Below are 128,942 nucleotides of genomic sequence, written 5' to 3'. Positions count from 1 at the left end.
CAACACATTGTAAGAATTTCACTTCCCGGTTTACGAAAGCATCTATTTTGTTATTTATGATATTATTGCATGTAGGTTTTATCACGAAACAAAGGAAGACATTTAAACATAATATTCCTACGAATATCTTTATTTAATTTGTGATTTTATGGTCACCATGGTTTTTGGTAGATCTACATGAAAACACAAAAATGATTCAAAACCATGCTCGCAGCGCTGAAAGTGGTAAGCTGTTAAAAGTAACCATACATTCATATATATCCATTTTCAGAACTTGCATGAAGAAGAAATGTTCTTTGTTGACTAACTTTTTTTTTTTTTTTTTTAAATATACTTAATGTTGTTATTTCATTAATTGTTTTTAAGAATATTGTTTTGAGCATAGCCAGCTTAGTTTCCTGAAACATCTTGATATGTAGGAAATATACCCGCTTGTTAATATGTGCCTTGAAATGTAGGAAAGGCAGGTTGCATTCAGTACAGTAGGGTTTACATCTTTCACTGTATATTGAACAACTTATGCAAATATACTAGTAAACTGCTGGCAGCTATTAATAAATTACAAATGTATATTTTCACTATTATAAATGTGTTTTCATTTCTTTCTGATGGTGAATGCAGATGACAGAACGGTTGTTTTGCCAACATCTGAAATTATGTGAACTCTCAAATTATGTACAGTCAAAGAGACCGTTCCTGTGTTTTCCACTTGGTGGCACTAAAGCAACTTTTATACTGGCATCCTGCATAAATAGAGAAGGAAAGAGAAATGCAGGCGTGTAGTATATACTGCCCTCCAGTGGATATATTGAGAAGTGACTGTTCTTTTTGAATATTTTTTCATGATGTTACGGTGAGTCATTAAGCAGACGTTTTTATCCAAAGCGACTTAGAGACTAGGGGGTGAACTATGTATCATCAATAAGTGCTGCTGCAGAGTCACTTACAAACAATAGTTGGTTGTAGATGAAAATATGAAATAAAAGGCAGCACATGAATGACTTAATGAATATTTCTATAACAAATACAATTGTAGACAACGTAAATAGATATTAATAGTTATTTTGAATGTTGGCATCAAAATAATTCTGCTTCTGTAGAAAGAGATTGACAAAGACTTCTTGTCAATAAGATATTGTAATGTTCTAAATATTATATTTCATCCAAAATTACATTTTGTACTTCAATACAAAAATCCTAGAGATGTATAATTATTTACATTTCGTTTATCTTAAAAAAAAAATGTAAATTTGACTTCTTGAGGGGTCTAAAAAACTGAAACTTTATCATTAAGAATAGTACAGCTAAGCTTTTCAGAAAACCTTTCAAAAGCCTTGAGAATTAAAACTGGGGAGGATTTGTTCCAGTGAAGATAATGACTAAATATCTTCTTTTAACTAAAGTCCTGTTTACAAGATGAACGAGGCTTCAGATCTAACTTGGGCGGTTCGTCAGACTACACAGCAGACTCGCTTTGCAGAAACCATTTTGCTGTGTTCAACACAATCAAGTCTGCAGAATCATTTTTAAACAATGACTAATATCTTTGTGTAACTAATTCCACCCATAAAAACAAATAGAGACCTGAGGTTTTAAAAGGACATTTCAACATGCTTTAAAACTGAATTGGCATCTCATTACAATGTGAATGTTTCTTGCTCCCACGTAGTCATTATAGGGCTGGTAAACATGTCATTATCATTTATCCAGTGTGCTAAACACAAGCCTGCTGTTTTGCACTCTAGGGGTCTGATGTAAGGATAGGCGTAGTACAAACAATTGCGGCTGCAAAATCTAAATTGCATAACGGACAATTATTTCGCACTGTTATGTAAGCTTAAGAGCAATGCAAATTACTCACAACATGCACAAATAATGAGCTGCAATCGTGATCCTGAGGGTCTCACTGGGCGCTGCCTGTGCATCGGGATATTTAGCGGCTGCACTTAGAGCCCAGAGGTAATGTGAGTTAGAAGTACAGAGAGCAGTAGGCGCTTTTTTCAGCTATTTTCATGCATGAAAAGGTTCAAATCTTTGCATTAGTTGCCAGTTGGTTTTAGAATTGCTATAGTTTCACGTAGACAAAGAGCACACATTTTAAAACAACAATGTAATCTATGCATATTAAAACAATAGTGTAACAATTAAACTAAGCAATTCTCAAGGATATGAAGAGTTGCAGATTTATTTCCCCCTCCTCTTCAGGGATCATCTCAGCCAATGAGGTTTGCAGCACAGCGCTGGTTATCCAATGGTCGATGCGTTCTGATCTTTAGGATTTCAAAGCTCTCTCTCAGTGTGATAACTTGCTGCTCACACGCATGGCATTACACAAAGTGGGATAACTTGCTCTCTGGCACTCAAAGACTTTTCGTTTATTGTTTTTAGAGCACATGGTGCCAAACAAATACCTTATGATTCAGATAAATCATTGGGTCCGTAATGGTTTCCATGCCTTTTATCAGCAGCTCAGATCTTCAGCACACATATTTTTATTTATTAAAACAGGTCGGCCTCACGTAAAGTCTACACATACAATGTGCTCTTGTGAAGTCTCAATAGAAGGTTATCTTTGTTGGGTAAATCTTGAGCAGCAGGATGTATTTTTATTTATTTTTTTGCTGTTAATCTTCAGAGCAGGGGTATCACTAGCAAAGACAATGCGAGCTTCCCCTCATTGCCTCACATGACTCCAGTCTTCCCTGGACTGGAGGGACCATCCTTGCTATGGAGAAGGAAGCATTTTAGTTAGATAGACTTGAAAAAGGTGTTTGTATCTCAAAGACTCTAATATGTTCATATGTAACGGGCAGTGCTGTGTGATGCACTGCCATAGATTCTGTCCCTGTTGGTGAGATGAGATGAGGTTAAAAGCTTTAAAACCACAAATGCAGACGAGCCCGGCTCTTTTGCATTGTGGTTAAGATACACCTCTAGTGGCCATATTTATTTTCAGGCTTTCTCAGAGTCCCAAAGCAAAAATATGCTGGTGACTTCTCAAATATCTCTGAGTGCAGAAACAGTAATAAATGATGATAAGGAATACAAATCACAGGAACCGCACGTCAATTGAGGATGCAAACTCAAGACCTCCAAACTCAATCCACTTCTGATTTGAATCGAGACTCCAGGAGGTGTAAGGGTAGTGCGTGAACCAACTGCATCACCAAACCAAGTGATGGGACTGTTTGCTGATGTAATTATCTAGTAGTGTGTGTTTTAATCAGAGAACCCTGATGTTGACTTAAATATCCTACATGTTATTTGTGCAGCTCCACAGGGCAGAGGGGCAAGACAGGTGTCAGCATTGGGTAAGAAACAGTGGGCCAAGCGGTTTTATTATTTTAGAAATGAAACACTTTATATGGGCCACTTCTCTAATGAAAATATGAGACGCTATTGTAAAGCACGGTTTTCAAACCGCTGCTGTGCCCTGTCATTTTCCTGAATGCTGTAAAAGCACTATTGTTGTCTACCTTGTACATTTTAGGAAGTGGAATGATTTCTACAATGGGTTCTTTCACCTGATGAGACATTTACGGTCCTGAAAGTAACTATAAAGTTTTAGTGAGTCTAATAACTCAATGCTTCATTTTGTGATGTTGTTGACTTGTAACAGTAAGGAGGCTAGACATACGCAATAGAGAACCAGACAGACATGTTGAAACATAGGAATTGAGAGAGTAGCAGACATTTTAGCCTAGGGCTTGGCTCAAAAAGCACAAAAACAATTAAATCCCTTTAAAATGATTAATGTTAATAGTATTTTAAAGATGTAGTTGCCTATAAGTTTTAATTACAGCTATTCTATACAGTAAGTGTTACCAAGGTCTGTAAAAAAAAAAAGAAACAATAGACACTCTTTTAAATTTCCATGTTGCTTCCCAAGCTATGAAAGTTTGAGATTATCAATTATAACTCCCTACAGTGGCAAACAGGTGTGATGAGGTGTGTCTATAGAGCTAAAACTACCTCTGTGATAAAAAAAGGGCTGTCAACAAGCTCTTGGCTCAGTTATATAGTACTGTGGGACATGTACTGCTCGCTTAAAAAAGTGCCTTGGTGTCATCTGTTATCTGCTTTTTGTAATTTTGTAATCATGCAAAGTGTGCGTTATTTTTCTCAGTAATGTCAAATCAGTACCCCTCCATCTCTAAAACGTGCTGCACAAATGTTACACTGGTCTCTGTCAAGTGTGAGTGTGCGGTTGTGTAGGGTGGCCTGTGTACCATAGCAGGGCTGAATGAAGCCAGTCTGGATTTCCATTCAGCCCAGAGATGCAGGGAGCACTCCAGCTGTGAGGGGCTCACAGCAGGGGGTTACTTCCCTTGGTGACGGGGGTTAGAGAAGGCCTCAAAGGAGGAGGGAAGGGTAAAAAATAACCGCAGCTCCACTGCCAGTAACCACGCAGCTGGCAGCGCACCAGAGTGGGTATTGGCAGCCTCTAAAAACAAGAACCCTGGCTTCATCTCCCCCAGCAGGCTCGCCTCGAGAGGAAAACCAGCACCTCTCATTTTAAAGAGCTTCATTTACTGACTTGTTTATTTTAGTGAATGAATTGTTCACTTCATAAAAATGTGATTTCGAATCTGGATTCCAGGTGTACTTGCAATGCATGAGAGGCTATCCTGTGAAATAAAAAAAATAAAAAAATCAAGAGGGTTCCACACGGAGAGAAGTCAGAATGACGAGGTTTGACCCCTGCGGGCATCCATACATTTCCTACAGGCAATGACTGTTAACCCTGAAACCAAACTTTAAAAAACACAAGCGTTGAAATGAGGGGAGGAGAGGGGGGGGGGGGGGGGGGGGGGGGGGGGAATGTCCCATCTTATAGGCACTATCTGACAAGAATAAAACAATTGCAACGCAATACAGCTAGCAAGAAACAAGCTGTCCAAAAACATTATATTTTCATCTATATTGGACCCTTGTAGTGCTGTCTGTGGCAGGTATGTTAGAAATGATATGTGTTTTGTAAATTGTTATGTTAGCTGAATTAGCCCAGAGTTAAGAAACAGGTTGAAGTTGCCACCTTTTATTGTGTAGGGACCAGTTTAACTTTGGTAGGCTGGCTAGGGGGCGCTCCTAGTCAGGGAGCAGGCAGTAACTTTATCCTTGGCTGTGTTTTAGAGAGCTCAAGGGCAGTGGTTTGGGAGTAATAGACATGCCACAGAGCTGTGATGGTCTCCATGGGTGTTTAAAGGGTTAATTTGGGAGGTATGGTGAAACTAGGGAATAGGGACAGTGGAGTAGATTATAGGGGCTTCCCTTTGGATCTGAGGTGTGGGTAAAACAGGACGTTGTTGGTTCTTGGTATGTGTGCGCTGGGGCCAGTTGTAGGGAACACGAATATAATTGCAATTTCCAAATAACAAATTACAACCTTCATTTCCTGACACCACCTTATAGTATATATGTTAAAATGAAACAATCCTTCACATCAGAATTACACTGTGTGAGTTTTATCACCATGGAAACCGAGGCCTGCTTCCTCTAAAGCAGAGCACAGGCCAGTTTTAAGAAGTGTAACACACCACGCCCACAGTATCAGGCTCTTTGAAGTTTTAGCTTGTCATCCATCTAATGTTTGCTGGCTTTCATGCCATGCCAGCTTCGGCAGAGCCAGAGCTAATAAATAGAAATTGTCTGCCATATAGTCTTTTACTGTTACACCTCCTGCAGAGAGTTTCTAATGATCTTCAGTCCATGCAAATATAACTGATGGGCTGAACATCCATCTCAAGTGCAGCAAGTTTATTTGAGATATGGGATTCATACTTTACCCCCTGCGGCTGCTAGTTTTAGCTGCGGTGAAACATCACGATAGAATTAAACAGCTATACACAACCACGGAATGTCTTTTAGGGCATATTTTATTCTTTTGTTTGTTACAAATTCAGCAGAAGCTAAAGACTTTATTAGCAATGCTTCATTCAGAAGCATTGCTAATAAATGAAATACAGCTTTGCAAACAACTTCAGTAGTATTTGTAGCCAAAATGTCAGTTTTATAAAACACTGCTATTACAGCACTCATACAGAGCTGCCCCACAGTGACACCTGCTGGTAGACTGTAGGGGTTGCAGTCAAACAAATAAGAACATAAGAACATAAGAAAGTTTACAAACGAGAGGAGGCCATTCAGCCCATCTTGCTCGTTTGGTTGTTAGTAGCTTATTGATCCCAGAATCTCATCAAGCAGCTTCTTGAAGGATCCCAGGGTGTCATCTTCAACAACACATCAGCTATAGAAGTTTAAAGATATGAGTATAGCCCAGCATGGGATAAGGCTATATTCTGTTTCCAATTAGTTTTCTGCGTGACACTTGGGTGAACTTGGAGGAACATTTACCAGTCTTGAATGAAGAGACATCCTTTAATACATTCTGCAATTAAGTAGTTAATTGGACTCCATCAAGGACAGATTCATTATGAATAATATTGAGGTTGCATGCTCCAAATTTCCACGACATTTACTGATTTGACTTTCTTTTTTTCCATTCCAGCAAATCTTTTATACTAATAGCATCTGCCGACTCTTCCTTTAATTGCATGTGTCCTAAATATAGGCATGTGACATTTTCTTTCCAAGAGCTGATCTGTTTCCTGTGGCACGGAATTGCTCATTTAAGAGTGGAGTGTCAAGTACAGCTTATGTGTTGCACATCTTTAATCCCTACTTTATAAGCCCCTGTGGAAAATATCGTCTTCGTCACGTGTCTTTAAAAATGTCACCAGTGTACCAAAACACTTCACGGGGATAAATGCTCACCTTTTAATTCCTGAGCTATAACAAAAGCTTGAAAATATCATCAAGATCCTTCAACTGCCTGTTATATTATATTACTAGTCGCGTGGGTCTATGGCAAGAAATGTAGTAAAATAAAACACACTTTGGCATTATACTGAACATTACAATGAGGCAGTGCAGCTTTCACAATACAATCTGAATATTGTGGCAAACCAAGATTTGAAAAGTCTATTTTCTTATAATACCTCTTATTGGCAGTGCAAATATTATCACTTTAATTCTGTTTGCTTGTATTCTATACTTCCTGTGTTGTAATTGAAATACCCTACAATGATCTGCAGCAAAGGTATCAGGATGCAACAGTTTATCTGTAGAGTTGCAATAGAAAAAAGAAAACAAGCAAGTGGAGTAAAAAAGAGGACAGTCACTATAGAGGTAAGAAGGCTTGTTTAACATTAGTTGAATAGGTAGAACCACTGGCTTACAGTATGAATTCTCACGGTATTACAGAACCTTGGCTTCAAAGATGAGCACCTCCTATACAGACCCTGGCATGGGGCATTGTTCTGGCTCAGAAGGAAGACTGCCCCCTACTGATCCCCATCCAACACTACACCCCTTCTGAAGAGATCACAAGCTGAGTAAAGCTGCGCACCATGAAAGAAAAAAAATAATAATGAAGAGAACGTTCCTCAAATCCCTCAATCCTATTGTGCTTGTTCAAAGGACAGTGTCAAAAAGCACTGTCAGACGCCGTGCATGTACAGTGTGAAAAAGTTAGGAATTGAATTAAAAGTAACCCAATCCTTCATCTTACATACCTCTGGCAGCGAGCTTCCTGTAATTTACATACCAATGTATTTATACAGGTTCTCGAAAAAAAATACATCGTTTCACCAACTTACTGTACCTGAAGGCAGTTGCTCAGAGGGCCTGTATTTACCTAGGTGCACTTGATATATTTCACGACTCTATTTCGGGAGACTGACAGGTCTGTTAATTTAAGCAGAAAGACTTTGAAGGTAAACGACCTAAATATTTTAAGCCCCATTGCCACCCAATTGCAGAATGGTTGCACCTGGTGAGATGGATGAAAGCTAATACCAGTAACCACTAACCACAACTGTCGCTGTAGCCACCATGTTTGTTAAATTCAAAGAAGCCCCCAAATACCTGCTGTATAACTAACTAACTGTCAAGAGGGAGAGGAATGGCTTTTCACTGTATTTTCTTAAACAAATATTTCAGTGAGGAAAATAAACTTAAATCTACAATTTAAGTTTAAATCTAAGTTTTTGCAGGGCAACTTCTCGAACTCCATAGAGTTCACACACTGTTTTAAAATTTCTAAAAATGTAATTAAAAATCATGACCAAAGACGATATACTGTCAAAGATGAAGACACCTACTTCTGGTTTAATAAGGAGTGTTAGAAATGTAAATTAAACAATTGGACTCAATGTTGAATGCATATTGAGGTCTATTTTCATGACTAAAGACAGTGAGTAAAACATTATTATTCCCATAGCTAAAATCATAGGTGTGCGAGTATAATAAATTATTTTGTGAACGGAAACTGTAAACGTCACAAAAGTAGCAGTTTGTTTGGCCATTACTGTACATAACTAATCAGTCCAGGTATAATATGCAAGTTGTGTGTCACAGAGCCAAAGTCTCTGCCCATTCAGTCGTCCAAACCTATTGTTCGAGAATTATAAAGCATCCTGTATATACACCAGAGACACCTGCTGGTCATTCCATATATTAAAGCTCTCTCGATAATATGAACTCACTGGGTGAGAGAATGACTTGAAAGCTTCAAGGATGTTTGAGACTTGTGATCAGACAGCTGAAACTAACAAACTGAACATCCAAGGGCCTAGTATTTGATGCAGTGGAGAGCACAGAGAAGTGAACTTGAGAAGCACATAATAAACACACACAGAGGAATCATATTTTAGTGTAAGGATTTTGGGGGTCCCCACCTGCCTCAAAAACTCTTTATAGTGTGGAAAATCTATAAATGTTTTTTTAAAAAAACAAAACTGCTTCAAAGCAATCATTATAAAGGTTTTTTTTTGTAATACTAATCCACTGAAGAGTGATCTTTTGTCGCCTGGGCAAACATGAAAAACACCCCTAGGCGCTGTCTGGGTTTTTTTTTTTTCAGTGGGTGTTTTTTTTTTTTTGTTATGTTTTGTTTTTACTTTAAGTAATATGATATTTCATTAAGCCGGTAAACAAGACACTACAGAAAGACTCTGCTAATTGCCTTTAGGATATGCAAAACCCAATGGAACCCTGGGAGCTGGTTATTCAGTCAGACATTGCGTATGTAAATCAGCAAGAGCTGTCTGGATCGCAAGGAGATAAGAAAACCACAGACACATTTCAGATGTTAAGGTATGACTGAAATGTTCAGCTGTCTAAATAGGGATAAAAAGTTGGCTTAAGTGAGGTGTGGGCTATTTACAAACAGTCTTCAGCTCACACCTCCTTGTTACTGCAGTACTGTACTGTACACAAGCATATGACCTGCCAGTAGATAATTAACTCTTTTTCTACAGCTGGGTTGAATAATCCTTTGTTTAACATTGTATAGCATTTTAGCAGACACAGAAACTGTTAACAGTCGTGTGCATGAGAGAGATATTGGAAAGAGATTAATCAAGACATTCTGGAAGCAGCAGGAATCGACCACACCTGAACAGCTGATAAAGAGCTGTCTGAGTGGCGAGTCTGAGTCATTATTTATTTATTTATTTATTTATTTATTTAACCAGGAGATATACCCATTGAGACCGAGCCCTCTCGTTTACAAGGGGGTCCTGGAAACCAATACAAAAAAGACAACTGCAATGTATAAAAAAAACAATTACAATACACAAATAAAAACATGTGGTTCAAACTTAATCGGCAGCAAACAGAGATCAAGGAATAGAATAAATAAGACATGTATGTATTTGTTCATGTGGACTGAAGGAGAACCATTGGCAGAAGGTTCTAAGCAATTCTCAAATACGATCTTTAAAACCAGAGAAGGAACGATTATCAAATTCCATCTTCATACTATGATGGAAACAGTTCCACATCTTCGGGAGTTGATATGCAGAAGGTAATTCTCCCAATGCGTGTTCAAGCCCTTGGAACAGTCAAATAAACAGAATCCTGAGAGGGAGCACTCATTTTGGTGACCTTAAAGAGCAACTTGGTATGGGCGTGAAATAGGACAGTTAGCTTAACTAATGTGTTCTTCTTGTTGTTTAGGATCCCATCCCAAGAAACTCATTTTTATACAAGCAATACTTACTCATAGAGCCAACTGCTAGGTGCTATAGTTGTACAGATACAGCTACACAGTAGTTTTAGGCTGATATAAACCAATTAATTCTTACATGCATTACTTGCTCTTTTATTGTAATCACAAAAAACATCTTTTCCATTCATAGAAATCGAGGTACCTGTCAAAGTATTTGAATCGTCAGCTTGCTTCCCTGACTCACAGCGGTTTAATGTTCTTTCACAGCAAAGCCTGCCAAAGAGATTTTTGATTTGTGGACTCTCACAGCACCCACGCCAACATCATCAGAGTTCACTCAGCAGCTTCGGTGAAAAAAAAAAAAAATCAGGAGTGTGTTGAATTTCACAATCTGAAGCGTAGAAAAAACATCACGATTCCACCCTGTCTTAGCCAGGTCTTAACTAGTCGATTCGAATGGTCTTCTGCTTTATTGATCCAGCACCATGACCCAAAGAAGCTTTTGCTAGTCGTACACAACCCACAACACAAACTGAGGTGGGTTAGCCACTTGTTTATGAAAATTTGCGCAGGGTTTGACAATTAAAAAAAGGACCAGAACTGCAGCCTTCTCCAACTAAAAGTCCTGACTTTAATTTGTCGTAGGGTACAGTTTACTTGCTTGTATTTTTTTCACATTAACTATATCAGGTCTCACATCTGCAGCTATTTGAACGTGATGCTCATTTGCTGGTTGTAAAAAAGAGCTCCAGGTTTTGAACGGCTAAAGACAAACACAAGTTTAAATATTCAGAAATGGCTCATATATTACTCTACAGGACTGTTTCACAAAAATAGAAAACAGGTGTTATTTAGTTACCATGGTAATTAGACAGAATCGGGATGATAAGGAGTCCTCTGATGGCTGATAAAACACCTGGGTGAAAGATTAAAGACCGCACAGCTTCTAATTACATTCTACTCTCAAAACCGTTTCATCATTTCAACATTTTTTAAGGTGCTTTGAGCTGGCTTCAGGGAAGGTGTTCAGCTGTAACTATCTTTATTTTTCATTCCTTAATTTTTCAATCACATGCACAGGGCCTGTGCCATCTAGTGCATTAGTTTTCTGTTGCTGGCAATATAAATTCTACTTTCCGTGAACCACTGAGTTCACCCTCAGGGGTCAGCAATATTCGTGCGGTCAGTGTATCCATCACATAAGACTGCCTGTTAAACACTACACTTTGGTGACCAATTACAGCTAATCTACAAGAATCTGAGTCACAGTGGCAATCTAACAGCAATCTGGGCACAATCCAACAAACCTACAGAACCCACAGCTTTGGCCTTAAGTTTCTACTTATTTTCTACTGTATTATTTACTGCTACTGTCTTTTAATTAAGTGGTAGTGTTCCATTTATTCTTTTTAACTATATAAATCCCAGGCATATCTATTATGCTCTACCCTGCCTTCCATACTTTGTCAAGCATGGTGAGGCAGGGTAGAGCACAATGAAAATAACTAGTAACATTTTCCCACCGTTTCTAATTGTGGTAAACAGTCAGAAGTTTGCCATTGGTGTACAAACTCTCAATGACAAGTAGTTTTTTTTTTCCATTGGCACCCCATTTCATCCCGTAGCGTCTTTACAAAACATGCGGAAATCAGCAGCAGAACTAAAAAACTACTAAAAGGCTATGTTTATTATTGCCATCATTCACATTAATCACTGCCACCGGTGATCTTACTAATACGAAACAGGCCTTATCTTCTATTTTGGATATTAGTATCCACTGATTGTAAAATATGTATATATTTTTATGTATATGTGAACCAATATAATTGAGCGTTCACTGCTGACACAGGAAAAGACATGGTCTGGAGGGAATGTTCATCTACTTCATTCCCAGCCTGTCTCTACTGAAGAACATGTGGGTGTAGATCTGGAAGGGGTTCACTGCTTCAGAGGGAACCAACTAGAATAGGAAATGGCCTGGATCATTCTCATAGCTCAACAAGAGCTCAGTTTACTGACCAGCGGGGAAGGAAACAGTGAGTGGGACTGTGTTTCTTTTTTAAAATGTACCTTGCTAATACTGACTGGACAGAACATTGAAAAAAAAATGGAAGAAAAATGAAAAACATCACAGAGCATGTTGTGTTTGTATGTGGTCACGTGACGTGTCACGTGATCCACTATTCACTTGTGGGTCGTTTAATTCCAATCAGATCCTAAATTCCTTTAAAAAAAACACCTAGAACAAGGTTCTGCGTGGCTACCTTCAATAAGGACGTGTTTGGAATACGGTTCTAGACTGGATTGGATGCAAGAGGCATTAGTGGCTGCCACAGCACTTGAACTGTACAAGCAGTGAGTTGTGTACAACACAGAACTCTTCAGTGAAACTTGCTGCGTGAAAACAATCAGGGACAGCAGAAGGATCTCTGAGACTTCAGAAGGGGAGTGGTAGTGGTTACCCGTGCAACCAGTTCAACTCTAAACGCAATGGATGCAATTACCAACACATCTATCAAGACCGTTCCCTGAGTATTCTTGGGATGAGCAGCACTTGCAAAAACCCAACAAGATGAATATTGCTCTACCGTTCAACTGTTATAGATAAAATATAAGGTCAGATCAGCATATGTAGACATGCTGCTAAAAAAATAAAACACAGCAAATATACTTTCCAGGTCAGGAGCCACATCCTCTAAATGTTTATGTTCTGTCTGATCTGTCTTTGTCCAATTTAATTCTGTCCATGGTTTATTCTTGGTCACAGGACATGACAGGGACTATCAAATCCATGCATAATCACATTTCCAGGTTCGTATCCATGGTCTGCCAATGGACCACCATTGTTAGAAACAATGATCCCCATAGAGGAATGCTGTAGTGATCTTGGTTTGTCTATGCACTAACCTTCAGTACTTTTGCACTGGCGCCCAACATAAAATGTGAATTACAGTGCTTGCAGCATATCAAATGGATTGTTAATGCCTGCTTATGTGCAGTATCTCTGCTGAGTTGTACCCCCTAAGGGGGACTTTAAGTTATGGAGCCAAACAGCATAAGATAAGACAGGACAAGATCACTTTCCATTTTCAGCTTATTCTAACAGACCATTCACATTTCAGCTTTAAAATTGTGGGTTCACAATCACTCCTCATGTTTCCAGAGGTGACAGGCTGATTATTTAATAAAATGCTGCACCATCCAGCCTTCCTCATTTGTTACAGTGCTATCATTGAAAAACGATGTTCCTGTATCTTTCATTCCTTAATTTCACAAGTAAAAACATCTAGTGTCTTTTTTTTGCAGCCACACAGATAAAGTATAACTACAGTGTAATCAATGGCTTTAAATATCACTGTTATGACAAAAAATTGTGTTGATCGCTTCCATACTCCCTTTGAAATGGGATCATCTTTTTTTTCCTGGTAAATTGTAGGTAGACATCCCAGAACTGGGGACGAGGCATTGCCATGAAAACGTGGAGTTCAGCTGTGCTTTAGTGGAAAAGCATTCTCAAAGCCAAGTGAGTAAAGTTAGCAATGTTATCACCAAGAAAACCAAGAGTGTTAATCTGACACACCATCGAAAAACACTTCTTATCACACTAAGATGTTAAAAATATATCTGTCGCTCCACCTAAGGCGATAGGGGAACTGCACATGACACGCCTGTTGCTACAAAAAAACATTTTAAAAAACGGAACATTTTAAGAAGTTGAAATACAGCTTTTAAATGGGAAACAACTTAAAGATCTCTGTCACCAGCTCTCTGTTTCCTTTCTTTGGTGGGCCGAAGAGATGTCATAAACAGTATTTTACTTTTCATTCAAAAACCTAATCATAAGACACAAAAAGAGAAATCACACTTTCCAAATTTGGGAAATAAGTTTTCAAATCAAAGCCTTTTACAATGTCTAAAAAGACACTGGGACTTTTTCGCTCTCAAGTCCAGGTCGGGTCAAGTAGAATTGTCCTTGTCGCTCAGCAGCCAGAGGATGTTACCCGACTCAGTCCTTTGAGTACAGGGATCTGTCCAGCCTGTTCTATGTCTAACACCATTGTCACACAAGCGCTCACATGCTCCCAAGCTTGCTGCCCCTCACGCCCTCTTTTACTCTCAAGCCTGCATAGGCACCCAGTGAATTGATTATGTTAACACATATATTGGAAGTTACCTATAAAGTTTGGGAATAGCATTGATATCTTGGGATTTTCATATGGATATTTCCCTATTGACTGCATATTAACATGGAACTGAAGTTCCATAAATGGTTAATTGCATGTTAATTAAATACTTATTTATGCAAAATAAAGCCGTGCACAGTTTGTTTTTAGTATTTCTCAGGACTGAAGAACATCACGTGGGATTCAAACATCCTCACTGTGAACTCTTATTTTTTACTAGGTGAGACAAACTGGGGAACCCCACCCCAAAAAAACGACATACATACATTGTGCTTTTCGTGTGATTCCTGTGCCACTTGTTTCCACACACCTCATAAACAGGATTTGCAACCCAGAGTTTTAAAGTGTTTCAGTTATTATATTCAAACCCACAGAATAAAAACACTTTATAAACTGCGTTCAAGTGGAACACACTATGGCACTGTTCCGTGTATTTTAATACACCTCACCCAGAAGGCAAGACTATGCAGCAAGTATTAAAAAGAAAGCTGGGTTTCAATATGCTCCAAAAACATTCAGAGGAATCAATGGCCCTTTGACAGCAACAGAAAAACTCACATTCATTCTTTTTTTTATATATGAAAACCAAATTTCTCATTGGCATGTTTTCTTTGCTAGTTTTTCCAAGGGAATACTGCTAAAATATACTAGTTTAAAGAACTTGGAGGCTTAGCAGCAAGACTATACTGCAAGCTAGTATTAATGTGTCTAACATCACCACCAGCACCACAAAACATGTACTGTAGGTCCTATTTGTCATTGAGCTTGTTATTAACGTGAGGTTAAATGTAATAATCACTAATTGTCATTCTATTACTCGGGTATCCATTACTACTGGTATATATCATACCCAATACAGCAAATCTATATTTTATGTGGCATGAATAAGTGCTTAGTTCATATGCAACCACCCATTTATTGAAGTTCAGTTCCATGTTAATAAACAGCTAATCGATACAGGATGCAATAGTGGTTCTTGTGTGTACCCGCCATCAGACCTACGCTATATGTAAAGCGGTAGATGATTATGAGCATTTCGGTATGGGTGTGAAATATCATCTTGAGGAATGTATGCTATTTTTGAATCACTTTGCATACCGAAACATTCTTTTAATAAGTTAATGCATGGTCTGTAAGGTGTCTTTTTGGGTTATAAGAAATGCTAATAGATGTATTAAAAAATGCAGATTACACTCAGGAACTACATGTACTATTAAACATAAAAAGTGTTAACTGCACGGGATGACACCTGCACTGGGATTTTGACAAACCCTCGACAGTGATTGATGGGTTTCTGATACGTGGATTTATAATTAAAGGGAGTTTTTCTAGGGAATTCATGCAGCATGCTCTGAGATACTCATCTTAAAAGGGAGTGTGCATGTCAAGGCTTTTGCATGATAGTAACTGTCAGGAGCTTGTTTAAGGTCTGCACAATCAGAAGTGGCAGACTCTTATGTTTCAGCTGGATTTCGGCTCTGTTTATAGAACTTTGTCATTTGGATATTTTTAACAAGATTTAGAATAAAAAACAAAAACTGGCCAGCAGAGGTTTGATACTCATGCCCTACAGGCCCTTTGATGTGACTTTCATCTAAGATCACTCCCCTCTTTTTTAACAATGTATATTTACAGTGGTAAACCGAGCTTCGTGCCAGAAACACGTCACTCCAATCGTTTTTATGTGTGCAGATCTAGCCAGGAACTGTAAGATCTGTGGATCAGCAGCAAGTTTTAATTTGAGCTGTCTTTTCTGTGTTCTGGGAATTGGCAACCAGGCAAAATGAAAGCAAGTCTCCAAAGATTTACACTGTATGAGAAATCACCTCGATAGTCGGCTCCCGGCTAGCGTCTCAGAGCGACACAGTTATAGTTAGCCCTGCAGTTATTGTGAGAATCACAGTTACTCACGGATGAAGACCCTTTTTTTTCACTCTGTGGGAATCTTTCTTTTGTACAACAAACTTTTCCCACCAAGATTTTAGTTAAAAAATAGATATTTTACTAAATAAATAAAGAAAACACGGCATCTCAGGACTGAAGAGATGTTTGAGTACAGCAGTTCATTTCAGGGTCAAAAAAATATGCTAAAATATATCCTGGTTTTGTTACGCAGGTAAAATATGGAAGTGAAGTCGATTCTGTTTGTGAGAAAAGACCAGAATGCTAGAATGTGTTGCAGTTTCCCTTCAACCCACACATCCAAGAAACAGAGGCGTTCTTGTGACCAGCTTGTCATTTCAATTTTCTTTAGATAAACTTTAGAAAGAATAATATTTCCCAGTATAAGGTCACAGGCAAGAAATTCAAACAGCCCTGCCAGTGGTTTTTAGAAAAATGAAATGAACAGGAACACAAAGCTGCAAAAATGGTTCCCCTCCCATTACTGGGGTATTGTTGCTTCCTTTGAGTAAGCACACTATTTTCATGGCCAGAAAATCCCTGTAAAAGCACATACAGATATGGTTGTGTACAGGGAGATGAAGTGTATACTAACTAATACTTTAAAAAAAACATTTCCCTTTCCTTAAGCAGCTTCAGTACTCTTTTTGTTTTTAGAGTAAGGTACAACACAATAGAGCTGCCCTCTTTGCCATGCTGGTCCACAGGTATTAGGAGTTCCCCAGTTCTCCCTGAGCTGCACATAGTGTAATTTTCAGAGGATATCAGTAACTCTAAGAAAGAAGGCATGACATGTGTTGAGCAGATTTCTAACTCTGTCCAGCATGGCGAGCAAGCGGGACTTACAGAGTTGCACCATCAAGGGACGAGGTGAAATAATGGATGTCTCAGTCTTTCACAAACAATAGAGCACATTTAAAGGTAGTATTTCTGTATCTGCAAACAACTGGAGGTAGAGTTTCCTGCCTCCCCTGTAGGCAAAGCGCGTGAAAACAGTATCAGTGAACCAGGTTCAGGCAGTGAAATCACTTTATCACGTTGCCAATGCCTTGAGCCCTGCCAGCCTCATTACCTCACCCTCACTGTTCACACAGCGCTCGGAGCGCTGGGATAGTGACAGCGGCTCAAGGGAGAGCTGGATCATCAATTTCAGAGGACGTCAGAAATAAGGGTGTGTAACCACTAGATACACTTGTGTTGCGGAATACAGCTGTCAAGTCAAGGTTTGGGGATGTTTTTAAAAGTAGGAGATGGTAACACATTTTGTTTACAGGTGATTCGACTGGGCTTTAATTGGCTAATTTTAAAGCCACAAAATGCATCGACGCAATGCTGTCCATTAGATGGTGCTGCGCTCCCAAGTATAAAGAACGTTTGGCTGATCTAGCCTACATTACTTACGTCTATGGCAGGTAACTACAGAAGCCTGAAGAGCAGCTCCTTAAATTCTAATCCAAACACTTTAACACACATGCACACACGCACACACACGCGTTTGCATTCCTATATTTGTGGGGACTTCTCATTGACTCTCACTATATTTTTATTTATTATTTCTAACTCCAGTCAGACAAAACTCCTCACAGAGTGAAAGTTGACAACAAAACTAAATATTTCAGCACTTTTATTATTTTTTTGGAAGGCATATTTAGTTCTTTAAAAAGGTGTTTTACAAAGTGGGGACGTCCCAACAACGTCGTTTTTTTCAGGAGTTATTATCTTTGTGGGGACATTTTCTCACATTTTGTCCGCACATTGATAGTAATACATGCCTCGACCCCTCCCCCACCCCCGCACAGTAAGGTTTTTTGACAGGTAACTGTAATCTGAAACAGCCTGTCAACAGTACAAGCGCAAAAAAAGCATATGCGAGGAGATAAGAAAGTGGCGGCTTGGAATCAGGAAACGAGAGGTATATGCAAGCGAGTCTAGTTTAAATAGAGAGGTGGACTGTAAAAGGGACTTTGTTCTTTGGGCTGGTCAGCCCACCCACCCTTGGTGTTATTAAGAGTCTCATTCCAGCTCATTACCAGAATCTTGGTGTGATTCCATTCTCAGTTTCAGGAAAACACAAAGAAAGTTCCGGTTGTGCTCCCCTGTAAACCCCCGAGCCCCTGGGATTCTAGTTCAGGTTCATTATTACCGGCCTCACATAAAAACAACAGCTCAGCTGGTCCATGGCAGTGCAGCAGCTCCATCTAAAAAGAAGTGGGGAAGGTTTTTATTTGAATAGTTTGGAGTACAAAGCCTGGGTGGGCTCAAGAGAAACAAGCGAAGCCCCAGCAAGGGAGCACTGTAACGGATTAGCACTTCAAAGAAGCAGGCAGCTTTTTATTATTGTTATTATTTATTTATTTTTCAGTTAAAAACAGAGCCACAAGACAAAATGTGCTGCCCGTGTATGTTTTCGACAGGAAATAGCATGAATGCAAAAGAATACATGCCAGAAGAACTGGTTTTGGAGGTGACTAATAGAATTAAATTATTTCAATGGTTAAAAGCAGGACAGGGAAATACAATCTTTTATTTTTTTTTTAACAAACTATTGGTAAATTAATATATTTTTACTCACCTTATTTTCACTGGGTCAACTCTCCCCTGCTATCGAGGAAACCACTGCCTGTACTTGTTTGAATTTCCAATGCTCTCCTTGCAGGACAGAAAGAGTCTCAGCTCCCTTTGAACTCCATTCAATACATCCTGCTTTACTAAAACTGCACGGCCATGACAGTGAGTTACATATCAGCTTTGAAAAAGATTCTAATCCACGATACAGAGGTGCACACCTCCAGTCCCAGAGGGCCAATATTGTCAATGAAATAATTAACAGATTTATACCTGAATAGAGGTGTAGCTGGTTCGATCAAGTAGTTAAGGGTATGCTTATAATAAATATGTGGACTAGAATGGCTCTTGATATGCACCTCTGCTCTAGAACCTGCAGACCAGTGTAGAAGAGCAGATTTAGAAACAGGAAGTTGAACTGAACAATGGCGACCAGTAAACAGGATAGGGGAAATGGGTTTCAAAACCCTTGTAAGAGCACCTTGTAAACCGTGTCTATCATCCCAATATTTAAGCCCACATGTCTATGAATAGCATTCCGGGCCTAGGCGGCCTTGGTATATAAATATCAGTCAGCAAAATCTAGTTTCATTTTTTTAAGAAGAAATAAGCTGGAAGTGGTTTGTCACTGTATACAACAGAGACGGGTTTAACAGGTGCAGCAAGGTTACAATTTTCCAAAGCTGATAAATGCGTTCACTAATGAAGAAAGTCAGTTTTGAGTTCATAGTAATTTGAAATAGGCTGTTGGCATCTACTTTAAAATCTTTTTTTTTTTTTTGGCTGTTTTTTTTTTTTCTCACATTGATTAAGTACATTTCCACAAAACATGCAGTCATTTGCTTAATTATTCCCAGAAGTGATTCCCAATGTGTGTAAGCATGCCAGCTTTGAAACCCAGACCAGTGCAGTGTGCCGGAGCCAGATTGCAGACAACTTTGTAAAACAAAAGACACTTTTGATTATTACAACCTAGAAACAAGCCACATGTATAAAATCCACATCCAACATTTCTGTCTCAATATTGTAACTGCTATTTTAAAAATCCATCTGTGTCGTTCACATTTCCCATGGCTACAGTTTCTGTCCAGCTAGTGTAAAGAGCAGCGTTGTGCTTCAACTGTTTGGTCTATTACACATTAAGCCCATTCTCTAGCCAAACTTGCCTATGTTTAAAACGTCTGATTATTCGTTTTTCTCATTTAGCTTTACTGTACATAACACACAATGTGAAGCATATTTTCATGGTTCTTTTTCAGCCAATCATTTCAATTGTAGAGATTTCAGCGTGCATGCAATACTGCAAACTCTTTATTCTTCTAAAACCACGAATGCAGTTGAGTCTGGCTCTTTTGCATTGTGGTTGAGGCGTTTGCTTGTCGCGGGTTCGCGTCCAGCCTCTGCCCTGTTACACAGGAAAGGCAATGGGATACTCTAATACATGCAGAGCAGCATGAAGACTACTCTGTCATGTGCTGAGTGCTTGTTATTGCAGTTACTCAAGTAAATGTGTTAAAGTGCTTTAACCTGAGTCACTCTTCTGTTTTTGCCGTCAACCATAGACATTTGTAACAGATAGCTAGATCCTCCAGAAGAGCGTCTTTTTTGTTAGTAAGCTCCAGCGTCTGGAGATCTTGGTGGTACGTCTGGAGATCTTGGTGGTGATTCCCAAAGCCTGGTGAGGAAACTCTAGATGGCTAGATGGTGCTGCTGCTTAGAGACATTCAGGGTGACATAGCCTAAGGTATGCCTGGCAACTGGAACTGAAGAGCAGCTTCTGAACTCAGTCCAAACCTCCTTAATATAAAAAAAAAATGAAAACAGGATTTTTTTAATTGAAACAAGAACCGCTCCGAATGATCTTAAAAAAGTTAAAGGGACAGTAAAAACTATGAACTTGGCATTCGCTACTTACTCTTTGAAATGATAGTCCCACAGTGCATCGCTCCCCCAAGTAACACAACTTTAGCTTTTCTTCAGAGCAAACAGTTTCACAAAGTAACGTCTGTTTTCACTAGATTTAATTCACATGCACTGCCCCGTAGCTTAAGACTGGCATGGTGCCCTGAGTACTGAATAAAACACAGTTTTTTTTTTCAAAGTCTGTGGTGATCGGCGGTCCCTAAAGAATGCCAATTCAACTTCCAGACTCAACCAGTCTCTCCTGCAATTATATAGTATGTATGTCTATTATACTGTGTGTGTGTGTATATATATATATATATAGAGAGAGAGAGAGAGAGAGAGAGAGAGAGAGAGAGAGAGAGAGAGAGAGAGAGAGAGAGAGAGAGAGAGAGAGAGAGAGAGAGAGAGAGAGAGAGAGAGAGAGAGAGAGAGAGATTGATTATTATTTTAACAATAAACTGTTTATCTCATAGCATGCATGGAGGACAGACTCTTCAGCTACTAAATTAGACAGACCTCAAGATGATCTGTTTTATAGGAAAATCCATAGGAAGCTGTTTTATATCCTTACAAAAAAGGGTTTATAAATAATTTCTTATCAACAGCTTGTTTTTGTGTCTCAATTAGTTTTTATTGCATACGGATATATTCAATGAAAGCTCGCTGACTTGCTTTAACGTTTAAAGCAACGAAAATAGGCTTTAAAAAAAGTTTTAAAATCTATATGCATTTATAGGCTGGGATGTCAGTACCGTGGAAAGCTAGGAAATGCATTGTTTGAATATTATTAACGTTCATAACATATCAAAAACAACACCATGAAACAGAATACGCTATCCCCATTCTCTAGCCTAAATTACCTAGGTTTAAAAAGCATGGATGATCGTTGCATTCTCTTTTAAATGTTTAAAACGAGTACAATTCCTAAAACCAAGCACCGCTGAACTTAGCGACATTTGTTTTTGTGCTACAACTGTTTGGTCTATCACACATTAAGCCCATTCTCTAGCCAAACTTGCCTAGGTTTAAAACGTCTGATTATTCGTTTTTCTCATTTAGCTTTACTGTACATAACGCACAGTGTGAAGCATATTTTCATGGTTCTTTTTCAGCCAATCATTTCAATTGTAGAGATTTCAGCGTGCATGCAATACTGCAAACTCTTTATTCTTCACAAAATCGTCATCGTTAGACAAGTGAGACAGTAAAGATCTTTGTTAGAGAATGCAACGATCCATGCTTTTCTTTTTTAACCTGGCTTGCTTTAGGCATCCTTTATTTCGCCCGGCTCCTGTATAGCTGAGCTGAGTGCTCAGATTTTTTGTAGATGGTTTCTTTCAGAAGTTAAGCCAACATCCATGAGTTTTATAACTTTAATCCCTACAGACTAAATAGCTTCTGGGAGCTATAAAGTGTTCCACTGTTTCTATGGGATTTTAAAATTTGAACCAGAAAGTAAGCAAGTACATAGTGACTCTCTTTGAATCATAACATGATCCTTTATTATTAGAGAAGGTTGGGAAAGGAAATGTTTTGTATTATAGAAAAATGAGGAGAGATGCAAACATGCTTAACAATTTTCAATGACGTTTATTACTTCTGAGACAAAACATGACATTTTGAAGCCATTAAAATGATCAAACATAAACAAGCAGTGTCTTACAGCGCGAGCTCGAAATCTTTTTGAATGCAATACGCTTTAACATCATTCACTCAATACTTTATGTTTGACAAGCACTTAATATCGCGATCTATGGTATTCCACCAAGGAAATAGTAAATATACACAGTTCATTGAACACATTTAAGTTAACATACATGATTTTTATGCTTTTAGCTGAAGGAACAAAAAAGAAGCAAAATATAACAAAAAAATGTCTACAAACAAATAAAATTGGGGTATTTTTCTTAACAAATTCATTGTGCTTTTAACCATGTCTGACTGTATAGAAGGCATTAATACATTTCACATTGTGCATTATTATGCTGCCTGTTACTTTTGCAGTGGGTTTTTTTTTTTAAAAGGATACTGATTTTTACTCTCAAATCAACGTTTTCAGTTCAGCCCCTTGTAAACAGTGATCGTACAGATTTCCCTTTGTAAAACTTTACCACGGTAAATGAGTATAGTCATTTTGCAGTTCCCATGGTTGCCGCACATTATGCATTTAGTTTACCATGGTTCTGAAACACATTTATGAACGAGAGGTCATTCAGCCCCTCCATTTTTTAATTCGCTTTACAAACCCTCTCTGTGCTGTACCATGCTTTACTGTATTTTGCTTTACCATGGTAAATGTTTTTAAGGGTTAACAGTTACAGCCAACAATTAAAATACACGCAAACTGAACAGCAAAGAGGGAATATTGCTACAAGCCACAGCGATAGTTTTTGTCGTTGGTGCTTAAGGATGGGGTTTTGTGTAGTCCACAGCGAAACTGATGATGTCCAGCTTTTGATGCTGGCACAGCTGATGGGAAGCCCTAGATTGCATATCCCAATCACAGTAAAAGTTTTGCATAGTCCATCGTCAATTTCTGAGTCTGGTATCCAATGATTGCTCAGGCAGTTTAAATACTGTGATGCAAGAAGGAGGGGGCATACAGTGGCTGCCACAGCCTTTGTTAGAGTTCCGGTATTCCTGAGCTAAGAGGAAGGCACTGGTTTTCCATGCCATCCTGCACACTGGGTTGCTGTATCTGATGTATTGCCAAAAAGTGAGTTTTCCTGCCTACAGCCAGCCATAACAGAGAAACAGAAGTCACTACTCCCCCCCACCTATCCCGCATACCCAAAATAAAAACGAGAACGATTCCTAAGCTACCACTGCTTGGTCTATTATCAATTCTCAATGGCATTTTCAATCTGTTTAACAAATTTGTAAAAAAAACAAAACAAAAAACTTTACAAGTGTGTAACCCGACACCCTTAGTTAAGTGCTACTGCATCGTCCATATATAATCTGTGCAGATATATTAATGTCTGTGGATAGCCTCCAGCAACCACTGGTAATAAATAAATTAAGAATAAAAAAAGGCTTAGGCTCAAACAAGATTAAAGCAGAGTCTGACACTGGTGGCACATCTCGTAAACTTAGTAGACGTTTGTGTAACACAACACATTAAAATTCACCTACTTTATTAATGGCAGAAAGCAATGCCTTTGAAAATGTTACCTTTTACACAACTGTAAATTCCACCTATATTCTGGAACCTTCAATGTAATCTAGGGTCATACAACACAGAAATACAGAAGCAACCAAATGCAGTTAATGCTATAAATAGCATTAGAGGTTACTATAATGATGTAATAGCCTTAGCGGTCCGTGTGTAAACAAGGCTAGTGCAGCTCCCAGTAAGTCAATGGTTTCTGGGCCCTAGAAATGTCTTACTGGTGCCAAAAAAGTCCAAAAATGGGAATTGTACTTCTTATCAGGTAACATACATTGTGCGACGTGTTATAGAACGTGGCGCACTATTATCTTGAAGTAAAGCTTAGAAAGTAAACATTGATGTTGATTTGTTCTTCCCACTTTTCAATAATAGGATCGTTTCTGCGTTGCTGTCTGCGTACTAAAAATCTGGCTGAATTCCGACAGCTCAAAAATCGAGCTGGAGTATAATTGTTTACTGTTCTATCATTAATGAGTTTCTGATTTAAACACCACCTGTGTCAGACAATGCCTTTAGGATCATGTGCTAAGAAGAGACGTTTAGCAAATGATAGTGCAAAGCGAGAATTATTTTTTTGGCAAAATTTGGGGCCATTTTAATAAAATACAGCGTGATAAATTACACTTTGGATTGGTACGAAATCATACTCCTCAAAATTATATACAAGAAAACTAAAAATATACAGAAATAAACTGTTCTAAACTATTCTTGAATCGTTTGTAATATTTAGCGACTCAATAGTTCTTTCAAAATACTGTACACTTACTGTACCATGGAATAGCATGTGTGATGGCTGTGAGTAGATTTTTCTTCTTTTAGTGTGTGTGAATTCAAACAGAAAATTGGAATTTCAGGAAGACTGCACATAGCTGCTAAACTTACACTAAATCATATTTAGCCTCTTACAGTGACCAAGTTATGTTATCTGCTATTGCACTGTACATTACACTAGTCCCCTTTTAAAATATCTACAATAGACCCAGCAAAAATTGGCTCAAACAAAACAAAGACATTAAAACAAAAATATACTCAGTTAAAAAAAAGGAAAAACATGTAAAATTGGGAGTTTTAAATTGCTCATGCTTTTGTATACACATACCATCTCTTTTTTCCTACACTCCAGAATGTCATTTAAATTCCATGTTCTATTCCGCATTAACGTCCATTACTAAATCACAAAAAACTGCACTGCACTGGGTTCTTTTCAAAGCCCTGGGTATACACTTTATCCAAAAAGGCAAAGAGAAGCCTGAATTAAATACTGTAAGAAACAATTTGGCAGCTGCTGATAACGTTTAGCTCTGCTGTAATTCTGATTCAATACAGTCCTTAATCAGGGTGTAAAACCACATTTTCTTTTGTTGCCAATTGGTGACCTCAGACATCTGCCATGCCAAGTTCTAGACACATTGTAGATATTATAGCAGACAGCAATAGTTAGGAAACATTTTCTAATTTATCTGTGACTTCACCTACCTAGACAGGTACAGATCAAACATTATCAGTGCTAATGACAAAGCGAATTATCATATAGTGAAGGGTGCATTGATCGGGCACATGTCAGGGTTTCCATGAAAAAAAAGCAACATCTTGTTACCTGCAGCTATAAATAAATTCAGGTATGATACCCTGTGATGTGTTACACCCTGAACACAGTTCAAACTCTGATGGAATATACCCTGGGTCATTAATTCAGTACAACCAAATGCTTTCCATTGCATTGTGTTTCCCCAGAGGCTCAATGCTGCTGTTAAAAAAGGGTGAGATGATTGATTTATTTATTCTTTTCCCAATCCAGTTCTGACGATTTGGTTTGCTTATATTATATAACATGCAAATGTATGTTTCAAAAAGCTCAGTATTTACATTTCAAGTCTCTATACCGGTTTGCTTACGATCAGGCAATGCTTTGGTTGTGGCTTTTTCTTTTTTTTGTTTGTTTGTTTTACTCCAACCCCAATTGAGTTTAGTGAAAACTGGCAGTAGGAGCAGGAAAAGCATCCATGGCCTCTTTTCTAAAATACTTTATACAACTTTATCGGAAAGCCCTTATCTAAAAGTCTCGATAAAAAGATAAAATTGAGTTTTCTTTCAAATTGTAAGTTGGATATCTTTGGTCAAGATTTAGCCGATGACACCGTAGAAGGTGATAAAAGAAAAGTCACACATGCAGTTGAGTTTTTTTTTTTTTTTTTTAACTAGTATGGCCTCCAAACAGATTCATCCATTCTCCCTGGTGTGGTCATTGTTGTGGGCGAGTTGCTGTGGCTTCCATCAGCTTCCACGCCGTCACTCTGGTTTGGGTTCATTAAGCTGTTCCCTCCTGTTGTTGCGCTATTGCAAGACGGAAGCATTCTGGTCGGCGATCGCTCCCCCCCTGCGGTGACCATGGAGAATTGGTATGATCCTGATCCTGTTCCGTAGTACAGGTGGTAGGGGGAGGAGTTAGTTTGGAACGGTCCACTCTGGTTCTGGGGGGACCCAGGGTAGGGTGGCGGCAGGTAGGTGTGGTAGCGGGAGCTGGCAGCCATGCCCGTCATGCTGATGCCCCCGATGCCAGTGCTGGCGGGGCTGGCCGAGTAGGTGAAGGCACCGGGATAGTGCATGCGAGGGTCCGAGAAACGGGGGTCCGCCAGGGACGACAATGAGGGGAACTGCCGGTCGAACTGCCGGGGGCTGGAAAAGAGGTCGGTGGTCCCGGCTGAAAAAAAAAAAAAAAACACAAGAGAGCATGTAAGTAATGCTGTCTGGCTTGGATCTTAGTTTGAAGTTCTCAATAGCACATACACTACAGATTGTTCATTGAGCATTGTAAATTCAGCTTGTCCATTATTTAGTGCTGTGAAATGTGAGGTACAATGGATGCAGGGATACATGTTGTAAGTGTAGCGTCATGACAGATTCCCTCTCTGAGTCCTTGACAAATGAGTGCAGAGATTCAAACACATATCAATTTATATCTACATGTGGTATGGGAGAGCCTGATTTGTAGACCATTTTGAAAATGACTCAATCGTTTCAAAGTTCACACTAACTAGGTTATTTCAAAGAGGCAGGCACTGTGACAGGAGCACAACCCACTGGCTCCAATTCGAAGTCATTCATTTCAGAGATGTTGCACTGAAACTCAATATAATAGGACACAGCTGCATAGTTTTGTTTAGTCAATATGCGGATATTAAGGGCTGTTTCTAAAAATACTGCTGAAAGGGCTGTATATTCCAAGAAAAAATGTACGTGTTTTTACAGGTTCCAAAACAACTTCCAAAGAGAATAAAATAAAGTGGTTTATCTCAAATTATGCAATTAAATCAGCAAGCTGAGAAACTCTCCCATTTTTTTTTCTTTTTTTTTTTTTACAAGACCGTCTCAATGGCATCATTGTCAGCCTTGTTAAAGCACACTGTGTAAACACTGACAACTTGTTTGGCCGTTGTGAAACGCTTGCAATAAATATAAAGGAAGAACCCAAACAGGAAGCCTTGCAGCCAACACGCTCAGTCACACATGCACGCAATCGACTTTACATTAGAGAGAGCGAGAGCCAGGCCTGTGTGTGTGCGTGGGTGTTGGGCAGCACAGACTGGGGAGCTGGTGTTAATAAACACATCAGGCAAACCCGCACGCTATGAAGGTCAGGCTGGTGAGGAAATAATTAGGTCATTCACTTTTTTGTGACAACATTTTTGTATTTATCTTTAGTAATCCAGTGTATGAAGCGTGCCCCTAACTAGCCCACCCTCTCTGTTTCTGTTCTAATCCGTGTCATCTCGCTTTTTTGAGAATGACTACACCTAGTTCAAATTATGACGAATTTTATTGAATTGGGATTGGGCCTCAGGACTAGTGAGATCTTTTCAGACCACCCAACTGTCGAAGAAAGTGGACTCGAACCCCAGCATTACATTTAAATACAGTGAGGAGGGGTGAAGTCTGGTTCTCACAGAATCTGGTAGGAGTAGCTGTCAAAAGTGATGAATGGCCCATCTGGAGAATGACACTCATGGGCCGATATTGTTTTAAAAATCATTAGTCGCAGTTAATGTGCAGCTTTCATACATTATTGTTTATGTGAACTTGCTCTTACTTGACAAAAAAAAAAGAAAACCCTACAGGCTTCTTAATGTATAATCAATGTTCTGTTATTGTTTTTGTCCAGGGCCTAGTGTAACTGTCTAATTGGGTCTCCACGGCCTTGTCATTAGAAAAACTGTTATGACAGATGAGGATAGAGGCCACTTAAAAGAGAGAAAAAAAAAGCAAGTTTTCAAAAGAATTGTTATTTTATAGATTTTGTTTGTAGTGGGGTTGAAGTTTTATAGGGTTTCTGATGTAGGTAAAAGCACACAACGGAGACTTTCTTATAATACATCTTTACACACTGTTAAAACTGCAAAGCTGTCCCGTTTTGGTGATAACCTTTGGTGGATTTAATCTTTAATCCACCGCCGTGCAACCTGAGTTTGAGTCTCAGTTTCAAGAATTGCCTCTGAACTCCTTGTACTTTGCCCATACAGTGGGATCCTTTGCAGCAGAACGGCAAAATATTTCTACCCAAGCAACGAGGGTCTACCGTATGTTTCTGATTTCACTGAGAACCCAAAGGCTATTCTGGGCTTGATTTGGGACTGGGAATCAACCCACTAATACCTGTTGGAGCTTCGTAAAGCTAGTGCAAGCCTTCCTTTCTCTCTGTTTTTGCTTAATGCTAAGGTTGCAGGAATAGTAAATCGCTAGCTAATGGTAACTTTGTTTTTTATATGGTTAGCCTTTTTATAGCAATAAACCCTCTTCATAAAAAAATAGCCTGCATTTGATTGGTTGCGTTTTCTTCCCTTGCCCCTCCTGGTTTTTCCTGATTGGCTGAATAATAAAGTATTTTCCTGGGAATTCCACTGCACCGATTCCCCTCATTCATTCAGTAACTGTAATCAGCATTATTAGCACCACATCATTATGTGTTTTAAGAGCACCACAATAGCTATAACCATGATAAAAATCGAACCCTTAATCTTACAATGTAGAAGTGCTGACTGACTCAGTTGTATATATGTAATAAAATGAATGTCCATTAAAACTTTATTGTTGTTTTCAGTACCAGTATTGTGTATAATTATCTGCCTAGATTGTGTATCTTCAAGTAGCTGGGCCACACAGTTTTTACCACAGTATTAGAGAGACCATGCTATGAAGCACTGTGGTGTAGTGGAAGTTAATTAATTTCTACTTCAGGCAAGTGCTCTAGTTTCAGCTACAGTCGTGCTCTGTTTATGCTGGTATGCTGTTTATTCTGATGATTTGCTTATGACAGAAACTGATTTGTTAGCTAACATAAGGAGACAGATTGGCTGTAACAGCATTCAAATCTGGAGCATTCACCTGCATGGTGTTTTTCTAATCCTAATGCAAAAGGCCAAGGGTGGGGTTATACATGGAAATTCCCTAATGCAAATGAAATGAAACAAAAGTACTAACCTCAGACTAAGGCTTTACAGGTACATTTCCTTAAACCTTTCCAACCATAACCACAGATTTTTTGAAAAACTAACCGAGACCACAATTTTAGCGTGCAGCTGATTAGTTGCATTGGCCGATCAGGGAATTAATGGTTAGATTTTTTGATAACGGGATCGTTTTTTGTTTTTTTTTTGTAAAAGAATTTATGTGGGTTTTAAAATACCGGTTTTGCTGTTGTACAATGCCCAGAGGCATCGAGCAGGCTGCTTTCCAGGAAGGTATCAGACTGCAACATCACTGGTGTCCAAGCAACAGAAAAAAATGAACAAAAACAAAATGACGATTTCAATTTGTTAAAAATTGCTATGAAGCTCTGTAGTCATCAAATCATGCCTTCTTAATGATAAGCTGCTTGACTGAAACTGAATGCACACTGTACAGCCTTGCAATAACTAACCAATCACGGGTCTCAGCTCTAGTTAGGCACAGCTATTCACTAACAGCAATACAGTGCGTGGCTGCAATATAAGGCTATATTTCAATCATGAAGATAGAATGATATTGTTTCATAATAAATCGTGATTCAAAATCATTATACTGTCCGAATAGCAAATTGACGAGTTCTTTGCAGTTTTGTACTCTTTAGGAGTTTTGATGTGCCGTGCTGTGTAAACATCAAGCCCTTTACTTAACTTTCTTAGTTGTTTTCTGCTGCTTTTTAAACATGTCTACCACACTGAAGAAAATACATTCACTATAAATAGTGCCATAGTGCTTTGTCTATTTCTCCCTCAGTTTCTGTGGGGAGTTTCAAAATGTGCAGAGTCAATTAACCCCGGAATCCCATACTAACAACGCCCCTCCTAATGTAATGTGCTTTTTTATTTTTTTTGTTCCTCATTTTATCAAGTTACTCAACCATTATTGTTCAAGTTATCTCACACCCACGCTTCTGCCTTCTAGCCCAGACGATGCATCATCAAGTTGTTTGGCCAAAAGCAAATTCCTGATAAATTGATTTAATAAATAGCAATCTGAGACAGCCTGATGTGCATATGGAACCCAAGATACCAAGGTGTGAGTCCTGAGTTTGCAGTTTGAGATGGCTACCGCTTTAGAAGACTGATTCAATTTTAAGGCACTTTGATACTTATCAAGAACGGTAACCAGAAAGCAACAACTCATCAAAAACAAAAAGCCAGCGTAGATAAATTATTTAAGGCATTTCTTTGGAAACAATTCCCAAAAGACAACTAAGCATTTTAAAAGGGTGTATGCTTTTTAACGCTGAAAACAGTAGAGACAGATATACAATATTAATTATACTGGCTGGAAATTTGACTGGTCTTGATCAACAGAAACTGAAAACAATTTCTGAATTACCCAACACACAGAAGAAAGAGAGGAGGCTTTAACAGCAGCATATAAATACCAAACCGTACCCTTTTAATAGTAGCTTTTACATTGGCAGTACCCAGGATATTAAACCTGTGGGGTACTGTATTCTGAGTTGGGTATTAATGCTTAAATGCACCACAATGGGCATGTTATATTTTTTCATTGATATTGTACTGTGACATGTTACCATAGTAAAGTAAACTACAGTTTGAGCATCCATGCAAGTTCATTTGTATTTATTATACAAGTTAAGACTAAACAGGAATTGCAAGTAACTGCAATTAGTCAAATGTCACCACACCTCCACCCTAAAATGTTGGATGCCTTCTAGGACATGTTTGTAGTAGATCAGAAGGCTGCGTGATTAAAAAAAATATCTGATTTCACATCCATAAAACGTTGCAAAACCATAAAAAAAAACTAAAGACAAAAGTCAGAAAGTTAGCTGTAAGCTCGCACCATTTCAACTGCTTGATCATCACACCTTATATGACACACTATGCAAGGAATGAGACAAATGATCCTAGTATCACATGGGGCCTTAATCATGGGATCGCTTACCTGACCATCTTAGATCATCCTCCACCTTGCATGTTTTTAAAGGTAAACTGGGGGTGTCAGTTTGTTCAGTCCACAGAGCTGCAAATATTAAAATATTGGGTTGATCAACTTAATGCAATAGTTTAAGGAACTGTATGGCTTGAGTCTAAGGACTAAGTGCTTGAACCATTCTAACTTAATGTTACAACACTAGTAAGAACCAATGCATGTATTGAGCAAGGTACTTTACTTAGATTGCTCCAGTAAAAACCCAACTGTATAAATGGGGAATTGTATGTAAAAATAATGTGATATCTGTATAATGTGAAATAATGTATAATGTGATATCTTGTAACAATTGTAAGTCGCCCTGGATAAGGGCGTCTGCTAAGAAATAAATAATAATAATAATAAAAGTCAATAGAAAACATAGTGGTGTTGTTACAATCTAAATACAGACAGTATAGTTAGTGCAGACAGTCACTCAGTGTGATGGGAGGTGGAGGCCAGCTCTATGCTTACGACTTATTAATTACTAGCTAAGGAGAAATGAAAAAAAATAGAAAACCTAATCTGTATATTAAACCGCTCCCCAAAGGCAGATACAAAACTGCTTACAGCAGGTCTGCTATTAGACTGCCTTAATTAGTGCTTTTAAGGAAAACAGTGCTAGCACACTGTCTGGTTCTTCAGAAAAGAATCTGTCAGGAACACATGATTGATATCTCAGTTTGAAATGTGTACATAACCAATTACGGGGGCCACAATGCTTATTCACTTGCGCTGTGTGTGATTTTATTTTCCTAATCGCCCAGATCATCAGTCAAAAAGTTGCTGAACAAAAACCTCTTCCATTCGTGGTGAAAATTAAACGAGTCCACCACAGCCATCTGTCAGCTTGACATGCAAATGGAGTACTGTACGAGTTTGTCTAGGGCACAGCATTTTTTAGTTGCTAGAGGAAATATTTCAAATAGGTAGCAGTGAACAAAAGAAAACAGAGATTATACCCTGAAATCAACATCAGCCGACATCAAGAGTATATATATATATACAGTATCATGTATACAGCACAGTGTGGTTCTTTATTTTTGAAAAGTGCAGCCTAATCTTCTACAGGCCTGGAAGTGCGGTATAAATAAACTGATAGACTTTAGCACTGTTGGAGCCGTATTTAATAAGGAGGCATAAAACTATTTTAATAAATCACTCATACATTTAAAAAAGGTTTTACCAATATCACTTCTGAATATTCCTAATAACTAAGACACGCAAAAACTGTGGGCATCAAATTAGCTTCCAAACAGGGTAACTAATCCAGTTAAACATGACATGATTAACTGGATTTTTGTCCTAATGTGGAAGTGGTCAGGGTTCGGAGGTCAGCGACATATTTGTTGGGCCATGACCTTGGTGAAATCCCAGTCTTTTCATCTCAACTGCGTTCAGCAGGCTTTTAAATCTCTTTCCCAAAGCAGTGACATTTCCGCTGAAAGCTGGGGTCAGCATTCAGGTACTTGGAAACCCACTCCTTCCCTTACAATGGCAAATTCTTACAGATAAATGGAGTTATTCACTAGGTGCAGCAGCTGGTGCGATTTCGAGAAAAAAATAAACATTTCCTTCAAATATTTTGATTGGCAAATGGACAACGACAATACTGAGCACAGATTACCAGTTTATGGAAAAGCGCTGGGCGGACCTCAGCGTGGTACCTCGTTTAAAAATGAACACGTTCACTGTGCCAAACTCCTGCTCACCATATATATTTTAAAACCTGCAATAGCACGCACAGAAAATGATGCTGCAGACCTTCATTCACACCTTCTTTGGTGCTACAATACAGCCTGCGCATGCTTATCAGTCTCTGGTGCAATTTAATAATTAGCATTTTGTGTGTATCACTCCTCAAAATGAACTTGGTTCCCAGAGGTGTCAAACCTCCTTATCAATATCCGCATTTCAGCTGAAAATAACTATTATTGGTTTCACCCTCATGACTGTGTGAAAACTAAGTTTTAATTTACCGGTAATTATCGCTTGAAAATCTGCATGAGACAAACTTTTAATTAACCATGTCATTTAAAAAATGTGTTCAGAATGCTAAGCTGAGCATTTCCTGTTGAAGAATCTTTTCGGCATCAAATAGACTGAGAGACGTTAAGAGAACAGAGAACATATTTTAGTAGCTTTGGGTTCGCTGTGCACCGGAAATAGTAACATGGACCTAAAAAAAGTGTATGAAAAATGTAATAATACTCCAATTGCCATATATTTTCCTCTAGAGGAATTATCACTTTTTGACATCACTACTGTGGTATTATCACTTTTTTTTTCCGACTGGTTCAGGATGCAAATATAGCCTTCCTCCATGTATTTTATATATATATATATATATATATATATATATATATATATATATATATATACACAAAATAGTCACAACTTGTGAGTTTATGTGTAAGGCCTCTCTTCAAGAAATATTTGATAGGGTTGGAGAAATGGTGCAGGATGTGTTGAAGCTCGCATAAGCTGTATCTGAGGAACTGAAATAAATCATTTGAATATTTCAACACACATTTATATATATATATATATATATATATATATATATATATAACAGAATAAGTAATATTTCCCATGAATGGAATGAGTTTCTGAACACGCAATAAAAATAGTGACTCAGAGCTTCTCTTTTTACTAATACAGTGATGTTTAGTAAAGCTGAAACCAGGAAGGTTTATTTCAAAACCTCAGTACATACAGAAACACAGTCCTGTCATTTGAAATTTGAAACAGCACTGGGCCCATATCCTTTTAACCTTGCAGCCCCACACAAATACATACTTCTTGGCAGAAACTTGCAAGCTGTAGCCAACAGGAATGCATAACGGCTGGTTCGCTGCACCTCTATCTGGCATGTTGTGGCCCCTAAACCACTCTGTGGCTTTGGCTGTGAATAGCAGACACTGCTATTGAAATGAATCAGAACGCCTATAAGTGCTTTGCGCTGTGGCTTGCTGCACTGCAGAGAACAATAAGAGCCGGATGAACAAGGTGCTACAAATGAAACACAGTTTATACACCCCCCTGAGTGTTAAGGACTATGGGCCCTATTCACAACTTCACAACTTCACAACTTATGAAGTTGCTGGCGTCTATACACATATATATATATATATAGAGAGAGAGAGAGAGAGAGAGAGAGAGAGAGAGAGAGAGAGAGAGAGAGAGAGAGAGAGAGAGAGAGAGAGAGAGAGAGAGAGAGAGAGAGAGAGAGAGAGAGAGACCCATTTTACAAAATGACTTCTGTCATACACTATACTATTTCTAACTGTATAATCTGTTTTAAGGATCTGTTATTCAAACAAGCTTATCAGCTGAATCTAGAAAACCGTATTGTGTTAACAATCTTGGGTCTTCAATGCCAAATCTTCTAATACATTTTAAATAGCCTATTTTGGATCAGTGATGGAATATGCAGTGCAGCTATTACACTGCTTATCTTTTAAGAAGTAACCCTTAAAAAGTTTCAGGCCCGAGAGACGCCACTGACAGCTCCAGGAAATGCGTTGCAAGTGTGTTTATAAATCATGTCATTACTGTGACACTGTTTATATGGCATGTGCAAATGTCCCCAAATTTAACTCAAGAGAACAGCTGTTTCTAGCAAATGGCTTATCCCAGGTTTATCTCTTTGTGCACTGTGTATTCCGGAACAGAATCTTTCCGTGAAGATGTTACTTAGTTCGCTCGCAGTTCCAATTTGGATGCCAGCAGCCAGCAATCAAACTTGATTTGGAGTGGCTTGGGGGAAATATAACAGTCTGGCGGATAAGACAGCATTGCAAACTTCCAGAAAACAAAGACGTATGTAATATAATCAAGATAGATGGAATATACACAGGTTTTCTACGGTGTAGTAAAGCATGGTAAATCGCCCCTTTTCTCAACATCTAAAAGGCAATGTCCACAATACATGCTTAGCATTTATTGTTTTACTTAGCATTTACTTCAGTTTGGCACCAGTGGAAAACACAGCTTATAAGGTAATTTATTTAGGATCTCTTGCAGCTCTCTAGCTAGTTAACACAATGTTCAGTGTTGTCAGTGTCAATCAAATCCTATTCAATTTTACTTCTATATGCCCGAAAAAAACAACCCTCTAGTTCAAACCCAAATATCATCAATTTTACCCAAAACGGTTTTTATACAAAACCGGACTGGTCTGTTCCTAATTGCAGGCACATGGACTCATACAGTACCCTGGCATCCCACTTATAGCAATAGTCTTAAAATAACAACATAAAAACCTGCAGTCAGGGCAGCACAAATTGATCTTGTCAATGCACGCTTTTGTAATGATAGCTCACGTGAGTGTTGAGACACAGCTTGCAGCATCAGCACACAACAGGCTCTGTGTCATGACAACACAATATTACACACTGTTTAATAAAGTCTGTAAATCGAATGGTAAAGGGAATGTCAAATGACTTATTGCTTATGTTAAAACTCCCATAAATTTTATTAAGTTTTTTTTTTCACTCCCTCATTTAATAGTTTGAGCAATGAATCCCTATGGCAGTTATATAATAACTACAGTCACACCTGATCATTATGAGACTGAGGTTGGCATTGCTGAACTGTAATTAAAGAAGCTTACTGGTGGTTAAGTGTATTAAGGGCTAGATTCTCAAAGCTCTTTATTTCCAAATTGTTATCAGCGCATTTTTTTTTTGCAGAAAGGAAAAAAAAAAAAAGCTTCCAATAAATATAGCAAACAGAAAAATATAAAACAACACAGACATTTAATTTAGGAGTCTGCAAATAGCCTTAACATGTTTCTTATTTGTTTGAGAATTGAAATTGTTATAAATACTGCAGCTTTGAAAATATAGCCCTTAAAGCTTTCAACTTGTAATTATGAATAAAAAACACAATTTGTTTATTGGATTCTTTAAGAAATACTAAAATAAACAAACATTCAACGACAATTGTCATTAAGATATTAATTTCGGTATTGACGATATATTTAATAATACGAAAACAAACCAGTCTTTAGGCAACTTTTTTATGTTTATATAAAGTTGTGTGTACAGAACCCTTTAAGACGGGGCACCTAAATTAATTCAAGGTTCAAAGGGGTTAACAGCTGTAACCCTATCAAATACAAAATCAACCACATCGCCTCTGTCTGAACAACATATAAATAGAGAAGGTGGCTAAAAAAAATGCTTGTTTATGAGGCACAGTTTTTAATGATTATTTTCTAATTGCCCATAAGTGATTTCAGGTATGTGGTTTTGGGTTTGTATTTTCCCCCCAACTAGAGCTTAATTCCTTTGCCAAACTCATACTGTACAATCCACACAAACCACAAGCTGTCTCGCTCCTGATTGCTTCAGGGGCTTATTATGGTCTAACCAACTTTGAATGTAGTTTTGTCTGTTTAATAAGTATTTGTCATAATATAAGTGTTTTTACTAATGCCTCAGCAGCCTAATAAAACATAACTTCAGAAATAATTATTTCCCTCCAGGCTCAAAGTACTGGTGCTGATCCTACTGTTTACCTATGGGCTGGGTTTAATGAGATTATTGAAACTAATTTCAAATTAAATAAGATTCTGTGATACCTGATTAAATTTTAGCCATACAGAATATAGAGTTTCATGTAAATCGTTTTTTTCGGGGCTTCAGCTATGCTGCATGAAATGACTTTCATTTCCAAAATGTTTGGACGTTTTTTTGGTGTGTAAACGCTACTTGTAAAAACGCATTGAGACGTTGTTTCAAATAGGTGTGATAAATATGTTCATTTGGAGGGTGTGTAGGTAATTAACCCCCCCCCCCAGCCCCCAAAACGACGAGCCTGGGAGTGTATTACTGTCAGCAGAAACAGAGGTGTTTAGCTGGAGTTTAACAGCGAGACGTCTCGTCAGAGTAAATCTGTCTGAAAGTGTGTGTCTAAGGACATTTCATCCAGCGTTACATCATCGAACTCGACAGGCTGGTGCTGTATTGAGAAATCCTTTTTCCATGAAAGTGTGAGATGAAAATGAGAACCACAAGTGAATCGGATACATGTATGATCAGAGAAAAGCAGTGTATGTTGACGATTGTGCTTGGGTGAAAGAAAAGCCTGTGTAAGTGACAGCGACACCACACAGGCCGAGTAGGATGCGACATTTACACACACACGACTTACTGAGAAAAGTGATGACTATGGAGAACCAATCGACACTGGCTGATAGTGGGTTATATGCATGGGTTGTAAGTTATCTTCAGACACTTTACTACAATGCTGGATTTACAGTACACAGAACATCTGCATCCCATCCAATCAGAGGGAAGTGTGAATTCAGCATATATAATACAATTGAGAATTCTTAATGAACAATTAATCAATCACTAATCAAGATCTTTCTACCCTTTATCCGAGATCCCTCATACAATACTTACGTGACTTGGAATATTATTAAAAAAATAATAATAACAATAATAGTTAACGATGGTAAAAAGATCTATACAGTATACGTGATGTGCTCCAAATGGAAACACAGCCCATTCAGTCCTGAACCAGCCCGATTCCTTAGTAACACCATGTACCTTGTATCTGGGACTGTGCCTGAGCGCTATAGTGGCCCGCAGGGTTGAGGGAGGGTCTGGGGTTGGTGTTGCTGGGTCCGACTCGCATGGCTGTCCTCTGGTATCGCTCCAGCTCGCTGAGCCTGTCTGAGAACAGCGTGGGCTTCTGCTGCTCTTCCAGCTTCTGCCGGTGCCCTGCGAGACAAGAACCACAACGTGAGCTCATGTGCAGCGTGAAGGCTGTCTCTTACAGTTATGAGAGATGTCATCTACTAAATTATTTCTGCTATGATAACAAACACCCTACATTCGCTGTATCAACTTAATGTAAACCCCCCAGAACATGAAGACTGTATAGGTATGGCCAAAAGTTTTGCATCACCTAGAATTTTAGAGTTAATTCATAGGGTGACACAAAACTTTTGGCCATAGCTGTACTATTAAACATAAAAAGTGCTGCCGTTGTTTTAACTTTATTATTGGGTCAGATGTTTTATGCCTGGGGTGACATCTATACGCGGGACAATATGGAACTTTGACTAATCGGTAACAGTGATTGGTTGATTTCTCATACAGTATGTGACTTATAATACACATTACAGAAACACTGCTAATATGAAAACTTAAATCCTCCCAAAAAGCAAAAATTGAAACCTGAGTGCTGTGTTTCTGAGAATTCTTCTGTATCATTAAAGGATCACGTCACAGCACGTGCATTGATGGCATACATGTGTACTCTGTAGTACATCTTTTTCCTGGGTGTCTGAAGTGTGTGTGTGCAAAGTGGTAGCTCTGAAACAGCACAGATATATTGTGTGTTTTTTATTCATTGTGCAGGCCTGATCGTAAGCCACAGATCTGTGCAGTGTGATTACAGTTCCACATTTACCACTGAGAACAATTTCTGGAAGATTTGGGGATTTCCAACCACTGCCTGAATGGTTAGTCTGAGATGTTGCAGGCCTTTGATGTTTGCTACTTTAACTGTCTGAAGTGGGTTTCATTCATCTTAATTAACCTAAAGGACATTTTTTTTTTACAAAACTTTTAAAATTACTTTGATTTAAATCTCTCCAATTTAAATGGATTTGTGTTCAAAGTGAACTTCATAAAGGTAAAAAGTGTTTGAAAATTCCAATGTGGATGATCCTTAGCCCCTTTTCTTTTTTAAATGCACAGTTTTATCTAGACTACTGTATATATTTTTAGAAGATTAACTCTAGGGTCTACTAAATAGATCCTCCCTGGCATGTTTAATACTTTCACAGACAACAATACATTTCAGAGACAGGTATTGTAAAGGGTGTTAGTTTTCATAACCCTGCTGCACAAACAGCCATGTTTTAATGACTTAAACGCTGTAGGTATTTAAACCTGCTTTAGATCAATGGGGGTTTGGGCAAGTTAAAATGCAAGGGATTTTCTTCTGGGATAACACTGGATAAAGTGAGACGTATTCAAAAAACATTATTTTTTAGGTACTTGTATTGCATGCCTGTGCATTTAATGGTATGTTAGAGTTTTAGGGAAAAAAAAAAAAAAACAGTCTGTTCAAGCAATCATTCCTAGGCAGGTTTTGACAGTAGCACATGCCTGCAGGATTTTAATATCTTGGCATTGTCTTAATCAGAAAGGTTACTGCGGGTTAGTGTTGAGGACTCAGGATCTGCTGACAGCTCAACGCAAACCAGTGTAGAATTAAACCTGTTTGTTTAAATTCAGCTTTTATAGCCTACCGCTTTTCAATGTACAAACAGCCTTGAATAAAATACAATAGACTATGTTTAAGATAAGGCGTCCTATACTTAGCCTGATTCTCCTGATGCTGTATAGATCCTTTAGAAAACCTCTTGATTTTTAGCAAATGTATTTGAGAAGGTTTTATAAAGGCAACTATTGTACTAGAAACACATCCTAATTTCGAGGAAAGCCCCTGACCCAGCAGAGACATGAATGGGACAGAGCCCAGTGGTGTCAGAAATGTGAGTCCCTAGGCATTTTTACTCATCTGATTATTGAAGCAAACCAATTCTGCTAGCTAAATAAATAAAGAAAGAAATGATACAGTGCTATCAAATGCATGAAGACACTGATAAAGACGTCTCGTCAGATTTGATCAAGATTCTTTTTGGTACTGATACTTTATAACGCTGCAGTCGGGAGCCATAGTTAAGACACTTTTCTATTTTACAAGACTGCAAGCGGAATGGAATTATGGGGCAAACGAGAGCAATGACCATTCTGGGTACTCTAGCACTGTACGGTCTCCAGTTCATTCTAGTTAGAACCCACACAGTTTAACTCTTCTTTGCAAATGTGTACAGGGAGACCAGAACAACGAAGCACGATTAAAGTCTCTGCTGCTGTTACGTCTCAGCGATCAAGTGATCCTGCGACAGGCTGAAGGAAGCTTTCTTATACCTTGGGCTCATTAATCTGGATGTCAAAAATGGAAAAACTGGAAAGTGTTTTAAACTACAACCAGAAAAGTGCATCTGAGTTTAAAAGAGCATACGGTATGCCTAAAGGATTTCTGCATTTCCTGTGTAAGATTTTTTTTTTTTTTTACTCCCCAGTCCAAAGCCATTCCAAGACTAACTTGAACATAAAGAGCAAGTAGCTGTTTTTTTTTTTAATTAATCTGTTATGGTGCGTTGACAAGGCGTTCAGGAGCTGCTCTTCAGTTCTAGTAGGCTGGATCAGTCAAGGTTTCTTTACATTAGTACCTGCCAGCACTTTTTAGTGCACAGCAGTTTGCTGCCAGCAAAACCAAAAGACCCTTTGGCTGATCTACTGACAACTAGAACTGAATAGCAGCTCCTGAACTCACAATCAAAGCAACTTAACACAGCATGTGTAATTGTAATAGGAACTGCTCGGAACGATTGCAAACATCAGAAAATGGTAAAGGGACAGTAAAATAAAAAATAAAAATCAAAGAAAATCTCATTTGAATCTACGCACTCTTCCAGACTTGTCAGCACATATAACAATCTCTTTAGCTAGAATGAAACCTGATTGGATCTTGGATTATTCTGAACTTTATTAAGTGCTGCTTTGTCTTGTGCTCTTGGAGTTAATGCAGAACCGGAAGCCTCAAGATTCAGTAAAAATAGCCAAATACTTTTTTTTTTCCTCTTCTAGCACCTAACAAAGTCGGCCACAGATAGCTCATTATTCAAATGTTTGAAGTTGGCTTGCTTACGCCATTCGGAAAGAGAGCCAGTCACGCCAAGTCTTGGCGTTGGCTCCCTCCACAGCTCCTTAAGACACTGCCGCTACTGTCTTTCCCTGCAACCTTAAAGAGAAAAGGAAACTGCTGAGAAGCCTCTAAGCTTGTGCGTTCTGTCAAAAGATTTATGCTCTCCCAAACAACTGGAGGAAAATAATATTCCGGAAAAAAAGAAAAGTTGATAATTTATATAGTTTTTTAGCCCGTGGTGGTCTGTGATGAATTGGCTGGCTCAAAAGGGATGAAAGTAAATATCCCTCTAGTAGGAAATAGGCTGGACAGCAGCCAATTGGCAGAATGGGGGAGACATGCTGCACTTACAGTGGATTTGGATTGCCTTAAGTCAGAACAGTGGGAGAAATGTTCATTATGTGAGTCTGGTGTTCATTATCGAGATTGAAGTTACTATTACACCAGTAATCAGAAATCTTTTTTTTTTCATAATATTTTGTAACTATTTCCCTTCTGGTTCCTCCCCCCTCCCCCCTCCCCCCTCCCCATCCTCTGCTTGCTCCACTTTAACAGCTACAGCAGAGGACTGACTGACAGTAATTCATGGCTTCTTTTATTCAGCCTATGAGCTATAAATATTTCCGTCTGGTCATCATTTAAACTGGCTCGGCAACATAACTATCTATGTCTGCGTAATCAAAACACAAAAGTATTTGTGCTTCTTTTATCCTGTGACAGTTTAAAAACGAACCTGATCTTCCTATTAAACTCGCCCTTTGAAGTGAAGGCACTGGGGCTCTCCATAGACATATCTTTGGATCTGCTCAATGCACCAACCGTTTTACATCGCTGGACAGTTGGCAATTGCTTTGCCTGGTACCAGTTTTTATTTCCACTGCTTACAAAAGTGGAATAAGACATATTATTGTGTTACATACTTGGTAGGCAACATTGCAGATGGCTATTGCAGCCCTTATAAAAGTTTACCATGGTAAAAGAAAAAGCATAGTGAAAGCAGGGTAAAGCATAGGTAAAGAATAGCGAGCATTGTAGCATTGTAAAAGCATTGTAAAACTGCAAAGATACTGCGGTAAACTTTTATAAAGGAGCTGATGCAGCTTCTAGTAGGGTTGGCCCATAATGACATTTTCAGTTATTCATTATTTTTAAATTGTCTTCCCCCTCTGGTTAGCGCACACTGTACACATACAAGAATGAAAGCGAGTGGGGAAAACTGTGTACCCTACAAACTTGTGTCATAAAATAAGCCAATAGAAATACAGTGCAAGTGAACACAACATATAGGGTAACAAAATGTAAGACAGGTATGACACACCAGATCACAGCACCCAGGGTTGACCTAGATCCAAATTTTGGCCAAGGAGCTGTTGACATAAGCAGATCTGATGATATTGGTATAGAGCACGGGCTAAGTTTAGCTCAGCCATGGTTTTGTATTGGAATGTTTCCGGTTGTCCCCTATGACTGTAATTGCATGCATTTATTACATCCTTAAAATGCTAAAGTGCCTTTTCTCAAGCCTCACGTTCAGCCTTCAGTGTTTACTGTACTGCCTGTCTTATTTAAACATTCTGGTGAAGTCGCAGCGAATGTTTCTGTGAATGATTTTGGGAATGTTGTCCTTCCTTTCCGACACGCACGCAAACACCCAAACAATTCACATTTAGCCTGCTTTTGCTAATTCAGTTTGTGCTCATTTTTTGGGAAATTCCTGTGGTCGCTGTAGCTAAATTCGCCTGTTTGACATTAAAAAAAACCCCTGTTTTCTCCACATTAATGGCTAATAACCACGTTTTATACAGCTACTGACAGCAATCCGGGTCAGTCACGTGTCCTCCAGTGAAAAGACAGCCTGTGCTCGAGATAAGGTGGCAGCTTTCAGGATGCATGAGTTTACTTTTTATACTTACGTTACAGGGCAGGAAGTGGGTTTTTAGCAGCAGTTTATATAGCAAGGCACAAACTGACAAGGGAGGCTGACAAAGGAGACTGACTGCACCAAAAATACCTCATAACTTTAAAATGTGTGAGAAACACACCTCCCTTCCTGTGAAGAACAATTAATATGCCTAAGATGAAGGCACGTAGGTTAGTGGTTAAAGGTTAGGACTAGGGGTCTGGGCTTACAATAGTGAAGTACAGTGTTCAGCAGACATCTCAGCAGCAATAGTAGCAAGGCTGTGGAAAACATGTGTGTATGTGAGATGAATCAGACAGTTTAGCTTCACCCGTCGCTATAGGCTAATTGTGTAGCTACAGAAAAAATAAAGCTAGGAGATGACATTTTAAAAGACTGTTTTCTTTTTCTTTGTAATTTTCTTTCCTATAAGACAGTTTGCACTGGAAGCCAGGATAATTGTCCTCACATCCACTTTCACAGCAGACTATGGAAACCTGACTATTGCTTTGTATTTCCACCCACGATCATTTGGATAACCCCCCCCCCCCCCCCCCCCCCTCACTGCTTTACAGAGCTCTGGCTTTCAAACTAGGCTGTAGAGAAGTCTGCTATCTCACATGCCCAGCAAAGTAGCTCTAGAAGTGGCAAGGATCTAATGAATGGGGTTCATGGGCATTTGGACAGCGAACAAAGAAATGCTAATAAAAAACGGGTTTTAATGTAGTTAATTATACAGAAGAATGGTTAGGCAGGCCATCTAATAAAATGCACCTGTGTATACTGCTCCCTGTTTGATTCTTTCTTCTGTAGCTTCTTAATGCAGAGTAAGCCATGCAAAGAGCATATTTATTCAGTAGGTGGCAATGACAGCTTCTCACTAAAGCAAGACTGGTTCTGATTGATGACTGGTCGTTATGCAAGACTTCCCTTCTTGGAATTATTTTTAACTTTACAAAAACGGCACATATTCCCTAAAAAAAAGTTTATTTTTTATTTTTTATTTTTAAAGGTGCATTATACCTTTTATTTCCAGTCAAAGTTTAATTTTCATTATCAGCGGACCAGGTGAGCACACAGCAGCCACTAGGAAGATAAAAGTTCTTGAGCACAATTTTATCTGTCAGCTCTTTCAACGCTGCAGTCCTTTATACAGATCTAGGAAAGATAACACCACACTATGTCCGTTTGTATTTATTCATAAAGCATTAGTTCTCCTAGGATAGTCTTTCTGTAACCCTCCTCTTATCCACCACAAACAACGGCACCAGTCCAGTCCTTCAAGGGTTAAAATAATTTTTCTTTGTCTACGATACTCTATATAGGGGTGCTAGATTTGGAAGACACGACAAAATATATATATTTTTTTTATCTTATCTGCTAAGCAGACTTGTAAGTACTGTACAGTAATAATTGTATACAAAAAAAAAACATCTTGATAAAAGGACTTGACTGAACAAGTCTGATATCTTTTTTTCTTTTTGTCTAGCACTGACGTCAATTAATTTTTATTGTAAGTGAAATCATAGAGTAAAGGTGTAATCATTGTATATTATTCAGAAGATTAGAAAATAAACACCACATTGCAGTAAAACGCTTGTTAATGAATGAGCTGCAGACTATTCTTGTTCCTTTTGTCATCTCTCGGTGTAGGAGCACAAACATGTTTCCCTGGAGGGTGGCAGAGTGGGGTGGGAGGGGGGAGGGGGGGGCGACAAGGTTGTTTTTCAGTGTGTCTTGGCTCGAGTGCAGAAGACATACTATTGCAAAGTCTCCAAGACAGCTGACTTGGCTCCAAACAGAGACAGCCTGTTTCACTAAAGTGACAGATTATATTAAAGAAATAACCTGCACTCTAAATGTTATGGTAACACAGAGGAACGTGGTTTGAGGTGCTCAGGTTAGCTTTGCAAGGTTTAGGGCACATAACCTAAAGAGAGAGGCATGTTTAATGTTGTTACGGTGCAGTAGTGCTGCACTTCAGACCATCTCCTACCAAGTCAATTGCAATGATTACTTCTGACAACAACTGCAGTAATAGCTTTGCACACAGCTTTTCAAAAGTGTCAAAGAAGCCAACCTTGCATAGTCAGCTGGCAGTTGCTTCTCTCGCAGCTGTTGTTTGTTTTGTCTTTTTTTTTTTTTTTTAAACAATAATAAAGATGGAATCCTCGGGTAAATCATGCATTCAGAGGTAAAGCTATAAGCGACATCATTGACCAGTTTCTTCTAATCTGATCTTTTTCATAGCTAACTACAAAGATGGCTTTTGGAGCTTCTTCTAAACACCTCTGCCAAACTGATTTGACAATTCTTCCTTCTGAAGCTGCTTGTCAAAACTTTAAGGTACGTACAACCACTGCCACAGACGCACTTGCAAATCTTGAGGTTACTAACAAGGCCTCCAAGCATGCCGGCACAGCTACGTTCCACCCTTACACGGCTGCAGAATTAAAACCCATTCCAAATGGCACCCTTCCTCTGTTGCTCTTTTTCTCCTTGCAAAATCCAGAGTTTATTATCAGAGCCCCGCTCAGGAGAAAAAAAAAACTCACGCACCATTTATTTTTCTAAAACGGGATCGCAGAGTTTATTAAATTACTTTAAAACAGCTTAATAGGTTCCTTTTCTCAGAGACCGTGTAAATAAGGAAGTACATAAGTATACAAAGCATGCATTTAGTGCCTTCAATTGTTGAGTAAACAGGAAAAATGTTTAGTAATGTAGGGCTTAAATTGACCATGCTTTTGTTTTTAAGAAAAACATTCTGATCTGATTAATCCAAACTTGATGTAAAAACATGGTTATCTATCACAATGGGCCTACTGTATGCATTTTCATAGCTGTAAACAAGAGCGCTTTGAGTATCCCAAACTGTAAATATCCAAGCTTGGTAATGCAGTAATGTACACATAAAGATCTACTAATCTTCACCACTGTCAAACAACATTCTGGGTAAGTTCTACTGTAAAAAGACGGTTTCCGGGCCAGTTTACGAATGGAGCGTTTTAGGACCCTGTCATAAAATCTCCGATCTATACAAAGATGTGTTTATTTAAAAGCATTTGATCAGAAATATGTGTGCTTTTTGCGATCGTTTTAGAGAGAGCACATTTACAGACCTTAACAACGGTGGAGCGTTTACAGTAACTCAATGCCTTCACCACAAAGTATTCTCATATGACTACATTTTCAGATAATAATCTTATTTATTATCTATATGCCTTCATTCAGTTGCTCTGTTAAACTGTTTGTATCTATCTATACATTATCTCTATCTATCTATCTATCTATCTATCTATCTATCTATCTATCTATATATATATAAATATATATATAGAGAGAGAGAGAGAGAGAGAGAGAGAGAGAGGATAGATAGATAGATAGATAGATAGATAGATAGATAGATAGATAGATAGATAGATAGATAGATAGATAGATAGATAGATATGAACCTACATGTTAAAGCTTTCTGATCTAGGCCTTGGGTTATTTTTATATTTACTGAAGCTTTAAGATGTATACTAAATATTTCAGCACCCACAGTAATGTTTCCCCTAAACAAGCAACACACCATACTTCCTTTGCATACTTTTATAATATAAGGCTACGACTATTAATGCCCTACAAAGCAAAGCCCACAGTACTTATAGCTGGTTGTTGTTAGTCAGCTGTAGAGTGAGTGCTCATTTTCACAGAGCTGTTCATCTGAAGTAACACATTAACGCTCCAACATTTTCAAATAAGACGATAAGATGTTTGCATTTTGTTTAAGTTGCCTCATTCATTCCCTTAATGTCCTGACGGGGCTGGAAATGACAGAGAAAGAGACAGCGCTATCACGTAATCCTTGGGATTTGAGACACTCTGTTTTTCTGCCTTTTTTCTGTCTAATTTGCTGTGTTTTTACAAGGGCTTAGTTCAGGACTACGACCTGAATAACTGAGCTGACACAAAGGGGGCTCTACCAGCACTCCTGTTTGCTGTCTGGATTGAACAGACCTAGGCCCGGGGCACAGACTCCCCAGGTAGATTGTCTGGTATGAAGCCAGCGTTCGAAAGAAAACTCGCACAATACAGCGGGGGCCTGACAAGGAGCTGTGTGCACTGTCAACATGACAGGAGCAGCAGAACTAGCACATCGACTTCAGAGGAGGCTTATGAACGCAAACATAAATGCTGTTTGTGGGGTGTGTTCAAGTGTTCTAAACAGTGACGAACTGTAAATGGAATTACTTTATTAATTACTATCTGAGCCTCTTGACCGCATTTCTGTCTTTAAAAGTAAGTAAAGTAAGTTTGGTCCTGCCTTAAAGTTATTTTTAAACGGGGGAGGGGGGGGCGGTATTTAGAACCAGCATGGGTTAGGACCCTGTATATTTAAATTTTGATTTCTTATTGTGTTTTAAATTACACGCTTGGAAAGGCCAACAGAGACCAAGAGATAAATTATACAATAAGCAGGTTGCCAAACTCAAAGTGTGTGTGCTAGAGCCATGTGAGAGCAGAAACTTAAAAAAGAAAATCAAAACACTCAGATCCTGCCGAAGGAGTATGAAAGCATTATTTGTCACGTGTTCTTATTGTTTCTGTCTTAATATTACAAAGAGTATCAGCGTTGGTATAACGTTTATTTTGGATACCATTGTAATCTGCCTATCTTGGAATCTGTGCTCCACAGGGGCTCACCAGATATACTTTTGTGCATTCCTGTGTTTATCAAATGCCAATATTTGCTCGGTTTCTAATCAGAGAAATGAAGCATGACCGAGAAGTTGGCTGCCCAGGGTTTACTTTTTCCATTTTTCATTTTTCATAAAGTATCCTGTGAAATGTCAACGTCTCAATTACCGTTCTTAGAAAAGACTGGAAAGCGAAGCACAAAGAGTATTTCTTTACTGTTTTTTTGTTTGTTTGTTTGTTTTTGCTAATAGTTAATATCAGTCATATTATATTGTTTACTTTAGTGAGGCAATCAGTGTCATTAAAAAAAAACTGAAATTTCTTTGTGCAGTTATTTGCATAAAAGGTACAGCCAGCTTGGTACATGCAAATTAAAGAAACCAAGCACTTCTATGGCAGACAACTGGATAGAAAAAAATAAAATGATTCTGAACACAGTGGTTAATAAAAAAAATTAAAAAAAAGGGTCCTGGTTTTTATATTGTATGTCAAACTGGCTATTACAGTCTGGGAGAACAAGAAAAATAATAATACAGTATCTGTGCAAGTTACTCCCTGAGTTGAATGAATTGCCACAATTTGTCAGCGTAAGCATGAGAGATGCCGGACGTCTTTTTAATTGTTTCTATGTAAGCTTGTGAGGCTTATAACTTCTTAAAACCCTTTGGATTGATCAATCAGTGGAGAGGGAAGGAAAGAGATGTTTATAACAAACCCCCTCCCGCTGGGCTATGAATCAATCTAGAAGCATCTGTGTTATTTTGCCACGGAAGTTGCACCTTTCCAGATTTTCTTTTTGCGGTTTTATATACTACGTTGTGTGTTATGTTTGTGCTTCTCTATGAAAATATCTTGCACGCATTATTTATTCTTTACTTTCTCCAAACTGGCTTGCATTTCCTATGGCAGTGTTTGCAATGTGGTTTCCAATGCCTTGACTGGCTACAGCTGGAGGTGAGATACACTCCAGCTCTTACTTTCAACATACATACAGCACACACTGTATACATATTTTAAAAAAGGGGCATTATCATATTCCAACATTGACATTTTAGGTTTTGGAAGTGATTTCCAGTGAGCAGTAAGATTTCACAATAAAATATATATATTTTAAAACAACTCACAGAGTTACAGTATAGAGCTCGCCTCCAAAGCCTGCTTCCATTCCCTGGATCCAGCTCCACTGGTAGCCCGAATTACACAGCCCATTAAACTGCAAGTCTCACCAGACATACACTCTACAGAACAGTACTGCTTAAATTTCTCTACAATTTCTAGAAGACTAAACAAATACATAAACAGGCTGGGTTTTCCATTTCTTCTTATTAAGCAGTGTTGTAAATGCCCCCTCATTTAAGTTAAATTACTGATTTTTATGGACATGCGACGTGTAGTTTTATTATCACTTAACAGTAAAATATGAACACTATATTTGGGAAACCACTTCTCTTTTGGTTCTATTCCAATATGCTTTCAAATCAGTACCACAAATCTTGTGTTTAAACTTATTTTCGCTACAAGGGACAAGTTAGTCAGGTTTTCCAACTGTACCTGTAAACTTGCCAAAACTGACTTTGCAATTATGCAAATCAGTGCCTGAGGAAAATAAAGCTTGGATCAATAATATTTTGAAATATTACCAGTAATAGGGAGAAACCTGACGTCCCTGTTATATATGAGTCTGTTGAGAATATATGCAAATATATAACAATGTTTTCCACGTAAATGACTCATTTAATTGTCAGGATTTAATTGTTCAACTGTGCTATATGTTATAAGTCGTTTAGTATTCAAGGTTTTCTTCCACAATTGTTTGTGAGAATAAACCAACATAAAAGTTACTCACCCTAATTTAACAAACAGACCGGTCAACCGAACACTTGGAATTGGAAACAGAGGTCCTGACTCATGTTCCTTATATTCCTATGTGTTGGTGTCATCCGAATAGCTTTTAAACCTCCAAGAACTTTTTTGAACTGTCATCAACATTCTGTCATAAAATAAATGAATAAACGGAAGACCAAAAAACTGTATTTAAACAACAATGTATAAAATATATACTAGAAATAAAGTGAGCATTTTACTCTAAGCCTGGGTGAATTAGTGTTAGCTATAGAGTTTGGGATAGGATTTCACAGTAATTAGCATGGAAATCGCTAGGTATACATTAAGGCTCATCAGACATGCAGAGGGACAGCATGTTTAATTCATGCTGCCTTCCATGGTTATTTAAAAGGAAGGCACTTATTACAAAGTGTTTGCATGAATGTTTTGTCAGTCAGGTGTTGTAAACACGAGAGTGTTCAGAACGACAGTACTGGGATTAATAAACCTTGTCTTCATAAATCAAATAAGTTAAATACTGACAAAAGACCAAACTCACTGCATTTAATCAGGAAATGTGAGTCGACGCTTATGGCTTCCTGTTTGCACAAGATGTCAGCTCTCTGCACAGAGAGTAATGTTTAATTGAGTCCCAAACGACAGAAAGAGAATCACTCACAAGCGATTACAGATCTGTAAGCGTTAAATGAGTCTTTTAGATACAAACAAACAAACATAACTGTGTTGCTGATTTGTAATTATAATAAATCAGTCTTGAAAATAGCGCAGTTAAAAAATATTTGTGTTTTTATATCTCTATATGGTTTACTGATAAGTGGAAATGGCAGAGGTCAGTTACAAGCCCTCAAGTGAGGTTTATCTTGAAAAGATATACAAATGATTCTGATTCTTGATTTGAGTGTTTGCTTATAGTTTTGAACCTGACAATGTTGTACTAGTACTATCTTCTAAGCTTGTGAAACATTTCATTATTTTACATGTTGCTAAAGGCATAACTCTGGGGGTCTCAAACACCCACTTCTAGCAGTATGTAGTTTTATTTACTATTTGTCAAACAGATTCCTTATAGCTAGTTTATCTCCCTTCTTTTTCAAAGGTATACATTGCTTTCAGAATCCAGCCCAGAAATACAATCGCACAAAGATTATACAACTTATGCTGGCTAGAGAATATATTCAATAACTTTCAAGCAAAAAAAAAAAAGAACAGCTTTTTCACCTTCACAGAATGCTATTCCTTTAACATGGAGAAAACTCCCTGGGGAACAATGCACCTCCTCTTTGATGCAGTAAGTTAGTGAACTGTGGACTGTAACAACACTTCTAAAAGTGTCCCATAGTAAAAGCACAGCAAAGTGTAATAAGGCATAGTGAAAGCACGGTAAAGGTGGAGCCCAGAGAGGTATGGTAAAGCATTTTGGCAAATCATAATAAGGTATGGTAAACCCACAGTGTTACAATGGGGGAAAAGCATGCAAAATGACCATGGTAAACTTTTATAAGGGTACCTATTTAATACACTTTTCACAGGCATCCCCGCATGTCAGTGTTTTACAAAGGCAATGTAGTAAATGCTGGTACTTACGTCTTGGCTCTCTCGGCCCATCGACTGTCACTTTTATGGCCCTGTGATACGTAGCGACCTGAGGGGGGCTTGTGAACACTGTGATCGTGAGAGAGAAGCTTTTACCTGAATAAAAGAAATGTAGACTTTTAGGCAACTTCTTACTGCTTCATTCTATGCATATATATATATATATATACACACACATACACACACACACACACACACACACACACACACAAACACAAACACGCACACACACACGCAATTACATAGAGAAGGTTTCTTCAGCTAACCACAACTTTCCACATTTCCATTTGATCTATCTCTTGTATCTATCTCATGTTTATTTGTAAATCAGAAACGAGAGCAAGGAATTAGAAATTGTATTTTAGGTACACATTAAGTACCCCAAGGGCTAAATTATCAAATTCTATTTACTCCAAATCGTCATTAGCACTTTTTTTTGGTCTGAAAGAATAAAAAAAAAAAAAAAAACATTATTTGTATTTCTAAAACGAGTAATAAACTATTTTGGACTCATCCCTAAGTCCATTAAATTAAATGTCAGTGTTGTTTTATTTCTGGATTGGTGGCTTTATTGGGTGTGTCTCCACTACATACAAAACTCATGCTAATCACAATTTGGAGTCAATGGTTATGAGAATCTAGCCCCAGATGTCTCAGAACAGACTGAAATGCAAAAAGCAACACTTCAGGTGTTAAATATTTTAGGGCAGTTTTGATGGAGACATAAATATTAAACCAAAAATTTCCCAGAAACATCATCTGAAACAAATAAAATGAACAAAGAGTTTAAACTAACTAAACATCTGCTTTCAGGAATAGACTGGCAGGCTGAATATAAAAAGTGTCAGTTAAAAAATAAAAATGCAGACCATGGGTTAATATAAAATAACTAATCTAATATTTTTCAAGATCTAATGTTGCATTTTTGCAAAAGGAATGTCCTGGAGGAAGTTGAAAAAAAATATCCTAACAGGATAATTAAGTACAGAAATGAAAGGTAATTTTAATTCATCGAGGAATCCATTTTCCATTCATCAACCTGCAACTAGTTAAGCGTGACATTTAAAAGAAATATTTAACTTGGGATGCAGGCCAAGGGGGGGGGGGGGGGGGTAAAGGAAAACAAAGGAGCAAAAGGAATGTAAACTATTTGAGTTTGCATGAAGAGATGAGCCAGTAAACATGCATTGCCTAATATTTGAACCCTGAATATTCAGGATTTAAATCAATAGAACAAAAATACAAATAAATATGTTTGTTTTTTTTAAAAAAGACAACAAACTACGCAATGACTTTCTGGACACCCACTTCCTATACACAGATATCATTCAATGCTTTTAGACAGTTCTTTGATGTGCGGGGAGGGGGGGGTGGGGGGGGGCATAGCTCCTGTTTTTGATATCTCATATATTTTGCTAAATGTGCTTTGGAATTCTACGATTTGATTATACATATGTATTAATTTGGTTTTTGTTTTTTGGTTTTTGTTTTTTGGTTTTTGTTTTTCTAGGCCCAATAACAGTGTGCCTACTGTTCACACATATCCACCACAAACCGGCGCTGAGCGAGGCATTTGGCGTCGGTTTATGCAAAAGAAAGATGTCAACCCAATATTTTGTTGTTATTTATTTGGACCATTTCAACAACCTTCAGGCATTTGACTTCCAATGATGCTCGTAATAAGCTTAGGTTAGAGAGTCGTGCAAATAAATCACGCAAATGCTTCAAGCTCAACTGCAAACATTTTTTTCCACCCCAATTTACATCACACAGACAGCATTTAAAACATTTATGGTAAAGCCTGTCATTCGGTATTTGGAAATGCTCAGTTGAAGCTTTTTTGACTTTACAGGTATTTCCATATACGGGGTTTAAACTGTCATTAAAGAAGTATTATTATTATTATAGCAGTTTCCTGACAATGTGTTCAATCAATCAATCAATCAATCAATCAATCTATATAAAGACTGATTATTGAACACATTGTCAAGAAACCGTTATAATAATAATAATACTTCTTTTTTTATTTTCATTTTCTTACCCACTAGATTTTTAAATAGCTATTTAATATCCATTTATAAAATGTAAATATGCTTAATTATGTGTTTAAGTGGCTAATCTTACCTAAATTAACTTCAATTGAAGTAGCTCAAGATTAGTTATAATCGGGATCCGTGAAACCAACAGTACAGCGTGCAGGTGCCTGTATATATATATATATATATATATATATATATATATATATATATATATATAGATAGATAGATAGATAGATAGATAGATAGATAGATAGATAGATTGAGTTTTGAAGGCGGGCACCACAACGTATGCAATGCGTGCTTATACAGACACAGGTGTCGCTGTCTACTGTACTTACCTTGAACGCTTATTTAAGACATCAATCGAAATTTCATACGCATGTAGAGTCAGATATTGAGGCGCGCCACACTTAGCGACAGCACCGGTGTTTTTTTTTTTTTTTTTTTTTAACCTTCACCTACCTCTTCCACTCCGTCCAACGAATCTGAGGTCGTTGAACCGAGCCACTTGGTTTTTCATGACGGCTGAAGCGTTTCTGAGTTCTCCGGAATAATTCTCATCATTTCCTGCCATGACTGTGACCAGACTTCCATCAGGGACTTCTCCGAGAGCTACCACCTGCAGGCACATATTCACACGCGCGAAGTCAGCAAACCACGACATCATACTCCGTCTTTAACGAGCCCCCCTTATCAATGCACCACTGCTCTCAAAGCATAAATAAGAGTACAAGTCGGGAAACGTTTTATTATTATTATTATTATTATTATTATTATTATTATTATTATTATTATTAAGCCTAATATTTGTCACAAAGCGGCACACTTGCTTTGACCATTTTTAAATACCTGTGCATTACTGTGCCAGGTTGACAACGCGTTGCGCCATTAACTTTCGATATATTACATATTTAAGAAAATAAAAACTGTAATGATGGACCATAAGGTTATAAATATACAAATGGTGAAAAAAGAATAGCAACTACAGGCATATAATGACCTAGAATACCCCATAACGTTTTTTTGTTTTACTTTGTCAGTCAAATAAATGTACTAAATGTTGGGAATTTAAAATCGTCTTATACTAAACACCTATTGCCCAAAATGAAAAAGCCACTGTTCACTTTATAGTTTTTATTTTCATTAGTTAGATGTTTGTGTCAACTGAATAAAATAAATACTGAAATACTGTTTTTTTTTTTTTTTGAACCTGGTAAACTGTACTTTTTGTGAGCCACGTTAATTCTGCAGGCATTACCAGCAAAGACGATATTAATCCGTATATATAAATATTATTACATACGCTGTGCTGTGTTGTATAATAAAGGGAAGCATTCTATCGCCAGGACGTTCTATAAATATAACAAAGGCCCCTTTATCATTACAAGTTGATGTCTAGCGCGAGACCGCAGTCAAAGTCTTAACGCTAATTTTACCCACACACCATAATCCACATTGACCAACACCGCTGCCCGCATAATACATGATACCCACTTGTCCATAACGTAAACAATGATTAATACGGGTTAAAAATGCATACCTGCAACGTTTCTTATAAAATAGAAAAAGGAACACGATAATAATGATGTAAAGTGAATTGCATTGTTACATTTTATATTTTCTTAAAGCACTTGCGGTATTTCTGTTGAATGCCAACCAACATTAATGCCAATTACGTGGGAGCATAAGTAATGGATTCAAATGGTTGGTTACAAGTTTTAAATAGCCAAATAATTCAAATGAAGCCTTTGACCACTGCTGCTTCTTTTTTTAATACAGTATTAGAACTGATATTTTGAGTAGTAGGTCTACTCTATTATATTACATAGAGCGACAGTCTTTTCATCTTAATAGAATCTAATTTCATTTTAACAGAAATTTTTGCTTAGCCTTTGCTAATTAACTAATAATTTAGAAGAACGAAAACCCCAGTCCTTTATTTCTTAAAGACATTAAATATAATACATATTCTAAATATTCATAACTAGATTAGATACTTTCTAAACCGAACTATGCACTCTTAGAACACATGTGGTAAATGTAACACAGTTCTGAGTTCATACAGGGACAACACAATTTTGTGTTGGAATTAACAAACCACAACACAGTAAGGTGTCTTTTTGTCTGTGTGGCCAAATACAGTATTGTGTAAGAAAAGCACATTTTTTGTGTTGTCCCTGTATGAACTTAGAACTGTGTTACGTTTAACACATTTCTTCTACTACGAGTGTGTGTACTACAAAAATAGACTTGTTTTTTTCTGCATGTTTGTTTTGTTTTGTTTTGTTTTTGGCACCAGCGTAACTGGTTTTTTGTTTAATAATATCATGTGAAAATCAAAAGCATATAATTACAAGTATTGGTATTGTTTGATATATATATATATATATATATATATATATATATATATATATATATAGAGAGAGAGAGAGAGAGAGAGAGAGAGAGTATATTATAATATTATGTAATACCATACATAATATTATAATAATTCTCCTTCAGTACATTACACAAAAACACAATACCCATTACATTATTTTATGCAAATCTATATCTAAAGATGCACCACGCATAAGCACCGTGCTCATAAAATGCACATATTAAATGAAAATATTATTAATAGTACATACATGGTATTATGTGTAAATGATATATTTCTTCAAAATACCAACTGCACACCAATGCATCAATTACATAACTTTGTATTTCAAATCATGCCAACGCATGGCTAGGTTTCTTATAAATAGCCTGTAATAACACTCGACTTTTTATGGAACTTTAAAGACACATAACCGCACATAAAAATACTGTAACCCTTAAAAGTTTAATTCCTTACCTTGAAAGCCACGGGCAGAGTTTTGTTACATCTCCAGTGCGAAGGAAGCACAGAACAAAGGAAGTTTGGGCTGTCTGTCCGAACCAATTCACCGGCGTGATCTGACAAAACATCCACGACAGACCGTGTCTCAAGTCGAGTCCTACCCGGGCCGGAGGTGCCCATCGGCCCGGTACTTTCTCCCATCTTGCTGCACGGGAACGAAGTCGAAGGTGGTGTGAACCTTCTGCTGGTAGTCGGGTCTACGGGAATACGCATCACAACACCCGGGTCAGAGTTGCACAACAACACGGTTATGTTTTTGGTGGGGGTTGTTTCTTGTTTAAAATACAAAAGGTTTCTTGGTTTGTTTTTTAAAGTACAACCAGTTTTTCCCCCCAAAAAAGATTATTTACATGAAGGTCTTGCAGTGGATCAATGTACCGCAGTCAACTTGTGATCAATGCAGTCCTGAGCCGTTTGCGCTCTCCCTCTCTCACCAGATGTCCTCTGTGTGACAAAGTGTTAATAGCACAAATGCTTCCTTTAAAAATAAAAAAAAAATAAAAAAAAGTATGCTTGCGGGTGCTACACTGCAACACAGAGTTCAGGATGTAACTGCAAGCTACGTGACGCTTTTGGAGTTTTGCTTCAGCTAGCAAAACCACAAAAGTCACAGAGTCTTTTATTCTCACAAGCTTGCTATGCAAAACAGTTGGCCACTTTCGATACTGCACCTGATGGCTTACTCACTGTAACGTTACAATTTTTTTTTTTTTTTTTAATTCAGGAGTTAATTTTATCCGACTTTTACAATTAACCAGACTACCAATAACCGGATTACTAATTTTCAGTTCTATTAAAAAAAAACACGAATTCCTGTATCAAACCAATATACTGTTATACTAGTAGTATAGTTTGAGCTGCATAATAAATTATCTAACTTCTTTTTTTTAACATAATGTACAATTGATTGTATTGTCTATAATATTTCTATTCACGAATTCAGCAATGGCGTAAAGATGCCGCGGTAGCTCAGGTGGGTGAATCTTGATTATTCTAGTGTGGCCAAGTGCAAACGTCCCGACTTCCAGCACAGCACGCTTTGGATGAGTATCAAGTCCATCCAGCCTCGTCTAGATTGCCGTTTTCAAGCAGTAGTTGTGCAACACGTATCTCTGAATAGGAACCGCGGAAGAATCATGTTGCAAATAGAAGTTTTTTTCTTCTTCTTCTGTATACAAATGTTGGCAGCCGCTGGTAGCTTTCTTATCAGATTGTGGCGAGATACGCACAAAAATAACTCGACGTGTTACCGTCTTTTTTTTATCCGAAGATAAAGCCTTTAAAAAAAAAACATACGTGTTCCTTAATCTTGTAGTAGGCAGTGCAATCCCCCTAAGTTTAACCACGGGAGTTAAGGACCAACGTGCTCCTCTTTCAAAACAGCACAACTCTGCTACAAGGAAAAGTGCAGCAATATTATTTACTCAAGTCGGTTTGGAGACTGGAGGATGAATGACTCTAATTTGCACCAATGAACAAAATGGGTAGGGCCTAAGGCGACCAATCAATCGCAGCGGAACACGTCCTGGTGGCAGAACGTCTGATAATGCGCTTCATAAAGCGGTATGCGCATAACGTTTTTAAAAGTTTATGTTTTTGTATGAGATCCCCCCCTAGCCTTTTAGAATACATTTAAAACAAAGCGACATTCTCTCGTGATTGTGCTACGTAAGCACTCGCATGTAAAAAAGCTCTTAGAAGGAAGAACTACGCATGTTTCTGCACAAAAAGCAGAACTAACATTAAAACTAAGTAGCCCACTGATATGCCATTAGAGTTTCATTGTATGCTTATCACACGTCACGCTTTTTATGATTGCATTTTCAGAATACCAGGGAAGACGACCACACTATTTAAAGAAGTGAAAGTGCTACTGCAAAAGGCCTATATTAGACATTTTATTTAACTTCTTTATTTTCTTGGGTTTTGTCCGCAGTCTGATACTAAAACCAATATCGTTTAATGTATATTCGCAGTATGCATTTGTTGTATGTTTTAATGTAAGGCAAACGACAAAGCAGCGAGAGCCTTGAGTTACATCGTCTATGGAAATGCGTTTATTGAACTGATGAAAACAATTGCATTTTTCATTTTATTGTGACGATTATTATCGTTTATTTAACGAAATTAAACCCGGAAACTAGGTTAAATGGTCTTTGCATGGCGGAAGAGGAAATGAATTATTAAAACCACAATTTCCATCATTTATTTATGAAAAAATGAAAAGTTGTCATGTGGTATTTTGAGCCGATATGCAGAATTCTAGAAGCGACTTGAGTATGAGGGTTAATAATAAACAACGCATACAAACGGCTAATGTTATGCTCACCGGTTCTTAGTTAAATAAATATTATACAACTATTAAGAATCGACTTCTACACAATCAATGCGTAAAATTAAGTTGACATAAAAAAAAAATACATTTCAATTATTTGGTTTAAAATGAAGTCAGTTTTAAAAATATATAGGGTTAATATTAATAAAAGTAACCGTTTTTTAAGAGCTAAAAAAATAACATGTGCATGGATCTGATCGATGTTAAAAATAGTGTAATTGTTAGTGGTTGGTCTAAAAAAAAATATCATATTTCCTTACTGCGGATGTGGAATCGATTACATACTGTTTATTCTTTCTAGACATGTAAAATAAATTCTGAAGTGATGAAATAATTGGATTAGAATAAAACCCACGAGCAAATGAAGAATCGCAGCCCACTCTGAGCTCAATCCGGCTGTGAGAACATTTAAAATGAGTTAGAACCGCAAGTAACGTTGTGCACATTCTACACTTCGCTTCTTCACTGGAGATGTGTTGATAGAGAGATAGATAGATAGAGAGATAGAGAGGTAGAGAGATAGATAGATAGATATGTATTTGATAAATGCGAGATCGCTATATAGGCTATTGCTCAACAGTGGTATCTGTTATTTAGCCTGCAGCTAAACAACACATTGTAAATGAAAGCTCAGATTTTGAATATATACAGTAACGTTATCGTGGCTTATTATTATTATTATTATTATTATTATTATTATTATTATTATTATTATTATTATTATTATTATTTACAACAGTAGTAGTAGTAGCAGTAGTAGTATCAAAGATGCATGCAACGTTGTGTGCAACATTTTATATAGCAATAATGTACGACCCACATAACGTTATTTTCTGTTTTTTTAAATTTCTTTTTTTCATTTCATTAATAATAATGTGTGAAGACTGCTGCCGCACTGCATGCATTTTCAGTAGACCTACTTTGTTGTGTCTGGTGTGAAACTGTCAGAAACCCAAACCAGATAAAGACCGACACAAATTCAACACTAACCACCCTGTGTGCGTGCGTGTTTACAAGTCAATACAAGGAAGACTGTCTTTCAGTGCTGGTTTTTAGTGCAGCATCGAAGTAGACAACACAAGACAAAGTCACGTCCAGGTGTTCTTGAATTAGAAAACAAGCCAAACTAAATACAATGTGCATGGATTTATTTTGAAAATTAAAATAGCTGCTCTTATTATTTAATTTTTTTTTTTTTTTGATGAAGTGATAAGTACCTACCCGTTAATGTTCAGGAACGAACCGGCACTAACAATTTTACTGAAAAGACATTGCTGGAAGATATATAAACGAGTCTAATAATACAAAACCGAACCAATCCTGAATTAAGAAGCATGTCAGTCAAGCACGGAGTATGGTGTACAGTGTATACTTGAGTGATATGCCCGAAATTGTTTGAATGTGTTTTATTTTGCCTACACCTTTCATGAGTGCATTTCTGCACTTTCCACTTTTAAAAAAACAGTTCCAGTGATATTACATCCTATTTGTAAATTAACCAAGAACAAAATACACTTTCAATTAGAATTGATCCTTTTTAAAAATATGATTGACATTTATACAAAATGTATTTGTATATGTGGGGTTTCATTAAAATACATTTTAATAATGTTCCAAAATAAATGTCATGCCCGAGTTACATTTAATATAAGTACATTACAGGCTATTACACTATATATATATATATATATATATATATATATATATATATATATATATATATATATATATATATATATATATATAAAGCAGTTGCAAAAATGAATGACATTAATCGAGATAAATTGGGTTGTTATAAACAGACCTATTGCCACACCCTGCACTCAAGAATTTCAAAGTCAATGGTAATACAATTATTTATCCACTAGTTGGCGCGTTTGTCGTTTCAAAGAGCAGAGCTCAGGATTGTGAACGGCTTCCGGCTATTCATTAGGTTTTTTCAGTTCTGGGGTAACAACATGAAGTATACGTTATTTGAAACAATTCGTATTACCGTTTCATTCACACTTATCCAAATACCATAAGATATATCTTATGGTTTTGTTTTTTTTTAATTTTTTTTTTTTTAAAATCATATACTTGTGTTCCACTGCGTCACTCTGTAAAAGTAGAACAGCCAACCATTATTAGTTAAGATATTAAAAATATGTAAATATATATAGATTACTATTTTACAACAGCCTGTAAATTTGGAAAGCTGATCGGTAATTGATAACATTGGTAACAAAAATAAACTTTCATTAAATCATCCCCAAATACAAACAATGTAGACGCTTGCCTGTTTATTTAGTTGAGTTTTAAAATATAGGCTATATTCTATGAAACACGTGTGCCACTTTTTCTAATGTTATAAACTAAAAACATCAATGAATTAATAATCGTAGGCTACTTATTAATTTCAAATGCCCAAGTACATTAAATATAAAGCCACAATTTTGTAAAAAAAGATTAATGACAAGTAACTTTTTTTTAAATGTGATATGTTACTGAAACCGACAAATGTGTTCGTCTTATATAATAATAATAATAATAATAATAATAATAATAATAATAATAATAATAATAATAATAATAATGTTTTTTTTTTCAAAAATCCAAATAATGTGTAAATTAGAAATCGACTCTAAAACTCCCATATTTTTGTAACGCACGAAACAAAATCATAATATTTGCGAATAAAAACGAGCTTTTCAAATGAATTATAGCGATTGTTTGACTCTAGATATTCTTTAAAAATCACTGTTCGACACAGTTGAGATACTTGCATACTGCAGTCGGCTCGCCACCCACTTCGACGTGAATAGTCTGGCCGCGACTCTATTGAAAACGTCAATTCGCTAATACATGATAGAAATATCAAAATCAGATTTTATTGCGAAAGCTTTAACATTAATTAATGAAACCAAAATACACAGTGTAGTATCCTTAATCTGACAATGTTTACATGCAAAAATCTATATCTTATAAAAGCCCTGCTGCGTTTCTCTGTTGTCGTCACGTATAGCATTTCTGCTTGGGTCCTGCCTGAAATCTACCCCGACTCCCAGTCTGAGGACCACTGCTGTCAGCAACAATTAGGCACAGTAGTATAAAGTGAATGCAACGTATACACCAGGTGCAACCACATAAAAGAAAATAGCATTCTCCCCAGATAACTTTAAACCAATCAATAGCTACAGTACTGAGATACAGCCAGACCTTCTGATATGCGTCTGCTCAGGCAGCGGTCTCTGTTAATGAGGTGTACAGCCTCCCTGTGAAGCCAGTTGGCTCATCCACTCCTGGTCTTTGTTCCAACCCTGTTCTAAATGGTTTAACCAACTAAACCTCCGTCAAGACCCTGGAGTTTAGTCTCTAAAGTTACCTGTTAAACCTGGAGTGGGATAGCCCTCCAGGACCGTGATTGGCACTCCTGTTATGGACCGCAACTTGAAAAACTTCAGTCATTTTTGCAGTTCTGGGTATGGAACCACCTGCCAACCGAGCAGCCAATACCAAGCCCCCTGTCAAAGTGTGTCCAAACCTCCTTGTCTCCCATTGTTACTTAAATCCCTGATTTTTATTACACATCACAGGCCAGGAGTGCTACTTCCATTACAAAGGAATTTATCCTCTAATGGACTTTATAAAAAAAAGTATGCGCTACATATTGCATGCTTCTTTTTTTAGTTCTGAGGGACAGAGGCATTTCTACCACCTCCATTGCCATCACTTTCTGGTAGTTTTGTTGTTCATTTTTTGAATGCATGTATTGGGTGGATTATCTAGACTAAGTTCGATACTAAATAAACTGAGTGTTGTGAGCAGCTCAGTGGTTTGAATCTGAAGTGAATTGGTCATTCAGTTTGTGATATTTGAGGTGGGGAGGCTATGATAATGCATAGTGGTTTGTGAAAAATTAGTGGGGAAGATTTTTTTTAGTTTTTTTTTTTTCCCATGCTAATTATAGTCATTTTCTTTAATCCAACGCAATCGTTCGCCAGACAAGTTCCAAACAAAGGTTTGACTGGAAAAGCATTTTTTTTTATATATATAGAATAAAATGAGGTTACGTTGCACAGACAGAAAGTAAACAGTAATCGTCTGTATAAAGATCAAACAATCACATGGATAAGATATATTTGAACAGTACAATTCAGTATGACAGTCATTTGAAATGTGTGGTGGGCCCTGCTTGGTTAAAGCTCTCACCAAAGACTGACTCATAGAAAAACAACTTGTTTGTAACTTCAGCACACAGCACATGTATTTTAACCGCTCATTATTTTACCCCACATGACATCCATTTTTAACTGTGTTTATTAAAAATTGTTGTTAGTATTGGTGTTAGTAATCTCCCTTGGGGGAAAAACCCAAGCAGCAATAATAATAATAATAATAATAATAATAATAATAATAATAATAATAATAATAATAATTTAGAGTTATATACCGCCCTAATTTCAAAGGATCACATTCACTTAACAATATTTGAAGATATTAAAAAAGGCTTCTCGTCGAAACGTTTGTCATTGAACTTCAGATCCTTGTAGCATTTTTCACTTCACAATAAAACCACAGTGTTTTAAAAAAATAAAATCATGATGGGAACCAACCAATAGATTTATTACCAAAGCAAATAAAAAAAGGAACTGAAGGAAAGTAACCCAACTCCAACCCAATCCGTCTAGTCATGAGCACATGACATACACCGCACACGCCATCAGGCTCAATTTTGATGTTTTTTAATGTGGACTTACACATAGAAATAGAACAGCTACCTCACATATCTTTAGGGAGCGAATTCAAAAGGGACCGTGCCACACAGCCAAAGAACAGCTTGTTTAACCCTTGGATGAGCAGCGTAGGGTACGGTCAGTATGCAGGTCCCTACAAATGCAGTACTGGAAAAACAGAAAGAACTCATCTATCCCCCCAGCAGTGATGGGGTTAAATGGCACAAGAATGAGAAAGAAAGTTTTGGCAAAGAAAAGGGTAATCATTTCTTATATATATATATATATATATATATATATATATATATATATATATATATATATATATATATATATATATATATATATAGGAGCCACTCAGTTATATAAATAAATACGCCTTCCATTTCAGCACATGCAGAGACTGGAAACTGAATCCAGACTGCCCTGATTGGTGTATCAGTTAGCATAAACAAACAATTGTTGTGAAGTTAATTACGCCTATCGTCTTAGAATTAGCATCAAGTGATTGCGTGGAGTGTGGGATAGTGGATGCATAGAAAGAGTCTGTCTACTACCTCAGTGTTGCAACAGGCATTCATCCCCCAGTTATTGGGTGATGACACGGGAGGTTCATTTTGTCAATGCTATTGATTGACACAGTGAAATGGGCGGGTAGATTTCAGTTCAGCCGTCTTTATTATTCTTTATTACTCTCAAGTAGAGTAGACACAAGGCCAAAGGGCTGGATAATCAGCGGTGAGACAAATGGAATTAGAAGATTATCCTTAGAGCCTTAGAGGAAGTAGGAATCTTCCACTAGCTTCAGAAGAATAATTCCTTTTAGGGGGAAAGGCTTATTTATTTTCATGATTCCTGCATTTGCAACAACATGAATACTAATACCAATACTAATACTAATACTAATTAACTTTTTATATTAATAATAATAATAATAATAATAATAATAATAATAATAATAATAGTAATAATAATAATAATAATAATAATAATAATAATAATAATAATAATAATAATAAAGAAATCCACTGTATAACAGTTGGAAAGTACTGCATTGGAAAACAAACCAAAAAAAAATTAAATAAAAACAAAATAATAACACCCAACGGTACTGTGTTACAGTGTGCCAAGCAGATTTTATAAGGAGATTGTGGACCCTGTGGCTATTTCTTTAAGTGAGGATACAAAAGCTTGGTCTGCCGCAGACAAACCTAAGAGAATTGTTTAACGGAACAGATCGACCCCTAGCCCTCAAGGCCTTAATCCTATAAACAATAAGCAATTCAGAAAAACAGGGAGGATTATCTCATGAACAGTCTTTTTGTCGTAAGTGTTGTGGGCTGATTTCCTTCACAAGAGCTTAGTATTGGTTTCCTTCAGACCACCCTTAAGGAGATACACTACGAACGCTGCTGTGCTGTATTTGCTGTGAGTATGCGTGAAGTTGCTTCTTTTTATGGTTGCATGGTTTAGAAAAATCATGTACAGCTATAGACAAAAGTTTTACATCACCCTATAAAATGAAAGCATTTTGCTCCACTGAAACCTGCTGAATAATGTTACATTGAAATGGCTTCCGGTAGACTTTTGCGAGTTTATTTGATACATGGTGTTAAATAAGAGATCTAAATTATGTTTATATAGTTTTTTTTATATATATAATTATGTCTCAATTCTAAAATTCTAGGTGATGCAAAACTTTTTGGCCATAGCTGTAGTTTAATAAATACTTGCACAATTTTCCGTAGTGGTCTTAAATTGCTTTGATGTTGCTTTCCCTAAAAAATCTAGCTACACGTTGTTGCCTTTATGTACAAACCTCAAAGACCTATAATTCAATGCTTAACAAAATGATATTAAGGACATTTTTACTAATATTGAAGCTACTATAAAAAAAAGAATTTGTGTTCATATGTCTGACCCATTCTTATTTATTTGTTCATAAACCTATTCTCTATATCCTGTTGTCACCTCAGGTGCCTATATAACCTATTTTATTTTGTACAGTGTACTGCACTGGGTGTGGAAGAGGATGTTCTATGGCACAAACTGTATGCTGTTTAGCCTAACTTGACCCACATGTGAATGCACGCAGAAAACCTGAGCCACCGGTCTGGGCATTTGTAACCTTGAAACAGCATCCAAAAAATGAACGGCTCTTTATGAACTCAAGACCATTTACTCTGGTCTCAGCCTTGGCCTTTGGTGTTGGTCTCCATTCAATTTGCATGTTTGTTTTCTATGCTGATGGAATAAAATTTGTTTTCTGATCCCCCCTTTACCAGTTTACAATTGTCTGAATTGTCCATATTCATCTCCAGCCTAACCTAATAAATATAACTCAATGTTTATCTTATATAAGTTCATGACAATAACTTTAGCTTAGAGGGTCCCAGCCTTGACACACAGCCTCTGCCTAGACTATCATAGCTTTGACACTGGCCTCGACCTTAAAAGCCCCCAGCCTTCGTCTCAATTTTGCCACTAGGGTTTTGGGCCTAGAATCCAACTACTAAACACTTAACATTGTAATAAACATTGATACCTATTAAAATATACACATATATATTTAGAATGCTCGTGCGTTCCAGTCGACTGGCTCAGAGTTCTGCACTTCTTTATTCCATGTCTGAACTGACATGAACGGAAGGCAGACAGTTTATAGCAGACTTAATGTAGGACTGAATTGCCTTCTTGCTCAATACCACTTTGATAAAGCCGCTCGTCTAAAGAGCATAAAGTAAGCTGAAACAAAACACACAGCTATTAGATACATTTATCATACAGCAATTTTTGAAGTATGCATTTCAATACAGTCAAGGTTTCCTTTAAGCTGTGCAGACATACCAGGACACAATGGGTGCTTTTAGAAAAAAAAAAAAAGAAAAGTGAGGAAACTTTAATAAAGCTGCACCTTGGATGGCTGTGTGACAACTATTAATGATACTGAAGAGTGAGTGAACAGCTCCAAAGAACAGCTCCAAAACCTAATCCCCAGGATAGCAGAATCATTAACTGCTTATGGACCAGATCTTTTTTGGTGGAAAGTCGTCTCAATTATTTGGATGCTAAAAAAAGTGAAGTGATCTGTGTTTCCCAAGGTTCTAAAAAGCTTAAGAGGTGTATAAAAACATATCTTTTTTTGTAAGCTGTTTGCTGTAATTCTGATATTAAAAAGACACCAAAGCAAATTATTTTTATAGTCGTGTATTTGATACCAACATTCCCAGCAGTAATAACTACAGTAGAGTCTGGACGTTATATTGGTTCTTGGAGGCGTACTACACATGACTAAGACAGTTTGCCTCAACCGCATCAGAATACCGCATTGACTGTGGAGCATATTCATCCTGGTCTTACTGTAAGCTTCATTAATTTGTTATACATTGATCTATTTTGAGTTGTAAACAGATGCCACTGAAAGCAAACCATTAATTTCACCAAATATGAGTGCGATTAAAACATAGTTTGAAGTTAATGCCTCACATAAGACCCAGATTGCTGTCCTTAGCAAATGGCAGTAACATCATTTTTTTGCATTTACAAATTACACAGGGGGTTTTGCTCTAAACCAGTGGAATGTATTTTTCCACCAAAATTATTATATTTTGGCCTTTTTACCCATTGATGGCATCTTTTAATACAAGCGTGGAAAAAAAAATCAAAGCAGTTTGTAAATGACTTTCTGGCATGAAAGGGAGGGGTTGTTTTAATTGTTATGTAATTAAATGCATTTTCACCATTTTCTATTGTGGTGCCTATATAAACTGAATGTGCGTTTAAAGCCCAGCGTACATGAGGAAACATGTTTCCAGGTGCAATGTTTCCTCATCTATGCTGGCTGTTTCCGTGTGTCTGTGTGTCCCGGAGCAGACCTGGGTTCTGCTTTGAGAAACATTTTTAGGAAACATTTTGCCTTTGGCCAATCAGGAAATCATTTTGATGTGACTTTGCAAAATGGCGACTTCTACAGACTTCTGCCGTCTACGGATGTCTACATTAGTGCAATGTTTACGTTGTAGTAATTTCTGTTTAGCTTAGCAGTAGTTGTGGTTTATTTTAAAAATTTAAGTTATACTTAATGATACATTTCATTCGTGCTGTATTTACCTGTCACGCATAACTGAAACATCCATAAGACTTTGCATAGTAAAATAAGACAGTACTACTGGTGTTAGCCAGATGACAGGAGCATGCATTAATATTTACGTGAGCACTTCTCAAAGAACTTGCTCTAGATTAATGTTTATAACTGTTTAACAGAAACGCTGATGTAAACTGGGATTTTAAGGCGATTAAGTGAACTAAAGTTTTGAAAAACTCCAGCGGCTGATGAGTCCGGTGCTATTTGTTTACGTTTGGTTAATAAAACCAGTATTTTTCTTCTGAACCAGCCGCACCTTCTATGAAGTGTTAATGCAATTATAAGTGCAGCACCACTCAGTGCAATAAGGCTTTCATCCATTTTGAAGTGTGCTGCAGGAATGACCACGTGCTGCTTGAACAAGTTTCCTGACAATGCTTCCTGATAATGTTTCCTTGACAATGTTTGAAGAAACATGTTTCCTCATGTATGCTGGGCTTAATTAATAAACTATTTGGCCTTAGCACTTCAGATCACAAGGCAGGAATATCTATGTAATTACATAGTAATTACCAATGGCTACGACACAACCAGCAGATTAAACATTTTGAATGCATCCTTTAAAACCCCAGCGCTACAGGTTTTTTGTTTCAACCAGAAACTAAATATTTGTTTTAAACATGCATTGTTTCCCCAGTGCACATAAGACATCACTTACAGGCTGCCACTGAAACTTTAAACAGCGCGGAGCTGCAGTGATTGCTCTGGAGTCTGTGAGACTGTAACAGAAATATTACTTGAAACCAAAACCTGGACTGTTATGGGTACTTGAGGACCAGAAACCCACTGTGTAATTGTGTGCAGTTTAAACTTTGTTGGAATCACACAAAGAGAAATAATTGCAAAATGTGATTTTATTAGGGTTAAAACCTTAATAGTTTTATCAGTAAAGCAGTTAGTTTTATAGTATGGTGTGCTTTAACGTTTTATGATTTTAGCAAAGGGCTAAGTTTATATGCTATTATATGGTGTGAGTGAGTGTGTGTGTGTGTGTGTGAATATATGTGTGTTTTAACAAAGTTGTGAGAATCACATGAGTCTCGTAGCAGCCTTAAAAATATAAATCACATTTTGAAAGAAAGTATCCATTTAACATTCCAGCTAACTAACTACAAAGATACATTACCAATTGAGTCTGCATGAACAGTGCAAAACAAATTAAACAAAGTGGACTCACGAACATTTCAGACAAAATGGAGCCACAGAATGATTATTCACAGAAATGCAAAATACTGCGTTTCCATCAAACTGCTTATAAATGTGCACATTCATTTGTCTTTAGAAGTCCAGGAACTGAAGTAAATCAACAGTTGCGTTAGGGGAAAAAAAAGCTAATTATTGTGGTTGAATACTGTAAGGTCATGTCGTCACGTCGTCACGTCATCACTGAGCTAGTGTTTCACAATTAGCCCTTCTGTATCTGCCTTATTACAATGTCATATGATTTTAGCTGCAGATGGCTTGCAGGTATATATTTTTTCTCACAAAGTATTAAATTCAGGAGAAACACTTAATTTGTTTAAGGGATCTCAACCTGGTGGTCAGTCTGCACTGACCCCCATAGTGCTGGACAGTCAAGTACAACCAGGCTTCTTATCAGAAAGGTGACATTAACCCATTAAAGGTGACAGTAACCCATTAAATCTCCTTTATTCCCCTGATTATCATATCCATTGCTGATCTTATCATTGTGCATTTTCTCTTTGAAAAGTCTCTAAAGATACAGCACAACAGTGCAGACCCATAGGACCTCACTTAATGCATGCTGTGCCATCTGGCTTCACTGTCCAGTATAGGGAGCATTAATATGAGGGACTCTAGTATAAAGATGCTCTTTTGTGTTTAACAGTAACTTAAAATGCTGGCCTAAGCAAGCTTTTAAAGGGAAGGCTTTCACATGTGTGCCTGTGGATAGGGCTGTGGATTATAAAGGGTTAATGCTTTGCTTTTCTAAAGCTTTTGACTTTAAATGAACATATTATCTTTGATCGGATAGAAATGTACTTTGGCGTTTTGTGTCAGGAAACGATTCTCTCCAATTTAACAATGGTGAATTTCCCATTCACAAATTTACCAGATTACTTTTTTTTTTTTACAGCAGGAACTGCAGCTGTTGGTATTACTTACTAACTTACTTATTCATAAACCCTCTTACTCATTTTATTTTTTTTTATCCAGGCAGCCACGGTTTTTCCTTGCCAGCACGCTATTAGTGCCCTACCTCCGTAAAAACCACAGGCATTGTGTAATAAGCAAAGGGATTACTGTAGAGTCAGAGTCATAATGATTAATAAATACCCCTCACATACACACACACACACACACACGCACGCACGCACACACACGCACACGCACGCACGCACGCACACAGACTCAACTACTTAAAGCCACTCTGCCTGCTTGTCCGGCTCTTCCCAGCAGTTAGCTCCTGGAGATTGCAGGGCTGCGGTGAGGACTGAGACAAGGGGGCTTAAATCTGACTGACCCCTGATCTCGAGGTCAGGTTTGAATCCCTGACCTGGCTTGGCTTAGCGTCCCATGTTATTTTCCATGCAAAAGCACTGATTCACACTTATTGACTTCTGGTGGCTAAATGTGGCTTTAAGCTCTTATGGATAAAGCTCATTTACAATGGACCCCTGTAAAAGCACTGCCCTCTGGATGGGGTTAATAGAGACAGAGTCCTGGCTAGGCTGCATCTGTCTGCAAGAATTTTAAAATTCTGCATAGCTTATTTGTACATGTATATTTCTATTTTTCACCATTGTGTAAGTCAGTGTTTTGGTATTATGGAATTTAAGTACAGTTTGCCCAGTGCTTTTGAAATCTTAGTAAAGATAACTCTTCCTTGCCAAAAGCTTTTCACGTTACATATAGTAATTTTCAGTGTGTTGTACTGTCGCTCTGGCTTGCTGTGATGTGATTGGCTGTCAAAAATGTCTGTTCTGATTGGGTCGACAAAATCTATGCCATGTAGATACTTGAGAGAATGAAACAAATGAAAGCCAAGTCATCTTAAGAGATGTGTGAAAAAAAAACTAAAATATAAGTTTTTTCATTGCCATGGGTCATTCCGCTTAAAGAAGTTCCCAGATATTATGTGCACTCTTACACAAGCCTAAGCCTAACATCTGTTCTCATTATAACTTTTTTTCTTTTCTTCAAAGTGCTCATTCTTATAACCGGATGATCTCGTTAACCAGGAGTACGTGTTCTCACGGTCAACTGCATATGACAAACCCTCCCCCCCATTACTACCACCTCCACATAATAGCCACAAACAATTCAAGAAACTCTGCTGATCCACCAACCCACGCATTGCACATCATGTTACTAAGACTAGCTCAGTGCCTGTCTGACAAGCAGATGCAGAAGTGAACACACAGAATAACGAGACAGATTTCTGATATACACAAACACATACAGCAATGCTCATCATCTAGCAACAGAAAACAAGGTGCAGGAGCAGAAGTGTGGAGTAGTAGTTAGGGCTCTGGACTCCTGACTGGAGGGTTGTGGGTTCAATCCCCGGTGGGGGACACTGCTGCTGTACCCTTGAGCAAGGTACTTTACCAGTAAAAACCCAACTGTTGGGTAATTGTATGTAAAAATAATGTGATATCTTGTAACAATTGTAAGTCTGCTAAGAAATTAATAATAATAACAATACGGAGCATCATGGTACGGGTGTGAAATGTATTGTTCTTATTGTTTAGATACACTGTTGACTCGGACGTTTAAAGCACCCCTCTGGCCTCTATAGTGCTCTTAGAATCATGTCTAATCTACAGCTGGTACACCAGAGTGTAACCCTTAAATTGCTCCCTCTCCCCCAACACTCATTCCTAGTGGAACTTACTTAAAATAAGCTGGAAGATCAACACATTGTAATGGAATTGGCTTTTAACATGTGTTAGTGCTAGTATTTTAAATGCACACACTAAATGGTTAACCATTTTCAATTGGCTGATATGCCTCACATTCTCATCTTTTAAAAATATTGTATATCTATCTATCTATATCTATCTATCTATATATATATATATATATATATATATATATATATATATATATATATAGAGAGAGAGAGAGAGAGAGAGAGAGAGAGAGAGAGAGAGAGAGAGAGAGAGAGAGAGAGAGAGAGAGTTTGCTGAAAACATTTAAAGTCACAGTATGAAGTGACTATCTGACGCTGCAGATTATTTTTGTGTGTATTAGCTTTTTAGCTTTTTCTATGTCACCAGCTAGAAAGCTTGTGACTGCAGGAGGTTAAAGTTCATTCTCATTTCTTGCTTTACACCTGTCATTGAACAGGTGCTCTACAGTATATAAAATACAAACCAAAAACAGAAACATTATTTCACAATTCTGCCCAGTTCACATTCTCTGAAGTATCCTTACAACAGAGAGCTTAAAACAATTTCACAACAGCCAACATATCCTGGCTGGTTCAGCCATGTATTGAAAACCCAAGGCCACACTTTCAAAGCAGAGTAATGAAACTCTTTATTAAATTGGACCCCTGCTTGTATCTTTTTAATGTAGCCAACTTAATAATATAAGCGCTGTTTGTGTCTGTCTATTCCAAAAGAAACCAGAAATGTCACCACAATTCCTTGGGGGGGCTGCAGCCACTCTAATGAAGCTAGTTGTCATGATTTTTTTTTTTTAACAGAGACTACAAGTCTAAATTTGAATAATAAACGGATACAAAACTTCCCCGCTGCCCTGCGCTCCATTTATCGTAGCATTTGTGATTTTGCCCATTTGACCTAATGGTTAAAGTTACTCAGTCATCCGGGATTGTGGGTTATTGATTTACCCTTGTAAAAATGTACCATTCTTTTCTCAATCTTATGCAATGCAATTACCTTGCTTTACCAATTACAATGCTTTATCATACTTATCTTTCATTAATCATACTTTCACTATGCTTTCCTACAGAATGCTCTGCTTTCATAAAGACCAAGTATAAAAAAACAGAAGATTTCATGACTCAAATACCATTTCACTTATTCCTACATAGCATAATAATAATAATAATAATAATAATAATAATAATAATAATAATAATAATAATGATGATAATAATGACAGGTTTAGCATAGTAATTTCTCAGTCGGAATTCCCTTTTTTGTCTGTAATCTGTAGTAATTACATGTTCCAAAAATACATTTTGCTCTTACTCTGCATTAAGCAGTACAGCATGTTCCGAATCAGGCAGCAATGTTCCATTCTAAACCCTAAATTTAGGATATTATCAAAGCACTTTGCACAGTCGCTCTGACGTCAGTATGCACTAAAATAGAGAGTGATGGCCAACTCTGTTGGCTTGTCAAGTCTAACCAATGTATTTTCATTAAGATCTTCAGCTGGTGGGTTTGAAAGTCCTTTACCTGAGTAATCGCAGGGCGGATCTTAAAGTCAAACCCCCTAATTAAATAACCTCTGACTCAACATGTGGTTGGTTCGAGGCCCAAGTGATTTGCTCAGTGACAAAAGGTAATCCATTGGTTGATCATAGACTTAAACCTCCTGACTCCTGGTCCTTATTCTTGACCACTACACTGCCCTGTCGTTACGTACAGCATGTGCTGATTTGTGACATCGTCTTTTGTGGCAGAGCATGTGCCTGTTCATAAAAGCACATGGTGAGCTCAGGCATGATGTTTAGGACTTTATTAGCACCTGCTCCGATGCAGGATTCTCCCATATAGGGCTTGCTTAAATACTGACAATAGCTGAGTGCTCAATTGCGCAAGCAATGTTCAACAGAAAGCCTTTGACAAGGAAATAAAGCCTTTTCCTGTGCTCATCTGTCAGCAGTTATGATTGTTAGTATGTGTTATGTACACATACATTTGAAAGCATTTGCCAGTACGACTGTGTATTAAATCCGTTAGGTTTAGATGTACCAATGTTGAGTGCTGTTTCTCCGAACCGTATACCGTAAGTGAAGAGTACCAGAGAACTGTTCTTCTTATGATAAAATAAAAAAAAGTAATTATAAGAATTTCAAACTACTTGAAAAAATTGGCTGGAGCATCTTGGGAGCTGTAGTTTTACTGAACTGTGTTTTCCTGTCATTAGACTACAACTCCCACAAATCCCTTGAATAGCAATTTCTTGGGCTTAATAACATTGCCATGGAGATTCCCTGAAACACTGACACATTGCCATCCACAAGCCCCAATTGGGAATAAAATCCATAGCCTAGAACCAGTCTTGTGCTAAAGTTAAATCGCATGTGAATCAAGTATTAGGAAGCCACTTCTTACTTCTGCCAATAACCACTGGGCCATTAAATATTTAAACCACATTTAAACTCAGAGACAATGGTCTATTGTGTTTGTGTGGCTGTCCTTCAGACTCAAACGAAGCTTTACACAATTATATACTGAGAAAAAAAAAGCTTGGAAAACTGGCAGTTGTTTTCCAGTTTTAATTTGTTGCAGAGTCCTATCATAAATAGGAAACAAGGCGGCTTGCCCTTACGCAGTTCAATATTGCTCTGACTTTTATGTGGTTGGGCGTGGAATGCTGTTGTTCATTCTTGCTTACAACAAAAGCCACATGTTTTTAAAAACATTGCACTCCAGAGAGATCAATCAAATATGCTATGTATGTGTGGTATGATTTACAAAGGCCTCCATCAGTCCACAGGGAATTTACAAACGTGTGGAGCTATATTTAGATTTATTTATTTGTTTTCGGAGGTCTCATAAATATTTCTTTTTCACATACCTAAATCCTCCAGGAAGCGCTCTGATTTTACAGGACTTTATTTTTGGTATAAATGTTCAATAGTTTCTGTTTAATGTGCTCTAAACCCAGGAAATGGTTAAGGTGCCTTGTTCAAAATATTTCATTTCCATGTGAGAATGGAGAAACTGTGGACCATGCTTGGTGGTCCAGTTCATCAATTATTTAATTTAGTTTAAACGAGGCAGGTGTGTATAAAAGGCTGCAACTAGCCTGGATGTTCTTGTAGCATCTGGGGCTTAGGAAGGAGGGCCAGTGGGGTGCTGCCTTAAACCATCCAAAAGTGTGACTGTATATTGATATTATTTGTTTAAAAATCACCTGTTTTTAATTTTTGTTACATAAAACTGTACAGTAGCACCACTAGATCAACAACTGCCTGATATCCTGCCTTTGTCCGATCGATTCTGCCTAACTGGCTTTTGCAGAAAAAAATATGTCTCCTTGAGACAAATACAGTCAATTTTCTTAGTTCCAGGTCTCTGTTTGTTTGTAAAGGTGCAGTTTAAAAAAAAAAAAAATAATAAAAAAAATTAGAAGTGCTTTGGCTTTTAGTGGGGGGAAAAAAGCATGAAAGTGATGATTCTGTTTCTAACACAGCTACCTTTTCATATTGCTGTTTAATTGAGTTTTGTTCTGAATCATACTGAAAGTTTGTAATAATCTTGTGATTCATGTCTGTGTGTAAATAACCCACTGCTTCCCATTCATAGTGGGAAGTGTTAACCAATGCAGGTGTTGTACAACCATGTGACCAGTACAAGAGTTTTCACGCTGTCTCAAACTTTGCTGGTTTCCATGCAGTGGAACTTAATAAATCATGAAAGCCATTGCAGTTACCATTCATCAGATCCTTAAGCTGTAGGTCCAAAAATATGAAGATATTGAGGGACAAAAAGAGCCTTGAATTCCCAAGATATAAGAGTAGAAAGAGGTGTTGGCCTGAATTCATATGGCGTCATTTTAGCTAAAAATGTGTTTGGGTGTCATTGAAGACAATGGGGTCTATAGAATTGATATAAACAGCGGAAGATCTAAGCCCAGCCAGTAAAAGATATGTATCTACTTCTGCCTATATCTACTTTGATATTTAATTGAAGAGACTCCACTGTGTGTGACCAAGAGCAAACCCTCATAAACTGAATATGGCCCTTCAGTTATGCTTTGCTGAAATAGTCAATCTTTAGAATACTGTATACATAAAGTTTACACTGCTTTTTCACCAGAAATGAATATAACCTCCTCAGTCCTGAGACCCGGTTTGTTAAGAGGAAACGTAATTTGGCTGTGAAACGTGTTATTTACACGAGACCACAAAAACATACAAAATATGAATTGGAACATTGCTGCCTGAAATGTTGAACGTTCACTATTCTTAACGTCCAGGGGCAATATTAAAAATGAAAAATGTTCGGTATACAGAACAAAAGGGGAACCCATATTCTGTCTTAATTTACAACAAATGATGAATTGCAGACCAAGATGAGCAAACTAATCTGGAAGCAATCTGGTTCCTAAACAGGCGCATATTTTGCGAAGGATCAATTACACAGGGGCAGAGAAAATAGCAAGCAGAGATTAGTTTACACTGAACTCCAGTTCAAAGCTGCATACAGAAATGAGTGTCGCTTCTTTGATCTTTATTTTCTCACACATGATCTGTAACTGAACAGTCATTTCAGGGGAAACCTTAAGCTTTTAATTTCACAAACTTTTTGAAAACGATTTTGAAAAAATATAGATCTCCGGCATCGCCTCTCAGTGGAGGTTATTAGTCTTTGAAATACCCTTTTTGTAGCCAGATTATCATGAAGCCAGGTACCTCTCTGTGTGCAAAAGAAGGGAGTGAGTAGGAGGGGGTTAGGAGAAACTAAAGAAGCTCTTCTCTGTTAGATCACGTACTAGACAAACAACGTGAAAGGGAACTGAATAATTGAGGGACGTGGTTTAACTCCCTTCCTCAAATGACAGCCTTAATTTATAAGCAGAGTTCAGAACAGCATGCACCGTGCTGGTTTATCTATAAAATACACCACATGGGTTTGTGTAAAACCATTAGAAGTGAACTATTGGAACCATTAGAACCATTTGTGGACTGACAAGCTCATTACAATAAAAGATGCATTGCACAGTTCTGATTTTTTAGACACTGCTTTCAAATTAAACGCATCAGTTACGTACCATTACAAAACAAGCTACAGCTAGCATCTCCTGGTGTGCTTTTTTAAGAAACCCCAAACTGTAGAAGCTTTGCAACATGCATGACTTTAATATTTTGCAAGCAATGAATTCATACTACACAAAATACAGACACCTCTCTTTATAGAAGCAAATTCTTTAACTACAAACAAATAAGTCGACTTTAACTACAAGTATTTGGAGGGTTAAAAAAAGATAAAGTAGTATCTCGATTTGACTAATCACACATGCAGATATTACTGTCACATTTTGACAACTTGAGTATTAAGATGTTGTTTCCTAACTAGGGTTCTTAAAATGACTGTCTGCACAACTCATAATGGGGCTTAATGTAGCCGCACGCCTGTAGAAACTGTGGTTTTTGCCCTGCAATCTTTCTTTGGTTCAGCAGTTTTAAAAAACAAGCCCAAGGAGGCAAACATGAAGGGAGGTGGTGAGAGTGAGAATGCCACACTGATTTTGCAGATGGTATGTGTGATTTGCCTGATTTGTATCTTTCCTTTCTCAGCTACCCACCACAGTTTTTAAGTGTCTTTTAATGCGCAAAGCAACAACATGTATGCAGGACATAGCCTACATTGAACCCATGCAATTTGAACAACGTTGTCACTGTTTACAGAAATATTTATTAAGATGCCCTGGGTCATCAATTATTTGGGCATATTTCAACCAAAATAATCTTATTGCCCTGCACTTGCACCAACGACTGATCATAATATTGCTACAAAATGTTGCCTAAATAAAAGTCCTTCTTAACATCTCTTTGCTGCAGTGTATAAGCTATTGAAAATAAAATGTGATATAAAAGCCTGTAGGGTGTTGTGTAGTGACTCAATATGAATGTCATTGCCAATCACAGGAAGAGAGATTTTAGGTTTTAACCGATACACACAAAATTACAAACTAGTGTTCATCCTATAAACGCACAAAGAAGACTACTTGTGCTGTTTGTTGTTTGTTGCAATATAATTTCACCGCGCACAGTGCTGTTATTTGATATGGTTATTCAGTATGCCAAAACAAAACTTCAAAACAGAACTGTTCACTTAGTTTTTCCATCAGCTTCGAAATAAAATCCCAGATGGACACATTTACCTACAACATCCTGAATAGCCCTAAAAAAACAACACAAGAGCTAATAAATGAACACTGAAAAGCCCTTATTATATGGAACGTGATAAAGAACAGCGTCCTTTCGTAACGCTGCACTTGTGCGCTGTCACTTTAATAGAGGTTTCTTCACCAGTTCCTATTAAGGGACTCTGTGGCCATGCAGAGGATGTCTGTCTGGTGCAGTCAGCTACTTGTCTGTGTAAAGCTAGACAACAGCCCTCAGACCAGACAGTGAACAAACAGCCAGGGCAGAGAGCCGCTTTGATGCCTGCTGAGAAATAGAGAACTGGTCAGAATGACCACAGTGCAGGCCAGCCTGAGGAACGTCACAAGCTCTTCCCTGATACAGTAACTGCCTGTCTTTCCCATGCATCTCTTTTATGTATCATGCTTTAACTGGGCTGTATCTTACTTTAAAGGCTTTTATCGCCACATTAAACTTTAATAAAACCAATCCTGGAACAAGGTGTAAGGTAATGTTTCATATAGACGTACAGTACCTGTGCGGGTATACCGATTACATATAAAAAGAAGATGGTTGCCTACAGTTCAGTAATAAACTGATATATTGTACTGCATCCTTTTGCATAGTTTATTATCATCTGGCCTGCATCTCTGTCAAACATATAGGTCATTTATGAGTCATACTGCAGTGTCTATCCATTTACTTTATGAAAGTTTACTGCAGTACATTTGCATAGTAATTTTGCAGCTTTTCCCATGGTTATACGATGCAGTTACTATAGTTTCCCATGATTTTTTTATGAGTTTTACCATACTACTATGGGCTGTACAACGCTTTCACTATGCTTTATTACACTGTACTATGGTAAACTTCTATAATGGATAGACCGAATAAATCATTGATATGCAATAAGGCAAGCCCAATGGAAAATGCTTGGTTTCATGCCTGTTAAAGGATTTTCAATCCATTACCTCTTATTAGCACTAGGAATATAATCACTGTTGACCCTCCGTGCATAACCCAGGATCAGTTTAGTTCAACCACTGCTCATAACTACAAGAGGAACTGCACATTGCATAGAAAATGTCTCGTCCCTGCGGAACCTGAGGTCTGGTTTTGTCCTGTGAGTGTGTGTGTGTGTGTGTGTGTGTGTGTGTGTGTGTGCTGGGGTGGGACTGCTTAAGGGAAGACAAATAAGGGGTTGCGGCATTAGGGTAAGGATTATCTTTATTGTATCAGTTACTGATCATTTTTACAGCGCCACCTTTACTGTTCACTTGAACAGTGGGTTGCTGCCTGGACTGCCCCAGAATCCTACACCCAGGATCAGGGTGGGTGAAGTTAATCAGCACTGTATCGCTACAAATAAGCTTTCACTGTAGACCTATATTACAGTGCTCCATCATAATCTCTTGATTCAATTGTTCATGACCAAGTTTAGTTGCTATATTTAGTGGTGCATTTTTGAGTTAACTTTTAATAGAATTCAGCAGATGAAGCCTGGAAATGCAAATGGTTCTGTGGGACTCTGGCTGCCTGCAGGCTGGGGAATGGGCTGGGATTTGCAGAAATTTGTCTTTTAAACTTACCCACTAACCATCTGTCGAGGTTTTCCCCCTTCAGAAGATGGCAGCTCTACTCTGGAACCCTCAATGCGTTACTGTCTCATAAAAGCATGCTTCATATAGCACATGGGGCTCTGCTTATAGACCTCTAGCATGTGGCTATTAAAAAGCAAAGGACTGCAGTGCACTTAAAGACACGCTATTGATTTAGCCAGCAGACAGGGTTTGAACTTGCAACAAGAAAACCGTTATGATACAAAACGTAAAGTTGCAGCAGTGAAAATGAAACTAAAGCAACAGAAAAAAAAAAACGAGTAAGGAGAATACTGCCATTTATAGTTCCGAGCCTTATTATTAATGCAGATATTTAATTGGTTAATTGGTACAGGGACGTGCTATTATGTATCGCGCTTTACTTTTTCTACAGAAAGGCATTTGATCTTAAAAGTTTATTTTAGGACAGTGTGTTAACACCCTCTTTACTGTATGTTTACTTATTAGGCGTTGTGACTGGGACATGAACATGTTTGCTCCACACTGAGGCACACATTTTACCTACCGGTTCCAGATCAATACCAGCATGCTTCAGAACCTTCAGAGTTACACATATAATAACATGCCAATGATATTTTTGTCATAGGTTTATACGCCTTAAAAACCATTAGGAGACCATCTATTTTTTAATGTATTTTTTAGGTGTGACTCAGCATGAGCTGACTTTACAAGCCCTCTTTTTTCTTTTTTTTTTTAAAGGAGTCTTTCTTACTTTCTTTCCTAAATAGGTGTAATCTGGTGTGTTATGTATAAACATATTAATAACTGGAGTATAGATATACCAGTTGGCCTCCTCTGTGTACATTTTTGACAGCTATTGAGTACTGGTAGTAGCAATTGTAAAGACAGAGTTAAAAATATATATTATATTTGAACTTTTCATACATTAAATATCGAAAATAAGCGAAAAAAAAAAAGTTTTGGACACATAATAAATATATTTTTAATTGAAACTGTTTTCAATTTTTTTCTATTGCTTTCTTTATATGGGAAAAAAATGCATCTTTCTGAGGTCATCCTGCATTTGTGTCTTTCATATGTCCCCATATAAAGACCAGATGAGGTTTCCGCCTGTGCTCATATAAGGCTGCATGAAAGGGTTAAGGAAAGTTTAGAAAAGTAAACTTAGTTGGGAGCTATGTAAGGTTTTTGAAAAAGTTCCAAAGTAGGGTTATTTTTCTTAACTTTTCCTAAATATCAGGCATGGCAATTTAATGACATTTTGTGGAGTTTTTTTAAAAAGTGAACCTATTACAATTCACCGTGAGGAAACCCAAAACCCAGAAAGAAAACTGCTTTCCTTCTTTCTGAAACTCTGATTACTAAGATATTACAGAAGATTGTTGTTTTTGTTCCATTCTATAACTTCAGCCAATCACAAATTCTGGTGACTATGGGAGAATTTGATGTAATCTATTATTATTATTATTATTATTATTATTATTATTATTATTATTATTATTATTATTATTTAGTCACATAGCAGGCGCTTTTATCCAAAGTGACTTACAGAGACTTGGGGGTGAACTATGCATCACAACAATGTACTGGACTAAACTACTGTCATGTCTAATTGTCACTTAGAAATCAAGTAAAAAAAACATTTTCAGAAGCTAAATCTGCTATGTATTATCTTATTGCAGTAGGTTTTATATTGTAACTTTTTTTTGTAGTGTTTTATGTCAGAATTATAAAATATATACAAAAAAAATTAAATAAAACAAAACAAGATAAATCTTCACAGGGTATAACAATAGGTCATTTACCAGTGATAACATCATTATTGTAATTAAATTACTCAATGGTGTTTATAACACTGCAACCAAACCATTAAATAAAATAAATAAACAGGATAAAAATGATTTGTAGTAATAAATAAATAAATACTTGAATAACCAATACTCAAATACATCAGTTTTAATTTGGTTTTGGTTTTAATATGATTATATATATATATATATATATATATATATATATATATATATATATATATATATATATATATATATATATATATGATTTTTAAGTGACATTAAAGCATTTTTTTATTTTTTATTATAGTGCTGTTACTGTTCTGAAAGTAAAGGAAGGAAAGGAAGGGCTGTTTCTTCAGATCGCAGATAATTTAACTCTGGGTGGGACCAAATCACTTTCAATTAACACAAGTTCAAAAATACTCAAGTCATCTTGTAGGCATCATGCTCTAACTTCGATAGTAGGTACATTTAGATCGGAGATGTTTTAACCCTTTGTCGATAGTACGACCATATGGTATGACAACAGTTCATTTCATATCATTATTTTGGTTGGGCCATAGCTGTGTAAATGGTTAAAAATGTACAAATGCTGCAGAAATGCAATTTTATATCAGATGACTTCTGATTTATGATGTGCAATTTAAAAAAAAAAACTCAAGACTTAATATAAAGAGCATGGTATCTATGACGGGTTACCATTTTGTGGTAGTTGACTCGTCAGAATTTAAGCACTGCCAATTTTTCCTATTAAAATGTTCAGAGTCTGTGATTACACACTATAAATTGGGATCGTCCATGCAATGACAGCATCTGAATTGCACAACGTCTTTGAAATCTTGTAATAAATGTGATGAGCCATTCTAACAGTTTGTGTGATACATGCAACTTAAAAAAAAAAAGTATGTGAACTGCAACAGCAGCTCGCTGAGAATGGAACCCACCTGTCATTAATTCTCTGAAACTCTCCACCCTAACCACATTGTTACAGTTCACAAATTGCTTGGAAGTTATTATTGTCGAAAGCACACTTTAATGTTTTTCCTTTAAGCTACTTGTATTTCAGCTACCTGCACTTGCTTGTTAAAATATCTCTGTATAACCCATGCGTACGTGACGGACTGCATTCTGTGCAGATTAAATAAACAGGTAGGCCACATACACACACACTGATCCAATAGATGGCAGTGTTAGAGATGTTAAATTGGTGGTCAGTAAGTAGCTTAATAAACACCAATGGCGTAAATGAAGAGATGCACAATTCGCTTTTGGGTTATTTTCATGTTGCCAGGGTATTTTTCATCCGATTGTTTTGATTAGTTTAAGCAACGTACAGCCTATCTGCGCATGAGTAATGTATTATGAAGGTGTAATTACACTTTTAAAACTGAACCAATACCAGTTTCCATTATGACCTTCCATTTCAATTACTCACACACACACAACACTGAAATGTTCTTAATATAAGTGTTTGTGTCTACTGCTACAGTACATAGCTGTAGCAGTAGACACACACAACACTTAGAATAATACAGAGCTTGGTTACATCATACATGACCTGCAGTATCTAATACAATGCAACATGGTACATCGGTTAGGATTGATACCTCTTCATGAAATGCCTTTGAAAGGCAAATGGTTTCTGGTCAGTTCTGGATCAAATTAAATGATCAAAACATTCAGCTTCCACTTTTTATAGGCTTGAAAAAGTATACCAGTATTTTGGTAATAGGAATATTGAAGTCGTCATGCCAGATTTTCTATACAGACATCCCCTTTCATTACAGTTAGGATTTCCTTTTAATTATCCTACAAGTTAAATGCTGTACAGTACTTTCAATATCCACATCATATTTTCCGTAACTGTTTCTATTCAGAACTCCTTATCCTTTGGCAAGTTACAAATGATAACTCAACATGTCTTGCCTTTTCTCATTATTTTACTCTCCTATCAAATCATTTATTGGCTAAGCGCTTAGGGGTTGATCCAACTGGATCAAAATAATTTCTCATATTTCTTTTAGAAACAGAAATCATCTGAAGACACGTTTACATTAATTCTTGAATATTTCAATTCCAGAATTGATAATTATAGCTGTTTTTGGATCTGCTTCTGATATCTCCCAGTAGTTTTTTTTTTTAAAACCAGTACAACATACACTGGCTAAGTTTGGAAATTTGAGCTGTAAACTGCCTGTAAGTTGTTGTGCATAAATTGTGCTATAAAATATATATATTCCATACAGGGGAATTTTAAGTGTGGGGTTGTAAGTTCCAGAAACCCAACAGTAAAATCCATAACCCTGCAGATGATAAAATCATGTATCAGCAACATCAAGAGTCAAGATAAAAGTCTACAGACACACTCTCTAACTGAGTTCAATCAAAAGATTTAAATTAATTTGAATTGAAACAGCATACTGGTTTGACACCTTGGTTTAAGTCCAACTAATTGTAAAGACCACACAGTATACATCATAATTGATAAGAGCCTATATGAAAGGCTGTCTAACCACAGTCACATCAGGTGTTTTTACACCTCAGAGAAAGGAGCTGCCGTTACTATTGCAAATGCATTTTTCTATATATATATAAAACAATGGAAAAAGAAGTTACATGGTTTTGATACCTGCAAATGAATATTCCAGCATAGGGAAAATACACTGTGCATGATCAGCTACGAACCATCATATATAATGCTCATCCAACTAGTATTTAAACACAATTATACAGAATACAGTGTGTTTAAAAGAAAAATGTTGTTCTTTCTTACATAACCCACAGTAAAGGAATTTAGATGAATACATTAATTGTTGATTATGTCACAGTAATTTCGTTAATGTTAAACTTGATACACATTTAGATACAAATGTGTAAACAGATTTGGTGACAGAATGACTATAAATATGACTCATTGCTGCCATTTTCTATAAGTTCATGTTTTTCCCTTAATAGAGAGAAAAGGATTATACAGAATGTTTTACTATTTTAATTCTGCCTTTTCAAGAATGTTTTTAACATTTTTATTTGGTAAATGAGTGCATTCAGTTATGATACCACTGCAATGGGCTTATCACTTATTTTCAGTATTTTGGGGTTGTTTGATCTTTTACCATCTGCAAACGCTGTAGCACCAGATTGGCCTTTGCTTTTCTCTTATACAGCAGATCTTTGTCAAATCGAAGGCAGCTTCTAATTACACATGTCTGCTCTTTGGCGAAAGCCCTCCAATCCCACCGACTGGTCACACAGCATAACAGAGCTTTCTCATTGGCCCAAGGACTAACTTTCCTGAACTTTACTGAACTTTGAAGAACAACAAAGCTGTGTTTAGCGCTATTTTAACGATATAAACAGCGGTGGATCTAATTACCGCCACTCTTTAACGCTGTTTTACTTCTGCAGGGGTTGTCCCAGGAAGGACAGTTGACTGGCCCACTTATTACCAGTCCTACATACAAGAAAAAACACAGAGAAATGAGGCCTGCAACAAATAGAGATTATACAGTACAGAGTGATGTAATTTAGATGAGCTACTCTTTAGATCATTATAATAGAGCCTTATGAGCCTTGGGGAACTTTTTATCTTCAATCCTGAAAGATCTCCGGTTAACCTGACTCTTTTTTAAAATCTCAATTTCAAGCTTCTCCTACTGTGCCACATGGACACTGGTGACATCAGGGTGTTAAAACAAAAGGACACTGGTGTGTTTGTTTGCACTGACCAGTCATAGTTAGAAGTATCTGTTGTACCTTGTGTGACAGTGGCAGTAGATTAATAGTAGGAACATTCTAATCATTTCAACATTCCAATTCCAGCCTGGAACTCTGGAACGATGGCTGAGGGATGAGGGAAAATATACTGAGACAGAAATGGATCATGTTTGAATAGCCTTCCAAAATGAAGATGAAAAATAAGTATAATACCATAGGCGTCTGTTTAAACCCTGTCCCCATCCAAATGACTTTACAAAAACAAGAGAGAGAGAGAGAGAGAGAGAGAGAGAGAGAGAAACATGATTCCATGCTATTCTTTATTTATTTCAGATGTCACTTATTAGATTACATATAATTCCTGGTGGCTGAAAATACTTTCTTTAAAAAAAAAATAGAAGGATATTGATATGTTTTTGGTATATTAATGCATATAAATTATGATTGATACTTCTGGCAAATACGGTCATTTTTAAATCCGAATCATTTCAAGAAACGCTTGTTCAGCTTTGTAAGTAGTTGTTCCAGCACTAGAGGGATGCATGATCCAGTAGCGTACACGGCTGTTGCAATATATAAAAAGTGTTAAGGGTCTCATCACATGCTCTATACGCAATATGGGGCAGCATTGAACCCGTTGAGGGAAAACTCTCCACCCTGTCTCCTATCATAGATGTGATTTGCACTAGTTTATAGAGGTTAAGAAGAATTTCGAATGATTGCTGATATATGTGTTGTTGTTTTTGGGCATGTTTCTAATGTGTCGATGAATTTAGCGCTGTGTTCAACAGAGATAGCGAGCAGTTTGATTTTCATCCAGTTGACTGGTCCTTAAACCGCTCTTGTTGAGCGAGCAAGCAATTTCAAACCATCCTACAAAAACAACTGCACACCCCAAACACAATCTATCCGACTACACATACTGTTTTGCTTTTCATATTTTTGTTTTGTATTAAACCTAACCTTGTTTGCAACTTGCACGCCAATTCATCTGTACAATCACACGTCCATGTCCTTTTTTTAAATTGAAATTTTCAGTTTTCTGTTAGCTATTAAAATAAAAGCATTAACCTCTGAAGCTTGAAAACATTACGATTTCAACAGCTGAAAACAGATCTGCAACAATGTTCTCCACAAAAGAATACACTGTAATAGTGATCACAATGAAAACGCTCCTGCCTTTTTACAATCATTCAGATGATTTTAATAATAAAAATAATCACAATTAAACACAATACAGAAACAATATCCCATGAAAAAATTAAACAAGGCTAACATCTGGATTTACAGTAATGTTTAATTAATTATTCATTCATAGGAAATCTTTCTTTTTCCACCCAAACACTATATCAAACCTACCCATCAGCTGAGGTACGTCAAAAACACAATATGAAAAGCATTGATTTTTTTCCTGTGGCTTGGTGCGCTGATATTTTCTGATAATACATTCTAAGTCAAAGAATACATGAGCCTGTTCACCTGGTGCAATACATTTTTAATGGCACACTGATCTCTGTTCTCTGTATAATATTGATACTAATGCACAAAGTCCATACATAGAGCTCCCTGTGTTCTATGGGTGATTTAAGTTGTAATAATGAAGGTCATAATATTTTGCATCCTTGGTAGTCTCAAATATCAATAATAGAAACACAGTGGGGGAATTTACTCATTTAAAATGACCTGTATAATAACGTTAACTGACAGAATAGAGCTACAGTGTCCTTCCGTAGGCAATACAGTGCAGTCCACCTGCAAGACAATGGACTATTGTTCAGGTTATACATTCAAAATGACTAAAATGAATGGAACAGAAACACATCAGAGTAATCTGAGACACATAAACTGGACATTTCAGTTTAATATTAATAGCCCCATGTATATTACATAGAGATTTATGATTTGAAAATGAACTGCAGCACACCATCTGAGTGACTATGTACTGGTTTCTTCACTTCTTACCGTCCCGAACTCTGTGTAGCTCTTGTTAGTACAGTACATTGGCTGGGGGCACTATCCTTAAATCCAGAAAACCAAAATGCGGTATTATCTAGCATAGCGGGAGGAGATAGACCTAGACAATGACTGAAATACTAGACACAGAGACAGTGCTGGAAACAGAGACTGTAAAAAGAAAAAGGACAGCGCTTAAAGAAAACAGCGAGGAGAGTCTGGAGTTGAAAACGCACTTACAAAACAAAGTAAAACAATGTATTTATTTTTGGCGTTGTCTTCCCAAGTGGGATTTGAAACAAATGTTTCCCAGGAACCCCCTAATGAGCTCTCATCTGGATGATAGAAGGGGGCACAAAGAGTTTGAAATGCATTCTGCAAATGTTTTTTATAATGCTGTCTCAGAAGAACTGCCTTTAATTAACTGAGCACAATGACCACATTTAGAAGAACACAAATGTTTTGAAGCTGCGGAGAGTTGAGCAGAGCCCTTGCATGCAGGTTGTGTAAGAGTCAGGACAGAACATTCATTTCAACTTCATTGCAATTATTAAACATGTCAAACAAGGGTAGCTCAGTCCAACGGCTGTGACTCTTACTTGAAAAAAATAAACCATTTGGTGTCCAAACATGAGCAATGCAGCTCAATACATTAAAAAATCACTATGTTATTAAATAATATACCAAGTTAGCACTATAAAGACCCAAACCTGCCTTCTAAAAAACCCTGTACAACCACATTTTACAACGCTGCTACAAACTTCCACAGATAACAACCAAATCTCATCAATCACATCTTTCTTTTACACCCCAAACTAGCAACTCTTTGTGCCTCTATGAAGAAGGGTTAACTTCAGTGTCTTCATACCAGTAGCAGACGTTACAGTTCCCTTCCTGTTATGCTGTATGTTTTGTTAGTGCGGCTACAACAGTTTAAGATGTGTCAGAACCATATAGCAGTTAGGTTATTATCTTTGAATGTTGTCTTTACACAATCATCATCTTGGTTCTTTTAATTTGGTCGTTGATAAGAAGATAAAGTAATGAGGCAAGTACAAACTAATAACATGTTTGTCTTCAGATTTCTTGTTAGTATTGCTTTACATAAGATACTGCATATGATTAACGTAGCGCATGTGTGTTTAAAAAAGCAATTTTGTTGTCTACCTTACAAATGTATTGATTAGTACATCCATGCAGCTTAGGGAAACACTATTCTAGATGGAAGGATAATTCAGTTTTTTCTTTTTCAGTAATAAAAATGAAAAACGTACGCAATTGAAAAATTACTATTCCCTTAATAAATATATTAAATATTTCACCATCTAACATCCGCAGTGGATTTTTTGAAGCACATGTAATTGACTATTATCTGTTTATTGTTTCTCTCAATTTGCCATTGTAGAACTGATTGGCTCATGACAGGTAATAATATATTCTCCGTTTATTTGTGTGGAATTTCAGTGCATTCTGAATTTGAATTATTATTATTTTTTTTAATATATAAATGAATAATGCCAGACGTATATGTGCCTTTCATAATGTGAAACATGACAATATTAGGCTGTTATTCTGAAAGGCTAAAACGACAGTTTGTCTTCCTTCACAGGCAATGACACATTATGTAGCTAGCCACACTATCCCCACCTCCCACTTTTAAATGTGTTAAACACAACTTGCAAGCAGTTGATATCAGTTGAACTATTTTAAATTTGCCAGCCCCATAGTAAGAGCTAGCTAGCGTAACGGAACACTTGCCAACAGAATTTGTAGACTGGTCTGCTTTCTTCTTTCTGTCATGATCTTCAGATAAAGACAGTGGATTGTTACTCTGAGGTTTCCTGCCTTGAAAGACACAAGCAAAGTAAAAATAAATTAAAAAAAAGTACTCACCACGCATGAAGTTTGGTGTGAAGGCTGGGAAGGAGTCAAATATGCTGTTGGACGCCATGGCTTTTTTGAGCAAGACGATGCTTCAACCTTTTTGTGGTTTGCGCCAGTCTTGGAGAATGTTGCACTGAAACAGAAATAAGAGAAAGAAAAATCCCAGAGGAAACTAAGTGCTTGTTTGTTACCAAGAATTTGGGTTTGCACTGCCACAGGAATGCTCAGCCATAAGTCTGCAGGAGAAGCATATGTTTGCAGCATCAGAAGCAAAAAAAGAAAGTAGCCACAGTAGAAGCTTGTGCAAGGCACTCCAGGATCAGAAAACAAACATAGGATGGACTTACGTCTGGTGGCAAGCTGTGAAAAAAAACTGTCCGCTGAGGTTCAGGTGCTCGTCTAAAATGTAGGTTGCACCACGCTTGTGGTTCTGTGGTGGTGTGTGGGGCATGGAAAGAGTGTTAACTCAGAATCCAGCAGCACGGCTGCAAAGTCTCCAACTTGTGCCTTGCTGACTGGAGGAGGCGGAGGTCACGTGACGCGTGATGTCACCAGGCCGCCTCTGTTTCCGTGGATCCGGTTGTGATTGGTTTATGGGGTTTGGGGGGTTTAAAGTAGAGAGGCCTACTTTAGTCACAGTGACTTTCAAGTGGCGACAAAAAAAATAAGAACTAGAAATAGTTTCACTTGTAGAAAGTTGAGGCTAAAAAACAGCACTGGTGCAAAAGCAACGATACTTCTCTGTCTATGGCTGCCTCCTAATTAGTGGTGTGACTCAAAGAGTCTCGGTATTTGTTAGCAATAGTGGTTTCATCCTGCAAACCAACTCCCCACCCTCACTTACCACTTGATAGTATCATAATCTTAGCCTCATTGGGAAAGCAATGCCCGCCCTAACTTTGCTTTTTGCTTTGTTTTTTTTGTTTAGTTTTTTGTAAATTTTGCCATATGTCAAGTGGGAGGTACTGTATGCAAAAATAGCTTCCAGACCCCAGATGATGTTTGGTTGGGAGGCGTCCTCACTCAAAGGGTAGCTTTATTGTGTACCTTTAACATTAAACACTGAGGTATCCTGGTTACCATCACAGGGATCAAAAATCTGACTTTTTCTTGTTCAACTTTTTTTTTTTAATGTATTTCCAATGCCTGAAAAAAAAAAAAACAGTATGCTGCAGTAACAAACATTGTACACATATATCTAAAGTACAACTGTGTAGCATTGTTTTCATATAAGTTGACACACACATCATTAACTCACTAGCCTCTCATTATTTTCCCTCTATGGAGACTTGGGTTTGAATCCAGCTCCAGTCACAACTGAAATGCTTGGTGGTCCTGCTAAGCCCCTAGTGGACATTAGTGCACATTACAAAACCATCACCCAATTCAGTACTAGTCATGCACTGGGCAGTGCTTGAGAGAGGCCAAGGACTGAATGCCAGTGGGTGTTCTGTTCAGGGCAGGACTGTGAGGAAGCAAAGGAACATGCCTGGCTATAGCCAGTGCCACTGTCCCTCAATTCCCATCAACACTAAACAGCAACAAATTACAAACAAAAGCCTTACTATATGCAAACATGCCTGCAGCTATACTGTACTTGTCTGCATCAGTGGTTTAAATAAAAGATACTTGCCGTAACACCAGAAAAAAGTATTTTCCTTCCTTTTTTTAACTGTTTAGTGCCTAGTATTGCTCAATCGAAGAAGCATGTTTTTAATACTTTCAAATGATGAGTATTAAATTGGTGCTGTACAATGAACCAACGTACTAGACCGTTGCATCGTCATTTAGGGGGACTTTTGAATGTGTCAGTGCTGTACAACAATAATAAACATTTCCTGTAGAAAATCAGAACCTCAAACTTGCAAAAAAAAAAAAAAAAACTATGAATAAGCTTGTATTTTATATTTCCCAGTTTGCAATTGTGTGTCCACACAACAAAAACAAAAATCAGCTTTTTTAAATTTAAACCTCAAATGCCATATATGGCATTTATTTTTTCAGTTAGGCAGCCATTTGGGGCTGGGGCGGGGGCGGGGAGATTCATGGTGACTTCGAGAAGCTGTTGCAGCCACAATGACAAATTAAGAGGTGTCTTTGACAGGAGCTACACTTTGAGGTTACATAATACTACGTTGTGTACGGTTAGCCATTCGACAAATGTCAACGTCGTTGGAAGAATTCAGTGCGGCATTAGTCAGAGCCTGCATATTCTTTAGAAACTGAACCCTGCTTTTCTGGTCACTGTGCACTTCTTTAACCTCATACAATGTTGGCCAGTAGGTTGCCCATGGTCTAAGTGGGATCTATAAACATTCTGGCATTTAAATACTGAGCCGCACGAATTACAGTGTCTACGGGGATAGAAGGAAAATAATGGAAAGTGTTGCAGAATTTGCCCCTGGGAAACTATAAAGAAGCATTCCTCAAAATATCACAGTTCATAAACAGAACTTTAAAACTGTCCTTTGGCAGTAACTGTGCAAATGCTTGTACAGAATTATTTTATGAAAAATATAAAAAAAAAGGAACTTGGGTCTGCCTTGCAAAAAAAAAAAGCCATTATTGTTATATTATCGAGAAACTATCAAATATAGATTGTTATAACATAGACATGGAAGTCTTGACTAAGTTATTATTCTGTAATATGACTTTCAGAACTTTTCAACAGACCTACTGCAATGCATTGACTCTTGTCATCCATACTGGTGTCTAAGTTGCAATAAACGAGCACTATTATTTTCAAACCGTTATTTTTCGAGATCACAAGTTAATTTATCTCAGGAACTGGACATTTCAAACCATTACGTCGAGATAATTTATCTCATGATCTTGAAAAAACAAATTTCTATTTTCATTTTTTTCCACATCCTGAAAAAAAGCCACTGTAAAAAAATGAGTAAGAGCACCAGAAGCATAATATATGAATTCTGTGAAAGAAACATAACGTACAGCATCTTAACTGTGTTCACGTGTTTGGTTCTTTGCACACAATACCGCCTTCGTATAATGCGACATTATTTGTTGTTTAGTATCCATTTAAATGTTTATGAACTCATTTTTTAAAAGCAAAAGACTATAGTAAAAACGAAGGTGCCAACACAATAATGACATCTGGTGTTTTTTGTTTTTTTAATGTGTAAACCAAAAATAAGCAGAAATTAGCTGAAAGGTCATTTGGTAAATGATACAATTCAAAGGGGTTTGAACAGAGTGAGGCGGTCAACGTTTGGCAATTTACTGAAATTAAGACCGTGGAACGCATAAACAGTCATTTGTCGTTGCTGGACTAAATGTCATTTTCTGTTATTTTATTGTCATCTGCATTTCAAAATAAAATAATCTAACCTCCATACTTTCATCATTGTAGAATATTCTTTATGAAAACAAAATGTACAATGATTAAAACCATCGCTGTGGTCATTTTTAAACTTTCTTTATCAACCCTCTATATTTAAGTTGAATATAGCATATATTTTACTGAGAAACTATTGGGCTTAATGACCAAGAATAAGACTCCTCCTAGGGTGTGCCTTCAAAGCCTAAATATGCTAAATGTGGTTGTGCATTTAACTGTATGGGTCTTATTTTGTGGTTTATAAATTGATGGGTTGATCATATGTTATCCATATACAAAGAATGGAATGTACTGGTGATTGTAGAGGATGAACTATCATTGCATCACATGTATTTAAATAGGTCTCGTCGTACAACACCAGATATAATGCTTTATTCTATTGGGTTTTGTGTTTCAGTGTCTGTGAATAGAGCAGAACATTTTTTGCAGTATTTTCTTCTCAAGCTGTAGTGTCACAAAAATGGGCAAACTGTGAATTAATTAATAGTTATTTTACAGGGTGCTTTTACAGTGGTAAGTATCTAAAACTATGCTTTGGAGGGGTCCCCAAGGAGCTCTCCTGGTAAAGGCATGACCGCATGATGTGCAGGTTGAGTCATGTGATCAGGGGAGCATGGGTTTTTGTTTTGTCTTTGAAGTTGCCCTGTGAAGCTGACAGTCCTTGTTGGGTATTTCACAGGGAGCGTTGCTCTCATGGGTTAGGGAAGGGTAATCTACAGAATTCTCTTCATCATACTACAGTGGACTTATACTGGGCCTGAAGCCAAGTGAGCAGCATGGCTTTAGGGCTGGCCTTTGTCCTCCAGAGGCTGGCAGCTGGCCGACACCCGATCTCGAACCCTGGGGTGTAAAGAGGCAATTGGCTTGATCGTGGGATAGGAGGACGGCTACTGACCTTCAGTTTTCCTAAGCTGTTGTGGGGAATTGCTATTGCAATTTGACCTTCTAAATTAGAGAGAAAAAATGGTTTTCCTCTACATCTCTTTGCCAGCCAAATTACCATGCTCCTGCCAGTCCTTAAGGAATGGGAGGTTATAAATGACATCATTAAGATGCTCTGTTATAACTTAGGAAGGAGAACAGAAATTTAAAAAAGGGGACCTGCTTTACAACAGTAGAATCTTTGCAAAGTGTAGTAAAGCAAGTTAAATCCCTGCTAAGTTAAAGCCGATTAATCCTTCCACACAGCAAGCATTGGCTGACACTAAACCCCTTAAAGAACACAAATCAGCTATTACCAAGGGTGAAAAAACAACGCTTGCCAATATTGCAGGGATGTTGCCACGCATTTTTCAAATGTATTGTTCCCTGCAGAAAACAAGACTAATTGTAGTAAGTGATGGGTGGGTGCAGCGTGTGGGCGGTGTGAATATAATGTACCTGTGTTTTGTTGATAGCTGATAGATGTCACATTAAAGTTGTGGGACATCTGACACGAAGTGAGAAGGTCAGAGGTTCAGACAATGCAGAAACAGATTGAGCAGTATCCAGGGGAATATATAGTAGTGCAATACTGTATTAAATACTGTATCACGCACTTGTCTTATACATATGGTTCCCCTTCATTTACTGTGCAATAGATTCTCCATGCTTTTAATATCCTTTACTATACTTTGTTATGATTTTACCATTGTTTTCCTTTGTACAAAAATGTCAGGATGCGGAAAACGTGTACAATACACAACGCTCCAACAAGTAATGGTTCAAGTGAATAAATGCAGAAAGACTGGGGGTGCTTCCTGGTTACCCCAATCAGACTGCCAATAACATATCTTGCTATCCCTAAATAAATCATCTTCCAATACATGCAAAAGATTTTCATGAGCAATATGCGGTAAAGCAGTACCCCGAATACCAGTAATTTACTACCACTGCTGAACAAAAAAAAAATAGAAATTTGTCAAAAAATGTGTTTCTCCAATGATGACTGCCAAGACTGGAACCATATCTTATACAAAAGTGTTGAAAAGTTTTTCTCTGTCTCTAGTAGGGAATGCGTGCTGCTATTGCTGGAGCGCTGGTGTAGTATTGCTGCTTCCTACAAGTGTAGCCTGCAAGCTATCCCAAGGTACCCCTACACAGATGCATGACAATATAAAAAAAGCCCATTTAGGCTCATTGGGAGTCAGTCCAGCAGGTTCTAACTGCATAAAGATTATCGTTGATTTCTGTTCTCAATTGCTTAAAAGAGTACTGTAGCATGATGATGAAAGAGCCACTGTAACCCAGGGCTTTTCCTAATGAACTGTTAGTATAACTCCACGCTCACATTTCACCATAATGGCCCACAGTAAGTGGCTGCTCTGTACTGAACTGTACTCTACTTTACACTAATTGCCCTGTGTGGGTATAGTCTAAGGTGATTGACAGTGTTCATGGAGTTCTGATTCTCTGTCCCCAGGGGCTGTTAGCCCTGTAAGGTTGCCAAATTCCAGGCGTAAAACCAAAGAAAGAAATTATAGAACTAAACTCAGATATATTTAGACTGAAACAAAAACGTAGTCGGCCAGATTTACAGTGCAAGCTTTTTCCTCCAAACTTCTTTTCATTGTACAGTATCTGTTCGGTTAGTTTTATGTATTTGTTTAATTGTTTTTGCAGTATGGCTGCAAAGTTTTTGCATCAAAATGTATTGCAGAACAAACATTTTTTGCAACATTTACATTGGAGATACCGTTACCTAAGCAAGCCCATGCAAAACACAAAACTACAAGCAAGGTTTTGCAAGCACACTGTTTAAACACCACCCACAGAACAGTTTCATACTTTTTTTTAACTCGTGTAAAACCTTGAAGAGTCACGTTTCTCTAAATCAAATCTGTACACGCAACTAATTGTTTTAAGATCACAATTTGCTACAAATAAAGGTTCGATATAGGAGGAATTCAGGGCTGTCTCAGAAGAAATGTATGTTTTATACAAAAATTCTAAATGTTGACATGCTGTGTGTCCACAGAGAGACGGTGTGGTTGTAGTGCTTTCACATTTGCAGAAGTGTGCGTCCACAGATTCCTACGTGCTCTAGCTTTTCACAACAATGTGGAACTTCAACCTCTGCATCTGAACAATTGGTACGAGGTTCATCAGCAAAGTGTGCATTTAAAACAAGAAGAAAACCTTACATAAGGCGAAGTGAGAAATCAACCATGATCTTTGTGGAGTTAGAATTCGCTTCCATAAAGCCTGAACATGGTCTTTCTTATTTTATCATGCATCTGTGTAAGAGTGTCTTCAGATAGGAGGCTACACTTACAGGAAGCAGCAAAACTACATCAGCACTCTAGCAGTTTTGAGCTTTCCAACACTTTTGCAGGAGATATGGCTCCAGTCTTGGCAGTCATCATTGGAGAAACACATTTCTTTTTTTTTTGTTCAATGGTAGCAAATTACTAATATTTAGGGTACCGCTTTACCTCATATTGCTCATTAAAATATTTTGCATGTCTTGAAAGGTGATTAACGATTTAGGGATTTGATTGGGATAACCAAGCATCCCCAGTCTTGCTGCATGTATTAATCTGAAACATTACTTGTTGGAGGTACCACAATTTATTAGTATTTTAATATTTACACATCCTGAATTAAAGTAAAAAATGTTTTACTCATTAACCTCTGTTTATCTATAGAAATTACTTTTATTGCTAATCTAAAGTTATTGCTTGTTTTCTACTGAGTTCAACTAGCCAACATAGCCTATCTATCTGCCTGTGTCTCTAAAACAGAAATGATCACATAGTAACTATAAAAATGACTAACACTTTACAGAGGAGAATGCATGAATAACAAAAGGAAATACACTGCTTGTGCTTAGTTATTTAATATGTACTTACAGGAAACCTCCTCAATGATATTTTCAGAAATGGAAATGAAATGTTTCCCCCGAGAGCGGGTGAATGTGAGCTCTGAAAGACCACCTGAGTTGGCTAGTGGTATCATATGGGTGATGTGGTGATTCTTTGTATGACAAATACAGAGGCTGGCAAGATCTTCTGGTAACACTAGGGTTGTTTGAGGTGACCATGTAAAAGGTGTTGAAATTCTGGTGGAGAGTAATGCGAACTCTTGTCTATTTTAATGATCTGAAAAGTAAAGAATGAGTTCTTGTTTCTTGTATTCGTTTTCACGATCAGTGCTTGTTACAGGTGGCAGCCAGGCTGTGCTGGAGACCATAGCCTTGTTTTTAACAAGCAGCCCAAATTCAACATACTGTAGATAGCCTGCCAATGTATCTATATCTGCTGCCCTGGAGGGACCACCTTCAGTGAGGGTGTCTCTGTGAGCTCGCCAGTACAGCCTGAACAGATGACATCCATTCATGAGAATGGGGAGACAATTGTGCTCAGTGCCCATCATACTACAAGGACATGGCAAGTGAACTGTTCTGATACTGCATCTATCGGTAAAGACAAGCCTAATTGCAGGTTCTTTATAATTATTTCTCAATGACTATTGACCCCATTCACAAAGCTTTTGCTCGTGAGTTATTGAAGGAATGTTTATTTTTTCCTTTCCTGAGTTTGTAAATAAAGTTTGATTTTCATGAAACTGAGCTAGGCTGTCGTTGTTTTCTGTAACAGCAAATCTAGAAATGTTGCATACACACAAAACTTTACTTAATCCAACAAAACAGACAGATTTCTGTCCACTTTTAAAAACAGTGTACAGTATTTTCTTCAGTGAATTATCAACCAAAATAAAAACATAAATAAATGTAAGCATAACAACAGACATCTAAAATGTCCCTTTCTTGTACTCAGCTGATCTTTGATGCAGCTGGTGTCTTTCTCGTTGGAGACATTTTAAAGAAATCGTGCAGCTCTATGCAGTGTGTGTTCAATCATTTACCAGGAAGGAAGGAAACTAAACCGACTGCCAGGTTCCTGAATGCAGTGTAACAAGTAACAAGTCAATTAGGCAAACATTTGCTGTATTTATTTTTAAGTGATAATATGTATATTTACACTATTTTTTCAGAAATGGGAATTTTCACGGGGAGCTACATATTACGTGGAAATTGTGAAATCCGTGATAGCCGTGAAAAAAAATACAGCCTTATCCATGATGGCTGTACAAGAGCTAACAAACCTAGTACCAGGAGCTATTCATATCTGCCGTGTACTTTACAAACCACAGAAAACAAAACTTTGTGTTGTGCTGACCTGTTCGGTTCAATTTTGTGGCAAGCTGAGAGTATATAGGTAATATCCTTTTCTATATCTTTGATGTGTCAAGTCTCAAAAACAGCTCTTAACATTAAAAAAACAATAAAGTTTCGGAGGGTGCTGAAATGCTTGACAACGAAAATGTTATCAAAAAAAAAATCTCTGGACTCTCAGAATCTAAATCCGAGTGTGCCGCCAATCTTGTTCAGTATTTGCAATTCAGTGGAAAGTCATGTAGTGCAAACTGTCCATAAGACTTTATCTTTAGTAATCCACTTTCTTGAGCACCTTTTGTAGTTTCGATTTTCTTCTCTAGTTGCCTTGTGCTTGTTTGATGGGTAGAGGTGGGTGTTTTCTGTGGGAGCAGACTGCCTGCAGGGTTTCCCAACCCTAGTATCTATCAGCACAAATGGCCAAGCCACTTAAAACTCAAGACCTCAAATGCACCAACACAAACTCAGAAACCGAGCCCAGACTATTGGTCTACCATCAAGGCATTAGCTTGCAGAAACCTCAAGAGTCAGCTTCTCATCCTCGGTGTGGAAGTAATGTTTGCACGCTCATGTCTTTGCACTTTCTGCTCATGCTCTGGGTGTTAAATTGCAAGGCAATGTATTAAAACTATGCAAGATGCAATGCGTCTGAGTATTTTTATCGATAGTTTTTTTAATGTAAAATCGCCAAGACTTTTGTTGCATTAGCATTCCACCAAAAACAACAGCAAAAAAAGCTACACCTTTTCTTTTTTCTTTACTTTTTTTTCTTTCCTGTGGTTCGACTTGGTTTGACATGTGAGAGCCGCATAGTTACACATTTGTAACTCTGTTTGTATTATCTGTATCAGTAATATCATTGCAGAAAAGCGTGAAAATAAATCTTGATAAAGAAGTTGAAACACGGACAGTATACATTTTAGAAGATTAGTCTGTTTAGAACTTTGCAAAAAAGTTCCCATAGAGTGCTTATTACCAGACTGTCTAATGTTGGATCATTTCAAGCCTTCTTTTGCAGGCACATGTTATCTTGGGTTGTTCTTGTAGTTCATTGTAGACATGGACTGAAAGTTTAATGATCAAACCAGCAACCGGCTTACTTTATAATGAACTGGTGTTTTCAAACTTTAAATTTTTTTCTACTCAATTAACATATGCTTTCTAATTTTCTATTTAATAGAAAATAACGAGTATTACCGTGATTTACTATTTAGCATTTGAAGGGTTATGTTTAGGTATCACAGAATATGTGGGAAAGATAAAGCAGCAACATTATAGGTAGTATGCTCATAAAAATGTCTTGTTTCTCTGGGGTGCTCACACTCAATAACTAGAAGAAAAATGATATGTAGCAACAAAGCCATTTATTATACAGTACATACATTGCATTGGTGCTGTACCTTTTTACATTATTCACAAGCTGCATGTTATAGTCTGAACATTACGGTAATGCAGAAGACTTCATTTTTTATTTACAGACATTAAAACTAAGGATAACTCCCTGAATGATTATGATTGTTGCACTGGGACCTTGACATATTCCACACTTATACATATTGCATGTACACTTACAACTGTGTTGTATAATTGTATGTTAGTTTTAAAGGTATTATGGTAGATAGTCGTTAATAAAAATAAACATTTACCAGGTAAACACTAACTATTAGGACCCATTACTAATATAATATATAACTAATCTATAAATGTTTTAGAAATTAAATTATAAACAAAGGTACAAGATTGTAAGTTGCTATTTATTTATTTTGGCTATCAATCCATAGTTTCTATCTAAATGATTTTGAAATACAACCAAAATACACAAATGGGCATTATTTGTTTTCTGATAGGCTTGGCATTTAATATGCAATGCAGCAGGTGTTCTTCCACGGCATTCTAGGGACATTAAGTGGCTCTAATTGCTGTGTATTTACATAGTAGTTGCTTAGTAAATACATTTATTATTATTATTTTATTTCTTAGCAGATGCCCTTATCCAGGGCGACTTACAATTGCTACAAGATATCAGATTATTTTTACATACAATTACATTATTTTTACATACAATTACCCATTTATACAGTTGGGTTTTTACTGGAGCAATCTAGGTAAAATACCTTGCTCAAGGGTGCAGCAGCAGTGTCCCCCACCTGGGATTGAACCCACGACCCTCCGGTCAAGAGGCCAGAGCCCTAACCACTACTCCTGCCCAATAAAATGTTTCACTGTATAATTTGTGATTTCAATCAGCCAATCCAAATAGTCAGTCCTTTCTTTAAGGAGGTACGTCAACTGAGAACATATTTGCACTTATTATTATTTATTTCTTAGCAGACGACCTTATCCAGGGCGACTTACAATTGTTACAAGATATCACATTATTTTTACATACAATTACCCATTTATACAGTTGGGTTTTTACTGGAGCAATCAAGGTAAAGTACCTTACTCAAGGGTACAACAGCAGTGTCCCCCAGCTGGGATTGAACCCACGACCCTCCGGTCAAGAGTCCAGAGCCCTAACCACTACTCCACACTGCTGCCGTGTGTACTTACACATGATTATAATGTTATTATGCATAGTCATAATGCACTTAATGTGTAAATCTTTTTGCACGATACACACGTGTACAATTGTATCATAAAAGGGTTAGGGTTAGAGTTAGGGTTAGAGTTAGAAATATATAGTGCAAAAAGATTTGGAATGCTGTTCTTTTCTTATAAAAAGGGAATATTACTGCTTACTACTTTTAAACCGGCTGTCAAAACGGACGAGAATATGTTTTGTGACAAGCTGCAAACGACCATCTGATAGAGCCAGCAGCAGATAGGGGAGCACACAAAGCAGAGCTGGCAGATCTAATCTGCTGTAATGCACAGCTGGGTTTTCTAATTGCACTCCGCTAGCTCTCAGATCTTATGATAAAGGCAGGAAACTGCTGTAGAATCCTACCACTAGCTGTCTCTGTGTGTAGAAGAAAAAGTGTCTGTATTTCTTTTTTATTATTATTATTTTGTGTGGGGGCAGTTTGTGGTTTCCTGAGTTTTTTTTTTTTTTTTTTTAGTTGTCGAGCAGTTAACTGGTGATAAACGTGCCAGTTTTATTGGGATGCCTGTGTATAGAAAATGAGGTTGCAATCTATTCTCCCTTATTGAGCTTTAGGACCCTTTTCACTGACCCTTCTCACATTGCCATTGAGCTGGATGTCACAGGCGCATGAGTTCTCTCTGTCTTGAAATGAATCCAGTTACAGCCACGCAATATTTTTTGCAAAGGGGTAAACAGAAACAGAAACGCCCACAGCCTTTCATATTATGTACACAATGTCTCTCGCTGAATCTTTTTGATGGCGAGGGTGAGGGGTCAGCGGTGTTCAGAATGGTTTCATCTAAGAAGGCTGCACTGACCGCGTCTCGGCTGTGGAGACTAGGCAAGCACTGCTTTCAAGAAATATTTCAAACCTTCAGCTGTTTTGCTCATTAAAACAGAGCCCCCGCGTTTGCTTTTACTAAGCAAAGTCCTTGAAATCTGCTTGTCAATATAACACTTTACCAGCCAGGTTGATAGTCTCCTGCTACTACCTTCATGAAAGTTTACTGTGTTAAAAGTGTATAGAAAAGTCTAGTAAAACACTGGCATTGTAAATTACAGATAAATAGGACACAATCCTGATTCAAGTAAAGCAAAGTAAATGTTAGAATAAGCCTACGGAAAATAATGAAATTATTTACCATTAGAATTCATAATAAACACATATTTATTTCATTAATAGAATAGAAAGTCAAACATCATTTTATAATACTATGGCGTGTAAAAGAATACAATTTGTCACTGTCAAGAGGAAATGCAAGCCCTATTAACACTAGAAATGAAATGACAGTTTATTTTTTAACACCTTTTAATCAAAGATGTTCAAAACCAGGCAATGACGTATTCTGTGCAGTGTCTGTTTTTGTGTTTTTAGAATTCTGTGTAGTGGTAGGTACTTTTGCACATCTGACTCTTCTAAAGACTTACAGTCGTTATCTTGGCACTGCATGTTAACATATGCTGTCAGAAATCATGTTGGAACCTCACGGGACTACTCGGTCCCATCCTGAGCTAGTGTATGAATGTTAAAAAAAAAAAAAAGTTATCCTGTTCTCATGTATCATTAATGAAGGAGTTTCTTTTTTTGAATTATATAACTTCAGCTCGACAAAAATAATTCAGGACTGAAAGGGTTAAATAACTAAATAAGCTTTGTAAATAGAATAGGGCCTACTACTATTTCCTTTTGATAAATCAAAGGAGCTGCCATTGGTGTGTTTTATGAGGTGCTAGCCATGTGAGGCTCTTTGGGTTTCTGACAGGGCCCAACAAACCTTTCATCCACTCAGCAAAATCCCTTTGAACAAACGTCAGGAAAATAATAATTCTCCTGAAGGAGAATGCAAATCTTCTGTAAACCGCGTCCCATTATTATTATTATTATTATTATTATTATTATTATTATTATTATTATTATTATTATTATTAATATCAATGGCCATCACTCTTTGTCATGGTTCTGTAATACACTGAGGATTGTGTGTGTTCCCTTGTTTCACAGCTGGAGACAGGGGTAGGTTTGTTGAATTCCCTGATAGTCGCACAGCGTTAGTCCAGCTCTGACTCACGTGTTTCTTGTAAGGCTTTGTATTTGATGTATTGCACGGGCCTGGGTTTTATTTAAAGAGACAGTGGTACCTTTGTCGAGGAGCACAGTCTGCACTTGATAATTGACATTGTCCTTAATACGTTGCAGACGCGGTTCAAGGTATATGTGTTGGCAGTGGATGAAATATCACTTTTGTAAAAATGTGTGTGAGGTGTGGTCTGCTCTCCTCTGACAGCTAAGTTTATTGTTATACTAGTCATACCAAACCATAACAGAGAGGGTAAAACTATGGCCAAAAGTTTAGCATCACCTAGGATTTTAGGATTGAGACATAATTAAAAAAATATATAAATAAATACATGAACACAATTTAGATCATTGTAATCAAAGGAACTACAAAAATATATCCCAAAAGCCATAATAGTATTACAGTATTTCATGTTAGATTTCAAAATGTCAAATGTTTCAGTTTTTCATTAAGTATATGAAAAACTACAAAGCGGTGTATGTTAGTGTAACATTATTCAGCAGGTTTCATTTGACTTGATGAAACAAAATTAGTTAGTTCTATAGGGTGATGCAAAACTTGTGGCCATTGATGTATATGTGGAGCCCAGGATGAGTCCAATTTTCTGCATTAATTAATGCATTAATAAACCTGCTGTTTATAATAAAAAACACTTTACAGTATATGTAAGGTGTGTATAAAAATGTTATATTTGAAGTCTTTCATGATAACATGACTGCACTTTCTACATCTCTCTCAGTTTTGCTAACCACACTTTTGAGGTGGTTTCCCACGGTCTGTGCTTTAAATAGACGGAGGAAGAAGTGGCGAGTCTCTTGTTGCAGAATGAGCTGGTCACACTCAGCTAGCTAATTCAGGCTCACAACATTGAAAAAATAGAGCAACGTTAACCTGTGAACAGCGACTGTGAAATCCGGTGTGTGCACGTACGACAGAAAAGAGAACGTGTGTATAGAAAAAACATGCACAAAATAATATGCATGAAAGAAAGGAGCAGTTTTTGTGTTTGTATGTATGTATGTATATCAAGGCATCCAGGTGCCTGTAGACTATGAGGGTTTGTGGTTGTGGTTACTGTGGGTTGCTACGCAGGGGCGCTCTTTTGCAGACAGGAGGGGAACCAACACTTTTTTATTTTCTTTCTGCAAGCTCGAAACGTTTGCACAACGCATCTCCTGATTCCAGGTCACCTGACTTCAGCGGCACAGCTTTCGTGACAGAGCTCTGAGGCCTTGTTTCCGGCCTTAGTGTGTGTGAGAGAGAGAGAGAAGCGCAATGACGTGTGCTGTGTCTCGGAGTAAAGGCTTCGAAAACTCTGAGAAAGGAAAGCACATCTTCTGCTTTCTTTCCAGTAAGTAGGGCCCAGCTGCAGTAACTGATAACACATCGACTAATGCATCGGAAGAGAGGATAAAAAAAAAAACAGGCTGTACCGAAACTCTAGTTTTTATTGACCTTTCTCGTACTGCATTGTATTCCTTGTACCTTGTGCCTGATTTTAAACTCATAATATGCTGTCTTGTTTTCTTGGGGTACCTATTTTAAATTCACAAAACAAGTCTTCACTACAAAAGTTTTGGGTCTAAAAACCTACTCTGTAGAAAATGGGGAGTTATGTTCGGTATGCAAAATCAATGGCAACTAAGCTGGTCAAAACAGGTCATATTCACAAAGCGTTTACCATCGTACTTGTACACGTGTAAAATAAGCTCCTAATGTTACAGAACTACCCTAAAATACTGATTGACTGATTACAGACAACAAAAGACATTGTCTGCCTTATAAGAAACATGTTTGTTGGCAGCTATCCTTATGCATCCCACTCTCCTCTAGATCTCACACATTTTAAATATCTAGACTTTTTACAGTTGTAGTCAGCGGGGGACTGAAGCCACTGTGACCTTCTAACCCTAATGCACTAGTGACTCGTTAGTAATACCAGTACATAGCAGTACAAAGAATTTTGTAAAGTGAGCTCTAGAAATGTTTTCAAACACAGCAGTATAGGAGAGTCTCAGCATTTTCTTCCCTTTAGACAAATTCTAAAACATTTCACATTAACACAATTTGAATAATTTGTGCCTTAGTACAGTAATTGAACTTAAGACTTCAATTTTACTTGGCCTGTTTCAATTTTCTAGTATAACCTGTATTTTAGAAAAATAAGCCATGCAGCATGGAAATGATACAACGCAACTGGTCCTTGTACAGTGACTAGGCCGGTGTTTACACTCAAGTTACCAAGGTAACAATATGACACAAGGCATTCAGAAATCTTGTCCTCATGTTGACGCCTGAAACTGTCACCTTTCTCTGTCACCAGTACTGGAGAAGTTTCTGAAAAACAACTCTTGTGAAGCGGCAACAGAGGTTAACATGGTGACAACTTTGAATCCAATGATCCTTTGAGAGATGCAATTGCTATTCACACTTGTGGTCCCTGCTTCGTTCTTTCTCAGTTTTTGAGAGCTAATGCAATCGTCTGATGGAAGGTGTTGCATCCTTTTCTCAGTAACCCTGTAGTGTCCCCGTCCTGGGAAAATCCATTCCGTTCTGTATCTAAGCCGGCTGTTACTTTATATGCCTGTGTTGAAAACATCAGCTATACCATAGGTGCGATCAGTATAGCAAAAAAAAGAAAAAAGAAAAATAATTGGAAAATACAGTGACTTTCTTTATAGTTAGGCCTGGAGAAAAGGGTTCCTAGATTTGTTTATTTTATTATTAATATTTATTCATTTCTGTAACTATTCTTAAAAAATATTTGTATTTATTTTCAGTTTTATTTAAATTCGGAGCATAGCATCAATCACCTCTGCAGGGGTCATTACATTTAAATAACTGACTTTGATGAAGTGTCCTTCCCTTCTGCTCGAGTCACCTTACAGTCACAGTTAATAACCTCTGCATTTGACATTAACACTTGTGTGAGCAACGACTGTGATCCAGGCGACTGTTATGCCTGCCCTTTACATTTTCTTAAGCGCCCTATGGATATTTCTGCACAAAGAACAACAGAAAACAGAAACAACCCCACCATTGGTATAACAGGGCAGAGACTGGACGCGAACCGCAATCACCGTCTTCACCACGATACAAAAGAGCCAGGCTGGTCCGGCATTCGTGATTCTAGAGCTTTTAACCTTCTCACCTGATCTCGCCAACACAGGACAGGACAGAATCCATAATGGCATTGCATCACACAACACTTAGCTCTGGTTAAATACTGTTACTGCTACCATTGCCTTTTAATTCAAATAACATTTCCCAAGACCACATCCCCGCCCCCCGCCCCCCGCCCCCGCACTCTCCCCACTCACTCGATCTCACACTCAGGTGCTGAGATGCCATGTTTCATTTAGAAACCCCGCTATGGAGAAATGGTCTTCAGATTCTTGGAACTGTATCTACCAAATGAATCACACACCTAGCATTTTTGAGTCCTATGATTCACCACCATTTCTGACTGATTCCAGTCAGCTTGCTCACTGCTTCAGTCGAGATTTTTCACAGCAGAATTCGAGTGAAGTTGCTGTGTGCTTGGTTGCTTTTCCAAACCTCACCACGACACAGTGACCTGCTGGAAAAAAACAATCAGAACGCTGCCAGCTCAGAGCATTTTATTTTTTTAAATTCCATGTTTCAGTTTTGAACTTATCAGGTGTCTCCTTTTATAATAATTGTCGCTGGTCAGAAATACACTGACTGTTCAAAAAATTTGAGTGATACTGAAGCCCTTAATGACTAGCTACAGGCACATTGTTTGAGTAGAAATAGGTGCCTCTTGCCCAGTGCTGAACGTTTCTGTCTGTCACAATTCAAGTCTGTATGTCTGCAGGCTTGATCTGCCATGACCCATTTCTCAGTTTCGGTGGAGGTTTTTATCTAACATTGCCTTTCCAGGATAGCCCAGCAGACTGTCCTGATGGATATGTTGGTCAATCCAGTCACTGCGTTTAGGGAAAAGCCGGTTGCACAGGCATCCAATATCATTGTGGGAGTCTGGAAACAACTCCCCAGTAGTGCTATTGAAGCTGACACCCTGGGATCCTTCAAGAAGCTGCTTGATGAGATTCTGGGATCAATAAGCTACAAACAACCAAACAAGCAAGATGGGCTGAATGGCCTCCTCTCGTTTGTAAACTTTCTTATGTTCTTATGTTCTTATTACTGTATGAGAATACCTATGCATAGCCTGGGCAAAACAAATGAAGAAAGCACTGTCCAAAACGTTTGTTTGCTTGTCCCAGGGCTTGATCAAAGTATATCCCGTCTAGATAAGAGACATCTGCGCTATTTGGATCTTTTTATAGCACTGGGGACTCTCCCTTGGATTGTATCAACTATTTAATTGGGAGAACCACAGATAGACGGTTGATGCAATTTACTTTGATTCCCTGGTGATGTAAAGGTTCTATCTTTGTCTTATCCCGGTGAGTTGCTTTTTTTCTGTTAGTTTGAAGTCTAACCCTAAATACACCCCTCTGGTGCAGACTGACAACTCACCAGTGAAGCATGCAGGGCGGTGATTCTCCCCGTTGTTTTGGTGTTGCATGCACGTCACTTAGCTGTTTAAAGAATAATACATTCTTTTACACTTTCTTTTGAGAAAGCACATGACTCACAACTCGCTCAGTGTAATGGAAATTAGTTACACAGTGCTCTGTGACAAATACAAATGAATGAAATGGTCATGTAATGTACTTTAATTTTCACAATTTTTTTTCAAGGCCTTGGTAATTATTTTCAATATCTTTACTATCATGTGTCGCTGTAAATTCATCTTTCGTTAATAAGCTTTGCTTTTGGGCACTTGCCAAACTGAATCATGCTTTTAGCATTTATAATACACTCTCTTGAAAAGTTTAGTCCTTTGTCATTTTAGAATAAAAAAGGGATTATATTACAATGAAAATGGATTTAGGAAAATGCATTTCAACTCAAATTCCTTTTGCATTATTTTTTGTTAAACTGCATTAGCTGCGTAAGTAAAACAATTAAACGTGAATTAAACATTCATTCAAGTAAATTTAACTGCCTCTTTTCACCAAGGGAACCGGAGCATTGGATGTCACCAGGGCATTGAACCCTAGAGAAGTTCATTTTGGCAAACTAACCCAGCCAGTTTTCCTCCCAATCCCATGGAAGCATGACGGCCCACTGTGTCTTTATATACAGTACAGACTGAACTGTGGAAGAATGTGGTAGAAACTCAGCTTTCGGTTCATTTTTCCGGCAACTATTTTATTATTGAAATGAGTTCAATTATTCATGGTTCATTACGAAGCCGCACTTCCAGATTTTCTGATATCTGTATTTTTAGTCATTGGTAATGCACTGTTGCGTTGAGTACAATGTCTGTATTACAGTACTGAATTGTAAGATTGCAATGGACTGTTTTGCAACAGCAAACGATGCCTGTATGGCTTACAGTCTAACTACACTCTGCATTTACTTTTCCATATTTATTTTGTCTCGTTTAGATTTAATATGAGTCTCTCTTAGTGGGGCCTACAGTATGCATGGCTGCCCACCTCCTTTAAGTGCAGTCTTTCTCTTCAGCCTGATTCAGCGCTACTCTGGTGAATTGCTAAATTGGTTATTGTCAATCCACAGCTTCTTGCGTATGACATATAGAAGCTGACAGTAAGTGCGCCCCACTGTACTTTGTGTGTGTTTTTGGCTCTGCTGTTCAGACGCAAATAGCTTTCAGATGTCTTGGCTAGGATCTGAGCCAAATATTTTGCTTTTATTCTGTGTTATAATTTTTACAGAAGTGCTGTAAAGATTTGATATCATTTATTTGGTCCAAAAGAGAAACAAACAAACAAAAAGAGGTTGCTCATTGTTGTAACAAACTTCTGCAGGAAACAAGTCGTTTAAAATGGTCTGTGTTGGCTGAAAAAAAAAAAGTAACAAGCAGACAAAATATTTTTTTTAAAAAACCTTAAATGACAATTTCAGCAACATTTTCAAGTTTTGTAAACCTTTAAAACTTATGTTGACACATCAATTAAAAAGGTAATTTATAGCCTATTTTGCTGCCTCTAATCCCAAAATATTAAACACGGGAGAAACATTAATTGCAAACCTGAAATGACAAAACCGAAACTTTTGTGTTCTTCTTTATACACACTGTACATTAGTAATATGTAGAAATGTCATTGTACAGTATGAGGAATTCACCAATCATGAAGCCGGTATTTGTTTGACCCTGTTGCCGTAGTATGTTCAGGGGCATTTCTTACGACGGAGAGTGTAGGCTCCTAACCATCCTGAACAGCCCTGCAACAGAGGGAGAGTATTTAGGGTCTGCATTACCCTTTTGATCTCCCTGAGGATGAAATTATAGGTCGAGACCGGCTATTTCATTATGTACAATTGTTTGTACTGGTCGTATGATAAACTTGGTTCATTATATCCTTTTCATTATGTATATTTGGTTTTATCCGTCGTATAATAATAATATAATATAAAGTAAAGACACATCATTGTCTCTCCAAATGACTGACCTATTGTTCAATTGAGGTAGCCCATTTGGAGGGGAGGCGGTATTTCTCAGATTAGTCTGTTAGTTTGTGCTACCGTAGCCCATTTTTAGGGTTTGAGAAGTTCGGCGCAGTGGAATTTTCTCTTTTAAATGTGGCAGCTTACGCCGTGCTTCATTAATTCTGGGCCAGTTAATACATTCGAGATGGGGTCAAATTTGTGCCGCCAACTTTACACTCCAACAATTTAGCGCTGTGTTGGTCGATCTTGATACATGTCCCCCCTAGTACTATACTGTATATTAACATGAACACATAGGTACATATTCACCTAAATGCACATACAAACATACACACAGACATATACATACTTAACAGATTAAACACTTAACCAATCAATTTCTCTTCCTAGTTACACTCAGAAGTAACACTAAGTATATAGACAAACACCACCTGCTGGATATTAAGTGCATAACAGCTTACTGATGTGAATATATACCAATGGATAGTGACATCCTAATTAACTGGAGATAAGACTTGAGGGAACATCACGTATCTCTTAGTTTTGGAGTTAAGCTTTTAGTGTTAACCAGACAATTGCTGTACTTCTAATTAAGATATTATCAAGTCTTTTACTATCCCAACCTTAGCCACAAGCATTACTGCCAGGGAATTTGATATAATTACCTTGTTAATGGCTGGTTATTTTATAATCATTACCTGACTTGTGTGTGATCCTTTACTTAGGTTTTCAACAGCATGAAAACACCAAGCTTAAGCATTATACAAAATGTATATATACAGTATATATCTTTTTTTCAAAGCTGCTTCAGCTGAACTTATATTTGCCTTTATGGTAAGAGAGGATGCAGTTTATGATTCATGTTTGACCGATGGGAGTTTCGTTTTGGCCTCACAGCCATTCTCGCTCCCTCTGTTTTAGTAAATTAGCTCATACAAGCAGCTACTGACACGGTGGATTGTGGGAGTACTGAGATGAGTCGGAGGGGAGAGGGGGTGGTGATCTCTGTTTCTCATCATGCCATTTAGTAGTGATGATTTTACCTTCGTAGTCTGATCTCGAGTAATACGTTCCAGGTTTAATGCCAGCTGGGTTGAAGTGGGCCAGATTGACTAAGATATGCTGTTCCAGAGGAAATTCACACCTTTCACAAAGAAAACAAATGGTACTATGAGCAACCGGAACCCACTAAAACACACCGTTTTATCTTTTTTTTTTTTCTTCTGGTGTATGGTTCAAAATATAATATATTCTGCAAATTATAAGGAAAAATGACTTGATTTGAAAATGTTCTTACTTTTCCACATGTGAATAATGTTTCACCTGAAGAAACATGGATTACTATTACATAAAAGGAAACTAAAAAAGGCATAATTCAAAATTGATATCTTATTTTAAACGCTATAACAAAAATGTTCATTCTGCAGTAAATCGTTTTTACACTGTCCCCAGGACTATCCCCTCTCCCCTCGTTTGTTACTATTTTATTTCTAAGTCCCTTAAACTGTGTTCCTTATACAGCAGGCCACAATAGCATCCTTACATTGTTAACTGATTTCAGTGCGTGTGTTTGTTATCAACATTGATATTGCTGGGTTTTTTTTTGCATTTTAGAGGAAAATCAATCTGACCCTTTTTTCTCTCTCTGGTGTATATGTTACAGTAAAAGTCAGAATTTGGTCAATCTTAAGTTTTACCGATAAATGTCAACATTTGCCAACTAAGGTGGTAAATGTCAGAAATGATGAAGAAATAGATTCCTTTTCAGCCTGTGGCAGTGTGGCAGTGTGAACGCCCTGCCACTGCACCAGTGTATGTGTTGGTGTGGGGAATATTGGGTTGGGAGGGAGGGGGTTAAATGTCTCCCTCTCAGAACCCGTGGGAATGTGGCTGGAGTCGTGAATTGAATAAATGAGTAAATGAATCAGTAAGGCTCCAGCCACAGGTGTATAAATCGGGTGATCACGGGTGTTAGTGAGGCGGAGGTCTTCCGTGTTCCGTGCTGTCACCTCCCTTCTGTTTGTTTACATTTATGTGAGTGTTTTGTAGACCTTTTATTTTGGCCCTTGTGCCATTTTGTTTGGTTGACGTGTTTGGTCAGTGTTTGTTTCTGTGTTTGCTCGTATTAAACGTGCACATTAGCGCTTGAAACTGCATCCTCTGTGTCTGAGTCTCCCATTCTGGTTGAAACAGCACTGCTGGTGCTGAACAATCTTGGGATCCACTTATGTAGAGCAACCTACATTCAGGTAAATTTGCGTATAAAACAATTCACAATGGTGTTGAATGATATGATACTCTAAATATGCAGTAGTTTGATGAAAAATAACATTTTGTTAAATGCAAATTAAGTCATTTAGGATCTTAGATTTTCAACAGAAAATTACAGTTTGGTTATGACACAAAACACCACATAGAGGCAGTGAAAATGGATATATTTACTTATTGCAGCATGCTAGACCTTTGTGGCACATGTTTATTGACCGTTTTGCTTGGTAAATGTTGACATTTACCACCAAATCTTAAGATTTCCCAATATTCAGACTTTTACCGTAACATATATGGTATAATCTAAGAGTTAAGGCACTGTATAGCAATGCAAATGAGTTAGAAAACAAAAGTAGCTTTGGGTTAATGGAGATAATGGGCAGATACAACACGCTGTCCTAAATCCATGATTTAATATCAAAACCGTGCACAGCCAATGGAATGGGATATCAAATGGAAGCCGAGGAGCAGGAAAATACCCTACAGAACTTAAAAAAAAACAACAACTGTGTTCTCTTTTATTTTCTTCTGTTTAAATAAAGACATATGGAAATAAAATGCATAGCTTTGTGGTGCCTGGCACCGTGCAGACATTGTGATTTTTATGGGCAGCGCCAATCCACTGTACCCCCACCCAAGCGGTCTGGATCTCTATCTAAGTGAAGGAGCCCATCCCTGCTTGTCGGTTAACCTCAAGACATTGACATGAACTGCTGAACCTTCTTCTGCCAGTCCTGTCCCTGTCTTTTGCTCTCTTTTCCCCCCTTAAAGGACCTGGTTTTCAGCATTTTAAATGCAGCAAAGATCATTCTGAGCTAACGCACTGCAATGACTTATTTTTAAAATGAAGGCCTACGATGTATAATTAGGCCTGAAGCTTAAAATGCGTGTTCTGTTTCTCTTAGTTACAGTACACTATTAAAGTGAAAACCCATACTGCAGCTCACGTTCTCTAATTTCCACTTGGCAGTTGGCTTTGTTATTTAAGATCTGGGCATTTCTAGCTTTATTATTTAATAACCCCCCCCCCCCCCCCACACACACACACACCAAGATAAAATCCCAGAACCTTGTCATTTTTTTTAAATTAAAATAAATCTGTCATACCACACTGACAGGTCCAACCACACCTCTGTATATTTTAGTTTAAAAAATGAAACAGGCTTCACATGCATCCACTCATTAATGTGTGCCCATGTGCCAATATTTAAAGAATAATAGTAATATGACCCCATTGGTTCAGTGGACTTTATGCAGATCAATTTTTACATTATTAAAACCACTACACGAGTAATTTAAGAGAATGCAATGTATTATATCAAGTTACCTAAAGTGGGCTCTTCTGACCCACGAAAAGATATCCAGGGCCAGTTTACTTGGCCAGTGACAGGGCCAATAGAATCTGTCAAGTGAGTCCCATGTTCATGCTTTCCTTGAATATAACTGACTGACTGACGGACTGTACTTGGCTGCCATGGAAACCTAGACAGTTAATGCTTGAATTGTTGTGTTCTAAATCATGTTTTCATTCAGCTGTGACGTTTTGATCTAATTACAATAGCACACTCCCAGACACAGCTTGTTTTTCGTTGGTTACTAACAAATTCATTGGTTGCTATTAAAAACAAGTCTTCTGTTTTTAAAATGTTGAGACCAGCAGACTCGTTTCATTTGTAACCCGAGCTAGATTTTAAAGGTAAAGGGAAGTGTGTTACCCTGTTGCACCACCTACAGTTGCCCTATATAGGATTCATCTGCATTTCCTGATGCTTCATTTCTTATCTCTTAAATATCTCATTGTGTGTGTTCTCTAACCTTCTCTATTGCTGTTTGTGCTTAAATCATGTTGTCATGCATACTAACTATTCCAGCATACATTGCTTTTCCAAAGACCCCACAAGGCTGATTGTGAGGGAGTGAAGTGGGGAAGCATGTAAGCGTTGCACCGTGCACTGAAGCCCATAGTGAAGCATTGTTTATTTCAGCCGGTTCAACACTAACATGAATCCCCACCTCGCTTCCTAAAACTCCACCTTGAAAACCACACAATTATTCACTACATTATAGAAAACAATAAACATTCATTTGTTTTAAAAATAATGTGGTCAATTGAATTGATATAAACTGTGACCTATCTAAATAACATCGCCATGTAAATCGTTAAAACAGATGTTTAGTTTTTGTATATATTTACAGGCATAAAATTAATAATTTTCACTACCAAACATTATTACTACTTTATAATGCATTATAGAAATAATTCTCTTTTTTTTATAATGACTTGTTACTGGTACATTTTTAAATATCTGTGATGCTACTGTATACTGACTGTTAGGCAAACTAGCATGAACAAGCATTTATTTTTTTCATATTTCAGTGTCTTTAGGATTTTGGGGGAACACCAATGGTGAATCCAGAATGTTAAATTCCCAGACCTTCCTTATTTTGAAACACAGAAGTGAGAAACGGTTTTAAGCACAAATTATGTCTTCCGGTGCAAAAAAAGTCAGACAGAATCAGAACAGCTCTCACGCACATCGGCTCCTTAAAAGCCGCGGTGTCTAGAATTTGCAGCTGAAAGCGGAAGTCTGCAGGAGACAAAGGAAGTCGTTGGTTTTTGATGGCCATCACGGTGGTTTTTCTACTTCTGTCATTTTTGTTGCCGCTGAGCTGAGCGAGACGGACAATGTGTGGGAAAGGATGTCGAGAAAACTTTGTGTGAAAGTGCAGAACTACACTTACGAAAGCTGACTTGCTTCAGAAGCGTCAGGGCCCCGCCATTATGTTTCATTGGACTTGCTTCTTATTTAGAATTCCTCCAGAGCACTGTACATTATCATCACTCAGACCTATAATAGATTGTATTGTAAAGTTTGATAATGAAACCCTCCTTAATATTTTACATGACTCTTAAATAGTCCTTATAATTTACAGATGCTCCCTTGATGAGCAGCATCGTACCCCCTGGCAATGCCATTGGTTTGCACTGCGTACAGTACCACTTTCATGTCTACCAGGACTATAAGCCATTAACCATTACGGCTCACAGTTGACTCTCATGAGCTGTCATGCTGTAACCAAGGCTCTCATCTGGTCTAACCACAGGCCTATTCATACACTTTCCCTAAGAGCCATATGCATCATATTAAGAGTATAGCACATTAGCTATTGCGATGATCCCTTACAAAAATCTACTTGAGTATAACAGAGCAGTATTTTGGATGCCTTAGCTTTGCAGGAGTACTACTTATACCATAACCAGTGTACCCCCCCCCCTTGAAAAAAAAAAGTACTTATTAATTTCAAAAAAAAAAATTGCTCTAATTCATTTTTATGAAGTGTATTTCTGTAAGGGGGAAAAAAATGCAGTTAATATGTGGTGAGATTTTTGAACAGTTATAATTTGCTTACCAGCACATTCTTTAGTTAGTGTTTCTCCCCATATAAAAAATAGTATAGTGTTATTCAAAAACACTGCAACGTCCTACAGTGTTACTGCAGTGCATACTATAGTATATAAAGAAACTATAGGGTTTTTGAACAATCCTATACCGATATTTATATGGGTTCAATGTGTCTGCATAAAGAATTGCCTGTTTAAAGTGCTAGACACTCTCCTTTTAAAAGTTTTTTTTAACAAATACAAATAAATGCTTATTCTTCCTAAAAATAAGTTTTTTTGTTTAAAAACAAATAACTCAGAAAGACTGCAAAAAATAATTCAGACAATGAATATGAATACAAACAACAGATTGGTACTGTGTGATCTAACTAAATTGTCAGCCCTCTATTGTGCTAACGAATTATTCCTACCAACAGCTCCCCCTGCTGCAGTGACAAGGTTATGTACGGCACATTAATTACTGTTTAATGGCCCGGTTGAGGGTTTTAACACCAAAAACCCAAACGATGCTGATTAAGACCTGAATCACCAGCTCTGCAACCATCGCCTGCGGTGATCCTTGTAAACATGGTTGTTGGAAAAATGCCAGCAGTCTCGATGAAAGTGGTGCACTGCAAATGAGTAAGGCTGTTGAAAGTCTTCTGTTGGGTTTCTGGGTTGAAGTTCTAAGCAACCAAAACCCAAGCTAGACCACAGGTGATAGCTTTGCCTTGCTGACCTATATACGACAGAGGAAGAGAAAAACCATAAACATCAGGCTTTCATTCAAACTCTCATCTGGTTTCAGAAGAAAACCAAGATGGCGGTAACCAGAGTTAATTCAGTTTTGCATCTCTCCACTGAGAAGCAGCGGTTTGCACAACAAGATTAGTTCTGACCCTAATGGTGTGGCCTGCTGTTTCAGAGCTGGGCTAACCTTATCCCCAATACAAGTTTACAAGGGTAAATATGCACAGTCATTTCACACTTTCTTTCTCTGATGCTTCTTCTGTGCATTTACTGTTCTTTTATCATGGTTTATCTGTGAAATACCATGTTTGCATGTGCTTTATCATGCATTCACTTTGCCTTACTATGCTTTTACAGCACGTTCCAGTCCTCTTTTAAAATGGATGAGGACAGCTTCTGATATTATTATTATTATTTATTTCTTAGCAGACGCCCTTATCCAGGGCGACTTACAATTGCTACAAGATATCAGATTATTTTTGCATACAATTACCCATTTATACAGTTGGGTTTTTACTGGAGCAATCTAGGTAAAGTACCTTGCTCAAGGGTACAGCAGCAGTGTCCTCCAATGGGGATTGAACCCAAAACCCTTCGGTCAAGAGTCCAGAGCCCTAACCACTACTCCACACTGCTGCCCATGGTTAACCCTGTATTTGGATTGGAAGCTACTGTAGCATTTTCATATTTTTTCTTTAATCTCTGTTTGTTGTTTTTGTAAAAAGAAATATGGCGGGTGTGACATGAGCAGGGTAAAACCAAAGGAAAAAGGGCTTCAAGTATTTAGTTTTGTGCTGATTGAAATGTTTGTTTTAAAAATCCTGTTTTTCTGTGTGGGCCTTCCTAGTCATGTGACTAAGAAGCTGGTATAAAAGCTGTCAGTTCCTGCTCCTGGGAGAGAGGGGAGGCTGTCCACTGGATAGTACGTCAAACAAAGTAGCAGCACACTGTATTACTGCTGCTATTGTTCGTTTGATTGCCGTTTCTTATTTTCCAGTCATTAAAAAGTTCACCTGTATGCAAGAGGTGAAACAGTGGGACTAGTTCGTGTAACAACCCAATAAAGCCATTTTTCCCAAAAGAACTTTTTCTGTCCGGGTACCAATCCTTCCATCTACAAAACACTGCATAAGCACATTCAGAATCTTTCATTGCTGCATAACATAAGTGTAAGTTTCATAACATGTTGTCATAACATTTGATACCAATTCTGTTACTGTAATTAAAATGCAGCGTTTGCAGTGCGTTTCTGTTGCCTTTTAGCCATTAACACTTTGATTTTAGATATTTACTTAATACACTTTGCAGCATTATAGCAACAACATTATACAGCAAAACATTTGACCACCATGTTAAAAATGCTTCTATGCAGTTTATGTTGGCTTTCAATGTGATTGCAAACTAGGCAGGTAGCTGCTTATTAGCTCATGTTCAGCAGTAAATAGAAACGTTCTCTAAATTATGGATTAATGGTTGTTATTATCAATGCTTTACTTCTGTACAGTGTCGTGTACTCCATACCTACAGCATCGCATGCTATAGGTATGGAGTACCCGACACACAAACTAAACTGAGAAACAGTTAAAGACCTTGTTTAAACAGAACAGCTGTTTGCAGTTACATAACAGGAAACAGTCTGCAGAAGATGTCTTTGCGGTCTGCTTTGTACGGTACCGCAGACAAACTTTAATTCCGCGATCTGTTTCGGAAGGTATCAGAAACGAGCAAAAACAAGCAGCTCTGCATTTTGATCATATTTCATTTGTCACGTATGTGTGTTCTCTATCATACTCTACCGTTGTATTTCCTTATATCATTATTTACCATGCTTACTAACTATTCCAGCTAAGAACGCCGTATCTCTGATGCCAGGCGGCTTTAGAAACGACCACGAGGGGTGTGCAGCTGTCATTTCTGTCCTGGCTGTAACTTAGTTTTGTACAGAAATTTTTGGTAAAGTCTGGTAAATTATGACCTAAGCAGAAGCAGCGATAGGCAATGGTATAAAACACACTTAATAGGGTATGAAACAAAAACAATTGTAAATATATAATTAAAAAATGAAATACAAATTGGTATGATCCTTATAATTTCTTGTGAAATGCTGGTTCTGGTTTGTGTGAACCAGGTTGAGGTTGAGCCCCTCTTGCGGTGGGTGTAATTGGGTTGTACAGTAACTCTCAGCACTGGCTTAGTGCTCCCCTCTATTCCTGGAAGGCAGTGAGAGCCTGAGGGCTGTGGAAAGGTGGCTGTGTGATGTGTTCAGTGCGCCTGAGTACTGGGTAAGGCTCCTGAAGAGAATTATGTTTATCAGCAATGTGCATTAAAACCACAAATACCAAAGACTTTATTTAAAATGATAGAAAAGTAGCCTGCGTGAGATTTCATGTTTAGAAATTAAAGAAGCTAATGACTGCAAAATGTGTGTCATGTACATTATAAGTCAACCGTGTTGACTGTCCAGTTTGTTTACATTGCCCAAAGACCGTTGCTGACTAGTCTGACATTAAAACAAGACTCTATTTCTTTGTGAACCAAATCGGAATGCGACCGCTGCACTTTTAGAAGGTTATAAATTACAAAAAAAAGTATATCGCTGTTTTTTTTTTTCACATGCTCCAAACACCCTTCGAAGAACCTGGGGTCTTCCTAAATCAAACACATTCTTGTGTTTTTGTTAAAGCTTCCGAAACCAACTGTAAAGTGTTTAGTCTTTAAGCTCTCTGCGACAATTCTGAGCTGGCAAAGTAACCACAGATGTACAAGATCCACTCTCCGCTGTGCTGGATAAGTACAGTAATTGAAACAATTGTTAATGTTGCTGAGTACCTTGTATGATACTGGGTATCAGTGTGGTGTGTGTGGCTGGGGCAAGGATTAAGGGGGTCACAGTAAATGAGTATCTCGTTAGGTGGACTCCATTAAAAGTGGAAGATCACATAGGATAACAGCCGAGACCTGCAGTTTGGGACACTAATTGGTCTCTGTGTGTTTGTTATGTTGCCACTGTTTTCTCTGTTCCACGTGAGGATTTATCAAGCCTTTGAAAAAAGAGACAAGCAATGTTATGAATCAGTGTACACGACTACTGCAGCTTTACTTGGATCAATAATAGAGCACTTCAGGTTATTTTACTGTACATTACAGAAAAAAAGAATTCTATACTCTTCGCTGCTGGTGATAATCTCTGATGACAGAATTACCATGAAGCTGTGCTTAGTCTTTTATTATTAATCTTTTCAATGTTTGTTTTTTTTTAACTGCTGATCTACTCTTGTGATCACTCTACAGCCAGTGATCCACCTGGATTAATTTCTCTTGGAGTTAAGGGCATGCTAATCAATGTTTTGGTTACTCTTATTAGCTTTATTTTCCTTTTATTGTTATTAGATCATTAATTTTAGCTTTATTGCATATATTACTGCCCCTTCTTTTGCTGCGGGGGCAATCTTTCTCCATCATCCGTTTCAATTCATACAGGGGCTGAGAAGGATTAGCATTGTTTTTGAAAAAATAATAGTGAAAACTGCATTGAAAGAAAAGATAATGGATGACAAGGGTGTGCACGAAAGCGAGACCTGAGCCCCAAACCATTCTTTCATTAATTCGCTTTGGACCCAAAGCATACATTTCTAGGTTATCTTTGGAACCCGGTGGTGCACATGCAGCCAGCACCAAAATAAGAATGTTCTAGTTCCGGAAGGAAGGAAACCCAAACTAATACACTATGTGAAAGGAAGAAATAGAAACATACATGAGACAAGAAGTAAATTAACATCATTGCATCATGTTATAAAAAATGTTATGTAAATAACTATAAATAGCTATATCAATAGCATGCTAATAATATTTTAACAATTGGGTTTGTAGGGAATTGTGCAAATTGTTCTATATTTTATATTTAACATTTTAGGATACATATTTTTATTCTTTTTTACTGACAAATAATGTCATGCTTATGAATGCAGGCAATAAAACAGTAGGTTGGACATTTCTTGTTCTCAAACTTTTCTATCACAAATAGTGTAATGCATGGCTATATTATATGTACTAATAAACTGCTTTAAATAGCATTACATCATATTGTGTGTAGATAAAGGGATCTCATGACAGTGCCAAGAGGTAGAACTGACATAATTGCCCAGTGAGTAGTTATTAGAAGAGTTTAATGCCACGAATATCAAATCTGCTCTCTAGTTGTCAAAGTACTGTCAGGGATGTAGTGCAGTGGATAGAGCACTTCAACTCAATGCCTGGCCCCCCGTCGCTCTTCACATCAGCTGAGACGTCTCCTTTCCGAATGTTTCCAGCTGAAAAAGATCTCTTTTGACTGTGCTCTGGGTTGAGGAGTGGCTTCTCTTATTCTTTGCCCGCTGGGGTGTCCCTCTGTGTGGTCTGGGGAGCACATTCTGTTTAACTTGCATTCAAGTGTTTTAAAGTGTTACAAGTGCATTAGTGATACCGGTCACATTTTGCTTTCATAACCTTTGACCCTCCCCTATCAATCTCGCTGACACCCATTAAAATGAGCTCATGGTGCTGTTTTTACTGCTGGATTAAGTGTTGGATCTGCCGCTCAGGCGGCCCAGGGAGGGCCTAGCTCTGCTAATGATTTCTTTATTGATCTGTAATGATTTCCTACTTTAGCTCAAGCAGCATTAGCCCTTGCAGTACACTCATGATAGGGTGAGGCTGTCTGAAATGCCTGAATTATTTACAACACCAAACTGTGATCACATACTCTCTCTCTCTAAGCAAATCTGATGAATAATTATTAAAAAAAAAAAAAAAATGAATCCATTTTTTTGATTTTAAGTACATAATAATAATAATAATAATAATAATAATAATAATAATAATAATAATAATAATAATAATAATAATATTTTTTTAAATATGTTTATTACTTTTCCAAAAAAAAACAAGATGTCCAAAAATCAGTTTAAAAATGTATTAATCTGTCGTAGGTTTTGTTGCATTTCACTTTGTGGATAAAACACATAGGTGCTATTCAGTTGATCTGAATACCACCAAGGTAATGAAAATCTAACTAATATTTTGTCTTTTTCAAATGAACATCATTTTTATTCCTATCTTTCAGTGTTCATATATTTGAACTAACTTGATTCCCAGTATAGAAATGACAAAATACACAAGCGAACCAATGCAATATTCTATTTTTTCACTTTACTTTTTAAAGTAAATCTTTGGAACCTGCGAGAAATTTCAAAAAGAATGAAGAGCGCAATGAACTTGCGTTTTTTTTTGTTTTTTGTTAGATTTTTTACAATCAAATTATTCCAGTCAAGGAATTCATCCCCCAAGGGTCTGTAGATTTGTTCTGCTAGACTTTCAAGGTAATTCTACTCCGTTAAGAGCAGAATCTTCTCAGAACAGGCACAGGCCTGGGAATGCTAATTATTGTATATTTATGTTGTCTGGAATTCAAAAAAGAGGCAAATTCCTCTCAAAAACGAGCACTTCAATGTCTACAATCTGAAATACAGTGTTGTTTAATAAAGTTCAATTCCTGAGTGATTGTTTATTACATTCTTTCACAGTTTAGCCTTCTGTGCACTGTACTTCATTAGAAACCAGATGCTGTTTACATTCTAGTTTGTTTATGCAACGGGCAGTGCGGTGTGATACACCGCTGTTGTGGATTCTGTCCCCCTGTCGGTGAAATGAGAGGAGGATAAAAGCTCTGATACCACGAATAGAGATGAACCCGGTTCTTTTCCATTGTGGTTTATATTCTCGCTTGCGGTGTGTGAGGTCGTCAGCTCCTTCTCACCCACTGCCCTGTTATATTTGCATTCAGTAAAGGTAGTTTTAGCACTAGATATACTAGTACTGCTATTCCACAAATAAGGATGGATGAATAACCAACACGCTTCCTTGAGGGAGGCAGTGGGTTGTCTATGGCGATGAATGAAACAAAAATCTGTTCTGCTTTGGAACAAGTACAACGTATGGAAAAGAAGGAGGAGGTTTTTAATGATTTGCTGTAGCTAACAAAAAGGGGAAAAGGTTATCTTTTTATGTAATGGTGTTTTATTATATTGCTAAAAAATACCTACAGCATGTAGCTGGGGTTTCGAACATTATAATGTCACATCCTTTGAAAATATGTAAAAACTATTTTTCAACCGTATGGAGCACCATGCAGTCAGGCAGCTTTTTCTTCATAAACATAAACCAGGAAAGTGAGCCCCACAGCCCTCAAATCTGAAGATGCTCATTCGCTCCTCCTGTCGATGAATTAACAACAGAGAGAACTGTCTGGCTTGCTCTAAAAATACTGTGAATAACCTGGTATGTGAGAGTACTGCATTCCTGAAATTCTCGGGGTCAGAAAGTTATACACCCTTTGTAACTAAGGTGTGTATAGCAATACTGTATTGTATTTGAAGAAAAAAAAAAGAGTAAACCTGCTGACTGTGCTTCATTCCCCCGCTCTTCTCGCCTATGAGCCTCAGCTGCTCTCAAACCTCTTAAACACAGGTTTTTAATTGAAAAAATGTTAAATTGACAGGTTAGATTACAGCTGGGCGCTGGCATTAATCCAGCAGGATCAGAGGCACACCACTGTCTTCATTAGTGGAACATTAAAACCATAGTTCCTGACCTGCCAGTAGAAAAAGATTCACTCATTAATGGAGATGTCAACTGCAGGGAACTTGTGGTTTTTAATGACACTGTTGTTTATATGGCAGGCAGAGGATTCCAGATTCTATTCTTCAACATGTGCAAAAACATCTTCTTGGTGGTGAATTGGAAGAAGCCACCTCTTTGAGCCCGAGCGATCTGAAACACCCTGGGACTGCCACATAATGTAAAACCTGAGCAGATCAGTCCATGTAATCCTAACAGATTAACCCCTGTACCTCCGGAACTGATTATGTCCAATACCCCCTGTGTGTCATGAGTAATCATCAGTTTCCAATGCTGTGATCTTTAAAGAGATTCAGGTTTGTATTTCAAAGAATCACCTTGCCTTTGCTATATCCTGTACAGGTTGCATCATAATGTTTCCCAATCCAATCCTGATTGTTATAAGGGAAATGGGGATCCAGGTCCTGCCAGCAACAGCCTTCATGCTCTGTAGTACAGTATTTAATGTTAGATTTCAAAATGTCACATTGTTTAATTTTACTGCAGAATTATGAGGATCAAAATAAATAGCACAGGCTAGATAAATCCTGACATGTTTCAGTGGTATATAAACATTATTATTATTATTATTATTATTATTATTATTATTATTATTATTATTATTATTATTATCACAGGAAACAACCTTTAAATACTGTGTAAATAATATCACGATTTAGAGTCTTGCTTTTCTTCTGCTGAGTTGCTTCTCCCTCAGCCATTAAGATGTTTCCATTTCACTTTTGGGATCATTGGAACTGTCACTGATGGAAAGCAACTCAACAATAGCATGTCAGTTTGCAGGACGTAAAGCATCAGTCACGCTGCCTATGATCACAGGCAGTATACAATTTTCCACAGGACCCCCCTGGGTCAAATGGAAACGTACATTGTTAAACAGTATATATTATTAATATGAACAGTAAACAAGTTTCCAGAAAGAAGCTGCTTGTTTTTCTTTCTTTCTGCTTACCGTATAAGACAGTAAAACTCGCTGTTGGTTACTGCAAGGAAATGCATTCTCTAGATGCATTATTATTCACAACAAATAAGAAGTGACACTTTTACATACATGGCACCATGCTGTAGGTTATATTACAGAAGTTGCATTATAATACTAGATGTATTTTGGTTTGCTTTCAGATTGTTATACAGTACAATTTGTTGGACTGCTTCCCTAGTAGACTTCGGCAATCCTTTTCCATTTCAATTTACCAGGAGGAACATGCAACAGAACTGGCTGATAACCCTCCTCCTTCGAGGTGTTATTGTTGATCTTATCTTAATCTACTTAATCTATTATTATACTGAGTGGATACAGTCTGACTGTGAATCGAGTATACAAGCAAACAGTTGTCTCCCGGTACAATTATAATTGTTACAGCAGACTTTTTCTTTTTAAATTCCCAGACTTGAACTGAATCAGTCATCAGCAACTGGCTGCTGTTGTTGTGGCTCTTTGTGACGTTTGTTTATCCAAACTGTACTGTTTTATCTTATTGTAGGATGCTTTGGAAAGGGAATGGTAGCAATACATTGTATTTGTCTAACTGTAAATAACAGTATTATTTTCTCTTATTTCTCATAGAGAGCTAGTGAAATCCAAACTTTTCTTTACACCCTTGCGATCCAGCAACACACAAACATGCCATTTCCCCTGTTATCTTATGGACAACACTAGAGCAGATTTCTATTTGTATACGATTTGAATGCGCCTTTAAGAACAGATCCATATTTCCAGTCACTGTGTTGACATCGTTCTTCTTGCAAACGAGTGGTTTTCCTTGAGCGTCGATGAGGAGTTTTATTTTGTGATGGGTTTTCCTGCATTACTGTATACTGCAATATATTAGGCACTATTTTCCCTGCAATTATTCTCAATATATTCAGTCTATAGTTTATTTTCAAAATATATTGAAGCGACTAAAAAATATATATTTTAGATATATTTCAGAGCTCCAATTTTTTGATACATAATTGATTTATCCAGTTGGCCTTTCTCATGAAGAGTCATTACCTTTCATACAATTATAAACCGGGCTTCTCATTCTTGCCTTTAACTAAATATCCTGGCAGACACTCTGTTGACTTATTATTATGGCTTTATAGTCTCTAATCGACTGAAGTATGTATTATTTATTTATTTCGTATTATTCATTTATTCGTTTGGCAATTTGGAGGCTATTATCAAAAAGGTACTCTGCAATAAAAGCCTTCCCGAATTAAAAACCATTCCAAATATAAGGTTGTCTCTCACGAATACATTAACGACCCATTATAGACTCCCTCTGACTTGATGCTGTGCCATTGCACTGTGTACAGGGGGGAGTGCCTTTAGAGACGTTGCACATTGATATATATATAAACTGTTACTTCAGTGCCGTTGTTTTTAATGTGCTCATTAAGAGGGGATGACAGCACTGGCGAATGAGACTCTTTCCACTTTGGAGTCTCCTGAGCCCACACAGCAATATGTGACTCTCACTAACGACTTCTAATAATTGTAATCTCTTCTAATCAGGCTTCATACATGCCAATATAGGCGGGGGGGGGGGGGGGGCGGGTAATTGCCCCCCACGTTTTTACAACATAATGATTTCAAGGGGAAACATGCAGTCTATAAAGGTCATGTTATTATATTATGAACATAAGTAGTTATATTGAGCTTGATAATGCAGTGCTCCCTCAATACTTGCCGATAGTTCACACATTTGGATAATTCACAGTAGTCCATGTTGACAGCCCTTGACTAAATCCGATTTTAATATTTCATGATCTTCTGTTGTCTAAGACAGATAGCGAAATCATTTATTTTTTCATTACCCAGGCAGAATCATGGCATAACCCTCTCTGTCTATCATGTAAGCTGCTAACATGAGCTGGGAATCAAAATGGTTCAGAATCGAGATTCATTTTATTGGCACTGTATTGTAATGATAAGGCATGGATAATTTAGTAAGATAAAAAAGAATTGCTGCTATAATCGCATTTTCTGTTGTTGCTGTTTCACGTTTCAAGGAAATGTTTATACTTTTAACAAACATATTGGCATTTTGTTTTTAATTTAAACTGTATTCCAAATGGCTGCCAAAATGATAATTTATTATCAAGAGAGTGAAGATAACGTTGCATTTACAATACTATTGCAAGGTGATCCAGTTTATCAACGTCAGAATTTGGTATGTAACTTGAAAAGCTGGTACAGAAGGCGATAAAGGGAGCAGTGACGATGAGACTGAGATGTCTGGGAAGTAAGGACTAGAGAGCAAACACGCACTAAAACAGACGTGGCTGCTCTGTCTTATGTTTTTCACTGGGTTTCGGACCAACACCTCTGCAGTAGTTTTTAATTGCTTTCCATACCCAGCCATGCTAAAATCACTTCCAGTTCAGAACTGCCCTGGGATCTGTGCAGACGCCTGCTAGAGGATTGCCTGAGACAATCCCAAATGAATCCATATGTGATCTGTGCTCTCATCAAACGCTAATGATATTTAGACACTCGTTTGGATTTCGTTCAGGGCTAGATTGGAAACCGACGAAAACAGATTGCCGCATGAGAGCGCCATTTGACTTAATTTCATCACTCATTGCCCCTGGTGACATAATCCGGAGTGATGTAAGCGAAAGCATTACCTTCCAAACGAAGAAATAAATCATTCCACATGCGCCTATCAATTTATGATCATTTAACTCTTTCCGTCTCATTTAGTGTCTTTGAATGCCACCAGGTGTTGGCCGCACAGCAGCAAATTCTATTCAGTTCAGCAATCCACCTGTAACAGTTGGCCTCTAGGAAAGCAGTCCACTGGTTTGGATTATTTCTCAAAAGCTGTACCCAAAACTACATGTCTAACTCTCCATGCAGATGGTCTTGTTGCAGTTATTCGGTACTCTGTAGTTTTGGAATACTCCACTAGCCAATCAGCAAACAGAATCCGAGATCATAGAGGTAGTTTATAATGCTGCTATAACCCACACCTTGTCTCCCCATCTTTCAAGTCCAAGGGTTTCAAAGAGGGAACGAATTACCCAACCTTCAGAAGTGCAGCAGTGATCCAGTGAACAGTCCTCTATTACGTCATTAAGAATAGCATTGTAACTGCAGAGTGATTGTCTGTTAATGGTGAAGACTGGTATTCCCTTTGTTCTCCAACAAGATGTATCAAAAGGGCTCTTCACACAATTAGCATACAGATGGTTGTCTCTTTCTCAGAATTACGTAGGGATTTGATACACTTGTCTGCCATGCGTCCTTTAATAAAGCTACAGAAACTTGGAGGGATCATTTAAAAGTTAAGAAAAGAAAATGGGCCCTAGTCATTGAGGTTGATGTATTAGCACTGGGAGTAAATGAGACCAAAACATGGATGCGAAATGTGTTCATAAACATGCAAATCAGACCCATCTCCTTAGCTCTGCACACACTGATTGACATATGCTCTCCCAAATAAAACCTTTGGAACCCACTCAAAGCCCTTACAATGGAATAGAACCTGCTAAAGGGGCTTGATACTAGAGCTTATCAATACATTTGTACAGTGTATCAAAACTCAAAACTGTTAAATTGTTTTACTAGCTTCCTCCCCTGTGGTACTCAATTTAAACAGCATAACAAGAATTACTCTCTATTTATCTTCTCACATAGCCCTACTCACTTCATCTCCTGCACTTACAGGTTATAAATTCACTGGCAAATTGCATTATCCTTTAGCTGCTCTCAGCAGTTTTGAAATTTCTGGTAAAGTATCATTTATCACTGTGTAATTCACTTTTATAGGTAGGCTTCAGGGACTGGGAGTGGAAAATGGTGGGGTTCTGAAAAGCTTGCTTGTGGCTCTCTGAGCTGCGGAAATGGCGCTTACTAGAAACTCCACAGCCTCTGTGAAGTTGTACAGCAGAGTGATATAGACAGAGATGAACAAAAAAAATAAATCCATTAGGTTTTAATAGCTTTCAGTCATTTGCGGTATATGTATACTCAGTCCTGGATAGGCTATGAATGGTTATGGTTTATGAGCATTTCAAACACAAGCAGAAATGAGCAATGAATCCAGCATGTGCTAGACTCTCTGATGTTCCCTACTTCCCGGTTGGGAAAAATCCCAGTTATAAATATACTTTGGCTCTAATAACATAAGGGGGTGCGGCCAAGCGAAGCATTTAATTATTTTATTTGGAAATCAAGTGTATCAGTGCCTTATTTTTTTCATTAAACTGTATTGCATATAAAGCCATATGATACCTGAGACATATATTTCATGGATTTTCATTAATATATTGTAGTCCTTTAAATATAAAACTCATTACCTGCTCTGTGTAACATGACAGAGGCTTGGTGTGAACCCTAACCCTAACCCTAACCCTAACCCTAACCCTCTCACCTCACTGACAGGGGACATGATTCGTAAGGGCAGTGCATCACACAACACTGCTGGTTACATCTACATGTACATAATTGGCTACAGATAAATGAATGTCAGCATCTATGGCATATAAGTATTTATTACATGGAATACCTTACTCATTATTTACTATAAATGAAATTGCTTGATATGTATGCTTTGTATAAAGTACAGTGAATCGTACCTGTTTTATAAGTATGACAGTACATGGCCTTATTGTGATCTTGACAGTGTTGTATAAACACTGAAGGGTTAATTTAAAAAAAAATAAAATGTTTTTCAATCTTCATCCAAAAGTATCACATTGTTTCATCCAAAACAACCAACAGGCAGGAACACGAAGATATTTTGCATGTAAGCCCTTAATCGTTCTGTTTAGATGTTGAAATCCTTACCTCCAAATACAACAGTCTTTTTGTACAGTGCAAGACAAACTACTCTGCATTGCAGTCAAGCGTGCAAAAATATGGTTGCAGAACGGATTTAACTTTCCAAAAAAACTGAAATTTAAGTTAATAAAAATATGATGAAGTTAATAAAAAAAAGGTTCTTTTGGTGTAATATTTCAGCTTGAGCAGCCTTTTTCAGTCAAGTAACAGTCTGTGCTTTTAAAACCAAAATATTATCAAAACAACTGGACCATTTTACATCAGCTAATCTTGCTTGAGTGTTTTAAAGAGTTAAATAGCTGTTCCGATGATGTTACAGAAAGAGATCGGAGGCTTCTCATCTCAACCTTGTAATTAGATAGCCCATAGTTGGCTTATTGCATTACCAGTGATCGCTATGTCAGCATTTATATCTATTTTGCTGGCTGGCGATCGGAGATAGACAAGCGTCTGGGATGTTTCGCTCTTTTGAAGTTTTTTTTTGTTTGATGGTTATGGTTAAGGGTCTGATGCATGCACTGAGCGCTTTTTCCCATTTTAAGCCTCTGATCAGGAATCGTCCAGTCTGTGGTAGTGAAGTTTCACCGCAGTGACCCTAAGTGACCACCGCCTTAGGGAAAAGAGAAACAGAATGGGCACTTTTTCAGGGTAGCAGCTGACAACACCGTAGGTTTTGTGGATTTTTTTTCCTTTGGTTTTAATTTAAATCATTTAAAGATTTTAAAGACCTATTTCCTACCCTCAATTAGCTTTAGTACTCCCGTTCATTGTTTAGCTCAGTGTTTGACGCCAGATTCTCTTGACTCCAAATCCCCAATAAGTTACCAAACCAGATATAAAGAACTCAGGACTTTCTGATAGTCTTAAATTGTTTCCTATTTGTTTCAGAATTGTATTTGGTGAATCTGGCCCCGTTTACTGTCTCATAAATGTTGCTAGCTTTGAAACGTCTCACAAAGTACAATAGTTACACTGTTTTGTCCTTCTCTCTTCCGGTGGACAACAGATTTGTGGGAGACAGAAAAAAAAAAACAGACAGAAAACAAGTGTAAGAGAGAAAGTCACAATTAATGTGAGCAAAACTGTGATTTAAGATTAGCAAACATGAATTAGTCATTCAGCAGATGCTTTTATCCAAAGCGACTTACAGAGAATAGGGGGTGAACTATGCATCACAACTGCAGAGTCATTTACAATAGGACCTCGGTTCTACGTCTCATCTGAAGGATCATCATTATAGTGACATATTATAGCCAATAATTTATCATTACAAAAAAATATTGTCATATTGACCTGGGGACAGAAACCTGTGACATAATCTTTCAGGCTGGGGGTCTCAATTGTTATTGTGCATTAATTTCCTTGATGCACAGGGGGGCTCAAGTTCCTTATGTTACGCCACTCCAGACCCTGATCCCCTGGGCAGCTTATTGTACTGCAGTTTCAAACCTAATATCATTTCAGACCAATAAAAACATTGACGAACAAGAAAAAAATATTTGCTGTCAAAGTTGATCAAATTATTTATCTATAGTCGTAGGTCAAGTGGTTTGAAGTGCACATTTTCTGCTATATAGAAGTCTCAGTCCATGATTATGTGATTAGTTAGCCTAGGTGAGTTTAGTCCTCTGGGGCTGCATTAGGCTATCTTGCCTTTTTTAATATATTTTTTCTTAATATCTGCACAAAGCATAAAAATAAATACTCATCGGAAAGCAAGTCAGTAAGCTAAGAAATACATTGTTTAGAAATGCTAACAGCTGTACCTACAACTTTGATAGCACAAAATAACATGTGGCCAGTATTAAAGGATAAACAAAAGAGCCAACTGAAATTATAATATTCTGTATACAACTGTGGTATTAAAGATTCCATTACGTTTCTCTTATAAATTACTTCAATGTAAGATATTTGAAAACGTGTAGAGTTACATTCTGTTGGTAGTTTTACACGCACTCGGATAGTCAGTTTAGACATGACACAAGAGGTTTTGCTTCACACTCAATAAAACTAAAGTTTAACTTGCCAACAATGCACGATGATGTCAGCTTCAATAATAAAGACCACCCTTGCATTCAGTATAAAGGCCACCATCTACAGTCCCAAACCTGTGTTAAATGACCTCTCTAATAAGGGCAACACTGTAAAAACCTATTAGAATTGACTAAAACAATACATTAGGACAGATATAAATACAGTAGTATCAAGAGTCTGCTCAATATCAGAATCCACCTGAATTGTTTGTTTTCACATAAACAGGACCGCAGCAGGTCGTTGTAGTTATGACGTGGGCCCCAGTGGTTGTGCTGCCAATTGTTTTTGTGGTAAAATAATTTAGCCTGCATGCGACCCTGAAATGGTCGAGCTGCTTTGTCTTTTATTAA

At 37.5% G+C, this 128,942-nt stretch overlaps 1 protein-coding gene across 3 annotated transcripts; it reads right to left on the bottom strand.

The window, feature by feature from the left end:
• Positions 1–22,138: 22,138 nt before the first annotated feature.
• LOC117414011 (runt-related transcription factor 3-like) lies at positions 22,139–88,667 on the bottom strand. 3 transcript variants are annotated; one of them, XM_058999856.1, is made up of 8 exons: positions 88,370–88,663; positions 88,032–88,155; positions 55,821–56,062; positions 53,447–53,603; positions 50,937–51,041; positions 37,744–37,917; positions 31,157–31,234; positions 22,139–26,441 (listed from the first exon to the last, which is right to left on the bottom strand). In XM_058999856.1, exons 2-8 carry the CDS (start codon positions 88,087–88,089, stop codon positions 25,939–25,941), a joined length of 1,317 nt encoding a protein of 438 aa, XP_058855839.1. In that variant the 5' UTR covers positions 88,090–88,155; positions 88,370–88,663; the 3' UTR covers positions 22,139–25,938. The 3 variants fall into 3 exon arrangements, with proteins under 3 accessions (XP_058855839.1, XP_058855840.1, XP_058855841.1); XM_058999857.1 differs by lacking the exon at positions 31,157–31,234 and having other exon boundaries at positions 88,370–88,667; XM_058999858.1 differs by lacking the exons at positions 31,157–31,234; positions 88,032–88,155; positions 88,370–88,663 and having other exon boundaries at positions 55,821–57,288.
• Positions 88,668–128,942: the final 40,275 nt, after the last annotated feature.

This window comes from Acipenser ruthenus, chromosome 25 (genome assembly GCF_902713425.1).
Source record: "Acipenser ruthenus chromosome 25, fAciRut3.2 maternal haplotype, whole genome shotgun sequence".
Lineage (NCBI taxonomy): Eukaryota > Metazoa > Chordata > Actinopteri > Acipenseriformes > Acipenseridae > Acipenser > Acipenser ruthenus.
This window is presented reverse-complemented; position numbering and strand designations above follow the sequence as displayed.

Excerpts from the sequence above, each read along its gene's own strand:
- LOC117414011 (XM_058999856.1), bottom strand. The coding sequence starts at position 88,089 with ATGGCGTCCAACAGCATATTTGACTCCTTCCCAGCCTTCACACCAAAC. Across the intron at positions 31,235-37,743 it reads GGCACAGTCCCAGATACAAG|CTCTGTGGACTGAACAAACT; the intron begins GTACATGGTGTT and ends TAATATTTGCAG. Across the intron at positions 26,442-31,156 it reads GGATGATCTAAGATGGTCAG|CCGGGACCACCGACCTCTTT; the intron begins GTAAGCGATCCC and ends TTTTTTTTTCAG.